We start from the raw sequence: 144,179 nt of genomic DNA, 5'->3' as shown, positions 1-144,179 counted from the left end.
ATAGATAGATAGATAGATAGATATACAGTAATTTCCCAGTAATCCCCCATAAAGAATTAATATCTTTATTGATGTTTATTGAGCTAGATTGACTTGATCAATCTGTACTTGCAACCTCAATTTTGGCTTTCAGTGTCATTAGTTAAATATTTTGAAGTTTAATTTTTGGAAGATTACAATCCAACATTCCTCTTTCACCTGGCATGATCAGATTGTCTCTTATTGAAACATGTGGATTTCCCAGTCAGAGACTCCAACCTCTTCCAAACAGAGACTGGGATTACATGGAGGAATGGTAAAGGCTATGAAATTATCAAAAAGGGAGAAGGAAGTTTAAAAGAGTTCCTCTGCAGAGATGTGCTTGTCCACAGACAGTACATATAATGCCACAGCTTTGACAGAGGCATGGCCCAGGATTTGGACCCTGGTCTGTCTGGTACCAGGGAGGGATAAATCTGACACTTAAATAAATGCTGATACAGCCGTAAGTCTTCCAAAGTGTCTCTTAATGTGAAGAAAAGAGCAGAAATAGTTGTTTTCTTTCCATACTCACATAAAGAAAGAGGTTGCAGTTCTATTCACCCTGTTTGAGGCTAGTTCACCAATCAAGAAGGAATTATAGGGTGGGGTTTTTTTTAAGATTAAGATTCCAGTGATCCTCAGATATGAACCCCCCGTCTCCAGTACATGCACTCTTCATTGTTTGGTTTCTGATCAAGGAGAGAGCACACAGACCCTCCACTGCAGCAAAGGGATGAAAGGCACAGCAAATTGCAGAATCAAGGAAGGACCTAATTGGTTACAACATTCCAAGATTATTTGGGAGGGTAAGAGGAAATCACTTGCTCACATGAAATAATTGTACAGGTAAAAAACTTGGGAATATATCACCAAATTAGGACCAATCTGAAACTGGAAGTACTATGTTCTTCATGCACTTATAAAGAGAACGGTCAATGACAAACTGTCTACAAGTTAATGTAAAAGTACCTGCCTGTTTTTCCACGCCTACACATGGAAAATTTCTGGGAATAAAGGCTTTTAACAGGAATTTTTTTACCTCATTTTGAACAATATATCATCAATGTCAACTAAGTTTGTTATAATTCACATTTCATTAGCAAATAGCAAATTTGAAAGCTCAGACTTCTTAACATTTCACTTCAGATTCAGTTTGCTCCTCATATGCACCCTAACCTAGTTCCAAGAATTTATGCAAATGTTTAGTATTAAGCACAAAGTGTTCTGTGGTGCCATGACTAAGCACTCATAGAAGTGATCAAACATTATAGGATATAATGATGAAAATATTCAATTAAACCATACCTATTCAGTGTAAATTTTCCATCTCAGGGAAGGAGGCAAATCTGCACCAAGAATGTAACAATTTAACTTTATGGTCTTCAGAATGAAAAGGGAGGTCCAAGGTAATCAAGAAGGGAGCAAAAAAAAAAAAAATAAATAAAGAGAGAAGTAAAAATGTAATGCTTTTAGAAAAAGGGAGATATATAGGTTTTAACAAATGCTTCATTTATATGGATTTGAGGTTATAATCTCGGAACAGACAGTTTGAGAGACTAGTCCAGAGACTCTTCAATTCCCCATCTCGTTCAGAGAAGACACATGGTAAATTCTTTGTTATAGAATCACAGAATATTGAGAATTGGAAGGGACCCACAAGGAACATAAAGTCTATGGGAATCAAACCCATAATCTGGAGTGTTATTAGCACAATGCTGATGCCAACTGAGCTAATCCTGGCATCTGTAGACAAGATGATTTACCATCTAAACTTCTACAATCATCCTGATCAAGAATCATATTCAACATTTATGGGAAAGGTCTTCTATGAAGACAAATGGAGAAAAGATGGCTCCCACATCTCTTTATCAGTCACCATGATAAAGGCTCTTTAACTTAAACAAGCAAAATCTCTTATCAAGAAAAGAAAAAAAAATTGACTTCTTTGGATTATCTACAAATCACTTAGTAGAGATTAATCCTTCATAATGGGTGACAGAGGATCTGGTACCTCTGATTTCGGGCCACTTTTGATAGATCTATAATTACCTGAGACAGAACTTGATCCAGGAATTGATCCATTCTTCATTATGAGAAAGACTCCTATCTTCCATTTACCTATATCCACTGTGGACATATTCACTAAATTTTCCCTACCAGCATTCTGCTTTCACACAAGCAGATTTTTTATAGGATTACTTATCTTTTCCCTTCCACTTTTTTTCCTTTACTTTGTCAGCTGTTGAGCAGAACACCCAGTACATGCTCAATCGTCATTTCACTTGTGGATAAGGGCTCATTGTTTTCCACTCAGACAGGGAATTGCTTTAGGAAAATAGCTTGGATTTTCAGTCTCTTCCAGTCTACTTTACTGTTAAAATTTCCCTTACTCACTGTCTTCATGTGGTTTCTTTCCTATAGGAATGACTCTTGCCGGGTCTCAGGAGAGCACCATTATGCCGCAGCACCTTTCTCAGCTTGCGTCACTAGAACATCATAGTCTGGAACCGGTTTTCCATCTTGCGGTTCACCCATTTTATTTCCCCTGCCCGCCCTGAATTCTCAACTAGGAGATTTTTTTTTTCCCTTTCTTAACTGTGGGGCTTAAGGGATCACAATGTTGAAGTTATTTGTGGCTTGGCTTTCACTCTGTTTCTCTCGTCTTACAATGCTGCTCTCCCACCAGTTCAAACTTCTAAGGTAGTTAGTTCTCTCAAGTCATAGAGCCAAGGAAAAAAAAAAAACTTTCTACTTCTTTCTGTTCTCATTTAAAGCTATTGCAAGTGAAGTGTCATGGTACCATCTGGCAGTTAGGGAGATGCCACTGTATTCTAATTACCTTTGTTATCTGTATGCACACTCAAAAAAAATCAAAGGGACATGGCCCTTTCTGCCTTGGTCCAGCTTTTGCATTAAGGCTGCTAATGCATAAAGGTTTAGTTAGTGACATTTGTTCTACCCACTGAATTCAGACTTTTGTCAGCTGCATCATCTGTATAGGAAATTCTCCATGAAAGAAGATACTAGGGAGGAAAATTTAAAGAAGGAAGGTTTTTCTTAAGTGTATTCATCTTTACATACCATTGTTATTATTATACTTGGATTACACTTTTGCATTTCAGCATTTTAGTAAGAGCCTATTTAAAGACATTCACCAACTACTAAGACAGAGGCAATCATTATGTAAGGGATAGTGATTACCCACCTATCCTAGATTTGGAATAAATATGCCTTATGATAGAATACCTTCCATAAAGATAATGAACATGGTGAAAATTTCACACATGCCTTTTACTTAAAAAAGGGATAGATTTTAATTTAAAAATGTAGTGAAATCCATTTAATAGAAAACTAAATTTGATGCTTCTGAAAAGTCAAGACACCTAAATTCACACAGTTCCTGGAGATGATACTGCTGGGACTGATTCAGCCTCAGTTGTTTTGGCAGATTTTCAGTCTGATTAAAGATGCTTATGTGGAAACAGCATTAGGTGAATACCAAGCCCATGGAAGGCAAAAGGAGACACTAACTTCTGTAATACAAAGCATATGTAAAAGAGTTTTCAATCTACTGATAAATAACTAACAGTGGAATTGCTTTTGTACAGCTTGAAAGCCTAAATAGCGCCAGCATACAACTGTGAACTCCATGAGTTTTTCTAGTTTCCTGATGTAATTTTACTTCCCTCAACAAATAACACAGTCCAGTGTGGCAACATAGACACACTACTTTAGGGTGATGGATTGAAATGCTGAGTTTGTTACTTTTAAATATTAAAAGCTGCACATTTTATGGTGAATTATAGCCCTGTTTTAAGAGCACAAATGTTCTCCACATTTATCTGAAGCACACAGTCTGCTCAGATGCACAATAAGGAGTTTAAATTAAGGTCTTTAGAATGCCACCCTCAAAGTGGACTCTCAAGTAGGCACTACCCTTGGAAGCACATGCAGTCATATAGTTCATTTACAGCAATAAATCTCTTTCAGCCAGTCATGTTTCTCCCTTGGCTTCAATGAAGGCTGGATCACATCCTTAAAGATAATCAGTTACAGAAACTGTAGTCTATAATCTTGAATAATAATAAGAAGAAAGAGTACAGCAAGGATAGCCCTACAGATGCAGCTACTCAGCTGGTCAGAAAGACCCTGTTCCTTCACAAGGAGGGAAAACACATGGACATCTCCTTGATTAATTGTGGGACATTGTTGACATTTCTCTCAGGAACAAAATGCAGAGAGCGCAGTGACTGCTACACCACAAAAAAATATGAAAATAGTGATTATCTCATCAGCAAAGCTTTTAGGTTTTGGCTTCTAATGCTTGTAGTCCTTCAAATGCTTTTTAAAGCGCTTTATTCCATTTTCTCTCTCAGCACCAAATGGTACCTAGAAGAGCTTGACAATTTTTTCAGTTCAAAGATTTTTCCTGAATTCAGATAAGCTGTGAATTATAACACATTTAAGAACAAAATATAGGAAGACAGCTACCCATTGCAAATTAATATGCCTAAAGGAACAACGTTCTTAATGTTACAAATCGTATTTCTTTTTTATAATCAAGTTTGTCAAGATCAAAGATACACTTTCCTACAGGATACAAAAATTTTCCAGGGACCTACATAGTGAAACATATGTGTTTTGTCAGAAAATTGTACTGGGTTCACAAAAAGTTTCAGAACCAATGACTTCTGCTGTGGCATTGCTGGTTATAAAAGGCAAGCTAAATCTGGCATTTTGTGTTACTGTTTGAACTTTCTCATATTTGCAATAGGTGCTGATGTTGGCATAGGGGTATAAAAAACCTTTTCTTCCAGTACTGAAGATCTTTTATACCTTTGACATGCACCTTTCCACCAGCACTCAATTTATTTAAGAAATGGCAGTTTGATATTGCCAGTTATGAAACAAAGAATATTTCATGGAAATAGTTTCCTATTTTGTCAAAATATAGACCTGAACTGAAACTGATAATGGGAAGGCCTTCTTAGTTATCCAGCAACCTTTCCCACTGCCATGTAGTACCACTCTCACTATATTCCACTTTATTAAGTATTATCACTGGATTATGCCAGACTAAAATCTTTGTAAATTTATTGTACCTGTTTGCTTTTTTGAGAAATATTTTTGGACTTGGTACAGACTAATTATAGCTCTGAATTTTACTTGCTCTAAAAAGGCTCTACATGCATGACAGCAGAGCAGCACTACAACAGGCAACTAAAGAAGTTGTGGAATCTACATCCTTGCAGGTTTTTCAGACTTGGCTAGACAAAGCCTTCGCTGACCGAATGTTGATCGCCTTCCTTGGAGCACAAAGTGTGACTAGAAACTTACAGAGTTTCAACCACATTTCTATGACCTGAGGTACTGAAACAAACCTGGTAAGCACTCAGCTGAATAAGTCTCTCACTGTCTGTGTGGACAGACAATCCTGGTATTGCCTCTCAAATCTACTTTATCCTTATAATGCAATTTTCAAAATACTTCATAGAGAGTAAAAGGAGAAGTCCTTTATGAGAGTTATACAAATCTGAGGTTTACTTCAAATTACATTTTCTTTTCTTCACACTTGAAGGGCTGGAAGGCAGAGAACTGGAATCCTACTTGGCTTTATGTTCTTGATAACTTGATTTTAACTGTACCAAATATGTGGTTATCAGATTGGCTCCTTCTTGTAGAAGCCCACCCTAAAAGGGGGTTTAGGAAAAAGGATACCACACGTTATTGCAGGTGGCTTGCAGAATATAACTGCAGTGGGGAAATGACTACCCAGCTGCATAAGGAGCACTGGGCACATGGTCATGCAGGAGACAGTCTAATTCCATACAGACCTCAGAACGTGCTGAAAAGCAAGAGGGACACTTGAGGAAGACGAAAAGAATGGGTCACTGATAGAACAGCATGCATAAAGGCAGACCTGTTGTAAGATATGATACTTACAGAATATACCACTGTAACAGATATATTTTCACTCTGTAATCAAGAAAGTATTAGATTATTTCTAATTTAAGATGAAAGTGAAGATTATAGTTATGAGATAGGAAAATGAGAGTTATTGAAGAGTTCTTAACATCCAGGTGATTTCCTGAAGGAGTCTCTTTTCCAGGCTGTATGGAGTCCTTTGCATCTAGAAAGAGCAGCAATTAATTTCTTGGCCAATGCATAAGCTTTGCCCAGGTGGCAAGGTTATAATGCATTCCCAAAAAGGCTAATGGAGTGATGTTCATTAACAAACATGAATTTCTAAGTCTCCGCCTTAGAGTCCTAAGGCTTTAGCTAACATCTTAGAGCTCAGGGCTTAGATTTTCATCTAGATCATTTTAATAATAAGAATAACTTAAAGCACCTGAGCAGTCCCAGTGAGGTCCACGCAAGCAAGCACTGAGACACCTGCCTGGACTGACTCACACGAGAGCTAACAACCGAAACTCTGAGTAAGGATTAACAGTACTCCTTAACAGTTTTCAAAATATCACTACACCACAGCTTTTAGGGGCTTTGTTGAATAAATATCTGACAAAGTTCATTCTAAGCATTTTTTTATACATGCTATTTTTTCACAGTATGCTAAGCAAGACTACTGACACTGCATTTGTTTAAAACAAGGTGGTTATCTATGCATTTGATTAAAAATATTAAATTATATATCTCTTCACTTATACTTTGTGGCAGCACAACTCTGAAAAGACATCCACCTCACAATTGTTAGCCTCCAAATGTACCCATTCTATTATAATAAACAGGTGGGCCATACCCACTGTATAATTTGTTGATGTCATGTGCATAAAATTTACATAGCACATTTTGCAAAGTCCTGCCAAAAAGATTTCAAACAATTCTTCACAAACACTATAATAATATTCTTGAATAATATTTCAGAACAGTGACTTTCTTATCAAAATCCACTGTTGAGAAAAAAGAGCTGCCACATTACAGGAGCTGATATTATTTCAGCTGATATTGGTTTTTATCTTCTCTAAGTTTAGAATGCTTATATCACCTTTTAAAAAATAAATAATACAAACCAGTTGATTGAGACAATACCAATTCCCAGCAGTCCAAGTTAGTAACTGTAATGTTACTCTCATTTTGTCTGAATGGGTTTACTTTTTTATACAAATAAACTGCTAAGCGAAATAAATATAATGAAATTTGTGGAAAATCTGCTATGAAGTGTCACTGTATGTGAGAAACATATTTTGATTACAGAAGAAACAAAATATTTGGAGTAGCAGGAAAAAAAAAACTCCAACAGAAACAGCTGGTACTTCCACCAGGGAAAAAAAAAAAAAACAAACACATCCGTAACATGATTATGTAACTAGGCCAACCTGGATGGGGCTTTGAGTAACCTGGTCTAGTGGAAGGTTCCTTGTCAATGGCAGGGGGTTGGAACTACATGGTCTTTAAGGTTCCTTTCAATCCAAACTATTCTGTGATTCTATGACTGCAACAGTTCTTATCACTATTTTCCTGGTAATTTTAAGAAATATAGTAAAAACAGCTTGTTAACAAAAAACAACAACCTTACTGTCCGACTAAAAAACTCTTTAGAAAAAAAGAAGGTTTCAAACACTGAAATATGAATTCTCTAGTAGTCTTTTGTGTAGTGGAATTGATATATTCCATTTCCTCCAGATTCATGATTTGTTTTACTGTGCAATCCACTGCAGTCCTCCCTACCTTCCACAGATTAATAGCCAACTAGATCAAATCAGACTGAGCTCTAATCAGTGCTGTTGGAGCTACCAGGACAGAATAGTCTTGTGCATTTGTTGGTCCACCAGCAGACACTGAGTAAGCTGATTACACTTGCAGATGGACAAAGTATTCCCTCAGCCAGCTGGATCTCTGTAGTAAAGAGATAAACCACCTAACACATTAATATAAGAGAAAGCCACAATTACATTGAAAAGAATTCTGGCCAAAATTACTAAAAAGAAAATGTTTTTAAAAGACACAAAAAATATTTTATAAAACTCCACACCTTTTCTTACACAGTTAAATATAGTTTGGCACTCAATAAAATCCTTTCGTCTGATGTCCATCCAACCCAAGAAGCAGCATTCATGAACACCACTGCAGGACTTTTTATTGTCAGGTTAATACTCTGCTGATGGAATCCAGAATAGCCATGAATTTATGTTGCAGGAAGATTCTCAGTTGCTGGAGCAGTTAAGTGTTCTATTTTAACTCCAGCCATTTCTCAAAACTTCAAGGAAAAACTCAGGTGGCTCTCTTTGACTTTTCAGGGATTTTGCATTAAATACACTTAATAAAACAAAACATTCCCTCTGTTAAAGTCAGAAGGAGGTCTTCTGCTGACTTTGCTGGAACATCACCAGACTATTCTTAAGAATAAGGATAGGTATTATTCTAAATAAATAAATAAATAAACAAAATTTCAAAAAAATTAACTTTCTTGCCTAATTCATCATCAGCCCTGCATTTAGGAGATGTGATCTGAATATATGATCCTGCTTGTCCAGAGTTCATCTCAAAATAGAAAGAGTGGTATTATAAACCTCTGGGAAAACAGATGCCTAAAGAAAGAGTTCCTGTATTGATCATCTGTGGGAGTCAATGCATGTAGGTTGCAAAACCCCTTGACTGCAGAAGCATTTCACAAGAGCATGAAACCTGGCCTGTGAGCTTCCTAATGCAACACTGGAAGCCTCTCCTACTTAGCTCAGGAATACACATCCTAATACACCGACCTTGCAATCAAGACTTGGTGTAAGCTGTACTCTAGCAATGCATGTTTGCAGAACCAGACCAAAGTTTATGTATGTATGTAATAAACTTTCTACTTGTTTAACAAGTGAGCCAAGCCTGAATGATGACTCTTTGCTATATCCTGTACTATCAATGTCACAATGAGACAGAAGAATTTTCCTATTTGCTATTAAAAAATCAGTTTTGCTCTCTAAGTAGTCCATTGAGAACAAAATATTAAAATTAATTGCTGCTCACAGCAAATGCAAGTATATAAAAGAGCCGATTCACTGTATTTTTAAAAAGAAATTAGAATCGTTTTCTATGGTTATGGGTATGGTTATTAGAATTTTAGCATATTAGAATATTAGAAAATAGAATTTATTATATTATTATCTCTATGCACAACTTATGACAATAATTTAAGAATATTGATAGCCTTAATTATGACACTACAAGTGGAAAAATTGCATTTCCTTCTAGAAATTAATACAGCCTAGTTTTAAATATGTCAGAAGAAATAAATCTTTTTAAAAAAATCAGAGAAGTTATGGTGAATGAAAATCAAATAAGTTCACACTACTGTGTCATGCAACACTTGAAGATTGAAAACCTGAAAGATTGATGATTCCAAATAAATATTTCTAGTTTGCTTTATCCAGAAAGCTGTTATTACCAAGTGCTGTTTAAATCAGCTACCCTCATTGCTCAAGTGGACCTTCACACTGGTGTAAAAATTTTAAAATTAAACATTTTAATCTTGCATATATAGAAGCACAGTTACTGGAATTATTAAAATTGAATTAATGTAGATGTTGGTAGATATAAGAGGAGATTCACTATATTTTTTCAGACTTCAGACATCTACACCCTCTTAAGATCTGAGTTTGCTTTCAGTGTGGAAAACAACTATCTGATTCTGATAAAGAAACATCTGTGAGGCCTGCTATACACTCCAGTGTAGGTGGATGCTGGGGCTGTGTGGGTGTATGCACTTAGGAGCTTTGTGCCTCATTTGTCTTTTAATCTTTTTATTAATTAAAAGAGTTAATCTCATATTTCTGGCATGTGATCAAAATATTTATATTTTCTCAATAAAGTCAAATCAGACATACTTATATAGCTAAACTGTACACCAGACATGACCCACTTTACTATCATCAGCTCACAGGTTTTCCTTCTTTCAGTACAACTAGACCCAAACAGGAATGACACTGGCAAGATAAAATCTACCTACAGAATCCAGAGAGGTACTAATTATACATGTATTTAAATATGAGCGATACCTGCTTAAGGAAGAAGCTGAGAAGTTAAATTCCTCAATAGGCTTGTTGTCATTTGCCATGCAGAAGAAATCACTGTGGAGCTCAGGCAGTTCTAATGGATTTATCAGAAGCCTATCAGCATTTTGGAGAAACACCATTTGCATGAAGCATGTGACAGTAAGCTTCTGTCATTTTTCTCTCGTTCCTTTAAAATCAATTTTACATAAGCATTATTTCTGAATATTCAAGTTATACTAGCTACAAGTCTAGCTTACATCTCAGGGACAAGGGATATGAACCTGGCAGTTTCAGTCACCTGGATTTATTGGTCATCATGTCACGATGAGCAGTTTAGCATCACAACAGATGCCACCACAGATATTAATGCGTAGACTGGGATTTTTTTTTTCCCTAAGGAAGAAAGATTAATCTTCCTGCCTGAGAACATTTTTTTTTTCTGAACTGCAGGTTCATTCACAGTCCCAGACCTTGTCATGCCACAATGGAGCAGATGGCTCCATTTCTTTAAGGAATAAATTCTGCCTCACATTTCCAAATTAGTCTACAAATGTGGACATCTGGCTTAATGAGAATAAAACAAAAGCAAAAGCATGCAGTCAGACTGATCACACATGAGAATAATAGTGCAATAGAAAATTAATAGGCCCATGGGTAAAACTGGTGTTGTGTAAGTTATACTCATCATAAACCTAAAAAAGTAAGAGTATTTACATTTGTTGTCACAATGGAACCTATCATGGCAAAAGACATGCAGCTGAAACAGTAATTGCTCAAACAAACATTATTTGAATGGACATTTTTTTATCATTGAATAGTTTTGCAACAATATTGATTTTGTATTTGATTTCGCTCTTGAGTCTTATATCTTAGCTTTATGACATACCTGTCTTATGCATTTGCAGTAAGATCTATCTTGATGGTTAAAAAATGCTAACAAACTGCATTGATTTAGCCCAAGCAGAATGAAATAACTGTTACACATGACATCATAAACCCTTTTCCACACATTAACAGACTTGGAAGAACAACCTTTCTCAAGAGAGGCAGTAAAACAGATAACAATTAAGATTGTGAAGCATAAATTGAGACAGAGATTAAAAGCAAAGTTAGCAGAGAGGTAAAAAAGTGTGTCAATACAGACAAAACAGTGCCTTGCAAGGACAGCAGAAATATTTCCACACGAGCCACCTCCAGAGCTGGGAGCAGAGTGGTGCTGGCACAGAGCTCTTCAGCCTAACTCATACTGAGCTGGTAATCATGGGCATTGCTACACTAATGACATCCCAGGTAAGGTCCTCAGATCTAAGATCCTTAAACTGCCTCGGCCCAGCATGTTCTATGCCATAATTACACAGGGCTCTTACTGCACAAGGTGGGTTTGGAGCTCACAGCCTGACACGGCTAGTCACTGAAAATTAGTTGTAGGAAAGGGAAGAAGAGGAGAGCAGCAGACTCCACAAGCGAGAGTTTCTTCCCAAAAGCAAATGTTAAATACCTTGGGACATGTCTTCAGCAACTGTCAGCTGGCACAGAACCATCAAAATCTCAGAGCTCTTGCAAAATTCCTGCGGTTGGGACATGGTCACACAATTAAATCCAGTGCTGAGCAGTTACTTCTGAATGTGTTTACTTGCGCATTATACACTGGGCTCGCCTTTCCTAATTACAGTAATCACTTGTGTACCTGCCAAGATGAGTTGTATAAGTATGTTCCTTCAGCATTAATGTCCCCTTTCAGAAAACATTGTCCTAAGGGTGAGAAATAAATGTAGACATCTAAAATTCACATATGTTCAGACTGGTGAAAAGTGGGAGAATTTTATCTTTGAGATGATATTTATGCATATTTAGGAAGAGCTGATAGGTGATGGAAGTCAATTATAGAGTTAACAAAACTAGCAGGATATGTTTAGAAATTGGAGGGGAGAGTTATGCAAACAAAAACCAAGGATGATAAAACTGTCAGGTAGAATAATTCACTGATTCTCAGACAGTCACATTATCTGACTATGCAAGAAGCAAAACAGATGGTAAATGTTAATACAAATGGGTTTATAGGCAGCTTATCATAATGAACAAATATGTACTGCGCAGCATGTGCGAAGGACATTCAACCTATATTGTCCATCCTGTAATAGGAATTATCTGGATCTAATATAGACATTTCATATCCAAGTTGTATGAGCAGAGATATATGCATGTCAATTGCAGTTGAAATGCAGGAAATCAGAGGTTATCAGGTCAAGTTTATGCATATTCCACATATTCTAAGCCCATGGAACAGAGGGCAGAACCACAATACAGACTTCCCAAAAATATCTACATAGTTTAAAAATAAAAAGATAAGTGTGCGCATACTGTCCTAATGGAAATCCTCCAACAGTACTAACAAAAATCTTGAAGTATTTAGACTGTATTTAAAAGACTTATTGCACCTGAGGTACAAACACTAGCTGGCTTGAGAATAGATAGAACAGTACCTGGGGTAGGAAATTGCAATGTGCTAGCTGGTCATTTGAGGTTTACATAGCTTTCCAAATATACATTGCATTGCAAGCTCAGCCCCACAGTTATCAGCAACAGAACTACTTAATTCTGGTTGGGCATGTTGGCGTGAATTGCTCTCATACTTAGGACTGTAACACAGATACTTCCTCCCCACCCTCCCCACAAGAAAGCCTGAAAATCAATTGGTGAAGTTTTAGAGCCCAGGCTCATTAACACCTGACAATCCTAAAATCCTTGTCAATATCTGAATGGCAGAAATTCTATCTTATAGAATATATAGAATATATAGAATATATAGAATATATAGAATATATAGAATAGATATTCTATCTTATATTCACATAAACACAGTGACTTTCCAAGGTTCCTCAAATTCTGACTTTTATTTAAAGTTAAAATGCCTAAAATACATTACAACCTAATCCTCTTCTATCTGATAAATACTACATAAAAACAGCTTTCTCCACCACAATTTGCCAACCTCTCTTCAAAGGCAAACTTCATTATGTGGGATCTGTAAAGCAAGTGTTACATTTCCCACATACTTCCTCCATTACTATCCAAAAACAGAACACATGTCAAAACTGTCGTTTAGTTATTCATGAAAAAGTTGAAAAAGTTTAAGCAAATAATTTACACCAGAGAAGGCATGGGCCTTCTCATTCCCTCCCAAATAAGGAAGCCAAAGAATCATCCCACTAATAAAATGAAAACAGTCTTTTACTTTTTTATAATCTCATCCTTGAAAGCTCTTTAAAAAAACCCCAAGATATTTAGCTCAGATATTTCACAGACTTGTAAACATTGTGTGGAATGATACTGCAGTAGTACTTCTACAGTGACAATATCAGCTGGGATGCTCAACAAAATCATAATATAAAATAACAGATAAAAATAAACAAAGCCAAACTTGCTGAAGCTATTCATGCTACCTCTCCCAGCAAATGCACTTTTCAGCCCCGATAGCAAAGTCTTAGGAGACAGACTGAGATTTAGAGATGTCAGCTGATGACATGTATCTGGGAACATCAATGGAACCTTCCCCTGGAAGTATTAGCAGAACAAACTGCAGATTTGGGATTTTCCTTCTCTTTGACACTCTCAAAGTTTTTGCTTTCCAGTGCTTGAAACTGCCTTCCTGAGATAAGCTTTATGTGACTATCTTCTTTGGCTCTGCTTTGGAAAAGTGTCAGCTATGGAAAAGTGTCAGCTGTGTCCATTCCGTAGAACTGCACTGCACAGAAGTTGTGCATGATCTGAAAATGACACGGCATAGAAAAATAATAATTAAAAACATAGAGCTCATGAACTCTGAAAAAAGTATTGAGAATGATTACTCTAAAGAAGAAAAGAGTGAAGGTGAAATCTAAAAGCAGACTACAGATTCTGTGATAAGAAAAGAAAAGCAAAAAAAAAAGGGAATAATCTGTGCCGTGTGTCTTGGATGGAGAGTCAAAGAAGCCATTACTTTAAATTTCTGGAACAGTGATTAGGAAAGTGGCAGGAAAGACTGGAAATGTTCAGGAGAATTTTGTAAGAGTAAGGTCAGGTTAAGATCTGACAAATTGCTTGAGAGGCATCATCAGAGGCCTTAAGAATTGGGTGAAACAATATGAATGACACTGCAAGAACACAAGACCTCTGTTCTTTTCACCATGGAAAAACATGATAGGGGGGTGAAAATTAGAGAAGTAGATTTATGCAGCAGCACTCTGAGAAGCCAGGAGTTCATGTGTTACAAATCACCATGTGCAGAACATGAGTTGCTGTGTACCTTAATAAAACATTCTAAAAAATCAGATTTCAAATAAATCCCTTTCAAAAAATAAGTAGAGCCTGTTAAAAATGTGAGCTGTGAAGTGTTTTCATGATCAAAATTGGCTAATACACATCAAAAAAAGCAGCAATGGTGAATGCTCAGTTTGCTTTACTGAAAATGTACGTTGACCGGTATAAAATCAAGGTGTTTGTTTCTTTTCAAATATAACTGAAACAAAATTAGGACAAAGGTTGAGTAGTAAGCAAGGAAAACTGCAGGTGCTTCAAAGTTATTTAGGGTGGTCAAGTCCAGACATGACTGTGAGAAGTTTACAAGAGAAATCAAAGTAATCGCCAAAGTGGCAAATGAAACTCGACGTTACTTACAGAATAACCCACATTGGACAGAAGAAGAAAGGAAGAGTGTACTTTCATCATCCCAAATTACCGTATGAATTTTTGAAAATAGTCTGGTATCACTGTAGAAAACTCATTAAGGACCTCAGCTCAATGCTGAGCTGTGGTAAAAAAAAACAGACATAATGTTTTGAAGGATAAGACATAGGACGGTGATTAATGCAGAAAATATTGTAATGCCATGATAAAAATCAGTGGTGGAGTCTCACCTGGAATGCTGTACATGCTTCTGATTACCCAGTCTCAAAACAGATACTGCAGAACTAGGCAAGGTTCAGAGAAAAGCAGTGTAAATGACCAAAGGGCTGGACACCTCACAATAATAAAAAAGGATAAAAAAAATTTTCTTCTGAAAGGACCAGGCCAATAATGACAAATGTGCACTGTGAAGCATGGAGAAAGCAAATAAAGTTTCTCCTTATCCCTGATTCATGACACAAGAACAAGGTCGTTAATTGACATAAAAACGTTAGAAATTTAAGCACATAATGAATATGTATGAAGCATAAACATAATGCCAATTACTTGTATTATGCCCTCTTTTCTATACAGTAGAAAGGAATTAAGCAAAAAAAAAAATTAAGAACTATCAGTCTTAAAAAAATTTGCATGGAAAAATAAACCAATTAGGATTAAGGAGTAAGTCAAACCTAGGAGGGAGATTACCCTTTGTTTTAGAAGCAATTTCTCCTACTTACTCAACCAGCTGGTAATGGACAGAGTTGATTGCGACTTGCTGAAATAAACCAAGAACAAAACTGATTTTACTCTGGTCCTTTCCCTACATCTGTCAGAGAAGAGGAGTGATGGGCACTGTACATCAGCAATGGAGAGGGATTAGACAAAAGCTGTTAGGAAATGGAAATTAACAGTGAAAAGCAGTTTAAAAGAGGTTGTCAAAATCCACATTCAAAGCTGAATTTGAGAACGACAGGAATGAATGTTAAAATAAATGAAGGTACAAGGATTCTCTGAGCACAACTATAAAATCTATACATACAGGAAAAAAAGTGGCTTTACTAAGGCAGAGGTGTGAATACACAACTGGCAGAGGTCAAGCTTAAGTAAAGAAAAATTGTAGGCCTGTATAGTGTCAACTAACCTATTTAAATGTGAAAACACAATAAATTATGCTTTCTCTAAAATGGAACACCTATGCATGAAAGCAAAGGTGTGCTTTTTATGTGAGGCATAAGCCTCAGAAAAAGCATACTTAGGTTTTAAAGCTGAGTTGACATTCTAAAAACATATGGGAAAATGAAAATTCAGTCCAAAAAGTGACTCAAAGAGAGACTGTAGTTTGAGGATCCACAAAGGCACTTAGTAAACTAACTTGTATCAAAGTGTGTGCCTGAATGACTAAACAACTTTAGCACAACTTTCAGAGACACTTTCAGGGCCCACTAATATTCAAAATAAATTGCCAGTTGCATATGATTTGCAAATCTTAACTTTACAGAACTAAGGTTTTTGTTTTATATATATGTGTAATTTTTGTTTGTTTATATATGCATATTTTCATATACAATTATATATATAAGCAAAGTAAAATGGCCAGGACCATTTTCTGACACTGAGGCCACCTGGCAATGAACTCATTAGGTCTCAACTACTGAAGTGCCTGTGTCTGCTAAACAGAGAGGGCACAACATGGAATTAGATGTTAGACAGAGACCACTCCCCATACCCCTGACCTGAAACTGCCTGGGAGTTTCCCAGGCAGCTGGCCTAGGCCAGGGCACAGTGGTGGCTGATCTGGGGACACAGCAGCAGAGAAGACCCAGTTCTAAAGCCTTTAGATGTCCTGGTACTGCTTTCTGGCACAAAGCAGATCATGGAACCCTGACTACCAAAGTCCGAGCTACATTATTTTTAAATTATGGAGGTATTTTCTTCTTTACAGTGGGGTGAACATCAAATAAAAATATAATTAATTATAGTTACTTTTCCTTATTTTTAATTACTCTCATTATGTAAGTCCCAAGTAGATAGATAGTCTTCTGTCTTGCAGGAAACCTTCTCCTTCCCCCCTAATATGCTTAGTTCACACGAAATGCATGTGATGCTCAGGTAATGTCAGAGCAGGCATATGGCAAAAACATAAAAGCCATATATGGCTAAGGATGCAGACTGCTGCCTTCTACTGCGCAAGGACTTATGACAACATCACGCTGAAGGATTTGCATGACTAAAATTAGGCAAAACATATTCTCCATGAAAGAAGGGCAAGGCAGTCTATAAGCAGTAGCCAGAGGCAGCTTGAGACGTGTCAATTCAGCTGTGTAAAGAATGTGCCAGTCTCACTCTTGGAACAGTTTCCACACTTAATATACAGAACGAGTCATTAAAAAAGAGGGGGAGTAACATGAAAGGGTGAGGCATATGGCACACAGTGTGCTACCACAGCATACCATATATTCAAGATAATAGCGTGCATTAGAAAATCCATTTGCACTTTCACTGATGACAAGTACAGCTACTGCCAATTAACTTCTCTCTCCACCTCAGTTTCTGTTTCAAGGTAAATTCCTGACCCTAATGAATCAACAGCAAATTTGCTATAAAGGTTAGTAGGAACAATACTTACTTGTTTGGGATTGTGCATGTGTTTATATTCTAATTCAAATACACATACTTATTTTAGTGCATATTATTTGCTTCACACCTCCATGTTACTTTTCTCCATTTTTTTGTATTATGATGTAGCAAAGGTTGAAAAACATTAAACTGCCTACACTACTGTCATATTAAAAAAGATGGGCAGAGCTCCTGTCTGTCTTATCTCATTTCTAGTTCCAATCCTCCTTTGAGCTTAGTATGAGTATGTCCCCTGTAAAAGTGGATACAGTGAGGCATAAGCAATGTTAGCCAACTTGGATCCTGGAGGTCTGTGTGGCATGAGTTCAACACTCACACCACTTTACATTTGCCCAGTGCAATGGCAACCACATTGTAATGGCTCAGAGCATGGTCCTGATCCACAAACATCGATCCAAACCATGGTCTTCTCTTTTAAGGAGATTCAACCCTGGATTACAAATGATGTTCCAGCATTCTTGAAAAGAAAATAACAAATATTGTTCATTCTCACGTGATGACATTAGGATTTAAACAGACCCATTCCATATCTATATGAAAAACTATATCACCTACCAGATTGTTTAGTTTGCCCTTCTGTACACAGATGGTATGGATTCATGTCAGTGAATAATTAATATCAATAGTCAGGAGCTACCCACACTATTTAAAATATTCCAATGCAACAATAAATCACTTTGATCCATTGCACAAGTGAGGAGGTCTGAGTTGATCTAAGAAAAAGGGAAAACAGTCATGCAGAAACCTGTTCCAATTTTGAGGCTGTTGGAATTAATATTGTGCTGTGCACGTAAAGGCTCTGCGTAAACATACAGCTACTGAATGGACTGTGATGAAACTGATGATACACACACAGAGCATTCCTGACACAGACAGGTGAGCACAACACCAAGCCTCACTGAATACATTTTAACTTCCCTTTTACATAACCCTCGATGTCAGGCAGTTTAATTTTGCCAGAAATTAATGTTGACATACTCCCTCTGAACAAGCTCCAACCTATCTGCAAAGCCCATCTGTAAAAACCCTTCCAGAGACTCAACAGTCCCACTGACAACAACAGTACTGCCCACCGACTGCAGTGTTCCCTGTAGGAAATAATGCTGTGACTCAGGCTGGCCTGCACTTTTTATTACATTTAACCATAAACCTTACTCATAGAAGTACAACTGCATGAGCTTTAATTTCATAAACAGAAAATTCAAGTGTTTGTTTTATTGCAGTTTTAGTGTCTAAAAGGCCACAGGAAATCTACTCACTCCAGGATGACTACACATCTTCATATTGTAAGAGACATTTTTAATTCATTTCCTGTATGAGATTCTGCTATTTGGGGTAAATTACTTGCTGATATTTAAAAGCAATTTCCTTTCTGCATGAAAAATCCACAGCTCTTTAATATTTACAAGTCTTAGGTACATTCTTTAAGCAGCAGGGAATTTTCTTCTTACATCATAATATAGATTTGCACAGCCATTAAAAATACTTAGTCCACCTTTCTGCCAGTCATTAATTAAAAAACAAAAACCTTCTGATGCTATTTTGTTCTTTACAATTAATGAGGATGATAAAAAGTCCTATTCCACAAATTAACTAGTCTATTGCCTCTGTACTTTTTTTTTCTATTTCCAGGATCACAATTCCATCAGCGAATGATGAAATTCAGCTACATATTCAGGAAGATTGATGCAAAGACCTTGTGCGGAGGGTGAGGGGTCCAGAGGGAAGACCTAAGGCTATAATGCAATTCTGAAAATGTAGAATTATAGAAATTGTATGATCTAACACTTCAGTGTATAAATGAAGGTGAAGAAGGGATGGAAATAAGTCAGATGTATTTCTAGTGCTTCAAACTAGTAGAACCCATTGGAACTAATGTCAAGAAAATAAGCAACTCAAATGAGTTCAAGGATGCAAACACCAGCTGTGTTTATTGAATCAAACATAGACATAATTTGTTTTTTTTCACAAGAACCATTTTCTATAAAAGGAAAATTGAACAAACATCAAGCTTGAGTCAAGTGCCAAGTTATACCTTATGATTGTACAGGCTTTATTTGTCAACCTTCTTTTCATTTGAATTTTCCAGAACGAAACACCAATGAAGAAATGCCAGCAAAAAGCAGATTTCCAAATAAGGACCATCAAAACACATCCATATTATTTGACTTAAACCAACTCCTCCTTTATTGCATTCATGTCACTTTTTTTAGTATGGGAACACACATCTGCAGTCCAAGCCATCAAAATAAGCAAAATTAAAGCAATGCAGCTGTCAAGTGAAACAATTATCAAATAATATCACATTGTTCCAAAATACCACCTTAAAAATGAAAAATCAGGCCTCCTAGATGCAAATATGTTCAATGATTTGTACACTTCTGTACCTCTATGGTCATTAGTAATGACGAATGGCACTTTCCCAGTATAGGAGATCAATGACCAATACCCTAATCCTAACTGACCCCATCAAAGGCAATCAAGGGAATTATCCACATAATTTAAGCCAAGGGTGAACGTCAACACTTTATATCTAAAGCAGCAACAAAAATAATTTCTTCTATGCAGTATTTTCCATACTTACCATGTGCTAGAATGGTTTATAAACAAGAGAAGTACATATCAAGTTTCTGGCCATACAAATTAAAGAGGATGAATATCTCTGGAATGTTCAGGTCCAGAGCCAGACTAAACTATTATCTTTATGTTGCACTTAAGCGTTGGTGTCAATCCTTGGTAGAATTCATCCTAAAGAACTTTAAGATGATTTTGTTCTAGGTGCTCAAGAGGCGTAGAAAGGTAACACAGGCAGAGGCTGCTAACACATCACAGATAAATAAGATAAAAGCTTCAAAAGCCAAAACTTTGAAAATTAAGTTTAGCTTCAAAGACATACAGCCAGAAAACATCACCTTATGTGTCTATGGTTTTGCATCTTGAGATGAAAATGTTAGTTGTGGAACAACTATCTTTACAGTAACCACTCATAGAAATGAAAGGCACAAACTGTGATATGCTGTGGAATTTAATGAACTTGCCTTCTTAAAAAGCATAGAAAAAAGCAGACAGATCTTCTGATATTAATGAAACAGCTAAGAAAATTCCATCTTCCTTGGAACAGAACAGTCCCACACATTTCATTCCATTTGAATCAGTGCCATTTCACATGCATGAAGTAATTCACCCTAAATGATAATGGCAAGTTGATCCAAAGAATTTCTACCAGTTGATATTGAACAAGATGAACAGAATTCAGGTCTTGTAGGCAGGTTGCTGAACATGTGATTCTCACAGGCAAGTTTACAAATTATAAACAGGTAAATTTACAAATTATTTGGATAACAAAGATTTGAATCAGCATTATCACTTCAGGACAGACATTAAGAATGCTGTCTTTTGATTCTGAGATAATGTTTTGTTGAGTTGTTTTTAACAACAGAGGACACGGGAAACAAATCTTAAGAACAAATCATCCCTTTGTGCTTTGGCATAGTCTTCACAGTATTGTATCACTACAATTATTTTAACCTCAAAGACACATTTTCCATTATTTCATTTTATTACCCAGTGCTTCAGTGAAGTCTCTTTGTTCTTTAATGCCACGAAAATTGGAAGCTCTGTAGTAGCTGTGTTCAGGTCAAAAGCATGCTTCTGTAAGCCTCTTTTTTTTCTTTATTTTGCTTCTTCAGAATGTGCAGTTCAAAACAAGAGCCAAAGCACACAAAGAAAGTTTACCTCCATGGTGAAAAAACATCCGGCCAGAGGACATGTCCATACAAAAAATTCCCTAGTCTTTTTCTTTTCTATTCCTTGGAACAGGTTTGAAAGCTAAAGTTGAACTCAGTTCCAGATTATGATTAATGAGTAATATCTTTATAATGCTTACAGTACAAAAAAGCCCTGGGGTTTATTGAAAGAGAATAATGTAAGAGAATTCTGTTTTATTTACAGTGACTGAAGCACTGTCACCTTCCCACAATGATTAAGAAAGTATTTTTTTCCGTTGAAGAAAATAAGATTACTATTCACAAAGCATTCTTGGGAAAACAATCCCACAGCTTTTCCTTCTATTTTCTTCACATCTTTTGCAGACTTCTGAAATATACTAGGGAAAAGTTGAAAGAAAAAAATACTTACCTGGAAAATTAAACCAAAATCACTAGGCAAACAACAATATGAAACACAAAGAGACTAAAGAAAAAACAAGACATAGATTTATTAACTACTTACCAATTAAACCCAAAGATATTAATGCTGAAAGCACTGGATTCAACATTAATAATTTAAAGACCATGGGGTCACTCCAAATTTTGACACCAATTGTTCATTTCGTGGTGTTATTCACATGGGCAGCAGTTTTCAGAATCAAACTCATCTTCCATATTTTTTTCTAGAAGGAAACCCAAATCACAATAAAATTATTTTTCTGTGCAACATGATTTTTTTGTAAGATAAATCAAATTAAATAATGTAAAAATTAATTTAATAGATTTCTTTAAATATAGAGCAAGCTTAGAAAATGTCATGGAAATTGATTTTTTAATTAATCCTGTTTTCCTAACGGTACCTGCCCATATCCCAGCACAAGTCCTCCCTTACGTAATACCATACTCTGAAACACAGACTTTGGGAGCAGGATTCATCACCCTTGTTTTTACCATTTAAGGTAAAGAATTCTTTTTCAGCAAGAAGAGTCTTTCTGTGGTCAGAGGAGATGGTCTGCCACTCCCAGAGGACAATTCTACATGGTCTCAGGGGACATCTCTATGGCACCTGACACACTCCTGAAATCAGGCAGCTGCTGAAAATAACAACCCCATCCTCCCTCAGCTGCACATTCCTACAGGCATTTGGATGCTCACATTCAATGAGATCAAGATACAGATTAAGGTGAAAATTAACCTCCAAATTGAGGTGAAAGCACTCCAGGCAACAATCTTTCAGAAACGTAAACCTCAATGTGAGTCAGCAAACACCTACAGGAAAAAAAAAATCTTCAAGTATAGAGTAGCAGCCTGCACCCAGTTTAATCCAAAATGGTGACAAAACTGCATCTTCAAATAGGAGGAAGTTTCAAACTTTCCTTGTAAAAGAAATGTAGATAACACTGTAAGACTACTGAAGTCATATGAAACCTGCTTATTTATCTCAAATTTCTCTACACTACATGGGGCATGGATATGAGGTTTTTCCCATGGTGCTGGTGGAGAAAAAAATTTTACACACCATTCAATTGTTTGCCCAAAACTTCTTCCCAGTGAAGATGCAAACATCAAAGCAAGCCTCTAAACATAAGATGCTTCTGTCCTTGCCTTTAGTGCATTAGTACAGCCAGCTAGCTCCATCTTTAGACTTTCACAAAACTGAAGTCCTAAACTTCTTCATGTGCCACTGAGTTCAACCTCAGAAAGTTCTTGAGTAACAATTTAAGATTTTAGATTGCTTCTGCAGAATTGATAGTTATGGAATCTGAGAGACAGAAAGCACTTCATGAACACTGCATAGAATTTCTAAATCCCTGCTGCACTGTGCCGTGACTTTTTTTTGTTAAAACTTATACCATTAGTATTAATTCAAAAAGTTAAGAACCATGAAAGCTGATGCCACAGGGTTTCTAAGCACGAGACAGTCTCAATGAATTATTTTTAGGAAATAACTGTATTTTTAGAATAAACAAAAATATTACATATCAAACAGCACAGAAAATAATCTGGTACATACATTTTTGCAATTCCTGTGTTAAAATTTTTGAGATATTTCATATCTTTTGAGATTAGATATTTTATATTTCAGATTTAGAGAGGATACTGATTTTTTAAGTATGAGGATACAAAAGTGTACATAGAATAAAACTTTATGTTAGGGTTTTCAATTTCCATTGAAATTATGATTTGGTAAGAATTCCCAGGCTGCTTATAAGCCTTGAGAAGACCACATCAAATCTTTCAAATTTCCTATAAATCATCGCTTCCACTTGGTGCAAGTCCCATTTTGAAACTGATTGCCACCAGGCAGTCTAGGAACGCAAAGACCAAATTACTTCTCTGTCCTAGAGCTCACAAAGTGATGACCATGAGACCATAGGTACCCCAAGTCTGACATTGGCACAAAGTTCTTGACACCCTGAATAAGAATACTTCAGCCCTGGTCCTCTAGCCTCACTGTCTGTTCTCCAGCCCACGAAATCTCTATCTGCCAGCAAATTTTTATCTCTGGGTCTCAGCTGGTTTAGACAGCCTTGCTTTTTACCACTTGAATTAGCCCCAGTTAGCCACATGCTCAAAGCAATACAGCCCCTGAAACTGCCAGCACACTCACACAGTAACACACTCCCAAGAGTTTCTGATCTCCCTGTTCTTCTCTCTGTCCCTCCTGCTGACACACATTCACTATTATGCAATCAGAAAGACAATCCCAACCTCAGTCAATTTGTTCACTTTCACTTCTGTTCGAGGATGTTGTCCAGTCCTGATTACAGACAGGTGGCATACTTAATTTGCTAACTATACTGCATTTTAAAATAAATACTTCAACAAAGAAATATGATTGCTGAGTGTTTAGAACTATATGTTCTCCAATTCTGCTGGGAGAAGGTGCCTCCTTATTGTAATGCCAGAAAATAACTCTTAGAGAAAAAAAATCTTAAAAATTCTTTATTTTTTCACCTGTTCAAATCTCATTCAGGAAGGATTAACTGTGTAAAAAAACAACAGCAGGGTTTTTTTTTTCTTTCTTTAAACAAAAGGTACTATATGCAATATATGCATAGAAAATATTTATATTATGAAGTACTATTGCAATAGGAGCACATCTGTATTTGCAAATTTGGAAATGGATAAAACAAACAAAATGCATGGGCATTTTTCCTGGTTTACAGTACAGAGAATGCAGATATGCATCATCAGGGATACAAGAGACATGAGGCAACACCAAGAGTCAATGTTCACAGAAGTCACTGAGAAATGCAGGTATGGTGACAGAAAGAGAAAAAAAAAAAAAAAAAAAAAAAACAAAAGAAGAAAATGAAAAAAGTAGGAGAAAATCATTACTCAGAAGCAAAAGTACAGAGAAACTCGTGGGAGAACCTTATAACTACCAAGGAAATGTTGACATGGTAGTCTCTTCTGACTCAAGAGAGAAATAGGGAAATGCTGGACTTGCCAGGGAAACATTCTTGAAAAGCAAAACTGAGGCTATCTAACAGAGAGATATTTCAAAATGTTCCTTTCTTTCACTGCATCATTGAAAGGCTGTACTGAAGCCAAGCAATGAATTTCCTCTCAGATATTCCTAAGTGTCTCATCATGGGCTAAATATCATTAAAAGTATCTTTATTGTCCCCTACAGTACAGATCAACAAGTACAGATCTGCACAGGGTCATTATTTGGGTGAAAATCTCCATAATGGTCTTTTATTTGCAATCTATTCTCTTTGAAGACAAAGAACTGCCTTTCAGTCATCTAAAACTGAACTGCTTATCAGTGGAATGCAGGTTTCAGCAGGACATCAAGCAAATTCTTTGTTGATTCTTCTTAAACAGCAAGTTTATTTTTAGCAAAAAGACAATATACATCCACCATGGCAAAGGCTCAAAAAAAATTCTAAGATTAAATAGCAAGAGCAACTTGAAAAGCAGAGAGGAATGGTAAGAGTATGTACCCTTACTGAGAAGACAAGTTCTACTGAGGTCTGACTCAGTTTTTTAAAAACTCTCAGCAGCATTTTTCAGTGTGCTTTTTACACATAAATCATTAAGGCTTAAAACTAGCAAAACTATTAATCACCTTGGTAGCCCTCCGTTCCTGAGGTTGTAAACTCCACAAGAAATCTGCTGAGCCTATTACTTATACTGGAAACAGAGCTGCTCAGTTGTTCATTTCCCTAAACTGTTCATCTGTCAGAAATCTCTTGTGCAATATTTGAGCCTTCCAGTTACTGTAACAGCAATTTTAGCTTTCAGAAGGCTTCCCCTTCCTCTTAAAGACTGAAATTTGTTTTGCAATTCAGTTCATTTTATTTATAAATATTTAATTTTCATTTGCTTCCCTAAAATTTGTTCTGAGTGGGTAGTAACATGAATTTATTATGAAGTGTATTTATCTTTCTGTATCTCATTAGTGCTCAAGAGTTCTGTTGAGTCTAAGGATTCTGCTAAACAAACTTCTGGAGGCCAATTTAAAGTGCATTGAGGAAACTAAATGTAAATTTAGGATATAGTTCTTCTTTTATGCCCCTCTGCAATCTTCCCCAAAACCATATGCCCCACAGAAGTTCAGAAATGGCTTTGAATTTGGTCATCTGAAGACAGGAGACATGGCCCAGATTAGTTTTATCCCCTCTGCACTGTTTCCAAGAATAACCCAAAGTGAGAGATTCAGGGGTTATAAACATGCACGCAACTTAAGAAAAAGGGTTTTAAAAAGTCAGATTTTAAAATGAAATAAAAAAACTCTGTGCAAGGGCCTGTAGCTGTCACACAGTGCTACTTTATGCTAGTGTTATCCAACACTGTGTTTTATCAGGTCTGCATATTGTTCATGTCTCTATGAGGCAATGAACAAATCAGAAAGTTCAAGCCAAATGAGGATCCTTGAAAAAAAAAAAAAAAACAATGTGAAGAATGAAGTTAAAAAGACAAAAAGAGTGTCAAGATCAAAAAAGAGCAAAAATGTGAGTGAAAAATAGCTGACAAAAGAAAGGTTCCATTTGTGCATCTCATCATGACAATGGTTGATAACATTTTCAACATACCTTCAGTTCAACCAGTCAGCAAATATTCTGATAACATAAATATCCTGAAAGCACAAGCCAGGAACAGCACAGCATGATTTCAATCCGTTTTGACTTAGGAACATCACTATAGTTTCATAGAAACAGGTCACAATTAATGGAATTTAATTTGTCATTTTAAAATCTTTGTGATGCAACTTTCTTGGCTGGATATCAAAAGCTCTTTTCACTACTTCCCTGCTACAGAGAAATTAGAAAGATACGACTAATTGGGCAATTCCAAGCATATCTGGATACTTCTTCCCCTTAGACCAGCATCATAACTGCTTTATTGGTAAGTTCACAAGGAGAAACAGGTTTTATCATTAATACTAAATTATTTGGGAGATGGAGAATAAAAAAGTGTAGAAGCTGTTAATTTATATTTGAATTATGATGCCAGAAATTATTGCAAGGCTAAACACCTTGAGTACAGTAAACTGAGTTCATCCACCTGAATGAAAACCATATTTGCAATTAGTTGGCTTAAAGCAGGGCACAGATTAAAAAAAAATAACAGTGCAAACATTTAACAAAAGTATTAAAAGAAAATGTGCTTCTCACTCTATCTCTACACAGATAAAAGATATAGATACCTTATGTTGGGGCTGAATCAAAATGCACTGTGCTTTTCAATCAGTGGGCAAGCATTTAGTCAAAATTACCTCTACTGGTGCTCTTAAAATGTCATGATGATCCATTTCCTTTAAAATAGAATGATACTAATATCTGTGTGTCCTTCAGATAAAACAAATAGTATTTTTACAAGTTCACATTGGTGTGCTAAAATGGATACTGCAGTTCTCTGTATCACTAAAATACTCATTAATCTGCCACACAATTAGATATTGCAGACAGCTAAACAGGTTTCTGGTTACTATCAAAAAGCACTTGATACCAGGTTTTCTAGTTTGTTAAGAGCTTAGGTATTGCTCGAACACGTTCTCTTCTCATTCCCAAACAAAACACAATGCTCAGAACTTCCAGTAAGGCCCAGACACACTTTTTCACAATACTTAATTTTTTCAAAATATTCACTACAGCTGCCTCTGGCATTTAAACTTCCTGAATAGGAACAGCTCCAACAATTGATGTCTGCAACATCATGGTTTGTATTAATAATTTCAAGACAGTGGAATTTACAGATGTCACATATTTTATTACAGAAATTTCTGAAGTATTTTATTATCTGGCACTCTCTTAGCTACTGGAAGAGTCTTACAAGCATAGTATGTACTAGCAAAGCTTCGTGACAGTAAAAGCAAACTACCATAACCAATAGCTTTCTTGACCAGGTTCTGGTCAAGGATCTAAAAAAAATCAGTTTGCAGTAAAGTGCTAACTTTAACATCCATCACAACCTTGAAAACAGAAGGCATTACTCTATGCTTAGTACTTGCTAACTAAAAGAATATCAGATTACATCTTGAAAATACAATTATCATCCCAGTTCCTTCTGAACCAGTAATGAAACTGGGGGGAAAAAAGCACCTTATTTTATTGATGGTCATACTTATTAAGGACATAGAACAAAGTCCTATAACCTAAACACTGGAAGAGATTAAATCATTGATAAAAAATATTATTAGTACAGACAATTTCTACTATTTATATCTTTACATATTTTTAATTAATGGATGAACCATTAATCTCTCAAAAGGTGAATACCAACAACTATCCAGTAAATAGATAGTAATTCAGATAAAATAAATGGATTAGTTCCTGTAAGAAAAGACGTGAGCAGAAAGAGCATCGATACCATCATTGCCATACAAAAACAGCCTGCAGGAACCACTGGTAAGAAAATCAGCTTTGATATATGGCACAGTGTATTTGAAGAAGCAATTTTAGACATGGAATCTCACAAAAAGGAACTGAGAGATTCTTGATAGAACAAAATGATATGGAAAGCTGTGAAAGCAAGAGACACAAGGAAGAGGTTTGAGAGATACATACAACACAAAAAGGAGCAAAGCAGTGATAGCAAAACAAGAGGCTGCATGGGATTGCAAAAATACCTTACACTTTCAGGATGCATTGACATTTATGGTCGTATCTGTGTAAGTACACTAGAGGTAGGATTTAGATGCTTAATTTGGTGCTTAAATTCCAAATTAGATACTCAGCATCATCCCTGTCAGTTAATCCTGCATATCAGCACACTCAGCTGCTATTGCCCAAGAGAGCTGACATCTTTAGTACTAGTTTAATTTTAATCAATTTCACTTCTGTTCATATCTATGTATAATTTCACATTCTGCTGCTTCTCTTAGCTGTAGCATTCTAATCAAAGACATCCTCAGAAAACCAGGCTGAAGGGGCCTGGATGGCACTAAAACTAGGCAGGACTAACAACAAGCACTCTCTGGAGCTAGGGCTTAAAACTCATGTCTCTCTGCTCCCAGAGTGAGCAAATCTGCAAACTGATCTTCTTTCACATTCCCAATTAATATTTAATTATTCGACGCAGAGCAAAACACCTTCAAGAGGAGACACTGCAACCATCCCACCTCAGTATTTTATAGCCACGATACTTTCCTGGAAGATAGGAGATGCTGATTAAAGTTCCCTCAGGCAGAGGAAGGAACTGAATGCAAGCCTGCTGCCTTTTAACTGCTGAGGTAGTGCATAGCACACGTTGGGAGTGGCAGGCCAGCAACAGAACAGTAAAAGATTTTGAACAAAAAAGGCCATATGATTAATTTCAGGAAAGGGAGACTGTCTTGAAGGACACTGGTCCCAGGCAATGACACTGCTTAAGGTATTCCCTGTTTTCAAGATCTCTCCCAAGCAGCTCTCCATTCAGCTTGTTGGGATTTGCCATTTGACTAACTTTTCTTAGAGGCTTCCTAATCTAACCTTAATGATGCAAATTCAGAAACACCAAGCACTTAGGTACAGCAAAGTGTGAAGCTGCAGCAACTTTTCGTGCTTTTCTTTGTGAGTATAGCGCCCAGCAGCTTAGACAAGAGATGAAGAAGTACAGTGTCACTGCCAGAGCGGGAAAATACCTTGATCACTTGGGGTCAGCACAATTCTGGGTGCACACAAGACAACAGAGTGCACAGCCCAGACTGAGAGTATTCACTGTAATCCAGTAGAAAGTAATAAGGAAATAGAATAATGACAGCTTTTAGGATATACAAATAATGAAGTTCCAAGAAAAAGAAGTGCTCCTACAAAACAAATCTTCCCCACTTCCACTCCTCCATGTGCTCCCATTATGTTCCTCTCTTCCAACATTTACAGTCTTATCACCAAGCTTCCTACAATTTGTGTGCCACTCCAGTTCTCTTGAAAGCTACCATCTATCCACAGCCTTTACAGATAATATTCCTTCTCTCATCACACTAATAAAATTAACATGATTGGCCATTACACTAAAATAAAACATTCTCTCTCCCTGAACGTACCAAAAAATAGTTTAGATTATTTGTAAAACAGATTGTTATTTCTGACATACTGGGCATACTGGGTTAGATTCTGACTTGAGATATGAATCAGTACATCTCCAAGAAAGGATCTGATTTACATCACATGAGTATCTTGTCTAATTAATATGCATGAGGACATTATGCAGGAATGCTCTCCGCATGGCATACATGTCCATGAACTGAGTGATACATCACACACATTCCTTCCAGATCTGCCATGTCAGAGAGTGTGTCCCATAGCATTGCTATGTTTGCACCTGCTCAGGTGGGTGAGGCAGCAGCACTACTGCAGTAAGCATATCACACATGCAGGAAGAAATTACAGAAGAGATGGCAGACACCTTTGAGATCTCCAGAGGCCTATATCATCCAACAAGAAATATTGTTTCTTTGTAGTTTTTAACTTTTTCTTTCTTGTCAGCATATCTCAAGGGGTCTCTCAGAAATACTTAAGATATCCTGAGTTATCATTTTTCTCAAATCACTCCCAGGATTTGACAACACATGTCATGCATGTGAAATTCAGTTTATTTATGAAAGGATGGGAAGCACACGGACACTTCATTTGCCATCCTAAAGCAAACAGTCCTAAAGTGCAATCCTTCACTACACGGTTGCAGCCTCAATCTTCTTTCTTTCTTCCCCCTCAGATCAGATGAAAGCTGCAGCCACTCTGCTTCCTGAAACCATAATCAGGTTTTTAAATAATTTCTTCAGCTGAAATTAAAAAATAATACCACCACATTAAAAAAACCCACCTGTGAAGCACTGTGGAGACACTGTAAAACACTGAAGTTTTTGTGCTACATGAGTAGGAAAGAATCAAGTAGAGCTCCTTGAAAATGTTCAGACTTCAGCAACGTAGCCTTTCTAGAATACCAGGCTTAGCAGCACTGCACAAGATATCACAAGCCTGTAAGATCACAGGTAATTACTCACACACTGTGCGATTTCAGCTTTCATCGCAATACCAAAACTGTTACAACTGCACACAGTAGCTGGAGCAACCCAAGGTTTAGTCAAGAGTACTTACAGTATCCAAACGTCTCATGCGCACACATGTAAAATTCAGCTACAATTTGGCGATATACGTATTGAAATTATATAGAAAAGAGAAAGGTGCCAAGGTACATAAGCCAAGGATTATCTTGTGAAGTTAAAATTCCTGTTGACATGTGGAAGTTCAGGCTGTTGCAATCAAAAGGTGTATTTGCAAGTCTAACATTTATAATTACACAAACATTCCCCCACCCTTAATGTCAAACATACTGAATGCCTTTCTGACTGTGAGAAGCTTTCCAGCTGGTGAAGAAAACAGCATCAGGAATTCAATGTGTATATTACTTAAAACAATTATCTATCTACATTTCTAAAGAGAATGGAGTTCATTTTTGTTCCACTCTGTAACTCTACCATAGCCAAATGTCAGAATAAAGAATAAGATGCATAAGTTTAAGAAGCACATATTAATATTCACTTACAAACATCTCAAAAATATGACTAAGCTAATATGTATCTTTAATAAATGGCGAACCGTCATTATGGAGTGCAGTGGTTCAAAGTTTACTTATATTTAAAATATGTTAATTCCTAGCACAGACATTCCTCATCTGTGTGACAAGCTTACAGTCTCAATTAACCAGGCATTAGTGCTTTGCAAACTGCTTACCAGTGAAACAACAAAAAGTACAAACTAAATACTTTAAATCAGCTATAAATGGGTCTGTCTCCTCCAAAGTTATTTCTGCTTTGAAAGGCAACAAAGTCCACGAGATTGCAAGGGACTGGCAACTAGCAAACCTGGCACTAACACTATGTATGACTTTGGAAAAGCTGTCCTGGGTTTTCCTCCTCCTTCTTTTGTATGTCTTATGTTTAGACAAAAGTGATCTTGGAATCATCCCATGTTAGTAAAATAGCTTACCAAAGTGCCTGCACTAAGAGATTAATTGCCTAGGCTTCTTGTATTATTGGTAGACAGCACGACATGTCTTCTCCAGAGCCATGCAAAGGTTTTTCTATATTCCTTTGATAATGTAGAATATTAGTGTAAAAAATAGAAGCAAGTTAACTGGTTATACCTGTATTGCTCCAAAATAAAGAATTCAGACACATTATTCATCCCTGATATAGTTAGGGCATTTTTACCCAAGAAATAGAAAATTATAAGTAGAAACCAAAAATGTGTCATTTCTGAAATTCAAAACTAGAAAAGGAGGGGAAAGTCTGTAACACAGAGGGATACAGAATGTGAATTACAGACCTATCAGAAAGCAAGAAAGCAAGCAAGAAAGAAACATAGAAGTCCTGTGAAGCTCCCTGTGCTTCCCTGGAGGACCACAGGGAAAGTTCCAAGTGATAGTAATGTCGAGATCAAGCTAGCCATGGAAGCATGAATGTCACTAACCATATTCACAGGTTTCTTACAGGAATGCTCCTTGTATGATTTTTTTTTTTAAGAGAAAATTATACAGAAATTTAAGATTAAAATATGCAGCATAGTTTTAATCATATTACACCTCTTACTAAGATAAATGAAAAGATAAATATTAGTATATTCCTTTTAGAAATCAGGCAAAAAAGGCCAATATTCATGAAGAGCTGAAACACTGCTTTGAATGGAAACAAATTCTGAGTAACAGGGCTTCATTAACACATAGCAACTGAACAACTGTGGATCCTCACATCTCTTCTGCTGCCTTTTCAAATATTCAGCTTTCACTCATGCTCTCATGTCAGAAGAGCTTCCGCTGCATCTCAGGACTGCGAGCCACAAAAGCTTACTTCAGGACTGCTTCCTGATGACTCATTTAAAATAAAATATCACAGAAGAGAAGACCATAGAAAGACCATCACCCAGTCCACACCCACTGCCAGTGAGCAGAGCAGGGAGCTGCTGCAGGTGGATACTACCATGACAAACTGCAAACATATATTCTCCTCAACAATAGCTGCTGCAGCAGTGAGTACAGTGGCAGAAAGAAAGGCTTTTAAGCAACTGTAAACAAGCCAAACACTCTTCAACTAGAGTGATTTTATGTATTTGAAATTTAAAAAATGCTTCATGTTTCATCTACTTCACTAGCTGACAAATGAAAGTGAAATAGCTCCTAAGCTGATAATGCAACTGCTCTCAGCACAAGCAAATTGTAGTAATTCTTGAAGGGCAAATGAAGCCCTTGGTAGCAGGACAGAAATGGGACTACTGTTGAATTTGGCTGCGTTTTCCAGTACCAGGCTAAGAATATACCATAGCCTAACAATATGTCTTAGTATTTGTTAATCTGATGAGGTCAGTCTATTGAAGTTAATTTTTATTGCCCTATCTAAAACAAGAGGAAATGGGAATCATTAAGTTACCTTTCCCAATCATTCCTTCAATACACCTAACTTCCTAGAGGATAAACTACCCTCTGCTGGAATAACAGAGAATTTACAGGCATGAAAACTGTAAATAAAAAAACATTTAAACTCATTTCCTTGAAAACTTTTTTTGGGCCGTGTTAAAAACATTCTGCTGCAAATACAGTTTGTCACTTGCTGCAGACTTACTAAAGCTGGAGCTTATTCCAGTGATTTTGCAGCCAGTGTCCTCTTAGTGAAAGATAACTGACTCACCTAATACATTAATCATTCCCACAAAATCAGCCTTTTTTTCAGGCAGCTCTAGTAGATTTTTCTAAGAAGCAAGCTGCTGAGTAACAGATAATACCTAGTAACTTGCTGGTTTCTATTACTTTTCTTGGTCCTCGAATCTTTCAGAATTCAATACTTAATGTAACATAATTCACCCCACGCAAGAGTTGATCACATACAGTAGTTACACAGTGTACAAACCCTTTCTGAATAGCAAGTATTAAGAAAAAATCTTTCCCAAGGAGCCCAGCCTTAGCATTTATTCAGATAATTCTTCCACCAGGTAACAGAAGAACCATTGCACTTCACTACTAGTTGCTAGTCCATCCTGACAGCTGGAAATACTTTCAAGTCTAGACCCACAATGGGCAGGATGGCACAAGGAGAACTTCTATTAAACTTTCAGCTGACTGTAACTCACATCTATCCTCAAATCATATGCCCAAGCCAGCCCTCACACTGCAAAGGTAGCAGAGACTCAGCCACATACTCTGAAGGATTCTGCCCTCTTTCCAAAGTGGTCCCAGTAGTTTCATGGAAGGAAACAAACTTCACCTTGAAATTACTGACTTTCTTCTTGGACCACTTCACCAGGATAGACACATAATACAATTTGTACACAGGAAATATATTTTCCAGAGAAACTATAGTTTATTTTAGATGGAGGTGTTGAACAAAAAATGAAGCCAAGTATGACAACAGAGAAAGGAATGCTACAAAACCATATCATGAGGTTAAGCCACTTCCATGACTGTTAAACCAGCTGCAAAAATCACAGGTCCACTGATTTCATCACAGGTGCCTTTAGTATACAGTTTCTAACACCCGATAAAAGACTTTATCAACTTTCAAACAGAAATGCAAAGCTCTGATTCTTTCTTCAAATCCACAGAATATGGGTGTGCAACACACCCTGACATAATGCTATCACAGCACCCAAAAAAAACCCCAAAATAACCATGAGAAAACCTGATACCTTGTTTAAATTTCTGGCACACAGATACTGTCACACAATTACAGCCAAGAGTCTTCAGTCCTATGATCTCTCATGGAAAATCTGCAGAACAGCTAGACTAGAACAGGACCTGCCACACAACTGCTTCCTGTACAGTGCTGGGCTGTTTCTGCTTCCACCACAGCTGCCAGTTACAATGCTTCCTCACAACAAAATGAAACAACACACAGCATCATCCACAGAGAGTTTAAAAAATACAAAACAATTCCAATTACTAAGATTAACAAAGTATATTCTAAGGCACCTGTACAACTCATCCAGCATATATCCTAAAATACTAGTTCAGTAATGGTTGCAGTTTGTGCCAAAGAGGAATTTAACTTGAAACATATTTTTCTGCATAGGATCTGGGTTAGCTGGCTACATGTAACACATCAGGTAATGCCTGAAATAGTCAAAAGTACTTTAAGGGCTCTAAAAAAAGAAAATATTTTGGCAGCTATTTATCAGTGCTCTTCTATGAACTTCCCATTTCTGCTGTTGGCCTCTGAAAGGCAAGTAAAAACTGCCAACTTAAAAATAAATAAATAAATAAATAAATAAATAAATAAATAAATAAGACAGTATAAGCAACAGTTGAACGATAATCTATTTCAACATACACTGTTCCAAAGAAACAGATTGAAATGCTAAATTTAAGTATTTTAAGTATTTTAACAACTAATGCAGACTTCATAACTGCTAAAATAGAATTGTGAACTAGCACAGCGACGATGGGCGTTATTACAGAGGAAAAACCCAGTGTTTTCCCAGTAGTACGTCGTCCAGTGTACTACAGAGATTAACAGCATTGTTTACACAGTCAAAAAAAACCCAAACTTCAGTAGCATGGTTGACTAATATGGAACACATGACTGTGGAGTAAATTATAGAGCTGTGTTACAGCATCCCATGGGAGTGCACCACTGGGTTCCCTGGCAGTGGCATTCTGCAGCTCTCTCCTAGACAGGCATGCAGCGAGAGGAGCAGGAATGGGACAGTATTGCTTTCACTCCACAAAAAACTACCCCGCCCTGGAAAAGCCCCCACTCATCACAGCGTTTTATCAAGAAGAAAGGAAAAGTGCCAGAAGCGCTAGTAATAATTCTAGTAATATTAGTAATAACTAGAACACCTCAAAAAAAAAAAAAAAAAAAAAAAAAAAGTTACCATCTGTGATGATTTTATGCAAAAGTATGAGGACAGGAAAATATTCTATGTTTTAAAGTATAAAATTTTTATCTACTTACAATGCTACTTCTGTTCAAGTGACATTACAAAATTCCCCAATTCCTCTGAAATATTTTTTCAGCATACTCCTTGCTTAATTTTTCTCTTCTCATTATTAATTAAAGACTGTTATGCAACATTTGGTTCAGTCTATCTCCATTGTCTATTAATAATGATTTTATTTTGGCATACAGACAGAGTTTACTCTAACAGTTTTTTTCCCTGAAAAAAACTTTATGTGTCAAAAGCATGACAACAAAAATTAAGCAAAAAAAGCAGAAACACAGTTTCCCACAACCAAATTTTCCACAAAAGGAGAAAGGCTGACAAATTTTTGAGTAAGTCCAGAATGTTACTGAACTCCAAATATGTAATGGGAGTTTAACATGCAAAATGTTTTTCAGACCTGCAGCATGCTAAGAGCAGTCCAAAGTTTCCAAAACTGGCTGTATACACACTTCCACTGACTGCTGAAGACATCACTCCTCTGGAAGTGGAGTTCATAGAAGAACTGCCAGAAAATACCCATCAATTCAAATGTCTACATGGGGATTTCAGTATTAAAATCACAGTTACAAACAGCAGAAAGGCCTTTGCATAGTTTTTTGGCTATGTTCCAGCTGCCTCTGAGCAATGCAGGTAAGGTTTGGAACCCTCAGCCAGCTAAAGGAGATACAAGGGATACCATGTGACAGATGAGACATGCTGAATAAATATGTCATAGAAAAAAAGATAATAAGTAAAATATTTTAATTAAAATCTTTCATCAAGCTAGAAATATTACCACAGTTAGTTACTCATGTCAACTGATCAAGCTACAGTAGTTGACTCGTGTGTCACAACTAACCTTCTAAAAATTGTAGCATTATAATCAGAAAAAGCTTAGTCTGAGGCAATTAAGAGTAAATCCTAAATATTTTGATTGTCCTAATATTTTCTAATCTAGGATTTTTGAAATTCATTGAAGGTTTTTTCCATATATGATTACCCTTTGAAGCTTTTATTTTTAGTTTGTGATACTTTGACTTCTCACGTAAGTGGTTTCCTCACAAACAGAAGTTCTTTGGTGGTTACTCAGTGCTACAACGTGTGACATTTCTGCTATGAGAGTAGGACAACTCATGTTACAAGTGGAACTTCTTCATTTTTTTTTAGTTTCACTTCAGTTCCACAGTGTCTGTTTTGCTCTGAAGACTAAGGATTTCACGTGATTATGCTTTTCATCTTGACTAGGAGCTCTATATATCAAAACCATTAGTTGAGTGGGAAACTCCCAAAAGTTACTGTATTTTTTCTAATAACTCTGAAAGCTAGATAATGGGTAGACACAGTAAGCTCACATCCCCAGAAACTCATCCCACAATTGTGTGACTGATTTCTATCCTATTCTCTAATTAAAGAACTATTAAAACACTATTTCACAAAACTGAACATATTATCCTTGCACTCAAAGCTCTACTTTTTTGTACAGTTCTCTGGGTTTTTTTGTTTTTGTTTTGGTTTTGGTTTGGTTTGGTTTGGGTTTTTTTTGGGTTTTTTTCTGTTGCTGTTGTTTTGGTTTGGTTTTTTTTTAATGTTGTTTCCTCATGGATTTTCCTGACTTTCCTCCACTTTTTAATTAGTTCTTCAGGCGTATCCATTATAAGATAGACCTTATATAACAAAAGATAGCATTCACTCTTTCACACCCACACTCATGTACACACACACACACAGAAGGGCCTGGGCACCCTCTGCTATAGACTGAGCCTTGTTAAAACACACTATCTGTTATGAGGTGGGCAAAATACCTCATAAGATGGGATGTAAAGATGAGAAAATAAGTGAAAAAAAGGTAGCAACAAAGAAACAAAAATAATTTCCTCTGCCTTTAGTCATTAAAAAGCTTTGCACTGCTTCAGGGAAGCAAGGAAGTTATTTTTCCATACTGGTAAATATTGCTGCACATGTGTTAAATTAATCCCAGATAATGGTCTCTAATGCCAGAGCGCCAAAGTCCTGGTGTATGAAAAAAGGACTGTTGAGAAAGCACGTGCAATGACACCTCCTGAATTCAGAGCTTGCTCTGCACCTGGCTTCCCTGCAACAGTTAGAAAATTGTTTAAAAGCAAAAACAACCTTTGTGCTGCATTTAGTTTGGAAATTCTTTTGAAGTGCTTCTAATTTTCTTCCGATAGTTAGGCAAATTGATCAACCTCTACTTCCACGTGTACCCCTGTGCTTCTGACAGAATGACTTTCTAGTTTTGTAAAAAATAAAGAGCCACCAATACCAGCAAAATGTAAGGAAAAGTGGTGTTTGTTTTCTCTGAGCAGACCAAATCACCACCTCTGCTACAGTTTTTTTAATCATATATGTGTAAAGTAAAAATCAATGTTTTTTTCTAAAACTGCATTTTAATTTTCAAAGCACTTAGATAACACTAAATAAAACCTGATCAAATAAAAACAGCTTTTTTTTCTTCATGTCTGCCCATATAGCACTGAAAAGTGAAACTCTTAGTTGTCTTTCCCATAGTACAAACTTGTCCTCATATATTTTGTTTTGTCAGTAATTTGTCATCAGCATATTATGATGTTATCATGACTTTACTGATAGCAAGTCCACAGGCATCATTTTCATAGGCTTAAAGGAAATAAAAGAGATGGAAGATGATGAGACTGACAAATAATAGAGTTGTATAATACATTTTGCCTTTACACCAGAAGAGAGATTATTCTAAGGATACAAATGTCATGTTTTGGGACAGAGGTTTTGTGTTCTTTGTAGCAATTAATGTCACCAAGTGTACAAGGGCAATAGACCAGCAGGTGTGAAATCCAGCATGACAATGTGAAGATTCATCCCTGAGCCAGAAGTGATAGCACAGGTCACGAGCACAGAAACTCCTACGGACATACTCATGGTTATAGGTCTTGTATGCACGTTTCTGGACTAGAGACTATATCACCATAATCACCGCTTGGGTGAAAGCTGCACACAGGCACTGCATAGTGACTGCTGTGCTTCCATCAGCCCAGATAAGACTGACTATAATCGTAGGGCTTAGCCAGCAAGTGTAACCCCATTTCCAATTAACACACGATCGTCTCACAGTAAAGACCGAACAAATTCTCGGTACAGACACATATATACATGCCTTGAACGTACAGACACACTTCCTGTGCTCGGTACCCACACTAACAGAGGCCAGAAACAGGCAGTGTAGCAGATCTTCCCTCTGACAGCGGGACATGCCGCCCGCCCTGATGCCGGAGCATCGGCTGCCGGGCGTCCTGTGCGGCGTCACCCCGTCGGGCCCCTCTCTGTGATGCGCGGCCCGGCGGGCGCGGGGGTGACACGGGCTCGGCCCGGCACTCGGACAGCGGGACCCCTCCCCGGGTCCTACGCTGGAGCACGGCGGGCCGGGCAAGCGACAGCCCAGCTCCGCGGCAAACGCCGTCCAGCACCGCGGCGCTTTCAGTGCGAGCAGCCTGCGCTGCCGCCGGCCGCACCCGAGGGGCACACGGGCCGCGCCGCGGGGTCGCGCCGCACGCACAGGTGCCCCCAGCCCCCGCCCGGCCCCCGCCCTGCCCCCGCCCCGCGCAACCTGTCCTGCCAGGCGCGGCCAATGGGGCGAGAGGGCGGGGAGCGGTGGCGGAGCGGCCCGGGCCGCCCCCGCCCTCCCCGGCGAAACTCGGCGGGAGCGCCGCGGGGGCTGAGACCGTGGCCGCGCCCCGCACGGCCGACACCGCATCGCACCGCTCCGCTCCGCTCTGTTCCGCGCAGCGCCGCGCACCGCTGGCCGGCGGCGGGGGATGAGCTGCGGCCACCGCGTTCCGGCATCTTCTCACGCCGCCCCGAGGGCACCTGGAGCCGCCGCCCCAGCGCCGCGCTGAGCCCTCCCCGGAGTCGGTGCGAGAGGCGGTGAGGCGGCTCCGCTCGGGCCGCCCCGATCCCGCTCCGGGTTGGGCGCGGAACGCTGCGGCAGGAAGAGGCAGCCCCGGCTCTCTCGGCTGCGGTCGGTGGTTGACGGACGATACCCCGGTTCGGCCTCATTTTAGGACTTTTCTTTCTTTGTTTCTTTCTTTGTTTCTTTGTTTCTTTGTTTCTTTCTTTCTTTCTTTCTTTCTTTCTTTCTTTCTTTCACGCCACTTTCTTCTTCTTTTTTTTTTTTTTTTTTTTTTTTTTTTTTTTTTTTTTTCTTTTTTATATCTCGCGCATTTGAATTTTTATTTTCGCACTATACAACCCTCTCCCCTCTGCTTTTCGGCTTTTCCTTTTCGGACCCGATCTTGCCGTCTCCCAGCTCACCAGCTGCAGCGTGGGTATCATGTCATTCGACCCCACCATCATGCCACCTGCGAACGGCTCCGCCAACGGGACTGCCAGCGGGGCCGAAGGCGGGAAGCCCCCCACTATCCCCACTGTCATGTTCATCTTCGGCGTGGTGGGCAACCTCATAGCCATCGTGGTGCTCTGCAAGTCCAGGAAGGAGCAGAAGGAGACCACTTTCTACACACTGGTCTGTGGACTGGCAGTCACAGATCTCTTGGGGACCTGCCTGGTGAGTCCGGTCACAATTGCCACTTATCTGCAGAACCAATGGCCAGGAGGAGCTGCACTGTGTGAGTACAGTTCTTTCATCCTCCTCTTCTTTGGGCTTTCTGGCCTCAGCATTATCTGTGCCATGTCTATAGAGAGGTACCTGGCCATCAATCATGCCTATTTCTACAACCATTACGTAGACAAGAAGCTGGCAGGACTCACGCTCTTTGCCATCTACGCTTCCAACGTGTTGTTCTGCGCCCTCCCCAGCATGGGGCTCGGCAAATCTACTTTGCAGTACCCTTACACTTGGTGTTTCATAGACTGGCGAACAAACGTGTCCACCCATGCAGCATATTCCTACATGTACGCGGGCTTCAGCTCCTTCCTGATCCTGGTGACTGTGATCTGCAACATCCTGGTGTGTGTGGCCCTCATTCGCATGCACCGCCAGTTCATGCGCCGCACGTCCTTGGGGACAGACACCACCTCCAGCCGTTTATCTGACTTTCGCAGACGCCGGAGCTTCCGTCGGATGGCTGGAGCAGAAATCCAGATGGTTATTCTGCTCATTGCCACTTCCCTGGTCGTGGTCATCTGCTCCATTCCTCTGGTGGTGAGTAACATCATGCAACCCTTCTTCTGTTCCATCACCCTTACTACAGAATCTTTTCTTCTCCTAGTCTGCTTGTCAAACAGGTTCCTGTTGGAATAAGTGCTTATTTGTGGCACCTGTAGTTAGTGTCACAAATTGTTACAATAACTCAATGGCTGTTAGCATACATGCATGATAAGAGAAAGTTGGGTAAATTTACATTTACACAAAAAGAAAGCTGCTTAAGTTCTAGAGCCCTTTACTTGATAAAATAGAGTGCCAAAAATCTCAATAATTGTTTCGCTGTTCAACTGGAATCTACATAGTAAAATCCTGAGTGCTAAAGGCACTTTAAACTCCACCTGCAAAATTAATTTGTGTTAAGTGAGGCTTGGGACTGGCCTGCATTTCTGGCTGTTTAGTGTGTTTTTAAAATGTGCATGCTGTTGCTGTTGGGTGCAAGAGTCCCTGATGTGCCAAAAGAGGACAGAGTTGTTTTCACTTGGCACTAGCAACATACAGAGTTCTTCACAACCAAAACCTGAGTTAAGGTTCCACTCCTCAGGGATTCATGCACCACCTCTGGGGTAGATCCCATATAGGCATCCTTTCAGGAGTTCCCCACACAGTGGGAGGAGTGAACTCAGTGGAACCATCTGTCGGTGTATTGCTCCGTGAAATGAGTGTTGGAGGAATCTGGCCCACATAAACCTTGAGATCACACTGAAATGTCAAACAACATTACAGCTAACTGTTTGCTCTTTTTCTGAAAAGGCTGATACAATTAGCGTTATTAAATTGAACACATGCTTTTTCTATTCCTCCACCTTATCTTCAGGAAAGACAAAAAAACCCAAATCCACCAGCTAGAGGCAGAGTTCTTGCTTGCCAACAGCCATAATAAAGCTTGTCAAAAATCCTGTACTAGTCTGGCTCAGAGACATTAAACAAATAGTTGGCTTGCCCTATTTTCCATCTTACAAAACACAGTGTAGGGACTAAAGCAGTGGCTGTCAGACAGAAGGTGTTTTTAGAAGGACTTTTTAAAGGATGTTTCTTGTCAGTAGGGTGATTCCTGTCACAGAGAGGGGGTGCCATGTATGTCAAATAGAGCTGGCCAGCTGGAGATGCAAAACAGTGTGTATGACTGTAAGGAAGTTTGGAGAAGTGCATGTGAACAGGACTCAGGTGTCAGCGAGTCTGTCCCCCTGCTCAGAGAAGCTGTAATGGCAGGGTTGGTCAGAGCTGCCGTATTACTGACAAACAGGAGCTAGTGAAGTGTGGCTGTGCTGCAGCACCAGGGTCCCAGCCATTACCAAAGGCCATCTCCTCTCGTTTGGTGTCGTCACTTGGTGTGGTGGCAAGGCGTGACTGAGCGTGGTGCCATGTGTTCATTGCCTGACATCCAAAGGAGGTTGAGAGGTGCTGTCTGAGCTGCACACAGGGTGTCCCTGGGAGGAGCACATGCCTTAGACAGAGGAACTGTGCCAGCCTGCCCTGCAGTCCAGCTCCAGAAACAGCAGGTGTAGGCTGACTCGCTGCACCGGGATGCATCAGGTGGCTGAAACCCTGACAGTACTGGCAGGCGACAATACTTAATTTGATTAATCTAGCATCAAAACAGCTACTTCACGAAAGAAAAATACTGCATTTTCAAAAGAGGTGCTTGGTAAATGCAGAGAATGAGTTCTCTGAATTAAATACAGTGTCATGATGTGATGGACTTAAGCAGCTTCAGAAAACAAGCCTTATCCTGTAGCAAAGCATCTAAAGGAGTGCTGAGAAGTCTGTATGTGAAATGCAAAATGAAATAGTTTATATCCATTTGCACCTAGGCAGTCTTTTAAATAATACTTTAGAAAAAAAGGGGGGGTGAGGGGGAAGAATCAAGAGGGAGGGTTTACCAGAAAGTGAACTGGATTGTTGAGAGTTAAAATTAATGAACCTGGGTGAGGCAAAAGGTTTATTATTTAAACAGTAGCTAGTGAAAAACTTGCATATAGCAGAAGTATGTGAAGGTGCAGGTGATAAAAGTTGTAGAGCTCTCCCAGACCTTGATTTCACTTCATATAAAGGCAGAGTATTACCTTGGCAATGTTCACATAAGTTAGCTTTTACCTGCTAAAGCAGTATGTATTTTCTCTATCTAAAATGACGTAAGAAGCTCTCATTTTATTTAGATAGATGACTAAAAATAAAAAGAAGCTTTTTCTGAAAAAACAAACCCAAATAACCACATAGATACACATCATCACAGTGTCCAGTGTGGTTAAATTTCCTCATTGTTAAGTAGCTTTTTAAAGTCTTTTCCCTCCCTCTGCGGGAATAAGCCACAGCCACTTGCGCTGCTTTGTGCCATGACGAACTGCCAGGTATGCTGTTGTGTTAAGCCCTCTGGATGCACGGACACTGAGGTTAAGAATGGGGAAACTCAGAGAAGTGACACCTTTGTAGTATAATTCCCTAGAAAGATCCACTAGGTGAAGTAGGTAGATTACTAATATAGACTAATAGACTAATATATACTAATAGACTTACATTTTCATGACTCGGAGGAGTTTTAAGGAGTCCTCAGTTCAGCCTGGCAGTCATCAAGAAGCATAAAAGTGGTGCCAGAATGATTCAGATACACAAAGCAGGCTCAGAGGGTGCTTTATGACTTAAGTTTTCTTTTGATGAGCTGACTTCCCGCTGATGATTTCAGCTCAATAAACCATCAAGTAAGTCAAAGAAAAGCAATTTCTGAAAAAGACACATAAACTACTAACATTTTAGACACTTTCATAAGATAGTAAGATAGCAGATGGGGTCAATCCAACAGGAACCACTTATTATGGTTTGATAGAAAAAAATTTAAGACCTGAAATATTAAACAGCCCTGAAATAACTGAGTCACAGATAACAGCAGGTTTTAATAATGAAATGCTTCAGCATATGATTTACACATAGGGTAGTTTAGAGATTTAGTGATTATTCATAAAGTCTGCAAAAGTTTAAGGTAACAAGTGCTGTAACAAAATTATGGGGGGTTATGCAAACTGCTAAATGAACTTGAGGGAAGGCTGATCAAATGTATCAAGGAAAAAAAAAAGAATGAAAAATGGATTTGTGAAGGAAACTTTATATAAACTGGTGTATTCTCAATGTGCAGAAGAGGATGTGAAAGACATGAATCTGACAATAGTTTAAAAATTAAGTAAGAAAAGCACGTAACTTATGTGCTGACTCGTGTCTTGACTCCACACGGCTTATGTCATCTCTTAAAATATTTTGAGCTTTTTAAAAATAAGAATTACATAGTGTAAAATGTATGGAATAAGTTATATTAGAAGAGATTTCGACAAGAAGAGAGCAGAAAGTTTTATCTGGGCTTTCTAAAAAAAACAAGCTGTTTCAAGAGTAAATAGGCACATACTACTGAAAGTCTGGAATTCACTCCAGCAGTCTGTCAGATACTCTTAAAAACTTTAAGTGTGTGATCTTTTTCTCATTCTGACCACTGAACGTTGTTAAATTATGGTGATATGAAAAATAAAATGTAATGTTTCAGGGTGTACATCTTGTTTATTGCATGAAATGATTAGGATTTTCTAACTTGATGTTTAATTGATCTAATTGGCTTGGCTTGGCTAGTTGCAGCTTTTCAGTATCAGGGACTGTCCATGACCAACTGCAAGGTGTCAGGCATGATTTTTGGCAGTGGAGTAGTCACCAAGCAGACAGTAAGATCTTGAAGGGCAAAGGTGATTGGCTTGTGGAGCTGCAAAACTCGTTCCTGCTTACTACCATATGTTTTTTTAATTTATCATATCAGCATGTGGGGAGATTTTGAGGGCAGGTAGAAGCTGTGGAAGCAATTACAAGTGTGACTGTAACTACAAAAGTCACTTTATAGTGCCTCATAGGATTAGAAGTCATGACTTGCATCTGTAGTTAGTAAAAAGGAAAAGCGCAAACAGCACAAGGACTCTGATCTTAAAAGTACCTGTCTGGAGCATAAACTTGGCGTACCTTAGAGCTGTGTAGTTCTTAATTGCAAATAAACTGCTAGTACTCTTAAGATACGTTGTCTGAATTCTACAGCTGCAAACCTAATACACAAACCTATTTTTTAGAGATCTGAATTGTTCTAGTTTGCTTCCTTTTTAATTAGGATTTGAAATTGCACAAATCCAAGCATCAGATTAGATAATTTATTTAGCAGCGCATTCCACTTACTTGTCACTTGCTGAGAAGATGGCAGGCAATAACTTTTACCATGTAACCTCCTGCAGCAGAGGACTTGTAGCCAAAAGAGGGTGCATGTCTTGCTGTAATTTTAAGTGATCCTTTACTCAATGTTGTTTCACCAGTAAGCAAAGAAGGATAGAACTTACGTTCCTACACGGATAAATTTTTACTCTATTGTGATTAATGTAAGACAACAATAGGTCTGAACTGATAAATGCATGTGACATTCTGGGGAATTAATTTTGTATGTGTCTCTTTTGGGAAGTAGAAACAGTTTTGTACAATCAGAGTTTTCAATGACTAGGCTCACTCTGTGAATCATTAACCTCTGCATGCTGCATAGCTGTCAAAAGGAAATACAGCATGCAGAGAGCATAAAATGAGCTGTCCTGTACCATTAGCAGTAATCCTTTTCAGCCATCCTTTTAAGCCACAGAGTGAGCACTGGATGACATTTTTGTCTTTCCATAAAGTCTGCCAGGTAGCAGAAAGAGGTGGAATAGGTACCTCAATTTCACGTGCTGCTTATCAAAAGAACAATCCGACTATTAAATCACTGACGTGTAACTATAGCTCTGAGTTTAAAAAAAAAATGTAAGCTAGGTCTCCAAGTTGAATTGAACTGTGTATTTCTTCAGCTGTCTTCAAAGTGTGCCTTCTGGTTTTCAGGCGGTCTGGGTGGATTTGTTATACACACTACACATATACACACATACACATCATACATATCTACACTTTATAGACATACACACATACATATTACACAAATGCACACACCTGTGGTACGTATGCACACATTATGCACATAAACATATGCATATTATACATATGTACACATACACCTCGTACATAAATTCACATTGTACGCACGCACACATATTGTGAAAAGATCCACACCCGCCGCGGGGCAGCCGCGCCATCTAGCGGTGTTGCCTGGGAGCAACAACTTATTTATTTACAAATAATTTATTTACGAATAATAATTAATACTAATTAATTACGAATAATTTATTTACAAATCCTTTATTAACAGCATAAATAGGGAAAGCTGCTTACAGAACAAACAGTCAGAATAATAAATAAAATAATAAAATTACAATCTTATAAATAAAATTATAATGGAGTTATTTATAAAGTTAATAATGAAAAATAAAATTATGTCCAAAATAGTTTAAAATAAAGCCAAATATTAAAAAAAAGGAGGAAATATTATTAACAATTTTTTTTCAAAAGCCATAAAAATAAGTTTGTCATGCATAGGAATACTCTTTGAAGCACCTGAATGAAGCAGATCAATAAGGCCAAGAAATCAGTAGTCAGGAAGACATTTGCAGTGTTATAAATCATTAGAAAAGTAACTGTGGATAAAACTGGCATCACTATATTGCTTTATAAATTCAACATTTTCCCATATCTTGAGTTCACTAGGTTACCCATAAATCAAGAGAAAAGTACTGAGAAAGGAAGTATACTGAATCTTCAATTTGACAGTCCTTTTGAGAGAGACTGTAGGCACAGGGCTTCCACAGAGGGATTCTGCGTTATTCTAAACATACCACTGATAGCTTTGGAGAATATTCCATCTCTAAACACTGACAAGGCTGAATGCCACCACATTGCCCTCCTGCAAGAAAATTTCTCAAGAACTGTGAAATTTTCCACTGGACTTGGATGGCTTCACACAGAGGACATGTAAAAAAATTACTTATGAGGGCTATCCTAATTTGGGTCATTTATTTAAATGCTTGCTTGCCTTCATGACTGTAACCTCATAGCTAGGCAGGCCTTGATTCATTTCAGGACCCAAGGATGAGATTCTAAAAACCTCATAATTTTGCTACTAGATTTTTACTGTATCAGATAAAAATATAATTAAGGGATTTATTTTGACTTACCTTAAGGAACCTGAAGAAAATAGAATCTCCCATTATTCACTTTTCGGTGGCTTTCCTAAGCCTTTCTCTAACTGGACACTGCTTAGGTCTTGCTAAAATGGAGAAGAGCTATTTGAGACTGATCAACAAAACAATTGATGCCATTGTGGACTCTGCCTTACCAGCGGTATTTACAAAAGTGGCTTCTAAACAAGGAAAGATACCAACTGAAGAAGAAACTAGCAGAGTAAGCTGAAGAATACATTTCTGTGTAGAAGACAGGGCCCTTCAGTTTTAAAATTAGTGCATGATAAACTAGAATCACTAATTAAATAGTCGCACATCAACTTCAACATCTTAAACTCTTGACCACTTCATCAGTATTTTTGTAAGTGAAGCCAAAATGCTGGCTTGTATAGGAGAACAGAGTAGTCCAGTGCTGAAATAATCTCAATATCTTGGCCTGTTAAAAATCTCCTAGCTGGGCGACCTGTCTTTTGGGGCTTTTTTTTCCTCCTTTTCTTTTTTTTTACGTTTCTGTTTTTCTAAACCATGCTACAGCAAGCAAACACTTGCAGTTATATAAACAGCTCCAGTAAGAACAGGTGCCAGGAAAATACATTTCTAAACTTGGGAATTGACAACTCAGGACTTGCTTACAGAGTCTCATGTACTTGGATTATCATGTGTGTTTCAGTTCATTTCTAAGTGATTATTGCTAGAGGAACTGGTCAGGTCTCCCCAGTCAGTTACCTCTTTACAGGCTGCATGAGACTTGGTGTGTACCAAAGGTACACAAAGGTGTTAAACTTTTCATCTGGTCTTATTTTGCTATTTCCATAAACAAATTCATGGCTGCCAATCTGAGATACCAAACTTTGCCAGCCTGCTCTTCTGTCGTAGCTTACATCTGCAAATCTAGATCTCTGCTTTGAAGCGTAAGCTTTTCTATCCTGATGCAATTATATAATTGTGTCTTTTTCCCCTTCTCCTTGGGTAGGTCCGTGTCTTCGTGAACCAGCTGTACCGACCTGAATCGGTGGAAGATGTCAGGCAAAACCCTGACCTGCAAGCCATCCGCATTGCCTCGGTGAACCCCATTTTGGACCCGTGGATCTACATCCTCCTCCGCAAGACTGTGCTCAGCAAAGCCATCGAAAAGATCAAATGCCTCTTCTGCCGCATTGGAGGAGCGCGGAGGCAGCACTCGGGGGGCAACTTCAACTGCGTGGATGGGCGCAGGACCTCCTCTGCCGTGTCCAGCCAGTCGCCCTCCTTCATCTCGCGCGAGCTGAGGGAGATCAGCAGCACCTCCCAGACGCTGCTGTACCCTCCGGAGCTGAGCGAGAGCAGCGTCGGGGGCCGCATGCTGCTCCCGGGCCCCAGCGCCAGCTCTGCTCAATCCGACACCACATCCGTAAGGACACTGCAGAGCTCTGACACCTCGGACTCCTCACAGGGACATGACTCCGAGAGCGTCTTCCTGGTGAGCGAAATCAGCTCTGGTGGCGGGGCCAGCTCTGCACCCAAGAGTGGCCCTCTCCAGGTCACCTTCCCCACAGAGACATTGAATTTGTCAGAAAAGTGCATATAGATAGCCATGAAAGGCATCAACCCTGGGGATAGTTCCTGGTATATTGGAAAAACTGGTGCAATAGATAGGTGTTCTGCCTATTCCGTGGGAAGAGGGGTTCAGCTGTGCTTCAAAGGGCTATTTTTCTCTTGCTGTGTGGTGGGTACATTTCCTTTAGACTACTGAGGACTGTGTGGAACAGACATTGCACTTGGGCCCTGCATTGGAAATGGTACAAAGCAGGTCTGATGGGACTGGAAACGTGAACTGCCTTGTCTTGTTGAGGGACACAGGAGAGCTGCTGTGCCTCTGGAAATAGAAAGACCCCATCACTTGCTTTTTTTCCTCTTTTCTTTCCCTTTCCAAGTCTGGTAGAATTGTTCTTGTTCCTTCCCCATAGCTGCTCAGCTATCAAGAGTTTAAGCTTCTGGTACTAGAGCTGAATATGAGGCAGCTGCTAGGAACTGGACACAGCCACTCTGAGAGCTGCCTGCAGCAGGATTTTAAAGTGTCTCACTAAAGCATGAAAATGTGAATTTTTATCATTGTATATATATATCAGGATTGAAAATATTTAAAAGTGTATTCTTCTCTATGAGAAGGTTTGTTATGAATACAAGGTATATAGAAATGATTGCCAGCCTTCTCTTCCCTCAGTATTTCCTGCTGATAAGGCATTCTTAGCTTAGATTTGTTGTTCATGCTAGATTCACAGCTGATGAGATAATTCTCGAGCTGAGAATACATAAGCACTTTCTGAGTGAAATGGGAATATATGCCTTTCTAAGAGAAAAAGAAAACATATCTTTCCACTTAAGAATATTAGTTTTCAGTATGTGTATATACTAAAAACATCAGATTTTATTTATGTTCTGAGGACATTTTTCTGCGTAATACACATGCGCCTCTCTGAATACTTTGGCCCACAGTCTGCACACCTTAGGCACACACTTAACATTGCCTATCAGAGTGGTCCCTCTGCTGCCAGGGAGACTCCTTGCATGTAAAGTTCAGGACATATAAAAGTGCTTTCAATATCAGGGCCTGAAACTTTCAACTCCTGGTTAATAGTCTTAATATTCACTTTAGTTAAAGCATCACTGATGTAATAAAGGTATTTTTTCATAACATTTATCATTTTACTTTAAATAGTAAATAGAATTTTATGACAGTGTAATCTGATACTCCATCAAATAAATGTATGAAACCATGGAAGCAGAATCTTCATTTAAAGTATAGATTATATAGAGCTATATTGCAGTCTTAAACACCTTGAAAAGCATTTGTTGCTAGAGTTTTGATGACAAACACATCACCAAAACCAGCTGTTAACCACTGACAAAAAGGAGTTTTGTGTTTTATGTTGTAAGGTTTAGATCTTGTTCCAGAAAGACTGTGTATCAAAATAATTCTGTACAGATATTTGGGGGATGTTTTGTCAAATACAAAGCATGTTATGCTGCTTAAAGTGTTTTCATGTGAATGCTACATTGTAATTAAAATCTTGAGCCTTATGTTGATATGTTTAAGCAGTTGTACAGACCAAAGCAAGTTTGGGGATCACAATTAAATGGAAATGTTCTGCTTGATCTCAGATGTCTACATGAGTCTGCCATTCAGTGCCAATTCCTTGCCTTAACAAGCCTCCTGTCTTGGAATGCTTTGCACTCAGTTACTGCCAAAACATATTTCGTCCTGCAAGTTTCCAAAACACCACAGCATGATCATCAGCAAGAAGCCGCTGTCTTCAAAACTATCCCCAAGAGCACTGACACAGAGCCACAGAAATTCTTTATTTGAACAAAGACATTTTCCTTTAACAGGGGAGTTGAGCATGTTTGCCTTCATACATATAGAAAGTGAACTTAAATCTGTACACAAATATTTGCAGCAGCAACAGCCACTTTTCACCAGTTAAGCTGGAGAATAGTATTACCCAAGCTCCTACTACAGCTACAGATAAAGATCTGCCTGAATTCCTTGCAATTAAACCACCTCACTATGGTCTGTTGCTAGTGACCTACAAATAGAACAGACTCAACATACTTCTCAAGACAGGAAATAGCACCTGGCAGAGCAGGAAGGTGGGACTGCCACAGGCAGATAACACCACATGCAACCTTTGCAGCTGGCCCACAGCAGCACACCAATATTGGTACTTTATGCAATGACAGAATTAAATATCTATAGTGTCCTAGTATTTAAATAAGCAGGGGTTCACTAATTTTTAAATTATTAAATTAACATGCTTTTATTACTCCTTGTCATCATTACTGATGAGAACTACACATGGTCTGAAAGAGCTTTAAGCAAGAATAGACCATCTTAAGTAGCTTCCCTTAGCAGACACAATAGGCCTGAGGTCCTCCTGCCACCAGCATTCACAATGTGTCAGTAGTGGACTAGACTCATTATCAACATGAACTCCCTCAGAAATGAACTCCATGATTCCCAAGCAGCCCATGAAGTCTTCTGAGCAATACTGGAATTGCTTGCCACAGCTCCACGGCAGTGCACAAAGGCAAAATCAGAGCACATCTGTTGTCTTGTTGCAAGCACAGATGAGTATTCAGGAGCAGTTGGGCAGAAGGACTGGGCAAGTGGGCCTTTTTAAGGGTGACAGTAGGGACTTCTCACTCACCTGCCTCACAGTCCCACTCAGGTTTAGCTCCTTCCTACAGTGCTGATCACAGACACATTATTGAACTACATTCCCTGGCCTCTCTGAGTTTAACAAGTCTAAAATAAAGTTGCAAGTTTGAAGAGTCTAATTTGCCATATGGAGGTTAAAAGGTTATTTTCTTGCTAGGTATTATGAGTAGTTTCCATATATACAAAAGGGTTTCCTTTCTCACACATCAATATCTCCCCTATATACACACTGCTAGACCTCCAGCCCTGCAACCACACCCCAAACCCCAGCCCTAACTCAATTTAAGCCCCTGTCCTGTGGCAGGGTTTGGAGGATCACCCACCACAGGCAGGATGAGAGCCAGTATCTGTACCAGACAGTGGTTTCTGTGAAGATCTGTAGATTAGTTTGAATCTCTGATCCATGGTAAGTTAGCCTTATGAACGGTTAAGGGTGTAGGGTGTACTGTCAGAGGGTTTGGGCTGTTTTAAATCAGGCTCACACATTCCTGCTGTCGGGAACACCCGTGCTGCCTGACCCGAACTGACGCTACAGGACCAGTGCCAATGCACAGGATCAGTGTAATCTGCTGTCTTCAAATGGCACAGCCAACATCCTAAGTCAGGAAGCTTTTGACATTTTATTTTTGCTGCCAGACACAAGAGCAAACCTGGTCCACTTAAGGCAGATTTACTATTAAAACTACCAAATACCACCAGGCCTTTGCACTCCAGGCCCTCTTGTAGGCCTGCCAGCTTTACAGACCTAGAAACTCAGTGAATCTCCTGCTTTGTGAAACCAAAGCTTTATCCCCTCATCTAATCTTTGCCTTTGATAATTTATCTTTTACAGCCCTTACAGCTCCTAGCCTTATGGCTCTTAGGAAATCAGCCCTAAAAGCCAGGCAGCACACCTGGCAGGATTCAGCTGTCACCCGCACCCATCAGCCCCTCCTGCTCCAGAACCAGCCCCTCTGGACATACCACAGCCCAGGGACTCCAGCATATCTGGGAACACCATGTTAACATGACAGTGACCTACAGTAAACACATAGTTCCTGCAACCTGTCAACAAACCTAGCCCACATGCGTCTGCTTTCCTGTGCCCCAGTCCTAACTACAGTCATTATAGTTTTATAGCAATTCTGTGAACTCAAAATAAATTAAAGATAGCGTCTCAATGCTAGTATTTTACCTCCTTTCCCTTGGTTTTAGAACTGGGAGGGAACTTACCTTGTGTGGGCAAGCAAGTTTCCCGTGCTACCTCTCTGATCTTGATCTCTAAACCCAGAGTAAACTTCTCCATTTGCTTTTTATCCTCTCCATGACTACTTTTAAAATCTGGTATTTTATGGTATTATCAAGTAAGAGTCACTGTTGTGTTATCTGATCCTTATTCCTTTTTTACCCTCTAGTATTGTCAGAAAGGATTTATTTCTCTCTCAGTACCATAAATTTAAGGTTTTAAAAGATATTTACCTCCATCTATCAGAATGGAAGTCACATGCCAAGTTTCAGCACTTGAGGTTAACTGCCAGTCAGTTGCCTTGAGCTTCCTTTGTAGTCAAGGGAAATAATTAGGCACCTTGGGAGGCTGATTCAACTCAGAATTCTGATACTTATCTAACAAGGCATATGAGTGTCCCTGTGAGGCTGTGTATAATTCTATAATGTGTCCCTGTGTATAATTCTTTCCACTGGATAAAAAGGGACTCAAAGGGAAAAATATATCTGAATGTTTAATTGTAGTTTTTTTAATCAATCAAAATGAATCCATCTAACCCAGTGTTGTTCTTGAGCTTTTCTCTTGAATGCAACAGTTGAGCACTTTAGTATGTGATTCATATGGAAGGCAAACACATGAGAGCAGCTGCAGTCACTGCCACTAATGATAATGACAGACAGTAAAAATAATTTTCTAATGTAAAAGAGGGAGTGTATTTCACTAATATCCTGTTTTGGATAATATCTCCTTTTGCTCCATCTCATGTAGATATCCCTGAAAGGTTTAAAAGCTCTGAGCATCACCTTTTGTTAAATATTTTTCCCCAAGATGTCTTTCCTTTTTTACTGAAACAAATTAACATGTTCACCAGAGACAAAAGTGAGGAACATTCTGGAATGGGAAATAATACTTATTTTTGTTTTAACTCAAAGAATAAACAGGCATCACTAAGCAGCAGAAGTCAGTATTTTATTCAAACCACAAACCAATCCAGAAAATTACATACATGCAAAACATGGCATGCTGTACAAAAACAATGTTGAAATCATCGTTATTTGAACTTCTCCCCAGTTTGAAAAGAGTGTCCCAGGAACTTAACTGCTCTACAAAATACTACAGTTCTGACAATACCTAGAATTCATAACCTAATCTAATCAGAAGGAAAACACATTTAGTACATGAGATGGAAACCACCACCCCTCGAGACCAGCACAGCCTGATGGTGCAGATGTACACCCCTCCAGCAGTCTGGCCCTGCAGTGCTGAAGTCAATAAGAACTTTGTGAATCATTTCAGTGGAAAAAGATTCCGTGATAACACAGGCCTCTGAGAGAAGGGCAGCAGCCCTTCCTGTATGAGTAAAGACAGAACACTGACGCAATTACAAAGCGCAAAGAAAGAAAAGATGAGGTGGATGCAACCAAGCTCCTTCAAAAAGAAAAGGTACCCTAGAACATCTCACACATCTCCTTTTCCAGCCAAAGAAGATCTCTTCTTTGAAGAAATTTGTCCAAACCCCTCTCACGCTAACTCTTCTATGGCTGACTAGATTAAGTTGATAGGAGAAAGATTAAGAAATCTTTCAACTCTAATAATTTGAATTATCAAACCATATTTTAATCAAGTGCCTATCCAGTAAGCATTTAAAATAATTCTGAACTTAATGAAGAAATAAAAATATAGCATGATGATGTTTTACATTTCTTAATATATTTATGCCACTGTAGTTCTAATTATTTTGAATACTCAGAAGATAGTAAAAGGTGTGCTTTTGTGTGAATGTTGTGCTCATGCAAGCACAGATCTAAAAATTCAAAAATACATAAAACATTCAGGGAGAATGTTGCGAAAATTAATTAAAACTTAGTACAACAGGGCAATTCGGTATTTTTAAAAAACTTTATGTATCTTCTTAAAAATATTCTGATATCAGATAAACAGAAAGTATTATCTGAGATAGTTTTTCTGCAATGCATTTTCCACTGCAAAAACATTATACTTCTCAAGCAACATTATTTTCTTTTAAAATGTGTTATTTTGGAATTAGAAATCAGACTTGAAAAGTGCAGAGATTACTGATTTCAAAAGTTTCACTTGTATACAAAACTATCTATTATCATACAAAATTTTATCAAAATCAAATACTAATTTCATGTTCCCAAACTGAATTCTTCAGGAATTCCTCAGTGAACCATTTTTTTCCCAGTACTTTTAGGATGTTATAATCTCTACCATGTCTCCAAGACAATAACATAAGAACAGTCTCAGCACAGAGCACATCAAAAAAACAGCCTGATTTCATTTCTCTGAACTGCCTGTGTGAGGAGCCAATTGCCACCTTCCCCTGAAAAAAATTTCCCAGGGTATGCCTCACTGCCCACCTCTGCATCCAAAATCCAAAAAGGATAAAAAGGAAGACTCCAGCAGTGCTGTCCTGGAAAACTGTTTTTTTTCCCTAAGACCATACTTTTAATGGCAGGTCATAAGAAATAGGAAAAGCAAATTGACTCCCTTTATCAGATTAGCCTCACTAGGAAAGAAAAGCCCCAAATACGATACAATTCAGCCATATCTCCTATTTCCACCATTCTACTTTTGGTGATGTCTCTAGCAGAGCACACAAGATAAGGAAAGGCCAATTTCAGTCACAGTGTTCTTTCTTCTGGTGAAACATTTAGTTGTAACTAAGCATTCAGGGTCTTGGTTGGTAAAGCATTTCCTTTCATCTAATCATAAAGTGTTTAACCCACTCATCAAGGAAAGCAACACAAAGGTTTCTACTTGATTTGGCTACAAATCAGATCTGTCACACACAGACATACAAAATAATAATCCATCCCTGCTTCATAAGAAACAATCTCATAGAACAAGTAATCTTAATGAAAACAAAGACTGTCAATAACAGAAAACAGTTCACACTTTTACTGGAAGAAAAATAATGTTAATTAATAGTGATTGAAATAATTTTTAAACATTCCTTTTTCTTTTTGTGCTGGTTTTGGCTGGGATAGATATAATTTTCTTCAGAGTTGCAAGTAGGGGGTTACGTTTTGATTTTGTGCTGGCAAGTGTTGATTACACACAGTTGTTTCTATTACTGCTGAACAGTGCTTGCACCAGGTTAAGACCTTTTCCTGCTCTTCATCCCACCCCACCAGTGAGAAGACTGGGGGTGCACAAGAAGCTGGGAGGAGACAAGCCAGAACAGCTGACTCCAACTGACGACAGGGATATTCAATCTCACAGCACAATACACAGAACTCGGGAAAGAAGGAGGTAGGGGAAGGGAGGACATTCTGAGTGTCTTCCTAAGTCACACATCATGTAGCCTTGCTTTCCCGGGGAAGGCTGAACATCTGCCTGCCCATGGGAACTGGTGGGTGAATCCCTTGTTTTCCCTTGCTTGCATGTGCAGCTTTTGCTTTCCCTATTAGGCTGTCTCCATCTCAGCCCACAAGCTCTTTCACTTTTCCAATTCTCCCTCCTATTCCACCAGGAGGCAGTCAGCTGTTTGGGGCTGAGTTGTTGCCAGCTGGGGATAAACCACAGAACTTTTACAGTTTAAATAAAACTTTCCTAATTACTGGGAAAATGTACACATTAACTTGTAAAATCATGAAATACATAAAGATGAAAGCAGCTGTTAGAATGCAGCTAAGCATTTCAGAATTACATTTGTTTGTAAGAATTTAGAATTTTTAGAACCAACTCTTGGCTTTCTTTTTGACAAGTACGGATGGAACAACAACTCAGTCATTACTTTTTTAATTAAGGAAAGAAAAATAACTTCAATTTTTAAACTTTTAGGCTATCCTACCATTTTATAAAAAAAGAACAAGCACAAAACAAGCAAAATACAGTAAGTAACAGCAGTTCTTAAAACTATGGGTATGACAACCCATGAGGCTGCCCTACCGGGCCCTGATGAAAAGGGTTTCATCAGGAGTTGCAGGACAATTGTCCTGCTCGGTAACAGTCTCTACTGTGCCTGAAGCAGACACAATCACCATCGTTTTAGCTGCTGAAAGAGCTTTCTCCTTCTCTGCAATGGCAGCACAGACTGCCACAATTTCATCACTTTCAAAGTCGTAGTCTGGGATTGACTCTTGTACAAGCTCTTTTCCTTTTGCCAGTGTTTGCCCTGACTCAGTCTTTGTGGCCTTCTGCTGGTCCTGTAGTTTTCTTGCCCAGGAAAGGTCTTCTTTCCATACTTCAGGGTTCATTGGAAAGATGTGTAAGGATACCTGGAAGCTTCGGATTGCCTATAAGCAGAACAAGGAAGAAACAACAAAAGAATTATATATATCATTTGAGCAAAGCCAAAAGCCATTTTATTCCCGTCTTTATTGGAGCAATCTTCCCTCATCTTGGTTCAATAGCAGATTCACCCCTAAACAATTGTGTCTGAAAGGACAAAAATGCATGAAACTAGGTACCTGGCAACAAGAGCACAAATAAAGAGGTCAAATATGAAAAACAATGTTGTTATTAAAAAGGTAAAAGGAAAAACAACTTTTTTGGATGGTTTCCTATTCCACTTTTCTCTCATCACCAGATATAAGTAAAGGCAAAAGCAGAGAGATATGGTTTAAAAAAATACAGAAAATGGATGACTGGAATTTTAAGTATCACTGGTATTGCTGCCTTTGAATTAGAATGCATTCATTTCACATCTAACACTACACTAAAACTAGCCACATGGTAAAGAGTTTCTGTAATAGGCATGTGGTTCTAAAAACATAAATAAATGCACAGAAGGAGCCAAATGAACTCCAAACCTCGACAGTTGCTTTAAGAAAGAACTTCTATAATCTTATAAACAACATAGTATTAGTAGAAGTAAGTGTAGTTAGTGACACTTCTCCTTTCTTTCAGTTCAACTGGGAAAATACTCACAAATACAAATCCTCAACAGAGAAGCTGTGAAATTAAAAACAAAAAAGTGTGACCATCTAAAATAAGAGGTTGCTACAATACTAGAAAAAAGCTACACCAAGAATTACAACTGTATTGTCTTGTAGTTATCTTAACAGTGGTCAAGGCTGAACCTACCCCCTCAAACTTAGGTACATGTACACAAAAGCATGAGTGTATTTCACATTTATGACTGTACAGTCATACAAAATGGGTCACCTTAGTGACCAAACTCTTTTATGACATTTACAGAAGCTTTCCTGTAAGATGGGAAAACTGTGATGATACGGATTGGTATGGTATTTGGGAAGAGTTCTGGCAACTTGAATATTAAAACTTTAAAGACATGGTAAACCATAGTTTACATATTCTGTTGTAGTTTAAAATATATTATAAGTAGTTTATAATATATCATAAGTAGTTTATAATATAATATATTTATACTGGTTTATGCTAATTAATTTGGAAAATTAAAACTTTTCTTCTGCATTGACAGAAACTGAAAGTTCATCCTTCTGATGGCACAGATGAATATATGGACTCCATATGATGGGAACTCAAAAGAAAGAGATACAAAATCAGATTTAAGAAATGTTGCCTATGCTATCAGTATTACTGATGTTGTAAAAAGCAGCCTTTCAATTCCAGAAAAAAGCTTGATTATTGGTCCACAGCCAGCTCTGAAGAGCAGGAGCATGCTGAACTTTGAACAGAAGAAGAACTGAAGTTTAGTTCTTATAAAACAATGTCACTTTATTCAACTTTGCTAGCTTTTAATTTTCAGGGACCCATGAACAACAAGTAAACACTAAATGTTCATTTTTATATTTGTTGAAAACAAAATATAAACAAACACCATCTGATTTTACGCTTTCCATGAAAGACGTCCCCTAATTAAAACATGTCTATATAGTTACATTCAGGCACAATAAATAACATTTGGTAAGCATCAAAGCTGCTTTGATGATTCATACAATACAGCATAAAAAGATCATCTTAGTAAATCTATTAGAAAAGAGTTTTTGTGCTTGACATTTTTATAAAGAAATAACAAAATAATGAAGTAAATTTTTAAGTGCTGCAAAAGATCAGAGGGATTAATTTTAAAGCAGTGATATAAAACAGAAAAATACACACTTTTCATCCCTTTAAAATTTTATGTTGCCACTGGAACAGTACCCAAAGCCATTAATTTATATTATGACAAAAGAAAAGAACAGTGGTACTTTTAATTCTTTCTCCCTAATGGAGATGTAAATATCCTTCTTCAATTTCCTGTCACACTTAGGAAAACACAGTGACACTACATAAAATCAGTATTTCTAGCCTCATTTTAAAGAGGAGCTGTGATTTTAGAGACCCTGCATATAAGGACTACAGGACTTTTTATCAGTACAGTCATGTATCTGCTTTTGCTTCTGTAAGGAAGTGCAATGTAAAACCTTCTGTGAGACATTCTTCCTCGTGTAATTACAGTATTTGAAATATCTGTATTTTTGAAGTATTTTACATTTTGTCTCACTAAATAGTATTCTGTAGCAAACAATCTTCCATTTGTCCCATGAGTAGAGTCTCCTCTGCTGGTCTGCATAGCCTTCAAGTGTGAAGAGCAATTCTGATCAGACCACACTTTTTTTAGAAATTTCTGTAACACATGGACTTGGTAACTATACAGCACCCCTCAAAAAGCCAGGATTTTAAGAGGTTGTATCTGTTACCAAAGTATGTGGTAGACCTTTATATTACACCAGGCAGACACTTTCTGACCTGTTTCAAAGGATGTCTACTGGTAAAGTAAGTCATCTTTTCCTGTGTTAAATGATCTTTAATATGGAAATTTTTTTGTTTGTGTGTTTTTACAGCACTCAGCATAGTCCTTGGGGGTGCTGATGAATGAAAAGCTGTACATGCCCTGGCCATTGCACTCACAGCCCAGAGAGCCAAACGTGTCCTGGGCTGCATCCAGAGCCCCATGGGCAGCAGGGCAGAGAGGGGATTCTGCCCCTCTGCTCTGCTCTGCTGAGCACTGCAGCACTGCATCCAGCTCTGGGCTCCCAGCACAGAGGGACAGGGACCTGCTAGGGTAAGCCCAGAGGATGGTAGCAAATAGGATCAGAGGCCTGGAGCACAACTCCTGTGAGGACACTTTGGGAGCATTGGGGCTATGGAGCCTAGAGAGAGAAGGGAAGGGTTCAGTGACACTTTACAACAGCCTCCCAGTACCTGTAAGGACCCACAAAAGAGCTGGAGAAGGACTTTTACAAGGACATGCAGTGATAGAAAAGGGGGTAATGACTTTAAACTGAAAAAGGGTAGATTCAGGTTAGATGTAAAGAAGATGCTGTTTACAGTGATTTACTGAGATGCTGTAACAGGTTGTCCAGAGAGATGGTTAATGCACCATCCCTGGAAACTTTTAAGGCCAGGCTGGACAGGGCTCTGAGCAAGAGTAAGAGCTGAAGATGTCCTGGCTGATTGCAGGAGGTTGTGTTTTCTGTATTAGTAGTAGTTTAATAAAGTTTTTCTTCCTTTGTTATTAAGCTTGGGCCTGCTCTGCTCTGTCCCTGATAACATCTCACAGCATTTATTTAGGGAAGGTGCATTTTCATGGGGGTGCTGGCATTGCGCCAGTGTCAAACCATGACATTTTTTGGTTCCCTGACCGGGAATCGAATTCTGGTCAAGATGAGATGAAGATAAGATGAGAGCTGTGAGATGGGATCAAAAGGAATAAGAGCAAAGCATGTATTAGGTTATGGTGCCAATATAGAGGTGGAGGGTTAGTGTAGGTTATTGTTTTATGTATAAGTGTGTTGAATGTAATTTTGATAATAATTTTAGAAATGTGTGTTCTCAGAGGCGAAGGGTGGAGTGTCGTGGTTTGACATGGAAGTGAATTTTTTCCAGGAAGTTGGGTCAAACCAATCAGTGGTCAGGTTTGGATATTGGCACCTGGAGTGACCACTGAAAGTATGGACACGCCTCTGAGAACACAGGGGGTTAAAAGCAAGAACTCCCAGGAGAACTCTCTCTTTGGTTCCGGTCGTCAGAGAGTGCAGACTCCCCCCCTGCCCAGCCTTAGGCTGGGTGGGGGAGGGGAAGCCACGTGGCCTTGTCCAGGTAGGCCGAGGGGCTGAGGGTCTGGAACCGAGCCAGCTCCTGTGGACGGAAGGGTGGAGAGAAGTGGAGATGCCTTTGCCCCCCCCCAATGTGGGAAAGAGACGGAGAGCCTGGCGGCACCTGGAAATCTGCCGGCAGAGGAGAAGGAGAAGGGGGGGAAATGCCCAGCGTGGGAGGCGGAACGTCGGACTGAGATATCGGCCGTCCAGGGAGTCTGAACTTTTAACCCTTTCGAGGGAATGAGGGCTTTTTAAAAGTATTACTCCTCCTTGATTTGTAGTGGAAGAGAGATAGTCCGGGACCTGAGATGTTAGAAGAAGAAATATTTAGGTGGGAGGAGATGAAGAAGTAGCTTTTAGCTGGACTTTTCTTGTTAGCCATGGACTGAACCAAAATCTCCTGCAATAGAGACTGCATTTTAGGGGGATGCAGTGGTGACCCAGGGAGACCTGTTTCAGCTTCGAACAGCACAAGAATGGCGAGAAACGAAGAAAGCTGAAGAGGGAATGGTGATACCCTCTGTCTTCGGGAAGAAGATGAGTCCTGTTTTTGGACCCCTCGGCCCCAGGGGAAAATGGGGGGGACTGTAGTCCCAGGATGAGAAACTGAACTGTTATATCTTTAGGTCCGTGGCAAAGCATCCTTAAAGGAGCCCTACGAGCAGTCTGTCCATGCACGGTGGTGAGAGCACTGTGACATGGAATGGAGAGTGTCACACTGGCAGATTTTTCTTCCAGGCGGTTGCCATGTGTGACAGGGAAACACAGGGGGGCAGCTGTGTTTCCTGGGGGCCTGTGGTGCAAGAGAGACTTCTCTCTCCCTTGATAGTTTAAGCATAGATTACCTGAAGGGTGGTAATTTGATCAAGAATCCCGGGTGATGTTTCATGGCTGGGTGTGTTTGGAATTGGGAGGAGGAGGGGTGGTTTTAAAAGGTCTTCATCCTGGATTTAGTTTATGTGTTTTCTGTATTAGTAGTAGTTTAATAAAGTTTTTCTTCCTTTGTTATTAAGCTTGGGCCTGCTCTGCTCTGTCCCTGATAACATCTCACAGCATTTATTTAGGGAAGGTGCATTTTCATGGGGGTGCTGGCATTGCGCCAGTGTCAAACCATGACAAGGACCATTACAGGTTCCTTCCAAACCAAAGCCTTCTATGATTCTATGACAATATATTACTGGAATTTTAGTCTTATTTTTGTACTACTTACCATGAACATAAATAACTCATTTTTACAGAAGCATTTATCACAGTAATGTAAAAAATAGAGAAATAAGACATTTTAGTATATTTAAAGACTCTTCATTACATTTCTCTCCTTCAAACAAGAAAAAAAGTCCCATCCTTTCAGGTATTTTCATTGTAATTTAATAGTTTATATGGTTAATCCAAATGGCAGATTTTTTAATTTTTTTTTTTTTTACTTTAAACTGTCATCTTGAACTTTTCTGTATTTTTCTGTTCAGATTATTTCTGCTTTTCAATTAAAAAAAAAAAAACCTCTCTGAAAATTTCATCATAAGTAATTCTAGTGTCTTACAAAATGAGGTGAATACAATATTTTGCATTTCTTACACTTCCAAAACCATTTTATTCAAAGGTTCTGGAGATCTCATGTTCTGGAGAAAGTACTTGAAATATAGTAATTTTCCAGATGTGAAAGACTATTTTTGCCTTATGCTTATTGGGATTTGGTTAAATTACAAATGCATAAGAGTCTTTATTTCCATCTGGTAGATGTGAGTGAGATATCCCCACTCACACACTTTTTCTCTTTTTGAAGAAGTTTGTATCCTCCTTATCCCTCTCCTGTACTTTCTTTTGCTTCGGTAACAGATTTCACAGATGTCATTTTGCACCAACTCATTTCCTCACAGTCCTCTTTCCTCACATTTACTGCCCTTCTGCCCTTCCCCCTAGGTGCACACCCCTGCAAGGCTGCTGCATGTTCTGCTGAATCACTGCTTCAGGCTGCCTCTACCACACAGACCTCTTACACTGTGCTCTACCAGACACAAGGATATGATCCAGGAAGACCAAGGAAACAACAACCACAAAAATCAATCCCATTCTAAAAATTGACATAGTTAGCCTATGAAAATAAAGCTTAAGTGTTATCAGTACTTTCACCTTGCAAATCCAGAAAATCCAAAAACACATTTACTTCTTTATTACTGAATTATACTGCCAAAATTATTACAGGAATTTTAAAACAATAGCTAAATAAACCTTGTTCAACATTCCTGTTTGTCTTATCCTATGCATCTGATTTAGCTAAAGCTTTCAATTACAAGGTCTCAATGTTGAGAAATGCACTCCTCAAAAGTCCTGAGCATCTGACAAAGGTAGGCACCAGCTAAATCAATCACTTACAAAAAACAGAGTACCCTGGCAGAAATGTAGCTGAAAAGGGCATTTAAACTTTTGGAGACTTGTATGCCCTTCAGCTTTCTTGATGGAAAATAAAAATCACCTCTGACTAGAAGATCTTTCTGTGCATTAACAATCACTATCACAAAATATATTTATGATTTGCAACAGTGGTTAAAAAAGAAAAAAGGTTTACTCTACAGTAGATGGAGAGGATTAATATAAACATTCCTGGGGAAGCTGATATAACTGACTATTACTTCAATAACTCAGTAGGACTGTTTAAAGCTGTTGAAAATAACAGAACCCCACTTTAAATGAAAAAGAATGGTACTTTCTCTATTAACTTAGCATTTTCTAAATACTTTGACTTTTCAGTGGAAGGCCAACTACCAATTTCCTTTTTATTACCAAAATACTCTATGTTTCTAAATGCTAACATTTGTAACATGTTGAAAAATTATCTCAAATTCAGATTAGTTATGTTAATTAGCTGCATTCCAATAAAACACAGGCATTTCTCTCTCCGGGAGTACAAAACTCCTGCAAAAAGACCAAAAACTATTTCTTTCAAGAGAGATGAAAGGGCCGATCTGAGGATTCATATTGTCAAGGCATGATTCTTTTGACAAAATGTTGTGCCACACTTAAAAGACTGCTAAAGCACTAACTGCTTAGCAGGAATACAGGAAACCACATCCTTCAAAACATCAAACAAAACCCATGCACAACTGGTGCATATTTACAGATCTACCCTCTCTACTTTTCTGATTAAGCTCAACAATGCATTCGAAGAGAGCACCTAAATTCGAAGTGCTACTCTAAAATAAGACAAAATTAATATAATATAAACACTAGGTCCCCAGCACTCAAGATACCCAGTCCCACTGGTGCTTCATGACTTGTCTATGTAGAAAAATCTCACAGGATTTGATGAATCAACCTGCTGTGTGTAACTAGTACAGGTATATTACTATTTATAACTGATATTACAGCAACTATAACATTTTTTACAGAATAGGCAGTATCAGTTACTTAGGATGCTTGTAGGAAATAAAACTCTAATTTTTCCTGAGACTAGTGCATTTAAAATTCTCAGGCATAATTTACAGTGACAGTTTCATACACTTAAAAGGAAAAGATCCAGGCAGACCAGACCATCAACCCTAACCTCCAACACCACAAAAGCCATGAAATGTCACCACTGCTGAAATGCAGATATGCATGGATTTATATGAGATATTTCATATTATGGTACTGCACCAACAAAGGGTGCACACACTGCACATCTGTAACACACAGCCTTTGTCTTAGGTTTTGTCTAACAGGACTGGAGCACCTCCCCAGTGAGGATGGGGTGAGAAAGTTGGGGCTGTTCAGCCTGGAGAAAAGAAGGTTGTGTGGAGACCTCATGGCAACCTGCCAGTATCTGAAAGGGGAATACAGGGAAGCTGGAGAGAGACTCTTTGTCAGGGACTGTAGAAACAAGGAGTTATGGGAATAAAATGAAATGGGGGAAATGTAGGTGTTAGGAAGATATTCTTTACTGTGAAAGTGAAGAGAACCTGGAATAGGTTGCCCAGAGAAGCTGTGGATGCCCCATCTCTGGGAATGTTCAAGGCCAGGCTGGATGGGGTTGGAATTAGATGATCTTTAAGGTTCCCTCCAAACCAAACCATTCTGTGACTCTAGGTGATTCACATAGTTTGCATTTGTTTTGGTTGGTTTGGGGTTTTTAATGCTGCCTCTTACTACATTTTAAAAATTAGTTATGTATGAATTGTTAACCTCCATAAAAAAAAACCTATCATTTTTTCAATTCTTGAAAATTTTCAGACCAAACATTGTAACTTTGCAAAACCACTCTGAATTACCAACAAAATTATTTGTATCAAAACAACACACAGCTACTTCTATTCAAAATACAACCTTTCATCTAAGAGGTCATGATGCAATGTTTTTCTAATGGACCTCTGGGAATGTGTCTGAATTTGAAAGTTCACGTTGAGTTTTCACAGAAACTAGCAAAAAATTATTATACCCCAGAAAAAAAAGATGCACTTCAGCTACTGCCGAGCATCCCTGGCTTTTTGCTCTTTTATTAAATAAAGAAGCAACTCAGCCACCATTTGAGGTCAGGGAGCCAGAGGAAAGCAGGAATGAGCACACGTTATTTGCTGCATAAGCAGGATACAAGGAAAACAAGACACTAGAATTTTATAAGCAGGCATGTGTAAAAACTGAGCCTGAATTATCGGCTGATCCGTGGACTTCACATTATCCTCATCTTTAAACTATAGTGAGCTGCACTGTAGCAGTACAACACACAGAATGTAGTATGTGCAGTTATGTCAGCATAATTGTTCTATTGCATAAAGCCACCACATAAATATAGTATATGACAAAAAAGTCTTTGAGCTAGACTGGTCTTCTGCAACAAAACCACACAGGAAGCATTTGTGAAACACAATAAAGCAGAGGGAACACTGTAAATAAATAATAATGATCTTTTTCCTTGTCTATGTTCAAGTTACCATACGGATATACATATATATAGTATATACCAGTGCTATCTCTCCTAATCCAAGCTGGGCACGTCCCAGAGTCTGCCAGGCATCCCAGGAACGTGGGTTTCTCTGGACAGCCATTTCTGCTGCATGCACTGCTGGGAACATTTCATGTAAAGACATCAGGACCTGTATCAGAAATAGAAAAAGAAGAGGAAGAAAAATAAGCAAAACTGAAAATAAATTTAACTCTTCTGGGATTACCCACGGAACAACCACTGTTTCAATAACTAAGATTCATCTTACCCAGCTTTTTTTAGTTAAAAGTTACTTGTCTGACCTCAGATAGTCATCCAGACTCATTTCAATGCCCACAGAGAGAAACAGGCATGCTAGAGGACAATTCACCCAAACTATTTAAGTAATACTATTAGCAGTAGATTAACTGCTTCTGAAGGTATCTCTCCTGGTCAACAAACCCCACAGCCTATAGAAGCATAACAGAATAGTCAGAAGGACAAATACATGGAGAGCTAAACTTAATAAATTGCAAGTACTATTGAAGAATTCCTGAACTGTATTTATTCTTTTAATAGAGAGCTGTAATCTACCAGAAACAGTGCAGTGCACATGATATAACTATAGAAACAATCCCTGTAACTCAGCATGGAAATAGACCTTAACGATGACCGTTGTATTTAGAGAACAAGCATTCTGCAGAGCCTAACTTAGACATGAAGTCATCTACATTAAGTAAGGAAAAATGTGGTTTCTGAATGTGGAAATCTCTCTTACTCAGCAGTTATCACAGGATTATTCTCCTTGCATTGAATCTCCATAACTAAGGAAATAAATCACAGTTAGCAATACACAATGTGGATCAAAACTTGCCTTATGTTTCCAATACCACCATGAGACTGGCACATCACCTGAAGACCTGCATCACTCTGAGATCATGATTTCAGACATACCCACATGCTATGGTGATAGATGCCAGTGTAAGAAATAAATGACAACATTCCTGCAGTATGATGAGAATGTCAACCACAAGGGTTAGACTCATGTGTGGGCAACCACTTTCATCCCAACTGACCAAACTACGATGAATAATATTAGAAAATGTTAGGACTATTGCTGAAGTTCAAAACAGATTTATTTAACCTTACTGTTCTATGATATATTAAATATAAGTGTGGAGGAGAATTCAAATGTGATGATCTTGAGTATTTACTCTAACAAATAGTACATGCACAGCATAGAGGTGAGCAGTACACTAAAAAAAAAGAGGAAGAGGGAAAGGGGAACACAAAGATTTACTACAGAAAGGAACCCTGGACTGAAAAAACCAAGAAACATCATAAGCATAGCTTCTGAATAACCCTTTGGATTGATACTTCTGCTGTTCTAGTATGACTAAGTTTTTCTAAAGACTAGTCTTATGGCTTCATTTTAATTCCATTCAATGGACTGTACCTTAGAATTCAGAAGTATCTAAAAAATCTTTAGAAAAACAATCTACAGCAGTATATAATCTTCCCCCTTTTTCCTGCTCAACAGTTCTCAGTGATTGCATTTTGTATCAAAGTCTATGTGTTATTCCAAAACTTTCAGATGAATTACATTTGTATGGGCATTTTCTCTTTTCTGCAGCAGATGTGTGAAGTGAATCAAACTGTTACTAGTGGATAGGTGTACATCCTACCAAGATGAAGGGATTCTGTATCTATCAGCTATCTTCTACATCAGTGTCCTAATGTATTTTTTCTCTCTTATAAGAGAAAACAAATCCAAGTATACATTCACAGGAACATTTTTATGCATCCCAAGTACTCTGTATTTCCTATCAGTACTTTCTACTGCAAACTACTTACAAAACATCTGTGTAATCTTAAGAAATCTTTTGTAGTGTTTAATGAATTTTACTGGTTTGTTTACTGAATTATTACTTTACTAATAAAGGCAGTTATTCCACTTTCATCTATTTATGACTACTGTGTGCACCAGCATAAACAGCTGCTTTAAAAATGCTCTTCCAGATCATGTAGCTTTGCTCCTAATAACTTTGGCATTAGATTCTCAAAGTACATTCAAACAAACACATATTTGAATGTATATGCATTTTTATCCAACACAGGTAGTTCTTTTAGTTATTAATAAAATGACTCAGCTACACTTGTCAGTCAGTACAATGAATACACTTATTCATGCACACTATTTTACTACACTTTTTTTCTCAGGTGAAGAGGTCATCATTGTAGGTTCATCAAGATGAACCTACAATGGCAGACATGAGTTTGTGCAGCCTTGTCTTGGGTTAGTCTACCTGTATACCATTATCACTTTAATAAAACACCCCTGTATGCTACTTGGAAACTATTCAACACCCAAAAAAACACACTGAAGAAGGAATAAAAAACACTGCTAGCACAAAGATTTCCTGTGCACAGATTTGAAAAGTGGTGCTCAGCCCTTCTGGGGTACAGACACATGGACAAGACAAAGCCAAACAGGAACCAGATGTGCTGTAGGCCCCCTTGTCACACAGCGTGCCTGTCACATGCTCAACATGCAGCCATGTCAAGTATGTGTGTATACACATATATATATACACACACAAACACAGACTCATAATATATATATAGTGTACATATAAAGTGATGTGTGTATATATAGTGAGAGATATATATATAGTGATAATACTCTATTAGAAAACATTCTTAAAACTAGGAAAAGAATTTATGAAGCAGAAAAAACATCTCAAGACTCTCACTGCACACACACATACACACACACACGTATGTATGCGTCAAAAGTGAGTGGAGGGAAATGTCTTATAAAGATGTTCAGTAAATGGATTTTCAAGACTTGCTTTACCCAAAAAAATTTATCCTTATTACATGCTTTAAAACAAAACATTCATGTCCTATAATAACTTAGTTTAACAGATGTTTAGAAAAAGTCATACAAGAGAGCTTAGAAGAATTAGAAGAATTCAGTGGCAAAAAAACCAATTAAACATAGCAACTCTCATCAGGAGACTGACCAAGTATTAGTAATCCAGGCAGCAAAGTGACCCATCGTGTTCTGCCCACAATATTTTGGAAGTGTTATGAATCTGAGTAAATTCTGGTTTTAAATGAGGCTGAATCACTATATATAGATATATTCCAAGTCCAGTGAAACTGATCCAATTCCTTTTTCCATCCAGTAACCCATTCCAAAACAGAGATGAGTAAAATTCATTGTACCCATAAGTAGTTTACATTTGTCCGCACTCTAAAGCAATTACCATTGCACCACACAGAAATGCTTTATTGCAATTTAGATTCCTGGAGTTCTCACTAATGTTTTCACTGTTTACTATTCTCTGTATACATCCCAATTTAAGAAAAACAAAGTTAAAATAATCAGCACTTACTAGCTGATTTGTTATAATCTAAACTTGGTATTCTAAGTCTGGTCATGTCTTAGAAACCTTGTAATTTCTTAAGCAGGAAGAGAGATGGGTAGAAGTTGGTATTATTTCTTCACCAAGTTCAACATTAAGATAGCCTTTAGAAGAGAGGAAGTGGAATAATTTGAAGATTATGGGTTTCATATATAAAAACAAAGAAGTGACATATATCTGAAATCCTGGTCCTGTTCAATGAATGCAAATTGAGGATGCAGCATTGAAGGAAACTAGATTGTTATACAGCTGATGACAAAACATCCAAAAAATTACTAAAAGGAACTGAACCTGCTGGTTTACATTTGAATTTACTTGTTTCTAAAAATATATATTAAAAAACTGTATCATCTACTTTAAAAAATCTGTCATAGTTGTATAGTTATCTGAGATCTGAGGTGCAAGTGTCACGAGATAAGCAACACGAACCAGGTGAATTCTCAGGAGTAGTACTGAAAAGCAGCAAGTCTGGCTCCCAAGATGGTTTGTTGTATACCATCACAATATACCAAGTTCTTTGGTATCCCTCTTCATCCAAAAATGTCCCACATGATCCAGTCACCAAGCATTAAGATAAAAAAATCAAAGAGCATGTCAAAGTTTGCTCCTCCATCTTTGTAATTCAAAGCAGTTACAAAATCATCCAGTCAATATTTAAGAAATTCAGGTTACAAATCATTTCAAGGAGTCTTAGTGGCTGCATTAATATAGGCAGTCTTTATATATTCCTTTGAATATACTTACAATACTACTTATATTAGGCTGTTGTTGGGTCTTTTTTAAAGATTTTTGCTTTTCAACAAAAATGCAGAAATAAACGGGCATAAACATTTATTTTCCAGTCATAGTTCTTGCAATGGGGAAGCAGCTTAGGCTGGTGATGAATTATCAGGTATGTATACTGACAGATCTTGCATGCAAAGAAAAGTGCACCCCTAACCTCTCAAAAACCATAAAAATCTGGTTTTAAATGGATCAAAGAGTAGCTGAGAGCAATGGAAAAAAAATCTCATCAAATTCTATGGTTTCTTGAAGCAATTGAGCAATTCCAGAGTTCCCATGTGATTTTCTGGAAATATACTTATTTCAAGTATCTTTGACAACTAGGAACTTTAAACACTATTTCTGCTCTTCAGAAGTACTGAAAGACATTTGTCCTACATCTGTTAAAATACAGATCTTTGAGAACTTACCACAAACATTTACAGATTCCTACAGTGCCATTATCATATTTATCTGAGCTGCATATTAAACAATGCAGTATTGAAAATGTTTGCTGTTGAGAAAGGAAATACTAAAGAATGGAGAAGCTGCTGTGTAACCCAACATAAGGTTATCCTAATAAATGTAAGGATATAAGACAGATACTCAAGCCTGTGCAAAAAAACCCCACTTCATCCTCCAATGTTAATTGTCCAACAGATTTACTTTACAAAGAGACATTTTCTCACTGATAGAAAATTAATACAGACCATAAAGAATCTTTGCATATTGCACAAAGGCACTCCTTACATGAACCTCCTCCTCTAGTGTGTGACACATATACCAAGACAGGGGGATTTTTATAGACCCAGTAGTGGTCAAGGCCTTTCTGAAGCTGGTGTACAGCTCTTCCAAAACATTTTCACTGAGCTACACTGTAATAGCTGCAGTATTTGTGCTGGTATGCTGGACTGGAATAACATAGTCAGCTCTAAGACAGTATCTTTTAAATACTGGCCACAATATTTTTTGAATGAATTATGTATTTCTATTTTGGCAAAAGTGGATTTCTACAACTCACATCAGAGCTTTTTGAAGTACAAAGGCATCAAATTACACATTCTACTAAACAGCTTCCAGTAAGCATAAGTCATACTGCAAAAAAACATCTGCAATAATTATTTGAATGTATGAAAGAGACATTACCAATTGAAACATGACATGTTTTATTAAAAATATTCAAGAAATAGTTTTATAAATGTATATTTTCTACACAAGCTTTCCTTGTGTTCTTATTCACAGTGTAACAAGTGTTATACAATACAAGAAAGGGAAATTGAAAAGAAATGGTGCAACTGCTGAGAACTGCTCTCTTTTTCCAGAAAGAAAGCAAAGGCACAGTAGAAGAGAGGTCTGGGCTCCTTCAGCTTTTTTTTTCAGTTTTTTCAGCTTTCATTATTCTCCACTTCTATCACTAGACAACAACAGATAATTCACAAGATGACTTAGAGTAACACAGCTGTTTCTCAGTTCCTCTTGGTCAGCAGAAAAGCTGTGTGCCTCTAAATCACCTTTGCCATTTTGCTGAAATACAGGTGTTGGGGAGCCAAGTACAACAACCTTAGTATTAGTATCTGGAGCAAAGATTGAAGCACACTGTAGTAAGCACGTCTTTGGATAATTCACTGCATCATAGCTCAGATCCAGGTAAGCTTACACACTTCAGAGTTCTCCTGCTATTTTCATTGTGAAAATACTTACTTTTGGTGTCATTTCAATTAAACAGAATGCTTTTGGGGACTTATCTTAAATTCTTGCATTCAATAAGACTATAATAAAAAACAGTTACAAGGGAGCTGTTCACTAATTTGTCCCACCAAGCAAAACTGAAATTTTAACAGCTTTCCGTTTTATTCAAAACAGAGTTAAATCTTTAAACTGTGTAATAAAATTTACCAATACCATCTTCACATCCTTGCAGATGTGAAGACCTTCTTTACTAGTGAAGTTAAAAATTAAACTTATAAAGGAACTGCTATGTAAGTTAACACCCTTTATAGCAATCTGGATTTCTACTAATTAAAGCAGAATTGTATTACCATGTGTCTTCCAAAAATGCATAATCAGGATTTGAAATTCCTTAATACATAGTTCTGCAGATATTAGAAATTTACACGGGAACAGAAAACATTGAAATAAATTTATTGAACAAAAATCTTTCACACATTCCTAAACACAGAGAAGATTCAAGCCAAAGCTTACTGGAGCCTGGGAAAAGGATTAGAAGAGTAATATTGTTACATGCCTGTGCCATTTGTGCAACTCTTTTCCAGCCATTCCACTACGCTAGACAGATCTTTCTCTTACACTAACACTTATGGAAAGACAACAACACACTCCTCCCAAAACAATTTAAAGAAAAACCTTTAAGCCGTAAGATATCTCTCAAACCAAATGCATAACCTAGTAAGATTTAAACCTTCTGCAGCTACATAAAAGCATCTTTCAGTATTCACTGTCTTGAAATGAACTCATGATTACTGTACTAATGCTTTTGCAGAATCAGACTCCCTTCATTTCACCAGACAAGATGACTGTGGGGAGCAAATGCGGTAATATCCATTAGAAAAAGCAGCCACTACATGTTGGGAAAGAACCAGCATTAGTTCTTGGGATTTGTGGTGGTTTAGGTTTTTTTGGCTTCTTTTTTGGGGAAGTAGGGGTGTTAAAGTCTTGATTGGGGTTTTTACACAATAAAAGAATCAAAGATTTTAAAACTAAACAGTATAGCAAACTTCTAAAAGTTACATAATAAATTCACCAAATTTTTTTTCTCTTTTCCTCTCTTCCTCAAACAGTGTAGTTTGCTGAACCTGTGGGGCCTGTTGAGATGCTTCCTAGAATCCAGAGGGCTCCTATGGGAGTCACAAGAAAGCTGCAGTAGGACTTTTTACAAGGGCATGTAGTGATAGGAAAAGGGAAAACAGCTTCTAACTGAAAGAGGGCAGGTTTAGATTTGATATTACGAAGTCTTTTACATGACTGATTTATCTAGGTAACACTTAATACAAAACCAGATTGAAGCAAACCATTTGCACACAGTACCCATGTTTAGTATGAACAGTAGATAGTATTAAGCACAACCTTTAGAAAGAGTAAGCAGATTTTTAATGGTCAGATTCACTAATCTATCACACTAAGGCTCTCCTTCATCCCTCCAATATAATTTTTTTCCCCGCAATGTAGCATCCAAATTCATAACCCAACAAAGATGTTTATTGTGACTGGCTGGGATAAAAGCATTATTCCAATTTCTGTTAAAAGATGCCCTGTTAGTTGTTAAAAACAAAATACCTAAATTGTGTTGTAGTTCCTGCATGCAACAACTAAACAATGCCCAGTATCTGTTCAGAAACACAGTGTTTTCTTTTCTAATTTCTAAACTGCCAAAGAATTGTCATGCTTTACCTGTGATTTCATCTCATAAAGTGTAGCATCCTCTGGAGTTAACTGAAGTGCTTCATCCCACTTGACAAGAGCCTCTCTGTACCTGTAGTTAAAACAATATTAAAATGTCAACATATTTAAAGGGACTGGATATTTCTTTTTATATCCTGACATTGTCCTAAAGAAAGTGCTATGGCATATGATTAGTATTATTTTTCTAATTACTTCCCCATAAAACATTTTGAACTGTTTTCAGGAACTGGGTATTTTTTGTTCTGATCAAATGGATGATAAGTACTACTACAGAACTGACCTCAAGTGAGTTTACAGAATTCAACAAAAGGCAACACTGGAAACCTGAGGCAAAGCTTAATGACTTAAAACTAGAAATCTTGAACTGAGTCCAATTTCCCTAATTGTCAAAATTATCCTTAGCCATGCATAAAAATATATATTCTGAACTCAACATGCCATGATACACTCAATAGAAATTTAAAATTTCTTTCCATTCTAAAAAGCTTAAATTTCTGTACTGTAAGATAATGTAAGACTCTAAAGACATATAAACAACTTTGGTACACAAATATAAGAAGGAAGTTGAAAGTAAACTATTTTCAGCTGTACTGAAAGCACTCTTTGGGAAAGCATACATCATGTTGCTCTTTCCTAGGAAAAAGAACAAAACAGAAGAGTTGACAAAAACCAATAAAATGTAGCTTTTTTTCTCAAACAAAGGTAAAACTTCAGCCACAATGAAGAACAATGAGATGCAACTACAGAGGTACAGTCTTTCTGCACTAAAGGTGGTCTTTCATCAACATTAATGAGTCTGTGGGATTATCACATGTCCTCTGAAACTTCAAAATCCACATTTCTTATGGCACTGTGTGGGAATGCCTGTATTTATATTAATTACACTGCAAAGGTATGAAAACAGTTACTCTTGGGAGATATACATGCTTCATTTTTAATATAGTATAGGTAAAACTAGAGCAATTTTCACATGCCCTTCATACTAAACCATTATCTTCCCCTACTCCCCATTGTCACTTCCCTTTCCTTTCCCCAGTTTTCACTCTTCTGGGTTGTATTACAGCTGCAGGTTTGCCAGAGCAGTCACATAAAGACTTCAGAAACTTCTGAATCAATTCAGAATAGAAAAACAGACTGGAAAAGCAATGCAACTGAAGTCAAACTCTCACTATGATTCAGGTATTATTAGTTTGCAAATTATACTAGTAAGTGTGATGTTTGAGTGCTAAGCAAGGATGTTACAATAGATGTTCACATTTCCCCAAAGTTTAGGCACCAGCTGCTCATTTTTCATCTCAGTTCATGCCCCATGGGCAGGTGTTCACCCTAAAGAAAACATGACGACATTTTTTACATGCTTCAATAGAAGCTTTATGCTGCAGTTTACTTAGTGGGGACTATTTTTGCCCAAGAAGATTATAGTTTAGATCAAGACCTAGCACGGATTTGCAAATAAAGCCTGCATGAATAAGGGTCCTCAGCTCAGTTAGGTGATGTCCTGGCCATGCAGAAGGTGCAATATTGTGAGTACAGCAAAAAAGTTTAGTTAAAAAAAAAGTTTTGGAAAACAGAGGAATTACAGTAATAACATCAGTAACCAGAGAGGAAGGACCAGTACTGGCATTCAGCAAGTAAAAAGATGTAAAAAAAGAAGTTGCATTTCAGGAACCTTCATTTTTACTTCTATGAAGGGAACAAAATTGCTCAACGCACCAATCTGAATGTGATAAAACTCAAAGCAAGAACCTGCTAACTCTGAAAGAAGGATCAAATATAAGCTAATATCCCCCAAATCCTGCTGGCTTTTGCTGCTGATTTGCCAACAGTCTGCCAAGAAAATAAAGATGGACAAGGGAGAAAAAGAAGTACATTCACAGAAACACTATGCTACATGTGTTCTGCGTGTGAACAGTAAATTATGTAACTCTGCCTGTAAGCCTCAGAAAGTGTGATCCAAGAGAAGGAACAACAGAATGCCAGAATTACTTCCCACACTAAGAACACAATAGCAGAGGGCTGGTGAAGGAAAGGTTCCACCTACACAGGACTGCTGACTATCAGTTTACAGTCTGCAGATATCCACAGGCCTGTGAAATTGTCTTCTTTTCAGTGCACTTATTTCCTTTAGAAGGAAGTTGGATAAAACATGTCTGTTCTATGCTTTTAAATACTCAGAGAAAAAGACATTTCTATTGCTGCTCCAGGAGAAACTAAGAATATTGTCCTTACTAAGCAAAAATAAGCCACTGTTGCTTGCTCTAGAAATGCAAATTTAGGAACAATTCTTTATAAAAAGGTAGTTCATTAATCAAAGAATGTTCTACCTCATTCTTCTGAAGGAAAAGATTATATAAAAGATTATATTAAATATCGAACACCACACTGAAAAAGATTCCTAGGGATATAAAATAAGATTATAATCTTAGTGTTCCAGTAAATGCTTTATGAAAATTATAAACCTTGGCTGAAATAAGAAGAGAGTTAACACAGGGGTAGTGTTGCAAAATAAAAAAAATTTAAAAATATATAATTTTACTGTTTCTCAGGTATTTTTTTTGAGCTGAACTGTACAGCTTTACCACTGTACTTTACCACTGTGAGGAGATGTAGTTTTGAAAAGGAAAGCTTTGATATAAATATGACATCTGTTTAGGGCTTGGAGCATCTGTCATATAAGGGGAGGCTAAGAGAAACAGGACTATGCAGCCTGGAGGAGGGGAGGCTCAAAGGAATCTTACCATGGTACAAAATTACCCAATTTGGAAGTGGAGCAGAACATTCAGAAGATGGAATCAAGACTCTTCTCAGTCATGCCCGGTGACAGGACAAGAAGCAATAGGCACAAATTGAAGCACAGAAAATTCTGTTTAAGCATATTTCCATCACTGGATATATCTAAAACTCAACTAGACAATGTCCTGAGCAACTCGCTGTAGCTGACTCTGCTTCAAGTAGGAGCCAGAATTCACTAGGATTGTATGATACTAAGATATCAGCAAAACCAATGATACATGATTTATGATATTATCTCTTGGCTAAATGAAAACCAATTTTAAGCAAAATATAAATTGAAAAAAAGAGAAGACCTATTAATTTTTAGATCTCTGGGATGGCTATAAAAATTTAACTATTGTAGTAGTAACGTCACAGACATTAATAATGGACATTGTTGCATCCTGGGATTGGGTTTTAGGGGTTCTTATTTGTGTTAGATAGCCGAGTCCTGTGTACCCCCGCATTTCCCCCATGTCAATTCCCCCCCTCCCCAGTTTCTGGCCCCAAGCTGCCTGCCATTGGGCTATCCCCCTCTGCCGCTCCTGTAACCACTCCCCTGCCCAGCCCCAGGAACCTCCGTGTCTGCTGCCCCATCCCCACGATCCCACTCAGCCCGAGGCTCGGCGCCCGTCCCTGCGGTTCTCTGGTTGGTCGCTGTCTCCACGTCATCATTGGGGGGCGGCATTTGCCCTCCTTATCACATCCCCTACATCATCCTGCTCCCTCCTGGGTCCCGCCGCCATTTCCCCCACATGGAGTGGGAAGCGCAGGTCGCTACCCACCCACTGCAGCTCTCAGCAACAATAAAGCCTTCCTGCTGTCCTCGTGGGTGATCTGGACATTCCTTCCCTCTTTACCTCGGATCCTGTAGTGCGGGCGACAGAACCCAGCAGACCCTGACCCATGTGCCGGTGCCAGCGGCACACGTAAGAGAAGCGGCAACCTGGAAGTCCGGGGGGAGGCGGCGCCAAAGGGCATCGGAGCTGCCCCAGACCGGGGAGAAAGAGGGACATAACCTTTTTTTAATAGGTTATAAAAACAGTATTTCCAGAAAATTTAAAACCCTTATGCGTATGTTCATTGCAACTAAACATCTGAACATTAATACAGAGTATTAAGTTGTAAGTATAACTTACAACAAAGTGTAAGTATTTTGAAATATAGAATTCTAGTTACATGAGTACACAGATACAGAATACTCATCTAGCCACAGTGATTTCAGCCAAGTAGTATACTTCACTACAAAAAATTATACAGTTATAATCAGAATTTAATTAGCATTTTCTCTTCTTTATTGCAAAGCTTTAAAAAGAAATAAATTATTGACAACTGGACACATCTGGAATGGCTTCAAGACAAAAGACCTGATAGTTTTAGATATTTTTTTATTTAACAGCCTATGAAATCCCACAGCTTCCTTAAAGTACTGAAACTGCTCTCTTCAGATTTGCTCCTGAACATCTGGGAGCTGCAGAAACTCAGCATGTTTTTCTACAGCTTGCCAAACTTTTGAAACAAACATCTCATGCTTATACTTCACTTTTTCAACACTACTCCTGGGAAAACAGGATCTCTTTAACTCTTAAGTAAGATTACTAAAACAAATTTTAAAAAATGTTTGAGGGTTCTTGGTAAAAAACCTAACATTCAGATTACACAGAGATCAATTTTTGAATCACATACACAAAATGCTAAAAAGCAGCACCACAGCTCATGCAAGATTTTATATTTTTACTTTCAGGTTTGCTACAGGCTGATGCTTCAGGAACAGAGTGAGACAGGACATAATCAGAATGACACTGAAAATATCTGCATATATAGTAAAAAGAGGAGATGGTATCAAATTCAAATAAAATGAGACATATGTGCAGGAGAGAGGCAGAGTACAGGAGTACGGTGTCAGGAGAAGGCATGAAGAAACAGAAGTCCTGGGATTTCTTTTAGACTTGGACAGATACTCCCACAACCAAATGTTACAAGATAATGAGGAAAAACACAGACAAAGCTAAAAAAGGGACAGCAAATTTAAAAAAGTATATACCTAATTGTCAAAGATTCCTATCACAGAGGAGGAACATGAATGGTCTATGGCCATCAGCAACACCATCTAGAACAATTTTAACCTAGTGCAGGGTCAAATTCTGAATTCGTTGGAAACCAGAGGAAAAGAACACTAGTCAGTAATTATACAGACTACATAAAAAGAGAAATGAAAATTAAAGCAGAAGCTGATTACAGGAATAAACTTCCCTTTTTAAGATGGGAGATGATGCAGGCCTAAACTCGGGGATAAAAGATATAAACAACAGGTGAATGGGGAAACTAAGGAAAAAAGAGAATGAACATAGCAAGACTTTTTTGGTTAACTACTTCAGAGTTCTCTAACATAGCTAGGTTTTCAGAGCAAAGTACTTCCTCTGCTGGGGGTGAGGAGGAAGATGTACAGAACTTAGTCAAAGTATTTACAGAAGAACAGTTCAAAAATAAGCAACAAGATGTTGTTTGCTTAAACACTCTCAGAAAATTCATGCCCACAGCACACATAGCCTGATAACAGTTGTAGGACTGGTACACCTTACTATCTTGCTTCCTGTGTTTAAAATGTTCTTTTGAAGTTTTAGCAACTTCCCAATTTTTTGTCAGACAATTCTGACAACTATTGGTGAAACATGATCACTGCAGCACAAAAAATGGCTATTTTGTGGTAAAGGGTCAAAGGTCACTTCTGATTCTGTATATAAAAAGCAGCTGCTTTACTATCCACTAGACCTTTCAACAAAAGGTTCTAATTAAACAGTCTCAATTAGGTGTGGCTACACAAGAGGTGCATGGCAATTCCTCAGTGGCACCTGACCACACACATGGGTCTTACCCCACAGTAAAGGAGACATAAACGAACTCACTGCAGCTACCTTTGGAGAAGACAAACTCTTCTGAATTGACAGTGGGGCAAAACAGCATGAATATAAGTATGAAGTACATAATTTCAAACCCTACATATTCAGAGTTACCAGTCTTGCACATATTAGACTATTCAAAATCAGGATATTGACACCTTGACACTTGCAGTGCACAAAGTGAAAATAAGTCTGGTTTATACAGTGAACACACAGCTCTGTTACAAGTGAATCAGCTGAATATACTAGAAAATGAAATAGCTACACAAGTATTTCAAAGACAGCTCTCTCTCACATCTTCCACAGAAGAACAGATGGGAACTACCATTTCATCATGAGCCAAAAGTAATTACCATCTATCATCACAATGAACTACAAGATCGAATTTTTCATGTAAGCACCACTCACCAGTTTCCAAATTTTTACTCCAACCACAAATGTAAATATGGCTAATTTCTATTACTGTATCTATTAGGCAAATGCAGTTTTGAAACTACCTCTGTCAAAGAAAAACTGTGAACTACAATACTGGAGAATGATGAATGAGTTCATATAAAAAATCAAGTACCCTAAAGCAAAAGCCACAGAATCAGGATTCTGGTACCATCTCTGAGAGACACTCCCTCACACAAATTTAATTTCCACACATATGACATGAAAACATAATCTCAAAAAAATTACTCACTACTTTTTCACAATCATTTTTCTGAGACACAGGAATGGAATATATTGCAGTAAATAATTAAAGCAACAAATGACAGAGGAAATGGGGAGCAAGCAAAACTGTCTTTCACAAATGCATTTTTTATTGAATTGTGAGCTGAGGGCTCTGCTGCCTTTGACTTACTTTACCCCATTCTTTACAACCTAGTGAATCACTGTTTCATGGTCCACCTCACTCAGATACTGCAGTTATCTGTAAGCAGACAAGAAAATTTGCAACACAAATGCAAAACAGCTCGGTGTTAATCAAATCTCTTGAAGCTAACTTCCACAACATTTGCTTTTCCTGGGTCAAAACAAAATAAAACCACTTTCATTCCCACGCCATCAGTGTGTGCAATTTCAGGGCTTTGTCCCCAAGGGAGGCTTTGGGAAGCATGTAAGCATGTGCCTATATTTGTCTTTAGTCTTCAAAAATGACATCATCCCTTAAGCGCATAGAGAATTCTAGAGTTGGTTAACAAACAAGTTCAAAGCACATATTTTTCTTTTAAAAAACTCTTTTTTGTTCAGGGAAACAGAACAAGTAAGTTGCATATTACTGAATAAAATCTTAGTTAAAAGACACCAAGTACATGCAATATTCTAGACACTGGATATTCTACATCTTTGTTTCTGGCCCTGCTGCAAATCCTCTCATATTTTTCTCTCTAAGTACGGATTTATATAAAAACTTATATAACATAGAGGAATTTACTCACCTGCAATAGATTAAATCATGCTGACTGTCAGAAGGGCTAAAAATACACTGCTAATCATTTGCAGTAGTCCTGAGAACTTGGTACTGTATTTTTAAAGTGAGAATACCTAATATTTCAAGTTATTGCTACAAGCTGTTAACTCAGACACCAGAGCGTTATTCGGAGAGGAGGAAAGGAACTCCAAGAAATTACACTTCTTTCAGTTAAGTAGTGGTTTTGCTGGTTTAGTTTTGTCTTGAAAACCACAAGTTTTCAATCACAAGTGACTACTGTCACTGACTGCATACCTGATTAACTACAGAAATATTAACAGGCAGACTGCAGTGAGAAGTTTTAGGTTTTTACCATGTAAAAATTGAAGGTGCAGCATGGATAAATGTTTGACCCTCAAGAAGAGACAAAAGAAATAATCTATTTCTACCTGTATTCTATTAACACTAAACTGTCAATTACAAAATAGAACACAAAGATGTGTAAAAATGCACAATGAAATATCTTAATCCACCAGATAGCATGAAACATTTGAAAACTTCTCTACTGACAGGCAAACTTTTCCCCTGTATTTCTCTGATATCTATAGCTGCAAGTTAGGTAACATACCTGTCTTCTATTTAGAAAGGCAGTGCTAACAATAGACTTGTTGATACAGAGGAAACAACAGTGATATTCATATATTAGAAGACATACAAGAGTGCTTAAGAACAGCAGTTGTCAAGACATTCCACACCTCTGAGAAATATTCTCACACAGAAAAACATTTAGTACATTGTATAACTAGTGTTCATTTACAAACATTAAAAAGAATCAATATTAATTACATTCATGTAGTTAAAATTCAGTTTCACATGCTTTTATGTTCAACATTAGTATCAGATTAGACCACAACTGGTAAAAAAGACAGCACCTAAGAATCCCTCTACAGGGTCTAAAAGGTGCTTTCCAACCATCTATGAACATGTGGGTGCTTTGTTAAAGACAGACCTTGTAACTTAACGTAATTAATATTGGGTATTGATAATAATTTTACAAGTGAGATCTCTGTACTAAGCCCAAATAAACAGGAAGAAACAGGAGCTGCAGGAAATTGAAGAAGGAAATAAGTTTTTATTACACCACAGCCTGCTATTTTCATTATTTAAGCAGTAAGAACTGACTATCCTAAGCTTCAAACGAGAATTAATTGTATTGTTTCAGTAAAATCAGTTCACCATTTTAGTATTCTAAACAGAAGCTGCAAATTAATATAAATCAAGTATCAGACATTGCAATAGCTGTAGCATTTTAAGTATTCATAGAGAAGTAGCACATTTTTATTGCTGGAATGAAATTCTAAATAGAAAGCTTTAGTTCCTCAAAATATTTTCAACAGCAGTTCCTCTGAAAGCAGCAGGAAGGAAAAAACTGTTATGCTGCATTTGAAGCAATATTCTGGTCTTGAGAATCACTTGTTCAGATACCCTTTAGACACACAGTAGTAGAGGCCAAAATGATAAGTGGCACCTCTTTTACTCTTATCTGTGAAGACATTTATTCCTTTTAACCTTTTAATTATATGTCCACAGATAGCAGACAGCTCTCTCTTACTTAACATTTTAATCCTAACAGTTCTCAGAAATCTGACACAGAAATTAAGGCTTTAAGTCAATAGACCAAAAAAATTCATTAAATGCTGGGCTTTAAATACCAGCATTCTTCTATCTTTCTCAAAATTATTTACTGCCAAATTATGACGGTCAGCAGTAGGGTATTAACATGATAAAACATTTTGGGAGAGATTATTCAAGAAAACAACAGTATGCTCACATTGTATTCTGATCAGTTCCATCTCATCTAGTTGACATCCTTTTGTTATCAATGTTAAATAATATAATTTCACTTCATTTTCTTTCTTTTTATTACTTACAGCCTCTTTACAATGTTTGCTGATGAATAATAATGACAAAATTTATAGACAAAAACAGACAGAAAGACAAAGATAGGGGAAATGTATACTTTTTTAATGTATTTTCATACTTGAAAAGCAACTTTATTTTTTCATTAAAGTTCCACTACGTTAAGTAGGCAGGTACTCTATAAACCTCCCACATCTGAAACTACTAGAAAGTAATGATTTCAAATTACTATAAAGTACTAATGCAAATACTAGTCAGCAAAAGCAATGAAATCTCCTGAAATAAGTAAAATATAGATGTGTAATAAACAGAACAATCTCTCTGCAAGGACATAAAATACATAGATATACAGACTGTATGGAGACTGGGTATCACTACCTAGAATTAAGGAAATTTATCATAATTCTAAATCTCCCAATAACTAAGAACTCATCCACATGAAAGTGGCAAGAAGAGCAGCAAATTTTCACCACCAGCACTACAGCAGCAAGGAGTGGTGGCATTCAGTGTCACTAGACAAAAACGTTCTGCAAAGAGTCAGATGAGTCACATTTCCATGACAGAGCTGTCTAATCACTTACAATGCTGTTTCTACTGAAATGCAACCTTACAGGAACCATTCAGGCTGAGGGTTTGGGCTGGCACTGTCATTTTGCACAATAAAGCAATGCCTGTCAAAAGAAGAATAGCAAGAACTGTTGGAACTATCGATTTCAATGTTTTTTCCATAGTACAGCATGCAATGCAAAATAAAACATTAAAGATTCAACAGAAGATTAACATATCAGATGTTTTTATCTGTGCTGACTACTGGATAGGAATACTTCAGTGACTTCTTCTGATTATCCCATGTTTCTGAATTCTAACTTGTAAGATTCATTCTCCCTCTTGGTCTTAATTTATGACTCAAATCCTATGCTCCACCTAGCAGGAAACATCTACAAAGAGTATTTTGAGTTCTGAAAGATAGTACCACCAATAGATTCACAACACACTTTCAAGAATACAAACAGGGCAACAGAGACAAGATTGTGAAAAAGCACAGGGCTGTAAAGCATCTATAAACAGGAAGATCCCTTCTGGGAAAACAAAGAAAAACAAAACAAAAAGGAAGCAAAGCTTGATAGCTTCTTGCATTCTGGACAACAGACCTGTATCTCAATTATAAAAACATGCCCTTTAACATATACTCTTTACTACCGTCTCTTTTTACATGTGAGGTTGATTACACTAATGAAATGTACATACTGAAGTCTGACTTACAAAAGTCTAACTCTACAATTCCTTTTCCTGAATTTATGGCTCTACAAACTCTAACAGCATCAACGAATGTTCTTTAGACTTAGACATATACTACCTCACCTTGGTGGTTTTTTCCCAGTTTTCCTCAATATTTATGATTTTTCTCTCTCAATCTCAATTTATTATCAGAATATAAAGACCAAAAGTAAGTAACCTGCACACCCTCACAATCAGTTAAACAAAAAAAAAAAAAGCACAATAAATTACGCAGAAAAAAAAGGGCTAGGTTAAAGATTTTTCATACTTACATAATTCTCAATGTAATAATACCAGTAATTTGCATAAAACTTCCTTAGTTTTTATTACAGCAATTCTGTAAATTAATTAGGACATTTCAATTATTATTGTTCAATTTTAGTATCAATTTCCTTCATTCTTTCTACCAACAGCACTTCTAAATTTTTTCCAGTATTGCTTGCAATTCCTTTCTCACTTTTTAAAAGTGAGAAAAATTGTCTCTTTTCTCACAAAATAAATCAAAACAAATTGTTACTAAAACAAATAATTTCTGAAACCTGATTCATTAAATTCTACCCACAATATTGAGAAGTATCAGAATTCTGCCGTATTTCTGAAAGGCAAATGTCTTACAATGACTCTTCAACCTTCTGGTAAGTCCTTAAGAAGTTGTTCTGCACTCTCCTCACCTACCTCAATTTACTTTCCTGTCCCTGCTTTGCACCAGTATAAAAGCTTTTGCTCCTTGAAGCAAATCAACAGCCTAATCAAGGTTATGACCTGTCCAACAGTTTGTTTTAAAATACCAGGCAGTTCCCCGGTGTAATTCTCCATTTGGAGAAGTACACTGGATAGTCTTACACTGGAATTACACGGGAGAATTACTTTACCAAAGAAAACAGATGCTCTGATAGTAATGAAACTCAATCCATTTGACCAAATAGCATCCTATCACCTTCATACTCAGAGCTCTGCAAAAGGACTTTCTAATCTGACAGTGACAAAAAGATGGTTTAGCAGAGGCTGACTACAACAAAGTTTATTTTCTGGACTGGAAAATTTTCATTTCAATCTCAGCATGTGATCCTACCCCTAGAATGCTTTATGTTCACCTTTTCTGTATCAAGACCCTATTTAGGTCTTTTCTGAGGTCTCAGTAAATATTAATCAAATTCAAATAAGAAATGCTCTTTGAGGACTAGAAGTTGAAACACTTAACTGAATGACAATCTATTTTAAAATATACAATATTTCAAATATATCCAGGAAAATAAATTATGTGAGCAACACCAGGAAAGGTTATCCTTCTGACAAACAGATGACCTTCACTCATAGCCTAGAATTATAAAAACACCTATGTCAACATCCAAACTCACTGAAGGTGAATTTATCATCACGAGAGCCAATTCCCAGGAAAAGAAAAGTTTGTGTTAAATCTTCCAGACAAATACAGCTCACAGAGAATGCAAGGCTGCAGATTCCTTTCAGTAAGTTTATGCTATTCAACATATTTAACTGGTGTCTCCTATTTTTAACAGTAAAAATAGGGCTGTGGAGCCAGCTGAATACAATCCATTATTCACTGCCAAGATCTCTTATCTAAAGACTGTAGCTGAAAAAACCCACAATTATGAACTGCATTTTGTTTAAATGTAATTTCCTAATTTTTGCAGAAGACAAAAAGCTTAAGCCATGCATGGTCTACTACATTGGATTTCTATTCCCAGCTGACAGGTCAAAGACAAAACATTGCTTTAATACTTGTCATTTAGTTGCTAGAGCCAGTAAAACTCCAGAGACTAGCATGAAAATATATCCAATTCGTGCTAAGAATGGCAGCCTGTAAAAATTACTAATTAGTAATTACTAATTAGTTTGAACTGAGTGCAAAATATTTTTTACTTAATTTTTCTGGCAGTCTGATTTTCCTTGAATCTGATGTTTATATGCCACCTGCAAGTCTTTGAGATGTTTTCCTGCATGAACATTCACAACCTTCTGCTGCATATAAGGGACAATTGAGTGTACCTAGCAGAGTCCTACCGGTGCATTTTTTTTTCTCCTCCCAAGTGCATTGTTGAGGTAAAGGGCTTCAGTGTGAGTTTCTCTCACAGCTGGCTTGATTTCTAAAACTGTCTTCATTCTTGTTCTCTTCCTGCATGTTGCTGTGATAAACTGAGACAAGGATTGTTTTTTAAATAGGTGACATGGTGGCAGTATAGCCAGCACTATTGCCATCCTGCAGCAATCAATTTCTGCTAGCAAGTCTGCACTGGTAGATGGCAATTAGAGGTTCATGTGAATTCTTGGATGCAAAAGTCTATCTAGCAGGTTAAAGAACATGCTTGAGCTTAGAGATTTTGCCTATAACTTCAGTTAGGAATTCTAATGGTGCATCTTTTAAATGTAGGCAATTCTATTCTTTATATGGCTAGCATAATACAATTTAGCAAAACCTGGTTATTTACATTAATAATCTAAGCAGTTTTTGTAGAGAAATACAAACTGGGGGCTTTTCCACATCCTTCATAGAATCATGTGTATTGATGATACCATGTATTACAACATGGATACTGATATGTGATCATATCTAATTTTTTTAAAGTGACAGTTTTGTTGTTTTGCTTTTTGTCCAGATCTGGTGTTAAATTCATCTAATTTCTTTTACTTGAATAATGAAACCGTTGAATTTAGAAATATTTTTTTCATAATATTATTTCTCTACATAGGGGAAGCATAGGGGAAAAAATTAAGTGGTTTCCTAATTTAATAACTTTGGCCAGTTGCTCTTTAAGTCTAGTTATTGTTGCTGACAAAGATAATATCCCCCTCCACTGCTGTTGTTTTAACTGTCTCTGTCATTCATGGAATTTAATTTTGAAATAGTAATTTAGTATCCCTTGCTCAATCCTTACTGAACATGATGTGTACCTGTTGTCTGTATCTTCCAAAATTAAAATATACTGATTTTAAGGGAGTGTAATTGCCCATTTGGTTAATTTTTTTTCTGCAGAAGTAGGGTATGGCAGTGTACTTTGTTATAAGGTCCTGGTTCCTGTGTATATGTCAGCTTGTCTTCTAGTGCCCTAAATGGTGTCCTCCATATCCCATGGCATATTGTGAAAGTATTGTTAAACTGAAAAGGATGCTTGGCAGTAAAGACATAGAATAAAAACTCTCTATCAACATCTTGTTCAGCCAAGTCTTTTGAGTGGTAAACTCAAACAGCATATGGGGAAAATTGAGAGTGGTGCATTCTCAGTTTACATTGTAGAAATATTTGATATTGTAGGACTGATGGTTATTAATGAGTTGACCTCATAACATTAGCTACTACCACAAGAATGACTGCTTGGAAGGGTCCTGTAAAATAACATGTGGTCATCAAATTTATATGGACTTCATTTATCGTGTATCTTGACTTCCTCTATTGGTTTTTGTCCCATTGATTTATTTATGTGGCAGTTAACAATGCCGTAATTTTGTAGACAGTTGTTAAATTGTGCTAGGGCAGAGTTAACGGAAAGCTTGGGTGTGTGCATTCTCCCTAGCTTTGGTTGTTTGGAAGTACCCAGTCAAAGACTGCAATTCTATCACTGGGTAAACTGATTTGAGTTGGGGGTCAGTGTGACCCAGTTCTGCTTCCTTTTAATTTCCACTATTTTTCCATGGTCCCATTTTTTTTTTTTTTGTTTTTACCCTGGGGGAAGCCAACTCAAAGTCCCAGTTAGTCACAGCACTGCAGAGGAAGCCTGGCTGGAAAATAGTCTCTTTCTGGTTGCTGCTTCTGATCTGGTTCATAAATGCTTTTGACAAAATAGCCAGAAAAATGGGAGTGAGTGGCCAAACAGCAGGGGAAGTTATTTCATTTATGCTGTGTTGTTGTCTAGTTGTTGCCTGTCTTATGTTACTGTATTGCACATAAAATCTGAAACGGTTATCTGTGAATTTGTTTGCACTTGCAGTTGTCACACTTTTTAAATACTCATCTGTTTTCAAATGAGTCTTTTTGTCTCACGTTGTTAGACTGTGAACAAACTACTTCTAATTAGTTCATAGGGACTTTACTAGCAGTTATTTTCTCAAATTTTAGCAGTACAAACTAAAGTACGCTTTTTTGCTGGGAGGCAGGTGCAGAGAGAGTCCTAACATGACAAAAACGTTAAAAAATATTGTCAGTTACTTTTGGTAAATCATCTGACCCATATGAAATTGGTGATAGATATTGTGTATTTTTCTTAGTAGGCATTTGGGTGACCAGTACATTTGTCCTGGTCTAAAAGAGAAGACTCAGTATTTACAGTATCATCCTCAATTTTATACTATTGTGTTTAAATACTGAAATTCAGATGTTTTAAACTGGAACCATACCTTTCCACCTCTGAATGCTGTCCAGTATACTCGTAACATATAGTCAAAGAAGTAATGCAAGCCTCTCTCTTTTTTTTGTGCCTTCTGAAAAACAGACACAGAAAGTTCGTCCGGGACCGGACAGGGGAGTGGTCACAGGAGTGGCAGGGGAGAAAACCCAATGGCCAGCAGCCTGGGGCTAACTTCCGTGGGGGCGGGGAAAGACACGGGGGGACACACAAGGACACATGGAACCCGTAAGCTAACAAAGACCAGAACCCCAAATCTGAACCCAATACCCAGGATGCAACAAGACATCAATATTTATATTTTTATGTTTTTTATTTACAGTCTAGTATGTTATATTATTAAGTACTACCACAGAGGCATTCTGGGATTAGATTTAACTGTCCTACTGGTCATAAACAGAAGTTGTCTGGAAAGCATGCTACAAATGGGACAAAACAAGAGGACCAGCAAGTAATGTAAAAATCTAGAAACTATTGCTTACTGCCTATAAAAATCTGAGACAAGTACTCATTCATATATAAAAAAAGGACAGAAAAAAGGGAACTGTAAAGCATGAATACTCTACAAAGAGAGATTAACATATACTTTAAAATTAATACATACCAATGAAACACTTAAGAACCCTTTTTTTTATGCTTCTTTGGTTCCAGTAACATTCTCTACATATTTAAATAGGGGGGGGAAATGTTAAGTAAACAGACATATTTTTGAAGAGTTTACTTAAAAAAAAACACTACACAGGACATATCCAGTGAAAAACATAGCTTTTCCTTCATAAAATTGTGTAAATTATATTTCATGCACAGAAGGAATAGACCCTCTAGACATAAATACAAAGGCAGGTAACACAAATTGCCTTCCTTCACCTCCAAAAAAGTGCTGATAGGCCCAATTCCTCTTACGCCCTCACCTACGATTAGATACCTCACCTGAGGTGTTTACAGAAGGACTGCAGCCGTCCTGCAGTCACCCCACTGGCTGTACATATTTGTCCTCACACCGTTAAGAGACCTTGAATGAATACTGATTCTCATCCTGGCTGACAACAACATTAAATTATATGGGATATGCTTAAATTATACGGGATGATACATAGGCACCAATTAAATTATGATTTCTCTGAAGAAAAATATAACTATATCTATAAATACATATATAAATGATTCCACAGTCTACAGCTGGCAGATGAATATTCCTTCTGCTTCTATTTACAAATACATACATACATAAATACATAAATATGAACACATTCAAATACAGATGGCTCATATGGTGTCACATTTCAATATCCTCAAGGAACAACAATTCTAACAAATAGTACTCTCAAAACTATTCAAACTCTGGGAACAGATTAAATAATCTACAATTCTTGCACTCACTCTCAGAAAAATCTGCACTAAATTAGTAATAATTTCATAACTGAACTCCTGCTTTGACAAATAATAACCAGCTGTTGGAAAATAATGTTTCCCAGAATGAAAAGAAAATAGCTAATTTAAAGATAAATAACAACTTAAACAAGAATAACTACTTAAGCAGTCTGCAAAGAACTTACTTCTCAATGAAAGGGGCCAGCTAAATGCATGACCAGGATGCAGCAACTCTATCAGTAAGTGATGAACAAAATAAAGCTAGCAGTAAAAATTAACTTAGAAAAAATAATTAATGTTTTACTTTACATAACAGCTTACAGAAGGGCACTGCAAAACACTCCCTGCACTTTTTTAATTCTGTAGAAAGGTTATGAGGCCTGAAAAAAAAAAAAAAAACCCATACGTTCTGACTAGTAAGAGAGAAGCTGTAACATGCTTTCTCCAAAAAACAAAGGTACAAAGCCCATACTTGTTCAGTCTTTTCTGTTTAAGCTCATGTGTTCTGCACCCAGGACTTCCAGCTTACACACCCTTTGTTTCTTTAGTGAGCATATGATGAGTGCAGGATTCCCAAGGAAGTGTAACAGTGAGGAAGTTTTATACAGACACAATATAGACAGTAATGCTGAACACTGAAAAACTTTAAAAAGTGATCAGGTACTTTGACTAGAACTCATGACAGTTTTAATGAGGCCCCTATTTGCATTGTATAATTTTACTTACAGTGTGAAATCTACTTATGTTCTCTGCATTTTGCATGACTGACGCAAAAAAACTCTCAACCTAATCAAATTATTACTGATACTAAAACTTTTCATTTTGTTTGCAGAACACTGGTATTGGTAATTCACTCTGAAGGATGTAAGCATGATATATAATAGCTAATTATATCTGCAAATTGCCTCCAAATTCATACTTATTTTCAAATTTATTTTCAGCCTAAAAGGAACAGTAGGCATGAGTACTTACGACATACTTCAGATTTCATTATAAGTATTTTCCAGCAATTTCTCCTACATTTAATCATAAAAATCCAAACTGTGTAGGGCTTTCAGAATATTCTTATGAAAGAGTCAACACTGCAAATATACTATAACAGAAGCCTAACAGAAATTTAGACTTTATTCTTGAAGCCAGACACTGAAGTTCATAGACTCTTAGATTATCTACTGAATCAATCCTTCTAATTTTTTTTAATTTAAAGCATCTTTGCTTTAAATGAGATCAGTTAGCAGAGATGGTAAGAAGGCAGTGCAGTTTTTAAAATCTGTCTCCTTACTAGAAGTATTCCACCAAAGATACTTGTACTAGTGAATTAAAATTTTAAAAGTTACAGGAACTACCTTCTGTATTCTAAATGCTGAAGTTTTAATGGGATATACTTACAAAAAGGCCAAGATTAGAATGAAACTCTAGAGATCATCTAATCCAATCAGCTGCTCAAAACAGGGTAAGCTAAAGCGTCAGCTGAGGCTCCTGTCCACAGTATCAATATAGATGGACAAACCACACCATTCCCCATCAGTCTGTCAGCTCCCAGGAACCATGCCCTGTTGTCAAAACCTTTCAAGTGCAGTTGCACATTCTTTGTGATGACATCAACTAGCTCCTGCAGCACTCCGAGATGGACCCCATTAGGTACCATGAACTTCTCTACATCAGGTTTATCTAAACACTTTAGTCTGACTCACAAAGGGCAAGTCTTCCTTGAGACAGACTTTCCCTGTGGTCAGTTGGACCTGGGGTTCCTGAAGGCAAAGCAGACAGCGAGTGTCTGTTCTGCATCCTTTGTCACTAGATTCTCCACCTCATTCAGTAGAAGACCCAGATTTTTCTTTGTTTTCCTGTTGTTACTGTCCAAGCCTTTCTTCTTGCTGGCGTTCACATCCCTCCCCAGATTCAATTCCACATGGGCTTTGGCTTTGCTAACTTCATCCCTGCCCCTGCATACTCAGACAGAGTCTCTGTGGTCTGACTGAGTTACACAACTCTGCTCTCACCTGTTGTAAATATCCATTTTAGGTCTGGATTTTGTCAGGAGCTTATATATCCACAAAGCATTCTTATTCACCTTTTCATAATTTCATTGGGAAGAACTACTCTTGAGTTTAGGGGAGAAAACTTGAAACAAATGCTACCTGCTCTCCCTGGATCCCTCTTCTCTCTAACACAACCTATTTTTTCTAGGCTACTCTACAATATAACTCAGCTGATTAAACTGGTGAAAGGTTCTTGCCAAAGACAGCTGCTGGGATCTTCTGGGAAACCTCTTTATTAACACTGTATTATGTAAGTAACATCAGTTTTATTGACTGAAACTTGAAAAGCAATTTCAACACAATGATGTCTATCCTTTGCCATCTTAGTTCCATCAAAATGAATTAGTAATATAATCTAAAAACAATTTTATTACTTTCATAACTAATGTTTAATCAAGTACTTACCATAATCTAAACCTAAAACACATGGGTAAATGGAATAAATGCAAGTGTTAAAATCTGCTCCACCTGATAGGCATATTTTTTCAGTAAACACTTGACTTACCACTACACTAAGCATACTTTTTAAAGGTGTGTGCCTCATCATCTGACAACCTACAGTGTCTAGTGAAAAAACCAAACTGAATTACAGTGTATATAGCTAAAGAATCACTAACTGGGAGAATCACATCTGGGAGTCATGCTGGCATTCACATCAAGAGAAAAAAGTCTCAGCTGCTAAAATGTGGAAAAATGACCCTTCAGAAAAGTTCAGTTATTTTCAATAGATTAGAAAATGAAGCAATTCTAAATAATTAATCCCTCTAGAAAAGTAAACAGTTTCATGGAAATTGGCCTGCTATCTGGTCTAGTCACTGTACTTTGACATATCCTTGTTTAATTTGCTATTGCAAAAACTAAGGGAAATAAGAAGTAAAATATTATTAATCAGTCTAATCTAGACACTAAGAGACAAAGTGAAAGGTTTTTTTTTTTTTAATATAGGGGAACCTCTAATGTAGGAGTGTTCCAGCTAAAAACATGACCTTCCCAATCAAGATGGAATTTTTTACTCTTTTTGTAGTCTATAAACATCATCAGAAGCAAAAGCGATATTAACTTGTACTTGGCAAAACTGAAAAAAAAAATACAAATAATTGAGAATTTAAACCTGATAGCATCCAACAGAACGCTACGTCCAACGCATCTACTTCCAAGAGAAACCCTGCACCTCTTCAGGGCACACTGAGAAGAGCTCTATCGCCACTTACTGGGCAGCTACAGAAGTCTGAGGTTTGAAAACAGCACAGGGATGATTGCAGAGCCCACTGCACGGACAGGCAACTCGTTTACACTGAGGACACAAGTCTGACAGAAGTTTTTCTCCCTGCATTTAGCTCTCACATGCCATGTATTTAAGGGCGTCATACTTTACCTGCACCTCAGCCATTTCTAAACCGTATGGCCAGAGCCAAAGGCTTACCTTCCTCCCACAGTCAAATAACACTGTAATGACAAATTGCTATGTTCAAAATACTAAGATAGAACATGTGAACTTAGGCTGGATTTAAAACAGTGTAGGACTGTCAACACAAATAACTGGATTGTGGTTGCTGGGTTTTGGTATTGCTTTCAGCTGTCTTTTTTTATTAACTCCAGTGTATGTGGGCACATCCACACTTGGTGTCTCAAGATCGATAATTCACCAGTATTTTAAGTTTCCTATAAGCAAACAGACAATATTCTGTTCATAGAAATCACAGACTACCCCGAGTTGGAAGGGATCCGCAGGGATCATCAAAGGCCACCTCCTTGCTCTGCATAAGACAGGAATAGCACCATGGGCCTGTTCCCAAAAGACTGTATGTTTGTACATATTTGTTCCCCTGCTCCTTCTCACACATCAAACAAGCATACAAATGTGATACTTCTTCCACACATCTGCCTTTTCTTGCTGTTCTGACAAGATCACTCATTTACAAGCCATGTTCAACACTGCCTACTTATCAAATTTCTAGGACAGTGTTTTTCACAGTAACACCCCCACTGTGACGATCAACTTAGTTTAACAGGTTTTTCTGGTAGACTCTTAATCTTTCTTCCCATCCCACAAAAAAATGCAAAATATGGATCAGACACTGTCGTCTTCATCACTGTTTTTCTTCTGTTTGTCTGTTTTGGCTTATCAGGTTCATGTATACACATTACAGCAGGTATAAATACACCTCAAAGAGTTCCAGGAAAGCTGAAAACCCACAGAGGGTTTTCACCACCTCCTAAACAATCCCCCCATACCACTTCCCAACTTTGACAGCAAGCAAGTAACACAGGCTGCATACATTCTGGTGCCTGAGAAGCTCATTCATTATTCTCGTCCCCAGAGAAGCACTGAGACCCAATCTTACAAACACCGAACAGTGAAATCTCACTTATCCATACAAACAGGCTTATGATGTACACAGAGACTAACAAAACCATGGTGGGACTTGTAACACCATCACTGCCTTCCTTTACCCTAAATATAAGCTGAGCACACTAATAAAGCATAAACGTGGTAATGACTATTTTAGCTAAGTAATCGTGGGCCTGCTTATAAAATTCATCATATTAATTTCTGCCAGGCACGTTACCTCAGAGTCTCTCTACTGTAAGAAATTAATTTCTTACTTCCCCTCTTTACTTTTTTTACCCCCTGCTTCTTCACAAGTTTTTCTTTTAGGATCCCCTCCACTCCACAAGTAACACCAACCAAGAACCAACCTTTGTTACTTTCTAATGCTAGGTCTTTGCTTTTCTTCTAGAACACTGCACAATCCTTCTCAGATCTTTTTTTAACTGTTACCACACTTTTTATTTCAGGACACAATCCACCTTACGTATATAATTATTTACATGAGTCTGCTTATGCTGCACAAATGCGTATTTCAAGAAATAGACCTATGTGGTCTAGGCCTGAACACAATCACAGCAACCACTTTCAGTCAGAAAGAGTAAAACCTATGTGAATATTTTTTTAAAAGAGAAAATCTGTATGAAAGTTATGTACCCCAAAAGCACCATATCACCATCATTACCTGAACTGTAGAGTGTGCTGGAGTAACTAATAAAAAGTGTAAGTTCATTTGAGAACTTCTGTTGAGCCTCAGATATGAATGTTAACTTCTTCAGCATACATGTTGTAAGCCATTCAGAGTTTCTCAGTAGTTCTTATAAGCACTTCTGATGAGAGATAGCTCTCCCTAAATTCACAAAAAATGCTTACACTGCTACTTATGCATGGGTGAAGTTTTTGTATTGTTTTCTAACCGACAGGTAATGGAGAACTCAGTTTCTAAGACCAAGTGAAGATATTAAAAGCATCAAAAATTACCTGCTGTTCAGTGTGTCCCTGCCCTAAACCACATCTACAACACAGTATCTGCCACTCTCTCTGTCAAGAGACTTACTGCACTTTAAAAATACACAAAAAAAAATCAAAAAAGAACACAAAGGAAAGATACACAATATCCAAAGCAAAATACAAGGAAGGCATATGTATAACAGAAGACAGAAATAAAAAAAAATGAATCTGTTTAATATAGGTAAGTACAGAATGTATTAGTGATACAAGATTAGATAAAAATATTTAGCAATCTCTATATTCCTAAAAGGACAGAATGGATCTACTTTTCTGTAGACCAATCTATGATTTATTTCTGGTGTTAAAAACAGAGATGTTAATTGACTATCAATTTGTACATTTTGTGTTTTCAACTATTAATATTAATGTAACCCATTTATGCAACTAGTGCATTAAATCCATTGATTAATACAATGGTGGGATGCTTAAAACTTACTAAGTTTAATTTAGTTTTAATTTAAACTCAACTTTAAAAGGCTTTAAAATTTCATTCAGAAATTACAGGCCTCATGAACACAAAAGAATCAACTGAAGTCACTCACTGAACAGTGTCATTATTTAAATGACCAGTTAAAAGAGGAAACTGTATTTAAATATTTGAAAATAAGCCTTTTCTCAAAGAGATTTTGTATTTATTCATTACTTTTTCTTTTAATCAAACCCAACCATACTCACAGTATGTTTATTACGATATATAAACCTGCCTGCATTAAACTTCCAAGTTATTCTCTTTTCCACATTGCCCAGGGAACCCTTTTTTAGCATGATACTTCTTAAGACAAAAAGCTTAACAGCACAGGAGCACCTACTGACATTTTGGTAATATTTCTACCAGGAAAATAATATCTCTGATCTGGGACAATAAAGATGCTCTTAAAAGAAAAGAAAGGATAAAAATTCGTATGTCAAAGAATTCTGAAGATTTTAAAGGTACTACTCTCAGAACTGTTTCTTCCCCCTCCAGTGAATATCTGGCCAAATTATGTAGTTAATATATAATTCATAGTCTACCTCTCCCTCTCCTAACACACCTCGACTCCAAAAGGACTTCCTGTTTGAAGCACAACAACACAATGGAACCACTCTTGCAATACCCTTCCAGAACTGGCAAACTCCCAATACTAGGAGGGCTATCGTAGAAGCTCCCTGTACCTGACTTAAAGCACTAGGCAGATTAAGAGTGTAATAGCTGCTTGGCAGTATTTGCCTGGGCACTGTGCACAGGCAAATAGGCTTACTCCCAGTAAGGGAAAAAGACACATTTTCAAGAGTGGCTAAAGTGTTACCTGTGGTATGGCTTATGACCCTGCATCTTATTTACCCTTTCAGCTTTCAGATCCAGTCAGTTTTTCATCTCTTGACTTCTGTAATCACAGAATAACTAGGTTGGAATAGACCTTCAAGATCATCAAGTCCAACCCATGCCCTAACATCTCAACTAAACCATGGCAGTGAGTGCCATATCCAGTCTTTTTTTAAACAACTCCAGGGATGCTGACTCCACCACCACCCTGGCAGACCATTCCACTACTTTATCACTCCTTCCATAAAAAACTTATTCCTAATATCCAACCTACATTTCCCTTGGCGCAGCTTGAGACTGTGTCCTCTGGTTCTGTCAGTGGCTGCCTGGTGAAAGAGACCAACCCCCACCTGACTACAGCCAGCTACTGCTGTATCCCAGGTTTGGGTTCAGACTGGGGGGTCTGATATGTGTTAGCCAGTTCTGTGTACCCCCCGTGCACCCCCCGTGTTCCCCCCTCCCCCCCCCGCGGTGGTCCGCTCCCAGCCACTTACCATTGGAGCTCACCATGCCAGTCCTGTAACTACTCCCCTGTTCACTCCGGAGAGTTCTGTGTCTGTCACCCCGCTCCTGCAACTCCATTCGCCCCGCAGCCCGTGTCCGCCCCTGTTGCATCCCCGTTGGTTACCCGGAGCCACGTCACTCCCCCGTAGCCTACCCCCATTGGGTGAGGGGGGCTTCTGCCTCCTTCGCCCCGCCCCCTATAAAACCTCATGCCTTCTTTTGTTTGGAGTCATTTTCGTCCATGCGGTGCTGGGAACGAGTCGGGGCTTCTCCACCGCAGCTCCCCACAGACATTAAAGCTCTCCAGCCAACCACATGGACAGAGTGGACAATTCTTTCGCCTCTTTGTCTCGTCCCTTGCGCCAACGGCAGAACGCGGCCAGCCTGCCCTAGTGCGCAGAAAGCAGAAGCGCCCGGGAATTGCGGGCACCCCGGTCCCACCAAGAAGTAGCGCCTGTGCCAGGCACTCCGGAGATGCCTGGGACCAGGGAAAAACAAGCAACGCCGCAGCTACCCTTCAGGAAGTTGTAGAGAGTGATAAGGTCGCACCTGAGTCTCCTTTTCTCCAGGCTAAACACCCCCAGCTCCCTCAGCCGTTCCTCACAGGGCTTGTGTTCCAAGCCCCTCACCACCCTTACTGCCCTCCTCTGGATGTGCTCAAGCGTCTCAACGTCCTTCCCAAACTGAGGGGTCAGAACTGGTGTGGCCTCACCAGTGCCAAGTACAGGGAAAGAATGTAGCCTGCTCCTGCTGGCCACACTGCTCCTGATACAGGCCAGGATGCCATTGGCCTTCTTGGGCACCAGGGCACACTGACTGCTGGCCCATGTTCAATCGGCTGTCGACCAGTCCCTTTCTGCCTGGGCACTGTCCAGCCACACCGTCCCCAGCCTGTAGCATAGCATAGCAGGGGGTTATTGTGGCCAAAATGCAGGACTCGGCACTTGGACTTATTAAACTTCATCCTATTGGACTCTGCCCATCCATCCAACTGTTCCAGGTCTCTCTGTAGAGCCCTCCTACCTTCCAACCGATCAACACATGGTCCTAGCTTAGTGATGCCCGCAAATTTACTAATGGAAGATTCAATACCCTCATCCATGTCATCAATAAAAATAATGAACAGAACTGGCGGCAGCACAGATCCCTGAGGGACACCCCTGGTGACTGTCCCCAGCTGGATGCAGCACCGTTCACCATCACTCTCTGGGCCCGGCCATCCAGCCAGTTCTGAACCCAGCAAAGAGTGCTCCTGTCCAAGCCATGGGCTGCCAGCTTTTCCAGGAGTGTGTTGTGGGAGACAGTGTCAAAGGCCTTGCTGAAGTTCAAATAGACAACAATCACAGCCTTTCCTGCATCCACCAGGAGAGTCACCTGGTCATTAAAGGAGAGTAGGTTGGTAAAACATGACCTACTCCTCCTAAACCCCTGCTGGCTGGGTCTGATACCCTGGCCATTCTATAAGTGCTGCATGATGACACTCAGTATAAATTGCTCCATTATCTTACCAGGTACTGAGGTCAGGCTGACTGTCTATAATTACCAGGATCCTCCTTCCCACCCTTTTTATGAATGGGTGTCACACTGGCCAGCTTCCAGACACCTTCCAGTCACCAGTGAGCCAGGACTGTTGGTAAACGATGGAGACTGGCTTTGCATGCTCATCTGGGACCCTGGGATGGATCCCATCTGGTCCCATAGATTTATGAACATCCAAGCAGCTCAGCAGTTCTCTGACTGCCTCCTCCTCCATAACAGGGGGACCACCCTGCTCCCTGACACCAGAGGACAGTTGTCCTGAGGAGAAGCTGTCTTCCCACTAAAGACTGAGGCAAAGGAGGCATTAAGCACCTCTGCCTTCTCTTCATCTGCAGTTACAATGTTCCCTCCCACACCCAGTAGAGAACAAAGGATGGTCTTACCCTTCCTTTTTGCCATTAATATATTTGTAAAAACATTTTTTGTTATTCTTTACAAAAGTTGCCAAATTAACTTTGAACTGAGCTTTGGCCTCCCTAATTTTTTTCCTATATGCCCTAGCAACCCCCTTGGAATACTTCCTGAGAGGCCTAACCCTCCTTCCAAAGATGATGGATTCTCTTTTTATTCCTAAATTCCTTCAAAACCTTGTTGCCCACCCAGGCTGGACATATGCCTCGTCGACTCATCTTTTGGCACACAGGGACAGTCTGTTCCTGTGCCCTCAAAATCTCTGTTTTGAACCAAGCCCACCTTTCCTGGACTCCTTCGTTTCTAAGGGCAGCTTCCCAAGGAACTCTCTGAATAAGTTTCCTAAATAGTCTGCCCTCCAGAAGTCCAGCATAAAAGTCTTATTGATATTCCTCCCGATTTCACCAAATATTGAGAACTCTAATTCCATGATCACTATGCCCCAGGTGGCAACATTTGCTGTTGTTATGAGAACATGCGAAGATAAGGTAGAATATATACTTTGTTTCCCAGCTGACCAGAGACAAAAACTTATTTAGTACCTGACAGTAAAGGCAGAATGAAAGAAATTATGGAAATTATCAGTGCAGATACTAGCAAATTACTAGTGTTTAGAGAAGAGATTAAACTATCATGCAGCAGCTTTTCAGTCAATGAAAAAAAAGAGTAGGACAACATGAGTACCTCCTATTTTCAGCCAAATTTGCCCCTTCATCCTTGAGCTCCTTACTTTTCCTTATACAATCTTCTAAAAGAACTTCCTTTCTTCTCTTAGCTGCGAGCACCCAGTTACCATCATCATCGTCACCCAGATCCTTGTCATCTGCAGCTTCTGCTTCGAACTGCTGAGAAGTAGCTTTTGAGACCTTCTCACCAATCTTTCTCTTCCACCCAAAAGAAGCCATCTGTACAACTAGGAAGAATGCATTTTAAGCAGTTAGGTAATTTTGCTTTTAAGTACACAGCAGGAAAATCACCCTTCGCTCATCTCGAAGCTAAAACAGTAATACAGAGCGGCACTCCCCCACACAAAATTTAGCCGATCGGCTGCCACTGAGGCACGCACAACCCTGACACCCGCAGCGGTACCTGGCGCAGCCTCCGGCCGCCTCTCCCGGCTGGAAGCGGCAGGAAGCGGAAAGGCGGGGCGGCACGGCAGGAACCGGGCAGGAGCAGGAAAAAGTGAGGGCGGTGGCAGTGCCCGAGGCCCCGGCAGGGACAGCCGGGAGCTGTAGTTCGCCCGGGCGCGGGGCGGCAGGGCCGCTTGGGCGCCGTGAGGCGCCCGGCGGCCCCCCGCTTCTGTGCGTATGAGGCAGCGGTGGAGAGCGGGGGCGAAGGGGACAAAACAGCCGGGCGTGGGAGTGCCACCGCCCGCGGTGCTCGAGTGTCACACAGGGACAGGTGCGGGACGACGGGGATGTCCCCCGCGTGTACCGACTGCGCCCTGGGACAGCAACCACCCACCACGGACAGGCGGCTCCGGCCGGGAAGTCCCCTAAGAAGTGACCCAGGCTCACAAGCACGGGTTTTTCCTCTAAAGGGGAAAAAAACACCACCACAACTAGAACACGAAGAAAAGAACAAAACCAGGGAAAAAAAAAAGGAAAAAAACCAACAAAACAAACAAACAAATCCTACCATCCTCCCAAAAAAACTCAAAACCATAAAAAAAAACCCAACACAAAAACCCAAACCAAACAAAAAAATCTCAACTCTTCTCCCTCCCAAAAATACAAAAAAATAATAAGAAAAAAAACAACAAAGAAACTCAACAAAAAGAGAAGACAGGGTTTAAAACTGCAGGGCAGCACTATTTAAAACTGGCCCCTACTTACAGGGACCAATATGGAGAGAAAAGCCCCATCCATGGTGCACAGGAAAGGCTGAGTGAAGATGCAAGAGGACATGCATCTTTGATGTATCTCAGAGGAATCTGAGACGGAACAAACCCTGACCACATCTTTTGCATCGTGATGTATCGCGATGCAAAAGATGTGGTCAGGGTTTGTTCCGTCTCAAATTCCTTTCCTGCAGCAAAAGTTTACAAGATTGAGGGGGAAAGGGTCAGCTGGATCAGGTGAGTATAGCTGGTGCACCAGCCTGTCCGGCTGGGAAATCTGCTGTAATTTTTGTCATGTTGCTGCTTTTTCTATAACTGTAAGAGCTGCTGTTTTTAAAATGAGTGTAACAGTTCTTGTCCACTTACATATAATACTAGAAATCAGCAAGTACAGTTTCAAACAAGATGGTTCAGTGTTTCATGTTTACTTAGGTTTTAGTTTTGAAAGTTTAAAAAGTTATACAGTTAGAAACAAGCAATTTTGCCATTCAGCTTTGTCAAAAGAAATTAACAGGAAATAGGCACATCTTTGTTAAAGAACAGGACTTCGTATCTTACAATGGTAATCAACTGGTAAAATAAAATTTAGCTCAAAGTTTGTATTAAACACTCATATCAAGACAAACATGAAAGGATTTTTTTCTTCATATTGCACCACCGAGATGAATTTTTATCCATTACCTAGTGATTTATATTGCACATGGACAGCCCAGCTTCATCCATGTTACAGAAAAAATTACAATACAAAGACAAGGTAACTCATTGTACTCCAACAAGAGTAAGCTTGGGAATAGAGTAACACACTTTATGAGTTTGTGTATATCTGCATAAGCTACCTTACAACTCTGGCAGCTCTCTTAGTGAAGTTTCATTTCACAGCCTATTGGCAGCTTCTAGTGCAATCCTAAAGGTCTGCAAGATCAGTAGGAACATGTGAAGAAAGCAATTTCAACAGCAAGATGTAGAAAGCATAGGAAAGCCACACAACAGGCAACTCGGTTCAACTTGGTTGTTAGTGCCCCTTTCTACCCCTCCCCTTCCCTATAAAAATCTCAATTCAATCAGAAAACCTTTGGCCATCAAAATTGATCTACTATAAAAATGTACTTTTATTTACAACTACATATATTGTACACTTCTGCAGAAACTTGCTTTAATTTTCTGATACCAAAACTAAGGACAAACCAAGGTTGTCTTAAAGCACAAGAGGGCTGAAAAGGTATATAAAATTAAGAACTATTTTGCATCTTTACACCTTGAATGTGTTGTCAGCATTGCAAGGACCAGACAGCATTTATAAATAGTTTAATAGATGCAAGTGATCCCAAACCAATTCCCAGATGAGGAATTGCTACAATTTAAAAACCTGTGCGTTTGTAGTGTTTATACAAGTGCAATACTTAATAATTCCAAAATACAGGGTAACAAAAATGAACACATTGATTTATTCAGTACATCAGTACCAATTCTTACAAGACTAAAGACAGGACTTCTTTCTAGGATTTGCAACTGGTCCCTCACATTGGCATCTTAAAGTTTTGGAGTTCAACTTCTGAGACTAACTTCCACTTTGGAAAATCTTCCACTTTAAGGTACAGTGATACAGCCAATGTGCCTACAGGGACCATTTGTGACATATGAGCATAAAAAAAATGAAGATGTAAACTTGTACCCACCTATTAGACAGACCTCACAATCCCAGAGTCCAAAACACAGTTACAGCATTTCAGGGGCTTAAAAATAGCCTTGTTTCTTCAGATTCTTTGCATGTGAATTTCTGAACTGCACCCAGCTGGCCAGGATTTAAACTGTTCCTATATCTGTAGCTAGCAGCTTCCCATGGATAAAATCTCAGCAATTGGTAAGAATTTCCATCCATGTGAAGAGCCCAGGTTTCACTGTTCGTAGTAATGCCTGGAGTTCCAGCCTCTTCATAGGGGAGCAATCTTTGAAACTATGTAGGTTAAGAATATTATTTTGAAGCAAGCATTAAGTCTTGAATGCAAAACTAAGTATTTTATGACTGTTTATGTCTTCTACGTGCCAGATGAAAATGGAACAATGGCTAATTATATCCAATTTAAAGAGACTAAAGATTTTTATGCAAGTACTACCTGTGATTTTAACATACAAAGTTCAGGTTTTTTCCTGAAATGCTGCAAAAACCATAAACGCAGAAGGACTTTTATTATGGGGAATTGCAATCTACTATTAAAAACTCTAGCACTCAAGTTGTCATGATCAGTTTTCAATGCTCAACTGAAAAGTAGACTGTTTAATTCAGTTACATTAAATAGCTAAGTTTCCTATAAAGGTTGCCTAGGAAAAATTAGAAACTTGAGTATGTGGTTTTCAGTTCATACTGAATATTATGTAGTATATCATAAATTAACATGATAACCAACTGTATCAAAGTATGAACATATATATTAAAAACCTGTAAATTTCAGATTCTGGAATAGCATGAAACAGCCCTCAGGCTCTGCTCTTACCTACAGGGACACGTTTCTAAGGAAAAGGATTCTCAGCCTGCAGTAGCAGTGGGGAGCTGCTGTGCTGCTACCACACTAAGATAACATGTACAGACAAGGAGGAGCTTCCTCAGAGTTTCTCTGCAAAGCAACATTTTGGTTTAGCCATGGGATGCCACGTCTTCTCAGCATTAAGTCTCCTGCCACTGTTATGGACTCAATCATTCTACTCACTGTCCCCAGAATTTTCACCCTCAATTCATTACAGACCACCTACACATTTCCAACTGGCCAGATGTGCATGCCTTTAATAACACTTTTGTTAAAAGTAGTACATTGTAAGACATCATAGCATTCTTTATTATTTTTTGTCAAATAAGGGGGAAGAAACATAGCAGTTTTAACACATTAACATCTGTTAGGAGATGCTGATAGTTCTGAGTCACAACTGCAGAGGGTGACCAACAAGTCATACTGAGATCACTGAACTAGTACGTGTATGTTAACTTACAGTGCATCAGATATATGTATAACTAGATAAAAAAAACAAAGAGGTCCATCTAGTTTAAATGTTATAGGCAGCCTATTTTGCACTCAAGGTAAAATGTTACAAACATTACCCAAAGGGCATGTTATTTCCTGTACCTGTGTCGTGCTATTGGACAGCAGGCAATCAGAATTCACTCCAGCTTCAAAATAATACATGTTAACTGCCCATAATAATTTTAATCCCCATGCAAATTGCATTCTGTGGCTAGCTTTTTCAGCGTCTTAGTTAATTTCACTTGATTCTAACTGGAAGCATCTGACTATGATTTAGGCATGCTTATTGCTCTAAAAGAAATAAGCCCATCTTCAAAATTACTGTGCAAGTATTTTAATAAGATTTGCACACATCTCAAAAAACTCAATGGTGTGACTCCCTGGTCTTGGAGTTACGTCAGCTGTGGAAGAGTCAAGTGAAGAGTTCACTGATGAGGTAAGGGATGTATCCGCAGATTTTCCTTGAGCATCAGCATCTGAATCTTTTGGACAAGATTTATAGTTGCTCACAGAACCTGATCTCTGTGGAGTTGCAGTCCCAGACTTCACTTCAGCAATTTCATCTGGGAACAAGGGAAGAGAAGAGGAAAATTTGGTAGCAGTATCAAATCAGTTCTAGGAAGAGCAAATATCTTCCCCTTCTCACACTTCAAAATCTTGTCTTTTAAAGTCTTGATTAACAAATGAACAGCTTTTGCAAACAGTATTTGATACAAAATAAAAGCTTGCATACATAGTAGCACAACAGCAAATGTTCTTATGCTAATTCTTTATGTGCTCTGAGCTGTACATCAGAACGATTTACATCTAGTTCAGACTAATACTAATTGTATTTTTTATGAACTGATTTCAGCAGCCACTTGTTCAATTTAGGTTACTCAAAAACAGGTCAGCATCATAAGATTAAGTTCAATAGCAGTTTGTAGATGTTTTTTCTATAGTCTACTTTATTTTTATTCTATTTTTGTTCTCTTTTCTGTATTTATATATTGTTATTATTTGTATTTTATGATAATTCATGACAACATTATACTTGTTAGCATCTGCATTCATTTATTCTTCTCTTTTGTAAGTTTGTTACCATAGAATGTATATTTAGGCTGCAGCAACTTATCTTTACCTTCAGTATGAAGAAAAAATGGTTTCATCTCAATAGTAGTGTTCTGCTGAAGCATCTCTATTCTTATTTTAAATACTGAACATTAACTTGGCTCTAAGCTGGCTCCTGAAAAATTATTTCAGGAGAAATCGATGAAAAAGCAATCTCTCTTGTTTACACGAAGCTACTTAAATTTACAAATTTTTAAGAGGAACAAAGAACCATTAACCATGGCAGAGAGAAGGAATGTCAAGTAAGTTTAGCTATTGGAAGAGATACAACAAATCTGTGCCCTTGGGTTGTATTTCCTCAAAAGTAGAAACCAGGACTGTAGCAGGCTGCCCTCCCACAGCTGCATGGCTCTAAGCAGTCCAAAAAAAAAAAAATTGTTTTTTCCACTCAATGTTTTCCTAGGTATGTCATATACACCAGTGGCTGTAGGTAATTTTCCTTTAGTCTACTATGCCCACAAACAAGTGTTCAGCCTCTATTAGCTCCTATGCTCACTTCATCTAACCGGGCTTTGTATACTGTGTTAATGTTACTCCATAAAATATATTTTTGTACAGGTTAAACTAACTGCTTTCAAGATTTTAGTTCCTGCAAGCACAAAATTTCTACCTCAAATTTTAGCCACTAGTAGAACTGGTGCGTTAACTTTGCCTTGCAGCTGATATCTCAAAGGGGAAGAAAATTGGAATGGCAAAAGTGAGAAAACTCATGGGTAGAAATAAACAGTTTTAAGTAAAGTGTGGGGCGGGGAAAGTGATGCAAAGGCAACCACTCACTATCTCCAAAGAAGTCTGATGCCCAGCCAGTCTCAAGGTTACCTTCCCCCAAAGCCCTTTCTTTGCTAGGCATAACATAATATATCATTGAATGTCCCTTTGTTCAATATGGCTCAGCTCTGCAGAGCTGTTGCTCCCCTCCCAACACAACAGTGTAGAAAAAGAAAGGCTGGATACTATGCCAGTGCTGCTGAGCAACACTCAGCTGCAGTGTGTTATCAATACCTTTTTAGTCACAGATCCAAAACAGCACCATGTAGGCTGCAAGGAAGAAAACTAACTCCATCTCAGTCAGACCCGGTACAGCAAGGTACAGTCCAAGTCAAATTTAAATGCCTAGATGTCATGCTTATCTTCACTAGAAAACACTGTTCACATGCTTACTTCAGATCTAAATTAATGTTTAAATTTGGGGTGAGGCTCCAAAGGCAGCTTAAGTTGGTCCCAATCTCACCTCCAACAATCCTGTCCCCTTCTGCACTACTGGTATTCTGATGCAGACAAAAAATGGATCTCCTCAGGAGCTGATATAGCAAAAAAACAAATGGATGCAGCAGCAAAGCATGTATCACAGGAATACTACTTCAGGAAGGAATAAGAAAACACTAACACAGGTTAGATTTGTTTAAAATAAAAAAAGGGCAACACTTCACTTCTAAATAAGTAAATAAAGACATGTTTGCAAGAAGAATGATTTCCCCTACAACTCATTTAACTTAAGTAACTCTTCACATACCATCAATACTACGGAAGTCCAGTAAGTATGTTCTGCTGTCCACCTGATACAACTGGAGACTCATTTTGGAATATGCACTTGTTACTGGATTCTTCCTCCGAACACGCAGATAATACGGATTTACAACCTAGTATGAAAGAGATTTGAGTCAGTTAACCAGAACTGCTTGAAAATCACTGCATAGTGTTTTTGTTCTTTCAACTCACTAGTATATATCAAGTGATTTCAGATTTCATTACCTGTTGGATTTGAGGGTTGTTGGGGTTTTTTTTAGCCAAGAGAAATACATTCCGACAGCCCCAAGAGAAAACTTTAGCATGACTTTTTTTTCCCTGTCAGCATGTACATTCTCCCCCCAAAACCCTTCTGGCACAGCAAACACAGACAGGACAGGCACATGAGATTAATGCCAGAATATGAAAACAATTTCAGATGTCTGGGCTATGTAACTACACAGCTCAAACCAAAATGCATTGTTGTTTACGGTAAAGATCCTCTATTTTGTTACCTTCCATTCATAATCCAGTTGTTTAATTGCTCTACAAACTTCAGCCATGATATCATTTGGTCGACTCTGACTCCGTATTCCCAAGTGCCATTTAGCCCGTCTTACACCTTGGTGTTTTGACTTCTGTGGATTCAGCTCATCAAGGGTGTGGCGAGGACGTGGTGCTTCAGCTACTAAAAATGGCACTCGTTCAGGGTGAGGGCGAGACAGGTGGTGATCATCCAGAAAAGAATCTGGTGGACTTGTGGCCAAGTAGAAGTCTTTGGCCTCGTTCATTATTCTTCTGTTATCTATAATAAGGTGATAAGCAACAGCTAGAGGGTCCTGATGATTTCGGCTGTACAGACAACTTAGCACTTCCTCTTCAGTACATTCGAACTTCTCACACACTTCTTTTAAGGCTTCATCGTCAATCATTGTAGAGCTATAAGATGGATCTTCAGGAAACAAGTATTTTGGAAGATCCTGCTTAAACCATTCATGTTCCCTAGATTTAAAAATAAAAAAATTCTGAGTATATGTAAGTAAAGAAAACATTTTTAACAGGAAATTCCTTTAAAATATAAAATGAATTTTAGTCTCTGCTGGAAGAAAGAATAATGGTTGCCAGTCCAAAACCCCTTGTAGCACAGACAATAAAACAGTACATAAAGTAATCACTGTCTGAACAAGATTTTACTAGACATTTTGCAGGAAACTGAAAAAAATATTTTTGCTATCTCATAAATTGCCTAGGTATAGGAATCAGGTGGTCACTTTCTCATTTATAATCTCAGTACCTTCCTCCTCCTATTCTTGTGACTGTTTTGCTGCAGAAAGGGCTGATCCTTCTGATTGCCCCTCCTGTTCCCTCCTAGACGCTTCTTCATTCCCGACCAATCGAGATTATTTTTTCTTTAGTTGTTTATTTTTAATTATAGGAGTAAATGATATCGTTGAAAGCTGGGTTTTTGTCTTAGCCAAAGTGTCAGTTGATATGTTTTCAGACCCAGAAATCCCCTCTTCTCCTTGAGAGTGCTGATTAGTATTGAGCAGTGTTCAATGGGAGCAGGCCAGGTCCCAACACGGTGTTATAAGCCAGGCCTCCTTGCAACAGCATCTTTCTTTCAAACATTCTATCGCTTCATGATGAAATGCAATTTCTCTCATGTCCTACCTGCACATTTTCTCCCATATGCCTTACCACCCATAACCACACTGCTGTGAGGCCTGGGAGATGTTCCAAAACAGGTTGTTAATCTTCCAAAAAGCCTAAACTATGCTCATAAGAAGTACCAGTAGAAATATTTTGACTGCCCAAGGATATTCAAGATACTGAAGTTATGGCAATGATGGAGAAAACATCACAGAAGAATATAGTGAAGGTGCCATTCTGTATTTGCTCCACAGAAAAAAAATAAGATATATAATGTAAAACAAAGATATATAATTGTTAATTGTCTCCCTGAGATGGTACTCAAAGGACAGCCACAGCTTCAGTACAGAGCCCAAATACCAAATTAAGCTCAAGGCCAATGTTCTAATTAAAAAAACCCTCAACAAACAAACAAACAAAAACCCAAAAAACACCAAAAACAACAAACCCCCCCCCAAAAACCCCTCCAAAAAACAAAAAACCACCCAACCAAAAAAAAAGTCACTAAGCAGTACATAGCACATCAAATTGCAAAAAAAAAAAAAACCAAATCTTCAACATGTACAGCAAAAAATGGAACATGGAAGAGATCAGATAAATCAATATTGAGAACAGAAAAATCAATATTCTGACAAACAATCATTATACAGATAGAATTTATAATTATTTTACCTAATATGCTCTGTTCAAATCTGTTTTTATCTCAACACCTTCAAGCCCCACACTGGATATCAAACAGGACTGCTACCCCAGCCAGCAACTAAGCACAACACAGCCACTTGCTTGGTCCTCTCCAGTGAGATAAGGGGCAGAATCGGAAGAGTAGAAGTGCAAAAAACTTGAGGATTGAGACAAAAACAGTTTAATTATTAGCATTTTTTTTTAAATTCTAAGCAAAAAAAAAAATCAAAAAACACAAGAGGGGTGACAAGGAAACACAAGAAAGACAAGTAATGCAGATAAAAACAATTGCTCATCACAAAATTTTTGATGACCAGCAGATCAGCCTTCCTCTTATTTTTACTGCAGAGTATGACCCCATATGGTATGGAATATGCCTGTGGTCAGCTGGGGTCAGCTGCTCCAGCAGTGTCCCCTCTCAATTGCTTGTGCACCTCCAGCCTGCTCTGTTGGGACAATGTAATAAGCAGAAAAGACTTTGGCTCTGTGCAAGCCCTGCTCAGCAGTAACTACAACATCCACCTGTCAGCAAGACTATTTTCAGTCCAAATTCAAAACACAGTTACTGTGAAAAAATTCAACTCTCTTCCAGCCCAAATGAGCACAGTACAGTAAGCGCTACTCCGTGTGATCCTGAGAACACTGCCTCAGCACAAATGTGCTGAGCAAAATATAGTTTAATCAGAAAAATTAATTTGGAAGCAGAAAAATGTGTTCCCATACCACAACAAAGGCTCAGCCATAGCTGGGATGACTGAACCCAGATGAATATTGTTACTATTCATGGCACCAAGCCTTTCCCCTTGCATGCACATAATACAACCCCTAGAAGAATTAAGGTATTCAACTCAGTTTGTCCCTTAAACTGTGAGGTGACATGTCATACGGATAATAGGACAGAGCTGTTTTGTATTCAAATTCCATACATGTTCTGTAATCAACATTTTTCAACATCTGTTTTACACCACTTCTTTTCCACACACTATTTATTTAACACAACTGAGGTAAGTTAAGTTCCCAACCAGTCAAGTTTTACAGTGCTTAGTTCTCACAGTGCTTTCGTCTCTGCAAGGAAGTACTTCCCATTGTAATAAAGTAGTAAGGGATAAGTGTGCCACATTTTTTGTTTCACTGAGAAAGCAAACAATGCTGATTTCCTAACTTCCAACCCTAAAAGGAGCAGCATTTTCACTATGGTTTTATAGCAACATTCTTAGAGCTTCTTGCAAAGAAAATTAAGCTGCTGCATAAAGTACATTTGTCTCATCTATCTTTTTTTTTTGATCCAGTGCATGTTTGTCAGCACAATCAACTTCTCCAGAATCATCTCTTGGAATCTGGAGCCCATGATGACTCTCTCTTACCTACAAACTTTACACTTATCAGTACTTGGTGAAGTAATTACCATTCATATATAAATTCATGCCAGTGCATTGAAACTAGAAATTGGTGCCTTACATGTGGAATATTCAGTCTTAACAAATAACTTTTCAGAGCCTGAAGAAATATGAATAAAAGCAGTAGTTATCAGATTAAAGAGACATTTACAGTAGAGAGCACTGGTTCCTAACAGCAAAGACAATTTTCTTCCCCCAGAGAAGTCAATATAGTGTAATCTTTGCAAACCATTATGCAAGTAAACAGCTTTGCTATGGCAGTCTTAAACCTAAAGTGTCTCAGAATTTCCATATATAAAATAAATAATTTGTTTTACTATGGTCTCCAATACATACTTCATTGTCTACTGCAGATCAGCACTATCAGAGCTAAAACCAAGCCATCAAAAGCTGATTTTTTCATCTTAGTCTAGAAAACATGGACAAGACTAACTTCTTTGTTCTGCATATTTGTGCTATTGTAATTCCAGGATCTGGATCAGACATCAGCAAGTGTTTTACCTAATGTCTCTGATGGTTGCTCTTTTCATTGGATCCACTTGCAGCATGTGCTTCAAAAGACTAATTACAGATGGATTCAGGTACTGAGGGGTATAAAAGATACCATCACATATCTTCTTAAAAAGGGTTGGCACATGATCATCATCAAATGGAAGTGTTCCGCATAACAAAGCATAGAGAATAACCCCACTGCTCCAAATATCTACTTCTGGACCTGCATATAACCTGTGAAAAAAATAATTATTAGTGATTTATGTTTAATACATTTAAATGTGTTTTCTGTCATTTTTCCATTGTCTCACAGTAATCAAAAGCATGTGAACTCGGGACAACTGATTTTGCAAGCACTATATCATTTCAGTTCTATTCTGTGCCTCCCTTGAACTTCAGTACTCTTCCCTTTCTAATATATAGTAGGGCACAAGTACAGTTTTTCCTCTCTAATGTGTAACAATAATCCACAGTGCAATTTCACACAATGGCAAACTGAAAGAAACATGCATCTACTACTAAGAAAGCCCACATTATATATATTGTTATCAAAGTTTTAGAGGAATCTGTGCAAAGTCTGTTATCCCCCAAATTGTGGCTGAAAAGTTTAAGACAAGTCCATATCACAGAACGTGTCACATATTCTGTGCCCCTGCCAGAGTAAAACAGACATCTGGCCTCTAATCAACAGAAGGCAATATTAGGGTAGGTAGCTGAAAGCAGATTGGACAATCACGGGCTTACAAAAAGGGAAGTTACCTCCAAAATTAGTATCTACTCTGCAGCAGGTATTTCACTACTACTCAACTTCACAGCAGACTCTGCCTGTAACTCTGAACCTCAGCTTCAAAGATCTGAGTTGTACATGAGATTTTTAAAGCAATTCAGGCATAATACACACAATGCATTTAGGGCATTAGACATCACCTCTACCTTACAGGAACTATTCAAAGCTAGCTCATAGAAGCTTTAAACATTTTAAAAATCATCAATACCACTAACAGCCCTCAGTTTCTCAGCATCAAGCTTGTCAACTGAATTAGTTTTGTACCCTTTAAAATCAAGCAGCAACATGACTGAAGTACATGCATACATGTATCCAATATAAAAGAAACTACCTTCCAGAAATTACTTCTGGTGCAGCATAGTTAGGGGAACCACAGCTTGTTCTTAAAAATTCTCCATCTGACATCATATTTGATAGACCTGAAAGTGCATAAGAGTAACTACTAAAAATTAAGGGAGCAAAATTATTTCACACTGCATATACCACCTAGAACAAACCACTAGTGATTCAAATTAGAAAATTAATAAATTTATTCCAGTTAAGAAATAGTATTATTTGGAATTATGGAATTTTTATATGAGCATGTCACATAATCCTCCATATATTTTACCAGAAATATGAGTAACATCAATATATTACTGCCCACAGCCTAGAGATATTTGAGAACATATTCATTCCTAGACTAGAACAGTTAAATTTGGATGACACAGGCATGACAGAGAACAAAGTTGCTCTAAGGGAGAGGAAGCAGTATAGCAAGATAGGATTTTGATCATTAACAAGAAAGTACTAAAATTCTCATTTGCTTCTAAAATGCCAAAGTGGGAAATGCTACCACAGAATTCCCTAAAATTCTGTTAGAGATTACACAGAAGAAGGGAGCTGAAGAGTAAACATGACTTTACTACAATTTACAACCCTACACTATGCATCTGTTTCCTGCATGACTGTAGGTTAGTAGTTTGCTTTTCAGATACTCTGTAAGCAACAGAACTGTGCTTTAGAACCAGGCCACCTGCATTCACCAGCACTTAGTCTAACAGCTGTAGAAAATTTCTTCTAGTTTCCTCAGTGAGGCTGCATGATCAAGACTACCATAAGCCAAAGAACTCAGTCTCCAAGAAGGAATTATGCCCTTTTATGCCTCAGCAGGCAATAAATGGAGAGGAAAGAGTACAGCTTGGCTAGCTTTAATATTCTAACATACAAAAAAAGCTTTTATTAAGCTCATGAATAAATGAGTGCTACAGTTTTGCTGACGCTAAGTTACAGGAAATTTTTTAAGTCACTGTACTTCATTTCTTTACCATGTGAGCCATTTCACCCAAAAATTTTCTTCACATGAGAAACCAATATGATTCCCAGGGCCCACACAGTTGAACACCATACTTTTAAAACATACTTCAAATACTCAGCATTACCTAACACCTTGCACTGGAGACTTACATAAGCAGTTATTATCCACTATGTCTACAAGAGATCTGTCATGACACAGCAGTATGGATACCTTACTATGCTTATGTGGTGAGGTTTCCTGACTCAGATGGTTCCAAGACCTAGCTTCAAGGCTTCTCTGCAGTTGTGACATGAACAGCTAGCATAAACAAATCAGGAAGACTAGTGTATTTTTCTGTAGCACTGTAGCTTCTTAAAGATGATGAATTGCCCCTGCACTGTTCTTCCAGGAGACCTAAGCATCTACATTTTACAGATGGTGAAACAGAAAAGGAATGAGTTTTGAAGAAGAAAGGTCAGAAACTAAGTCTACTTAGCATTTTAGAGAAAATGTTGTTAAGTGAAACCAAACTAATCAGTTCACAATTTCAGCCAGTTGCAGAAAATACCTCAAGAGAAAGCAAGAAAGCTTGAGAGGAATATAAGTTCAATAAATATGCAAGAACATTATTTTGCTTTACATCTATTTTCTTCATGTTCTTCTGTTGTGATCCCACCACCAGGATATTAAAGTATACATACTTTGCTTAATATTTCCTATTGTTATTAACAGGATGTAACACCAGAAATGCAATCAGATAGAAATATAAAGCAATACTTACCAAAGTCAGCTATCTTGGCATTCATGTGTGCATCCAGAAGCACATTTTCAGGCTTCAGATCTCTATGTACTACCATGTGCCTGTGACAGTAATCTACACCAGAAAGGATTTGCTGAAACAGACGTCTACTTTCCTTCTCATCAAGCTAAAACAGACAAAGATTTTAAATAATTAAGAGACAGTGGAAGTTAACTTGTTTTTTATTTTTACCAGCCAGAGGAAACTTTCCCATGACCTAAACTTATCAATTCTACTTATCATTTGATACTTTATATAGCAGATTATCAGAACTTGTAGCAAGCAGCTTCATATCTTACATCATTTTGTTTGTACCACAGCTCTAAAGTGACTCAAACAAAACATACCCACTTACTCAGAAAGTCACTGAAAGTTCTTAATGACACTTCTGAAATTGGGTTTTGCACATGTTAGCTACTCACTTACTAGAAACATTAGCACTCAAGCATTTAGCTTTGTATAACTGGAATTATCAGTTTGATGTTTAAGCACAGCGCAAGATTTAAGCTGGCAAAAGCTGCTGAAATGCAGCACAGAAACTATAATTTTCAGATGCTATTTATGCTATCAGCAGCTAGTCACAAACAGCAGACTTAGGTGGGCATTTCCTACAAAGACCCATAATCCACATCACTTTGTCCTAGCAACTGAAGTATCCTATGCATCTAGTTTGTAAAAAGGAATTTCAGATCTTTCACAAAAGCTGTTCTAATAGTAGAAGATAGTAATAATGGGACAGTGGTAGCTTTCTAATAGTGGGATATACTAAAGAAGCAGTTTTCAGCTACTCCAACTGGGTACATATTCATCTGGTTTATTCTCAGCCACTGTAAATTAACAGATTAGTAGAAAGGAAGAATGCCATGACAAAGTCCCACACAAAGACGTGGAATGTGCTAACATATAACCATTTGTATTTTCAAAAGAAAAAACCCCACAGTCATAAAATATGTTTTAATTGATAGCAGAAAAATTGAAACTGAATACAAGAAAACACACCCACATTTAACAAGGTGTAACCAGTATCCCTTGCTCCCAGCCCATGATAATGTGGTTAGCTTAATTAACAGTACTTAGTGAGGCAAGCAGCCATTCTGTTACCACGCAAGTCATGTGTTTGTGCTCTCTGCCCCTTTATCAGGCCCTGGAGGTCCTGTGAAACAAATAAACAAACCAGTTTTCTTCTTCCCCTCCCTACCACCCTCAAGATTCCAGGGTGCCAGGCTGATTATCTGCTGCCTTACCAGCATTTAGTTCTCAGGCACAGAGCGATGGATGATTCTGTCATGGTATATGGAACTGCAACAGCTGCCAGAGCAGTGTCTTTAACATCAGTTACAAGTCCTAAATGGGAATGAAACCCAGGACTTCTCAATGGCCACACACACCTCCAGCATCCTCTGCTTCCTCTGAGGACTGAGTGACTTGTGTTCATCCCTATGACTTCCAAGGCTAGACTATGACTGTTATATGGATACAGCAAAATATGTACTAAGATTTGACCAAACCTACAGAGGCTCTAGGTGAATAGACATCCCAAGTTAGGTTGTGTAAAAATTCTGTAGTACACTACTTATAAATTATAGTATATTCATTCTGCTCATAGAAATCTGTGCCACTCTAATCATAAATCCTGTGCTACACTAATAATAATATTCTTTTGAGAAAAGAAAACTTTTTATTGTATCAGTCTGACAAAGATACCCAAAAAGATACCCAAAAGACTGTCCCCTCAGTGTAGAGTGACACAGGAACGTTGCAAATGCAGTAACAGAATGCAAGTCACTGATCTGCAGAGCTGGACTACTTCTTACCCTTCCATTTTTACAGATATAATCAAACAGTTCTCCTCCTGAAACATATTCCATCACCATGAAAATGTCAGTGGGTGTACTGATGACCTGGTACCTGATAAAAGAAGGTATCTATTAGTCTACACAGTCAGTAAAACACTACTTACTCTTAGTTAAAACTGAAGTCATACAAATAATCAGATAAAAAATATACTTTAAAATAGTTATCAATCAATCTACAGCCTCTGGAATGACAATACTTTTCAGAAGCTTTTTACTCTCCTTTCACCGTGTGATGCCACCATTGCAAAGACTAGCAGAAAATTTGTAATCCCTATGAGGAATATCAGTCCTTGCTCTTTCAGAGGAACAAGTGATTTCTTTAAAACTGTTTAAGATTATAAGACTGTATAAGACAATGCTGCCTCATCAACAGCTTGATCCATTGGAAAAGGACTTCAAAAGGACTTTGCTAGTGTTGCAAAAATACACACTTTTCAACATTAACATGCAAAAAAATTCATTTGCCATTAATGAAAAAACATACTTTGAGACTAGGAAAAAATTCCTCTTAATAATGATGAATATTAATATTTAAGAGTATTGCTCTCTGGTTGTTACACCTTTCTACTTCAATTAAATTTTAAAAACATAGTTTTGAAGCTTTGAAATTACAAGTTTAAGGACAAAATCAAAATTTCAGAGATTTTGTTTTTTTTCTAATATCCTTACCTAAAAATTGTTTACAGCATTCCACGTGCAAAAGAAAAAATTTTCAACTGTTTTCAGTTTAGCAACACCACAAGCACACATTCCTCTTTCACCCTGGTATGTCACTAGGTGCACTGACACTTCTTATTCTGTTCCTGCTATAGGTATGCCCTTTGGACCCATTCATAGATTAACTGAAAGCACTAGCAATTTTGCTGGCAAATCAGCTCAACGGTCTTCTAAAAACTAGCCCTCTGAAAAAGTGGGTAAGTTGACCTTACACAATGTAATTTAGCTTCAGTGTAACAGCTGTTGCCAAATTAAAGGGAGTGCAGAGACATAGCATCTGCCAGTGGCAGTGGGGTCTTTAGACAAAATTCTACCAATAAAACAACCACCCACATCATGACTAAGACAGTGGAAGTCATCCACACTCTGGAAGTGCAGATTATTTTAACAGGAAATTAAGAGTCAAAGAAAATCAACCTTACTTATCATTTATTACCACAGACGAGACATGACAGGTCCACTCTGGGACATAGTTTTACTCTGAAATCCACTGATGAACTATTGGTCAACTAAGAGATGTAATCAGGCACATTTTAAATACCACATTTAGACAAAGGGTAACAACTACACTGAAGATTTCTGAAATAGCAGTCATATTTATCAAACTTTGCATCCTTAATTCAGAAAATCTTGCGGAGCACCACCTACACTGAAAAAACATATATCACTGACCAGCACATCACTAAAAACACTTTGAGAAGATACAATAAACTTACTATAGAAATGACCTTTACACTCTTGTTCTTAGTAACTCATTTTCCAAGGGAAAAAATGATCAAATGTAAACACAAAAAGTAAAATTAAGTAGCCACTAAACTGAGAGATGACTGCTACCAGAAATATCTGTCATGACATTACCTTTCATACACATGTCCAAAGAATATCTAATCAAAGATCTAATGGAAACTCTCCAGCCTGCAGTAAAGATGAGCTTTGTGAAAACATATTACAGAGGGCACAGCTGCATACTTCGAAGCTGGTTATTTTTCTGACAAGATACTGTTTGTAGTATTGCCCTTTAAATGTATTTCAGATCAAAACTTACAGCTTAATTATATGAGGATGCCTGAAGAGTTTGAGGTTCTGAATCTCCCTGCGGATTTTGCCTACAACATCAAGGCTGCGAATCTTCTGTCGATTCAGGATCTTCACGGCAACTTTATGCCCAGTTAACTCATGTTTTCCAACTGCAAGAAACAAGGAAGTATTTAGTCAAGGTTTTCAATTGCTCAGTTAAGACATTATTTCTCCTTTTAGAATGTAGCCAAGTTAAGACACTAGCATTCCACATATCCCCATTATCTTTGGGGTGGTTGAAAAACAGATGGTATGGAATTTCTTCAGCCCTACTCCAATTTCTCCCACAATTCTATCATTAGAAGATGTATACATGTAAGAAATTCCTTAAACCTAACCAGCAGAAGTCTTGCAGCATAACATTTTTTGCAATACTGGTAAAAAAAAAAAAAAAAAAAAAAAAAAAAAAAAAGCATATCCCCAAACCCTGCCTGCCATCCTTGATAATTAGAGAGAGCATTTTCTCTCCCTAAGTCACTCCAAGCTTTTGGCTTATTTGGCAACCTACTCAAACACGTTTTCCTGTACCTCTTCTACTTCATCTGCAAGGATCACTCCTATTGCTCCCTCAAGAAGCTTGCTTCAGCAATTGCTCTGAATTACCAGTGTAAGTACCTGATCAGTTTACTTATAAAAATGTATCTGTCCTTGGAGCAGTCTGACAGCTCCACATTCTGTGCAGTTAACACCAGAGCTGTATTCTAGTTAAATAAGTGGCAAATGTGATGAGAAATGCACAAAAAACAGAATAGAAACAAGGAAAATCAATGCAAACATGCATTCCTAGAAATGGCAAAGGAACTAAGGATGGTTTCACTGTTCTTTAAGCAGAGGAACTAAAAAGTGTAAACTATTTCACAGTAAGTTACCTCTCTTAAAGTCCCTAACTTTGCAAGTGCTATTGGGAGTAGTCACAACAAGTCAGAATATTTTTCTTAAACCCAAAACACGATCACAGATGGAACACTGAGAATCTAAGTATCTCTTTTACGAGAAGGCTTCCCTACCTGCATGGCTGCCACATGCAGTGATTAAAATACCATTCATTTGCCACCCTGATTTCTACCTTCCAAAGATAAGCCAGATTCTCCAGACACACACATGGCTCACCCTTGTCCACGTGAATCGACATTTGTAACAGAACTGTGCTGATCACAATACTCACTCATTTGGGTGCCTACCCTCACCCAGAATTTAAATAAGCCTTGGGCTTCAAGTTTTATTTAAATAGATCCATGGGAAGCTATGATTAAACAGCAGTGATTCACAAAAATCTTCCTGTGTTCAACAGATGATCTGGATAGAACAAACACCCATCAATCTGTAAATCTCATTCCAGCACAAAAGACCTTCCTGCTGCCTTCTGCTTCTATATCAAGCTAAAAACCAATGCAAGTGAGAAGTTCTTAGCAGAGAGGCAGAAGATAATAATAATAAGCATCTGCATACTTATTCTTACAAGAAGACAGTCACCTATAAAATTAAGTAGTCTAAATTCCTGTAGGGAACTAAACAGTGGATTAAACCCAGAACCATCACAATGCTGCACTGAGAAATGTCTAGTACATGAAAAAGTAGAAGAGCTCTGACAAAGATGAAAAGACATCCCCTCATTCAGTGGGGCCATTACCTAACAATGGCCACAGTAAATAAAGTGCTGGGCAAGCGTATTTGCACTACTGAGGAATGCAGGACAAAGCTCAATCCATAGCAAGTTCTAGAAACACTACAAAGCAGTGGCAGGTGAGTGCCTAGAAATGTATGAGAATTATTTGCTTTGAACCAGACCTACAATCATAGCAAACACATTCCCTTTATTTTCTTCAAATGTGACAGAAGTTTAAAGGAACCAAACAAATTATATCACCTATGTTCAAACCTTCAGGAGTAAAGAATCATCATAAAAAACGATAAAAATGAGAAAAGCAACTATTCTAATTGTAAAGTCTTTACCCATCCATAATGGGTAAAGAAATACACCAGGAGTATTTGAAAAAAAAGAAAAGAAAAAAAACAAAACAAAAAAAAAAAAACCAAAAAAAAAAAAAAAAACCAAAAAAAAAGCAAAAAAAAAGCGCACAACTTTAATCAGTAAGTTAAAATGCAACATTTGTTTTTGTTAGTAAGAAACAACTTCTTAGAAACCAAGCAAAAATCTTTTGGTCAAACACGTGAATCTGCATCTTCTTTTGCTGTACAAAGTACATTTAAGAAAGCGCTTATTACAGTAAATAACAGACATATTTGACCAAGTCTACAGTTTAGAACATAAATACGCAGTTCTGATATGGACTGGGCTACAAAATCTCATTTTTAAGCCACTTTGATATATTTCTGATTCATTAGTCTACCTTAGACTGGAATTCCATTAGCACTCAAAAAAATTTAAAAAGTAATTTATTAGCTACAATCTATGTTCAATATGCAAAGCACATAAGAGTTTTTCAAAACATTTTTTTCTTTCAAAGTAATTAAACAGTAACATTTGCAGTTGACTGAAACCAATTCTAGCTGTCATAGCCTTCAAGGCTGTGAGCCTCATGCCTTAGTTTTATTCACTGACTGGGAGAAAACAAGATTTTCTGCTTCTTCAACTCCACCAGTTCTGAATAAATTATTGTAATGAAAACATACTGTGGTTCGGTGCCGGTGCAGAAAGATCCCAAAAAGCCTATTCTCTTGCTTAAGACATTTCAAATTCAATCTCTATTATTCTTTCAGAAACATTGGGCTTACTTTTATCCCATTTGAAATTATAACAAATCTAGCTTTTTAAGATACAAGTAGCCTTTCCTGGATACAGTTCAAGGTATCTGTTACCAGTAAAACAGCAGATGCCAGCTAGTAACAGACTGCTGACACTTTTGAATTCAACATTAGGACAGAAGTGAAAGCGTCACCCCAGATGATAACATCATGTAGAAACATAAGCAGCCAATGTTACCTTTCTAAAATCTACTTTGCATTACCACTTGATCGAAGTTTTACCTATAAAAGGGAACGCACCCTAATCCTCAACTAGCTATCAGTCCTTCAAAATAATCTCTGAAAAAAAAAAAAGAAAAAAAAAGGTAATTCATTTACAAAACCTAGTATATTCCTATATTTTTTTCTGATAATACTAATTGCCTTCAAACTTCACTGTGGCTTTGCATAGCATCAAGATTTTCATAACAGCGACAGAGTCTCAAAGCAGCAGCGACTTATTATTAACTGTAGAAGTACAGGACAAGTCTCTATCTTGTTCAACAGTTCTTCAATTGGAAAAAACTTATTTTGAGGTCATGCAGACGAAATACAACATACTCATGAAATACAGTTTTTAGAGAAAAAAAAAAAAATCTGAAGGGTATGTTGTACTTAATGAAACAATTCTCAGCAGGCCAAAAAGCCAATCCAAAGCTCAGAGGGAAGCTGTCTTTAGGAGTATAAGCTAAACAAAAGTTTTCACTAACATGGGAAAAAACCCTAAACAACAATAATTCATGCTATTCCAAGCCACCTTGCTGCACAACATTAGATACCATAGGGATCTACAGTGTTCATTTGTTCATAAGTGTCTCTTATTGTTGCCTTGACCGAGACCACTTGGTTTGCAGTCTATACAGAAGTGTTGATACTCTAGATACAGAGAGCTGGAACAATTATTGTATATTTAGAGCCTTAAGTAATATACCTCATAGTCTCAGTATGGACCACTGGAAGCCCAAGTACTCTTCCTTTTATGAAAGATAATTAAAAAAAAAAAAAGTATCTGTAAAAAATTTTGCATCTAGTTTCAGGAGAAAACATCAGCAGTGCTTAAAAAAGTTTTACACTGAATTCTAGTAAAGTCAGAACATGAATGTGTCTCATACAATTTATTTAAATTCAGTATTCTTCCACATTGGCTTTTCAGTTCAGTGGCATTTTAGCTTTGCCTAGATGATGGCTAGGAACAGCCATTTCTTCGACTCTCCATCTGAGGCACAATCAGGTAAACCAAGTCACTCAGAATCAATTCAGAGTGGCACAGACAGGTGAAAATTATAAACTGGACAGAATCACACCAGTGACAGCTATCAGCAGCATGAATTAATCAGAAAGCAATAGCAGGAGACCTTTCACAATTACCAAATAAAGCACAGATTTTCCAGTTCAATTTTTTCAGGCTGCCACCACTGTTAGAATAAAACATTTACTTAGCCATGTCTGACCCCCTACACCATGTGAGCTCAAGGTATATCCTAATTGAATTTTAAGAAGTGAATACATGTTTTTCACCTTGTATCAATTGATGAAACCATATCACCAGAGAAGGAAATTATGAAAACAGGAAAAACAATTGCAGATCTGGTATTAAATGAAGAAAATGTATGCTCAAGAGGAAAACCAGTGCATCATAGATAAAATGTTCTTTATTAAGCACAGCTGAAGCAAGACAAAAGTAACACAGTACATCATAGGGGGACAAGAAAAGCAGTAGCATAACAGTGCTCTCCTAGATTTAGGATCATAGTAGAACACTGATGGTACATCAGTCTTCTGCGGTGTGTTGGGTAAAAAAAACACAAAAAAACCACAGCTTCGACCCCTCCCCTCAAGAAAGCAGTCCTTCCATGAGGAAAGAGAACCTAATGCTTGTCTGCTCTATTACTTCTTTTTCTCTCTACTCAAGGAAGTACTAAGCTCCCACAGGAAAGAATGGGAACTGGCAGACGGGGTGGGGGGGAGGGGGAAGGGGAGGGTCACTGCTCCCGAATGGCTGGGGCTGTCTCTTTATAAGCTTCCCCTGAAAAAGAGACTTGAAGGGCTGTGCTTTCCAAATATTTTTAGTGCTTTCCTAGAGCAAATTATCATCCTATTTACTATACCTTAATATTTTTTTCAGAACTCATCAATAGTTAAAAGAGCTTGTGCAGAGCACATACAATGGATTATCTACATGAGGGGAAAAAGCTGGGATTTTTATGCACCTATTAAGAACCACAACCGTTATGAAGAAAACAGCCTGAGACTAGCTCTACTCATTTGAGCAAGGATGTTTTTTATTTGCTTGCCCCAGTATTTGAAGTTCTCACAAGCAACATGGCAGGAAAACTAATGCTTAGTCCTGCAGTGAATGGCACTACGGGGAAGTTTAAATCCTACCTTATTTCTACTAGCCTCCAAATAAGCAGTATGGCATCCATAGCCCTACACTGGAATTTTTTTTAAATCTGAGCTGAAAAAAAAAAACTTTGTTAACCACTGGTCAAGCGGATTAAACATCAAGTTTTCTGTATCTGCACATCAGCTGTGTTACCAAATAATCCAACAGTCCCAGACCCATCTTTTTACGCTTATTTCTCTGTTGAGAGAGAAATCTTGCCTTCCTTACAAGGGCATCGAGAGTTCGTACTTGAGTATCAAAATGCAATATATGACGCTCGAGGATTTAGACTCTCTACTTTCGTTACATGCCCGGTGTCGTTCCACACAGAGGCAGCATTTAGCTCCCAGCGGTTATTTCCGCAAGCACAGATGAGGAAGCTGTTTCTGCCTCAGCCGCCGCTTCCCGCAGCGGGACCGCAAGTCCCACCCCGGCAACTCAGCCCGTGCAAGCCCCGCTCCGAGCGGCGCTCCCGGCGCCGGGGCCACGCTGACAGGCCGCCGATCACCCCGCGGCCCCGCTCACCTTTGACTTTCCCGAAGGTGCCGACGCCCAGCGTGTCCCCCAGGATGTAGTGCCCGATCTTCACCCGCCCGTGCTCGTGTTTCTGTTTATCCGCCACCGCCGCCATCTTGAGGCAAGGGCCGAGCCTGCGCATAGTGCCCGCCTGCGCCACGCCAGAGCGCCGGCGGGGAGGAGCAACCACAGAGCGCCCGCCCGCGCCCGAACTCGGAAGCGAACGGCGCACCGAGTGCCCTCCCGCCCTGCCCCAGGACCAACCACTGCGGCTCTCGGGGGAGGCCGGGCCGGCCCACGGGCGGCCCGGGGGGAACGGACCCTGCTGGGCTGCGGAGCGGGGAGATGGAGGCGCGCACGGGCCTGCTTGTCAGGAGTGGCACCTTTGCAGCGAGGCCTCCCTCATTAAACGGGCCTCCGAAGTCTGTATTTCCAATAACCTTGTAAATTAAATCCGTTTGTTCTTCTTCACACATCCAGACCCTGTTATAGGAATATGAAGAAAACTAGGAGTCTCTTAACTCTAATTACCTTGACCATGTATCCTGCCTTCTGGCTTGCCTTGCCAGCCACTCTCACCACTCATTCACATTGCATTTAACTTGCCACTAACATTGCCTTCCATTTAACATTGCCACATTTAACATTGCCACTAACTTGCCTTCCATTCTATGCATTGGGTATTTTCTATACACTGAAGACCACAGTTCTTTTTTTGCTGATTATAGCTGGATTAATTTTTTTATTCACATTCCAACTCTACATTGAAAGAAACACATAAACCTGGAGAAGGAGTGACTATTGGATGGGTATTTTCAAATTGAGAGATCATCAGTTGAAGAGGAAGGTTATGGGCAACTCCTATGCCTTCACTTCCTTTCCCTAGTACTCCAGACTAAGTGAATGATTAAATCTGAAATGGTTTCTCTTGCCTACCCTACACACAGCCCCTGAATGTGTTTGCAAATAGATAAATACATCAGACAGCAAGAAAGTTTGGACAATTTTATTCTAGTAATGGTCCTAAATCCAATTCAGAGAGCCTTCAATATTACTTATGTTATAGTCATTAATTTAACAGTTCGAGACCAGAAATTCTGGTCTATGCAAAAATTGTATATTTTTAAAAATTTCTCAATGCTAATGGCATAGGGAAGTAACCTTGAGGGGTGTTCCCACTCAAGGGAGAAATCTTCATACCCTCACTCTGGAAAGGGAAGAGAGGTGTCAGAACTGTGTCCATTAAAAAGTAGGACTGAGCTCTTATAGAATATAAACCACATATACAAAGTGATTGTCAGCCAGATGTTTCTAGGTCACCTGTGTCAGCTCATCAGCCTTTACCTCAGCAGCTTTACTTCAGTTATCTGCATTGTCATTTGCGGGTTCATTTCTCAGGAACTTGGCCACATCCTCATCAGTGCCAATTTCTGGCAGGAAATATTGTTTCTCACATCCTCAGGATGTTTAACTTTGAATAGTTGAGTCAGGCTGGTCTCAGCATTCTTCAACACCAAAAGCAGCGTGACACCCTTCCTCCATCCACCTCTGATAACTTTTGCTAACACTATAAAGTTTGAGCGGTTTTACCCAACCTAGAGCATCCTGCTATACTGAAATAGTAACATTAGACTACACTACAATAGAATTGTACAAGCTTTGAAGCATAATTATAAAAATTATTTGGCCTGACGTTACATCTTTGGCTCTAAAAATCTTGTACATCACAAGTAGCAAACACACACACAAATCAGAATATACAAACTAGCATAGTACATGATCTGAGATTTTGGGGAAAAATATTTATTGTCAGGCTATCAAATTTCAGTGTGGGATTGGCTAGCAATCTAAATATCAGGAAAAGAAAAATTGGCAAGTTTTCTTTTGTGATGAAAAAAGCATTACTTTAACCTTTTGGAAACATGAGGAGAAAATTATGTGTTGAGTATCACACTGGGAAAAAAGGATTAAGCCATAGCGAGCTGAAGAGGGAAAAATTATTTGGGATGTCTGCAGAGTTTAGTATATGTTAGTATCTTGATACCAAATGATTACAAGCTATTTTTAGCTTTAACTCAAGCTATTGTCCTGATCATGACAACACAATGAGACTTCAAAAAGTTCTACAGGTCTATACTAGAAAATTATATAATTTCATGAATTACTAAGTAATCTCTTAATCATTTAGATACCAGAACATTTTAGAAAATGAAAATAAATGAGCTCTTAAAGTCAGACAGGAACTAGACTGTAGAAGCCATTCATGACTTTTATATTTGCAGCCAAAAATGAGTATTACCAAAATATTTTGTCCATTTGTACTCCATCTGTCCCCATCTTTCTTCCAGGTCTCCTACAAATATTGAATGGCTTCCTGGAGCCTTCTATTCTCCAGGCTGGACAATCCCAACTCTCTGGGTTCATAGGAGAGGTGCTGCAGCCCCCTGAATCTTCTTTGTGGCCCTTCTCAGGGCATGGTCCAAGAGAACCATGTCTTTCCTGTCCTGGGGATCCCAGAGCTGAATGAAGTCTCTCTGTAAACTGAACGACTGAGGGGCAGAATCACCTCACTTGACCTGCTGGCCACACTGCTCTGGATATAGCCCTGGATATGGTTGGCTTTCTAGTTTCTGGGCTGCAAGTGCAGATTGCTGGCTCATGTCCAGCTTTTCAAGCACTATTACCCTCAATCCTTCTTCACAGAGCATCTCTCAATCCCTTCCATCTCTTGGCTGGGCTTTGCCTTGAGTGCAGGACCTTACACTTGGCCTTGCCGAGCACCTTTAAATTCACATGAGCTGGCTTGATCTTGTCCATGTCCTTCTGTATGGCATCCTGTCCCTTGGACATGTCACAACCACACACTCAGATAGTGCAAATTCTCAGAGGGTGCACTCAATCCTACTATGTCACTGATGCCATGTTCACTGTGGGGCAAGTTACATTTTGACCTTCCCTTATGGCTCACATGCCTACAGAAGCCCTTCCTCTTCCACTTGCATCCCTTGCTAGGTTTGCTTTAGCCACACCTTGCCTTTCCAGATCTATCCTGTCACAACTGAGCAATGTCCCTATGCTCTTTCCAGTATACCTCCTCCTGCTTCCCTGCCTTCTTACTTCTTTCTTACCCTTCAGTTTGGCAAGCAGGACTTGATTCAGCCATGCTGTTGGCTTTCCTTTCCTGGTTTCTTATAGATGGGAATTGAGAGCTCTTGCTTCCTGTAGAACGCACACTTCCAAGATCTGCCGGTCTGTTCCACTCCCACTCTGAGGTCAGTGGGTCCCATGGACTACCTCCTAGAACCTAAGAATTGCTCTCTCCTACAGGGAGATGCTCATGCGGCCTGCTGTTGTGCCAGGGAGATCTAAGGGCTTCACTTAGGACCATTGTTTAAAGGGTTCCAAGATGACTGACTTTAGCCCTCAGGCAGTTTCCACATTGGCTGCCATCCAAGGCAGTAATTACTGGAAAATTTCTGAAGTCTATAAGCATAATATTGTTCCTCTCAGGCTGTGTTTCAGGTAAGTCCCAGGTTACCAAGGGCTGACTTACTGTCTCTTGTCACCCTCCTTGGTTAGGCAACAAAGGCCCTGTTATGGACAGTGTTTCTGATAAGTTCAAGGGCAGTTTTGGTGGGGTGGGGGTGAGGAGGTGGAGGAGGTGTTTGAAGACATAATACATCACCACACAAGGATCTTTTACCAAAGGCAATCCATCTTTCACCACTGTAGTCACTTGGATCACCTCTCTGCCTTTAATAAACCTTCATCCAATACACTTCTACAAAGTGAGACCTGTACACTGAACAATAGGAAATGTAATTTCTGATGTAATTTGGACTACACCATCTATCAGTCTGCAGGATGCATACTCACACTGGGTATGACAATACTTCTGTATCCATAGTAAACATTATGCATAGGTTCAATTGGCAACCCTCAAGTTAAAATGCTTAAAAATATTTCAACAAAAGATTATACTGAGCAACCAACAAAGCAGCCTTTCAATATTTAACAACACACTACAAAGAACAGAAGGGCATCAAAATCTATTTCGTATTTTGTACAGTGCAAATATAGCTGACACATGAAGTACACAATCCTTTCTGAATAGGACAGAAAACCCACAGAAACTGATTTCCTGCCCCTCATGAAGAACTTTAAAACAATTGAAAATGGCTGTCAAAATTCTTGTCCATAAAGTTCATTCTTGCTGCAAGTAAAATTCTCCCTGAAATAAAGGGTTTCAGTTACTCCAAGTCATTGGAAGTTTCAATTACTGTTACCATGGTGTATTGCTCATTGCATATTACTAATGTTCATTTTTCAGAAACAGAATTCATAAGAAGCTAATAGGTAACAGCAGCAAGTAGCTAAGCACTTGCCCTCACAGTGTTTTTTTCATGTCTGCAGGTCAAACAGGCTGTTCAGAGCAAAACCCCATGCTACAGAAAGATTATCTGACTTGTCATGCAAAGGCTTTCACTCCCACTCAGTCAGAATACCCATCATACCACCATCCAACATCGCTCAAAAAGCCCTTCCTTAGAATCCTGCTGACCTGCTTTTATAATTGTCTTTATTCCCAGAGAATAAGGACACATTTATGATTACTTCCACCCTATATGCATGTGTTTGCCAAACATACCAAAAACCACATTTCAGGGGCACTCCCTAGCCCTGTGAACAAATGGCCAGTACTGGGCACAGTGTATTTTAAGAGCATCACTACCCCTTACATTCCGACTTTCTCAAATGGACCACTTGAATCTGGAGCAAGCAGAGTCTATTTGTTACATGCTACAGAACATCAGCAAATTACTTATTTTGGTTTAGAAACAGCCCCAGTTGATAAACTGGATTATCCAAAAGTTCTAACTCCATTTAAACACCTAAGAAAGTGCAGTCGGGCACTCCAACTTCACACCTGGCTGAGAATTTCTGTGATTTTACAAGTGATACATTAACTGCTGATCATACAGTAGTGACAAAGCAATATTCTTCTTCTATGACAAAACTAAGAGCAGTGAGAACTGCCTCAGGAGCTTAAAGCATCACAAGTTTTTCAGTTTCTAGTATTGTCTCTGCAAGGCAATCTGAAAGTCTTGTAAAACCTTGCACTAACTACTGCAACTCCCGAAACTTTCATAGCAGCACCTTATAATCACCTTCTTAGTGTGAGTTTGAATGCCAGTAACACACAATGTAGGGTACAAATTCATTTATCTGTAATTTTTATGTAACTCCAACTGACTAATGTCAGGTATTAATTTATTATTTACAACACAGTTAACTCAGATCTGTGTGTCAGCTTTCCACACCAGGCCATTCAGGCAATTTTGTCCCATCCACAGCAGATCTCCAACCCCCCTGTATCTGCAGTACACATGCTCCAGGCTTGGGAGTTTCTTTCTGCCCAAGAAGCAATGATCCACACAGTAAGTAGTACCTTTGCAGGCTTTCCAGTACCACAGAGCAGTTAAAAAAGAACAGTATTGGAAATCCTTCTTTCACTAACGCCTCCCAAGACAGCACATAGAGCCATTATTATAGCAACTATCTTCAAAACACAGTTCTGGCTCTCCTTGCTACAGCATACTAAGATCAGAGGCACACAGGGTAAATCCACAGTACCAATATTCTACTTCTCTAGCAGAAGACCTCCTTTGAATAATACAGACAAGCCTCTTTTTCAGTTCATTGCAGAGATTATGGTTCTACCAAATGAAGAGTAAATTGTTTTAAATTAATCAGTTCAGAATTTGTGGTTTTAAGTATTTCTGTATTTTCATTAATACTACATTTCAATGAAGTAAGTAAAAAAAGGTGACAGATTTTCTGGTTAAGACCATTTATTTTAACAAATAGATGAGTCTTTAAGATGAACTGGAGGCTGCAACAGCTGCTCTCTTGGGCTTCGGTGTGGTTCCCTCACGGAATCCATTCCTGCAAGTAGAAATATCATTACCACTTTTTGAGAAGTTGAGTCCTGCTCCAGGTTATTTTCTAATAGTCATGTTTTAGATGAAGCTCACTAGCTTTTTTCAATTTATCTCAGTAATGCAATGAGATCACTATAGAGTTCACCCATTCAGACCTTTTTAAAAATAAAACATTATTAAAAATTGTCTTGAATAAGTAGTATGGTTTTTACTCTCTTTTGTTGAAGTAAATTTGACTTCTTAGAATAGGAAGATTTCATTATCCGAGTGAACACTGCAAATATAGCTCACCTGCTGAAAGCACATCTCACTTCACACTCCTCCTGACTAAAGAGGTCCTGTTTCTGAAGTCTATTTCTTACAAAAATCTTCTATGCCTCCAACCACACTCTTCAGCCCTGAGCGTGATTTTGGATAACATTTCTACTTGAGCAACACTCAGTGGAAAGCAAGCTACAGCTGCACACTGAACTGGATGCTGTTTTATGGCTGCCACTGGAAAAGAATGAGCTAACCAAAACAAATAAATTGATCTCTCAGCCACACCCACCACTGAGACTTAGTCTCTTACCTTTTGCTAATAAAGCCAATCTATATTTTTAATAACAACACTTCTGAATTTCATGATATTTTTCATTTACCTTTCTTATGTAGACCAGAAGCTACAGAATTCAATGGGACCCACAGAAAATGGGAATCATACAACCTCCACTACCTCACAAGTACAATTCAAAGGCTTTGTACTAAGTCTTAGAAACTTGCAACTCAGGATCTGATGTAATACCTAATTAACACTGACTGAACTCTAAATAAAGAGAGGGACCAGAAGTTACCCCTGTCCTGAACTCTTTCTGAGTGAGCAAATAGGGACTGGAGTGCATTTTGAGACTCATCTCTAGAAACGTTTAGTGTAATCTATTTAATTGAATCACAAATAGACAAAATACCACACAAACCATTTTCAAATGTGAGCTTCTTACTACAGTAATGTTTATGTTCTGTACTACCTTCATTTAGTATAAATACTGCAACTTTTTACACACCTTTGTCTTACCAGTAAGGTTTTTTTTAATCCTCAAAGAAGGATAAAATGCAGACAACTATAAGAAGCACATTATTTCATGACATATTTAAGAAGACTGTAGTCCATTAAGTGGTACTAAAACAATTAAAATGTTAACTTTGAATGGTGAATTTTGTCATTAAGTGGTGTCTATGCAGGATTTCAAGCATGCTAGTCTGTAATAACATATTATACCTGAATCGACGGTAGACCTTTTTCAGGTGCCTCATGCGACCAGTACCAGTGGTGTTGCGTCTTTTAGCTTTTGCACTCCAGTTATCTAAAATATGTAAGTTACTGTTATTACCCGCACCAAGTAATTTTGGTTCCATGTTACATGTATGGTACAATTACTCAAGATAACAAAAGAAAAAAAAAACTGACTAAAATTGAATTCAGATTTTATGCACTAATTAACTGCATATTACCTAGCATATAGTTAAATCATCATTAATTTGAATAAAGCTCCAAAATGAAAAGCGGTAAAACTGCAGAAAGACAGTTTTCCTCCTTGACTGGAAAACAAGTTAAACTACTGAAGAAAAATAAACACTTTTTTTAAACTAGAGCCAGTTAAAAGTTATTTACTTACACTTTCTCTTACGCTTAGCAGGGTAACCACATTTCCCACAGGTCGATTTTTGCAGATGGTATGCCTTGGACCCACATCGACGACACAGGGTGTGTGTCTTGTTTCGTCGCTTACCAAACGACGATGTACCTTTCGTCTGAAAAGCATTTTAAGACACGGAAATATCACTAACACTTCCAAGTCACAAAACTAGAAGAACAAGCCTCAAAAAACCGAGCGCAAACCGAGTCGTGTAAACTCGTCAGAGACACATTCAACTCTGAACCACAACTCAATTTTAACTACGAGCAGCCTCCATTTTCAGGACCCGTTGCCGCCATTCGTCATGTGCCCACGCCCCTGTGCTGAAGAAAAACGGAGCCACGACACGTTTACATCGGCTCCCCTCTCCCCACACCCATCACCCTAAAGCAGCAAACCGCTCTCTCCCGACGAAAAGTGACTCGCTTCACACGCAGCAGCCGAACACTCACCCCTAGTGACCGAAACCCCTCCTGCTACGTTACCGCCCGGCTGGTCAGCCACAGCGGCAGCAGGTACGAAGTAGGAGTCCCCGGAGCGCACGCGGCCCCAGGCCGCACCACGGCCTCCCTGCCCGGCCCGGCGCAGCAGCAGCGCCCGCCGCCAGCCCCCGGCCCCAGCCCCGCCGCCCAGCCCTGCCGCGGCACAGCGCCGGGCCTCCCCTCGCGGCCCGGCCAGCCCCCGCGGCGCCCCGGCCGAGCGCGGCGGCGGATGGCAGCGGATGGCGGTGGATATTCCGCGAGCGAACCCAGCACTCACCATCTTCGCCGGCCGCCAGCACCAAAGAGGCCGCGCCCCGCCCCGCTTCCGCCACGGCCCCGCGAGCGCTTCCGGGGGCGGCCGCTTGGGCGGGCCCGGGCCGGGCCCGGTGTGAGGGGACACCCGGCGAAAGCGGAGTCCGGGCACAGCGCGGGGCACCCCAGGGGTACAGCTCTACAGCAGCGCCTGCAGTGCCAGGCGAGTACCTCAGCGCCAAGTCCTCACCCTGCTCACACCGACAGTCGAAGTTCCCTTTACAGAATCACAGAATCACCAATTTTTGAAGAGATCTACAAGACCAATCCACCGGTCCGCCCAGCACTACCCCTGTAAACCCCTAAATCATATCACTCAATGCCAGACCCAGACGCCTATTGAACACCTCCAGAGAGAGCGATTCCCTCACCTTCCCGGTAACCAACTTCTGGCCACCCGAGCAGTGATGAAATTTTTTACGTGAATCTCCCATCTATCAGTTCCACACCATTTTCTGTTGTCCTCTCTGTAAGCACAGTAGAAGAGACTGGCCCCCACCTCACTACACCTTCCTTTCAGGTGGTTGTAGAGAGCAGTAAGGTCTAATGGGTGAGTTTTAATGAGTGAAATTCAGTCACAGGGTACTCCTGCCTGTAATACATGACTTTCAACGTAAGCTGCCTTGAACAACAGGCCCTCCTGCACTCTGTATTTGTCCATGTCCTCCCCCAGACCCCACCACAGTGTTACACAGTTTGCCTGAGATCAAAAGTGTTGCAATGGACATCATGGGCACAAAAAAAGGGAAATGGTCACAGCACTGAGCCTGAGTCCAAGAAACATTTAGACATATGGCATCAGGACAATGCTCTAGACACATGGTGTGATTCTTGAGGCTATCTTGTGCAAGGCCAAGAATTGGTTGGTGATTCCTCTGGGTCCCTTCCAAATCAGCATATTCTGTGATTCTCTGAAATTCTCTATTTAATTAATTCTCTATTTAATTAATTCTCTATTTAAATTCTCACATGCCTGCTGACTATGCATCTTCAGTAGACTTACAATCTATACACAATTTTATCTTGAGAGAGTTCATTTCAGGGGAAATTGGAGAAATGTATGTATACCTTATTACCAGATCATTATCTTGTCATCCCAAACAGAGCCAGAAATTGATGCTATAGCCAGTTTATTTATCTTTGATTGTAGAATTATGTAACTTGTCTTACAGTACTTGGTGAAAGCATGTCTTTTTCTGGTAAGCTAGATCTTAATCCTTGTTTATTGACTAAAAATCTAGCTTTTCGCAAGTACAGCTCTCTGGGCCCACCGAAGCCAACAAACTGTGAGCAACCCTCCCACTATAAATGAGTTGAAGCCCTGTGACATAGAGCTCATTGATTAGAAGAAGGGGTAGTCCCATGGCACAGTCCCCATATTAGTGAAGCTGTATCTGACCTGCTGCATTTTCACTCCTGGACAAATCATGTTCATATGGTTGTCTAAATATTAATTTGTCCTCACTTCTTTTGGAGTGTAGCCTCTTGTTGAATTCTTTTGGTGCTAATTTATGTAATCGGAGGCCTTTGACTTCTGCTAAGGTTGAGGGATGGGGAAAAAAGCCATTTTGACTTCAGCAGCACGGCTTCCAAACTCAAAAAGGTGTGGCTTAGGCTATTCACTCAGTTCTCTCATTTTTGGGTGGCAGTTTCTCTTTCTGAAATACCAGAAATCTTTGCCTGTATTCATTTTACCTCAAATGAAATCTAGACATTTACTCCATCCAAGGTCCTGCAGTAGTTAAAAAGGAGAGATTGGTTCCAAATGGTAAATCATCCCATTTTAAATTAGGTGTCTGAAGTAGGGTGATCCTTGAGAGGAAACCTTCTTCCATGAAGGGTTCCTTCCTTCTTCTGCCTAGAGAAGACTGGGAAGACCCATTGAGCTGGGCACATAGGTAGCTGAATTTAGGTAAAATTAATTTTACCCTGACTTGACTCAATGAAGATATTTTATAGCAATTTTGTCTTCCTTAACAGAAATCAAAAGAGAAATCACAGTGTTCTGTGGATGAAATACCATTCAGAAAAAAACACCAAAACAAACCACTTAAATGGTATGAATACACCCTACAGGCTGAACTGGAGTCATATTTCTCCCAGCAACCTTGCTGTGTGCCTTTTATCTAGTGCCTCCTTTGCTCTTTCTTTCTCACTAAATCTCAGAAATCTGGAAGATGGCATGGACATTGGACAGGTGCCATGGCAACAGCCTCCAAAGGAAGTCTGTTGGTTTGGCTGCCTGCAAGAATATGCAGGAATTATTCCTGTCCTTTGTGGGATAAAAATAATCTTCTTAATTTACATGTCTTCAAACCTGTTCAGAAAGAAAGATTGCTGCTATCATCATGCATTTGTCTTTAGTATTCAGGAATATTTTTCGGGTAGAGAATGGGCAGAGCTGTGGCTGACCCAGTACCATTCCAGAAGGTCTTAGCTTGTGTGAAGCTCACAGGGGAGCAATGAACAGAGTTCATTGCTCATTGCTCAGAACCCACAGGCTGCTGCTGAATGGCACCAGTCTAAATTCAGCACTGACTAATTCACACTGCTTCTTTGTTGCATAGAAAGTAATCCAAATTTTGGAAGGTGACATGTCTGAATTTCAGAACTGTATTTTTGATGTAGGAAACAGGAGTCTGTCACTGCAGCTGATATTCCATCACAGCTTCCGTACAGCAATTTTGGTCCAGACAGGTTTGCTGATGGAAAAAATCCTTTGTTGTGCCAGCAAACAGTGATCCTATTAGTCTTCTAGGTTAGGGTTTATTGAGTACCATGTTCTGCACCATGTTCCACAGCCTGGCTGATCTGGTTGGAGTTAAAACTGCAGTAAAAAATAGATATGCCTTTAGAAATAAGCTTTAGAGTTAAGTCTAGTTCAAAGACAGGGAGATCAGAACCAGGACTGGCTAGGCATTAGAGAGGAAAGGGTATGTGAGCAGCAAATAACCCCTACCACATCACACCATCACTGGGGTGCAGTACAGACAGACACACCCTGTGGTGTGACAGAAAACAGAGGAGTTGAACTGGTTTTACTGATCTTGAACTGCTGAAAGGACTAGTATGTGACAAATGAGCCACTGATATCCAAGCAAGTTCTGTCTATTGTCATCATATGGCATCACTTGTTTGTGCACATCTGGCACCCTTTACTCAAGCAGGGATGAGTTAAAGGATGGGAATAGTGAAAATTCAACCTTTGTATATAGATGTTTGAAGCTAGTCAGCACTAAATATTATCTTCAATTATCTTCAGTGGTGCAGACAAACTGAAGTCTTTATTTCTTAGTGTGCTCTCATAGATCAAAAGCATGCCTTTTAGTATCCTCCTGAATCTCAAACACTTTAACAAAGGTGACAGCATCTCAAAAATGCTACAGAAAAACTAAGGAATTCAAGGGCAACATTTTCATGAGGGTTGGTTTGGTTGCCTTTGTGTCTTGTTATCATCCTGATTTGCAGAGGTAAGTATCTCAGTTGGAATTAGTGGGGAAGACACTGATTATTTGTTACCTAGCAGGCAGAAGCAGCATAACTTCATCTGTATAATATCCAGATTCTTAACTTTTGAAACTTCTGCATGTGAGTTTGAATCAGAAGCATTTGTCACCACAAGATGACAGCAGAGTTCAAGTAAAACCTTTCTACTAAACAATTCAATAAAAACTCTCAAACAGTAACAGTATATTAAGTTAATAAATTGAAATATTAATGAATATTATCTGTACAGTTCTTACATCTTTATGACAATAACAGAAAGTTTTAGCAAACAGCAGTGCTTATGAATAAGCCTGTTGTATCCTGCTAAGAAACTAATAATCATAATAGAAAAGTCTTTCTATTTGTTTGAGATGAAAATGAATACAAGAAAATTAAACAGCTGGCATTGACTTCTGAAATTGCTTGTTACAATACAGTGGAAGAGATAAAAAAAATTCACAACTCAATATTTTTAAATTACACTTCTATGGCAGCCTTCCAGTACCTAAAGGATGCTTACAAGCAGGATGAAGGGAGACATTTTACAAGGGCATGCAGTGGTAGGACAAGGTGGGGTGGCCTTAAGCTGAAAAAAGGCAGGTTAAGATTAGGTATTAGCAAGAAATTATTTACTATCAGGGCAGAGATGCACTGGGACAGGTTGCCCAGAGAAGCTGTGTGTGCCCCATCCGTGTAAGTGCTCAATACTAGGCTGGATGGGGCTGGTCTAGTAGAACATGTCCCTGCCCGTGGCAGGGGAGGGGTGGAACAAGATGATTTTTAAGGTCCCTTCCAACCTAAATCATTCTGGTATTCTATTGCCACTCCTCAGCATCAGAGAGAGAGAGAGACTAGATAATAGCCTTCAGATCACCTTGGGAATAGCAGTAATACTTGCAGATCATGGCAGAAGCATGACTACCATCACAAACATGGCAGGAAGAACTCCCCGCCCATTTCCTCAGCTGCCTTTAACCTTTATCTTAGAGTAGTTGCAGGGGGGATCCTGGTTTCTTCCCCACTAGACACCTCACTAGAATCTTTCCTGTTCCATCTGCCTAGGGGAACAGGGAGAGCATATCTCTTCTCAGCAGAGGTAGGGGCAAGCCTGGGACATACTTGCTACACAGTGCAACAGAATTTAGAAAATTCAGAATTTTAAATGACCCTATTTTCTTTTTTTTTTTTTTTTCCTTTGGTTCTGTTTCTGTTTAGTTTTTATTCTTTTTTGCTTTCTGTTTAATGCTTATGCTTAGATACAGTACAGAGTTGTGGGGCTTTGTTGCACCAAATTCTCAGAGGGCGTGTCATGGTTTGCAGAGCTGGTTGCATGGCAGTTTAGGCTGAGCACCAAACAGGTTGCATAGGAGAAAGCCACAAGTTCCTTAACAAGGTGACAGCTATTTACTTCTCAGTTCTGTAACAACAAAATATTCTTGTTAGTATTATTTTGATAAAAAAAAAAAAACCTTGCTTGATCTTTTCTTATTTGACACTGTTGTCTTACAACTTTGTTGCATTATTCATGCACAAATGTATGCGCACACAAGCCCGGAGCAAAATTTTCATCGGAGAGGTACAAAAAGCATTTGAGCTACCACCATCTGGTATTGTAGTCTGAATCACATTCCAGGTGGAAATGCCTAGCTTCCAACCACGTGCCTCTTGCATTGCAGCAGAAAATATTTTAGTGAGTTGTGAGGAAATGTATCAGTACAGACTGCAAAGTACTGGACTTAATTTTCCTTCAGATGGTTCTAGAATTTTTGAGAAAAGGCTGGTCAAATGAAATGGCATAGATTTGATGGAACTTGTAGTGGGAAGGTAAATAAGTTAGATGACCTTCTGAGGTTTCTTCTAGCTGTACTTTTGTCATACTGTGATTTCATAAAAGGCCTCTCACTATAGAGACATAACTGTACCTCTAATCTCTAAGGCTGTCATTTTCTCAGAAAATGCATTTGAACAATTTTATACTTGGGGAAAAAAGTCAGATCTTCATTAATTCTACTTTCAAATTTTGTCTACTTTTCTCATAGTGGTGGCTTTTTTCTTGTGATGCCTGGCCAAGTAAGTGTTATGTCCCCTTTCTTACATGCCCACTGACAGGCTTTCATTTTAAACACCCATCCTTTCCCCATGTTGTGTAAGTCTCTGACTTGCATTTTTGGTGTTATTCTGAAGATTTATAAAGATAAATAAAGATTTATTATTTAAAATAATTGTATAACTGAAAAGCAAATGTTACCTAGTCACGATCCTGAGATTAGCTCAGTAGGGTCAGAGCATGGTGCTAACAACAATAATGTTGTGGTTTTGATCCCTGTATGGGCCTATAGGGGCCTGTATGGGATAAGAGCTGGGCTCGATCATCCTTGTGGTTCCTTTCCAACTCAGAATATTCTGTGATACTTGTGTGTATCTTTCTGTGCAGACACATACACAGATGGTACACACTTAGCTGTTCTAAAAATGTTTTCTTTCCTTTCTTTTGTACTAAAAAAAATCAAAATTTGGCTCACTTATAGCTAGACACAGCCTATACCTAAGCCCAGGCATTATGGTTGAAATTTGCTAACTTGGAAGCTGAATGTCTAAACATAACTTACAATGTCAATTCTTTTATACTTCCAAATGTTCTGTATGAATGATACATGGGCATAATCTTTGGAAAAATACAGTATCAACTGGTTGGAAAAAAACCATCTCTTTCCTGCAGAAGTGTTGGGAGTAAAAGTCTTTGGCTATTTTACCGTCTCAATTTTCTCACTTTTTACATGGAATTAAATGCCACCCATTCCTTAGAACATGGCATGATATTCTCTTCCTGGAAATGCTGGAGAAATACAGAGACATGCCTTTTTACACTGCTTTCTGTCTCCCCAGGTAAGCAGGTAATTCAGTTTTACAGGACTCATCCAGGTTTGGCACCTGTTAGTGTTAAAGGAACTGGTACAGGATATACATGGTAAATTTTCAAATTTTCCATGTATATTGCAATTAGAAGTATCCACCTATGTGAGTAAATGCAAAGTTGTGCACAAAATGTAAGGTATCTGATTTTCTTTTGGAAAAATCCATTTCTCACAGATGTTTATTCTTTTTAAGTTTCAAGTTTTACTTTAGATCTAATACTCAGGAAGAAAGATAAGTGTCTGCAGTAAAGTGGGAGGTCAAAGAATAGGGTATTGAAGAAAATTGGGGCACTCATGTTTGATCTGAAAACCAGCAAAATGAGCTTAACATATTAGTTGTTTGTATATGTATTTACTTTATCTTACATCTCACTTCAGGAGTCCTAAAGGATGTACATTTTTCTTGCTCTAGGACTACTACAAATAATTGCTTTCCCTGGTCATCCTGTCCCTTCTCTAGAAATAAAATATAAGCTCACTTTAAAGTATAAAAAAACTGTTTCTTGCTTAACACTCTTTACCTTGTATGAATTTGTGGGGGTTGCTTTTCATTTTTGGATGTGAGACACAAGCTGTAAAAAAAAAAAGGCTTTGCAGTGGAACAGACAAATTTAAGGTTTCTGTTTACTGAAGATAAAGGCTTATTCCTAAGTTCACTTTCCTTTTTCAAAATCACTGTTGCATTTTATTACTTTCACTGGCTGAGAACCTTCCCTAAGTACAAATGAATTGCTAACAAAGGTCAGCTCAACTTGGCAGTTACAAATGCTATCTTCTGTTTATTCTGGAATGTTTTCCCTGTACCAGGCATTTTCAGCTTTGCATTTACTGGAACTGAGGCATACTGGCTCCATCAGGGAATTCCCCTAACACCCATGTACAATTTCCCTCTTACACTAATTCACTTTACCAAAAAATAGAGGACAAAATAGTGGCTAACCTTATTAGTGTGTGTAAAGAGGACACAGAAAAGAAATGGGGCTTTTTGAACTTTTTCTTTTTTTGATCACAAAATGGAACTTACAATCCTGTGGCCACAAGACCTAGATTAGACTAACACACCTAGCATGGACAGTCTTTCAGATGATGCAAGGCAAATTCAATTTCTCTGGCAGATAGTGGAGAATATGCCAATATGTACAGTTTCAGATTTGGCTTATCCCTTTAGTTAGTCCTTGTTAACTAATTGCACAATTTTGAGCAGAGCTTGAATATATGTTAGGAAGATACGTAGTCAAAATGTACCTACTCAAAAAGGGAAAATGTCTGAGAAAATGTTGCACTGTGTAAAGGTTGCAAAACTGTGACAAGTCTAAGCCTACTTATTATATTTTAACAGCAGAATAAATATGGTAGCCTTCCCAGTAACAATATCAGTAATTTACTTTCTCTGCTCCATGTCTTGACCATTTTACAAGTTTGTAATTGACCTCAGTGCAAAACTGACCACCAACCTTTTTCAGGGTACCTTTCTCATGGATGACACATGCTTTTACATGGAAGTGTTTCCCTGCCTGGGTGTCCCAGCTTAAAGCCCAGCTGGCAACCAAAGCCCATGCAGCTGCTTGCTCACCCCTCAGCAGTGGGATTGAGGAGAGAATTGGAAGGGTGAAAGCTTGCAGTCTCATGGGATGAGATAAAGAGGATTTAACAGGGGAAATGCTGTGCAAACAAGCAAAGCTAAATAAGGAATTCTTTCAGTACTGCACATGATCAGGTGGGTGTTCAGCCATCTCCAGGAGAGCAGAGCCCCGTCACACATAACAGCTATGTCTTGTGAAGACAAACATCATCACTCCAATGTCCCCCAGTACCACCTTCTTCTTCCCTCTTTATGTACTGAGCATGATGTCATATGATCTGGAATATCTCTTGGGTCAGCTGTCCCATATCTGCCTCTTCCCAACTTCCCACAAGCCCCAGCTTCCTTGTCAGCACGGCAGTAGGAAAAGCAGAAAAGGCCTTGGCTGTACACAATCCCTCTTCAGCAATAATAAAAACATCTCTGTATTGTCAGCCTTGTGTCCAGCACAAATCCAAAAGAGCCCTATACTAGCCACTGTGAAAAAATTAACTCTACCCCAGCAAAAAAGCACACCTGCTTTCATTACTGTCTCAGAAGAGACAGTAATATGTATTCACCAATAAATAAGCAGAATTGTGTACCTCTCTTGCCATGAGACCCTACAAAGGATGAATCAGGAGGCTTCCTTGTCTGTTGCTATCACAAACCTTATATTTTACATTCTCTCTTTGGAATTTTCAGTATTTATCTCTCTCTCTCTCTCTCTCTTTTTTTTTTTTTTTTTTTTTGATAATTTATAAAAATCTCATCTCTAGTTCTAAAAAGTTTGGAGATTGCTGTTTGCTGAATACTTTTTTCTAGCTTTTAGAAGTTTTGCAGAACCTCCATCTATATTAGAAACACCATACTTTTGATTGCTTTTATGATGGTCTTTCAACCAAATAAGCACTGAATGGGATGTCTTCTCAGGCTAAGTGGGGACAAGTCCAATCTCCAGAAATGAAGTTTCTTTCAGAGATGTTTAGTGATATGGTCTCCACTCTTAGATAAAACATTTCCTGTTTGTATAACTCCAACTAATTAAAATTGTTACATAAAAGTAATTGGATGTCTGGATAGGAAGAATTCTGAGAATTTTATATCTGGAAATAAAAAAGTACATCATTAGTATGGTCACAGTGACCCTGTGCTTCAATCCTGCTCCTTTTAACTGAACTGTGAGTAGAGATAGAAATCAGAATAACTCACTACTCTTATAAGCTTGTTGTTGAAAAAATAGCAAATGTTGAGCACATCTAAACTTCTCTGGGCTCAGGTGAATCTCTGCAACTGCATTATCCCTTTCTTATTATTAGTACATGTTTTCAATTATCGCAGTCTGATGGTGGTTGTATGCATAGCCAGTCCAGAATGAGGGAGAGCTGGAGTCAAGGCCGTGTCAATTCTGTTTCTACACAATGAACTGCATCTCTGTTGCCTCTATGAAAGTTTGCAAAACCTTACTTTATCTGTTGAACTTTGTTTCCAGATGGAAGACATCCATAAAAGCTTATTCCGGGAAGTTTCACAGTAGCAGTTAGGGTTCATTACTGACTTCTTAAGTAAGCTGAGAAAATGAAAATTAATTTCAGATGGCCCTAAAAATGCTGTAGTTCAAAAAGATATCCTAATAAGATCTGTTTCTTTGAAGTCCTGCCTTTGTTTTGTTCCCCAACTCTCCTTTATAGGAAAGGAGACTTTGTTCTGCTTATTGGAAAACATTTTTAAGGTTTTAATTTCAAGATACTTGGAAATTTTCAGAGGAAGACTAATGGACTTCGATGAAAGATTTTGTTCAAGGTTTGGTGCTTGAGGGATTTTAGCTTTTCAGCTAGTTACAGTAATATGTCTAGAATATATTCACTGATTCAGAAAGAACCAGAAATATAAAAGCATGGGCAAGCTTGCTAAAGGTTGATATTTGACATTCTATTCACTCTACAGAGAAATCAGAAAGAGATTATATTTTTAAAAAGCACAAAGACCACAGGCCAGAAGAGATCTGGATTATCAGTGTGAGATACTGCTCTCTTAGGCAGTCATATAAAGCACCTCATGAATTTATTAAACTGTAGGAATTAAACATAGAGTAAGCAATGTAGAAAAATAAAAGGAAAAATCAACAAAAACTGAAATAATTGGATTCTTTTGAAAAATTGGTTTTGTTTGGGCCTGAGGAGTAATTGCCTAGAACAGGGTCTGCAGTCCTCCCTGTAGTTTAACCTCTAATACATACCTTTATACACTGTGTGTGGTTCTGTGTCACTATTAACACAAATGGAATAATCTAACCAATGGAATTTCACTCTAGCCTGTTTCATGTGACTCTTCCTGTGTTAGCATATTTAAAATGCTAAAATCATGATACCAGCTCTCTGGTTAATTAAATTCACCCGCTTTATGTAGGTGTGCTGTTGCTGTACACATGAGAGCATATAGATCTTCTGTAGACACAGTACTTCTGCACACAGTTGGCAGGTGAGCTTTCAGAAGAGCTTGTGTAGAAGTCCTTTGCCCCTGTGAGCTCTGTGGACAAGATTTTCAGGCTGAGAAGGACTCAGAGTGGATCCAAGCTTGCTCCCAACCCTGGTGATGAAGACCATTGAAAATCCTTCTCATGTTTATTAGCCATACTTTCTTTGCTGTTGTCTCCCCAGACAGATGGTCTGAATCTGAACAGTTTTTGTTATCCTGAAGGTAGAATGTCTCAGGGAGGCAAGTATCAGTAACAGTAGCAATGAAAGATAAATATTTATCTTCAATGAACAGCTAAATTGGGCCTGTCTAGGCAACTGATGGCTAGGTAGTGTGGTGTATTTGGATGCCACAGTCCTGTCCAGGGGAGTCCTTTGAAGCAGTGAGCACTATCTGCAAGTGTAGGATGAGCACAAACAAGAAGAGTTTGTGCAAGGGGGTAGTTCACTGGCACTAGAGCAGATGCATTGGCTAGCTACATCGGAAAACAGAAGGTTCTCCTCTTGCCCTCCATATTTATCCACTTTCCACCTCTTGTCCAATCTCTCTTTTCTGTGACTGTGTATGTCTTTACCCTCTCCATGGGTCTGTTGCTCACTGGATCTTTCTGGGAGAAGACCTAACTCATAAAAACAGCTCAAACACACACAGATTTTTTTCCTGCTGGATTTATCTTCTGCTATTATGATAAATTAAACTGGCTCAGAGAGGACTGAAGTGTGCCAAAGCCAGCACCAGACATGCAGAAGAAGAAAGCACATGGTGGTGATTGGGAATAAAAGCAGGCAAAGCTGTGGAAAAAAACAGAACAGTAACTCAACTTTGGGCAGATTCAAGCTGCAGAGTTTATTCACCATGTCTTTTGTTTTAAGATCAGAACATAACTCTAAAGAATAGTAATTATTTGTTTGCCCAGGGATGACCTTTGTATACATACAGCCTGAAATGTCTGTGCTCTGGACAAGTCTCGTGTATTGTCAGTATACCACTAAAGATCTCTGAGTTTTGAATCATAATAACTTGAGCTCTTTTGTTCTAACCCAGTTCTTTCAAACCAGAACCCTCACAGCCCTTGTTTGTTTGGTGTAGCTTCTGCAGCATACAAATTCCAGTATCTAAGGCAATATCCTTCTACAAGGTCCCCTGAGAGAGAATAATTTGCATTAAAGTTAGCACAGCAGTAATGCTATTTGACATATTTCATGGAGACACATCCCAAGGCATTGTCATTAATCCCTGAAATGCGGCAAATACATTAAAGGTAAAACAGGCAATTAAAATGCTTTAAAAAAAAGAAAGTGAGATTGCCTTAGCATACAGAAACAAATACAAAAACTCTCCCAAGTCAATTTCACAATTCAAAACCGTAATAACAGGATGTTCTTTCTCCACTCAGTTGTCATTGGAACCTTGGCATTTGCAGTAGTCACAGAGCAGACTGTCTTTAGGGCTGTAATACATAATGAACTTGGACAATGAAGACATGAGACTATTTAAAGCTTGGTAAACTATTGAGTAACCTTAGCATCAATCCTATAAAAGGCCAGAAGTCTACAGGGAAATATCATTGATATAATTATATTCTGGCTGACCTTAGTGTGAAGTAGAATACAGACAATACCATTTCAGGCTGTCTCTAGACCAGGCAGGATATCATTAGCCCAGCAAATGAAGCATTGCATTAATCACTCCTGTGCTAGGACTGTCATTTCATGGAAGACAAAAAGTGCCCTGGCTTATGGCTAACCCTTTGTGTCTCTTAAACTACTCCACTTTTAATCCCCTAAAACATAGTTTTTTATTCTAAAGAATTTATTTATTTTATTAATTCTAAAGGTTTATTTCTGAATGTTCAGAAGAAATGTTTAGCAAGAACCAAAATTTGCTGATAAGACAGTAAAATCGTTACTAGATTGATACCATTTTCACAAACAGTAAGGGAAAATCAGCTTCCACTTCTCTGTAAATTGCACTCGGACCTTTGCTACCCTGCCATCAGGGGAAGTCATTGGGGAGCTCCCCAATCAGGCCTTTTATTGTAATTGATGTTATTGTAGAACTGCATGTCAGTCAACTTAAGACTGTACTAGGTGTTGCACAGTCATAAAATTCAAGTGTAAGTAGATGTTTATGCTACTGCATACTGCCTTAAATGTCAATAACACACACAAAAAAAGTAGGAAACTATATAAATGGTTCAGAGCTTAAATCCTAAGTAGAAAAAAACTGCTGTAAGTACCCTATGAAATGAAATAAGAATCAGCCATTCCCAGCCCCAGTGCTCTAGAGGAGAGACTGAACACCCATCCACTGCAAAGCAGCAAAGTGCCATGGGGCCTGTGGACTTGCAGTCCTAGGAGCAGCACAAATCCAGCTCTATCCTCCCTCTGGTTTGCACCATGTTGCTTCAGTTTCTTTGCTTTTGCTGCTCTGAAGACAGGATCAAGAATAAAAAGGGTCCTATTCCCAAAGAACAGAAGATAAAATCGTTAGGTTGAAATACCTGAAAATGTGTACTCAAAGGACTATTATACAGCATCTGCCACAGTAACATTTTTGTCTTGCTGAAATACTTCTTGTAGGAAGACAGTCTATCAATATAAACTCATTTGAATATGATACCAGTACAAGTAATGATTTGACTACCTATTAATTGAGACCAGATCCCTACCAACACACACACTTCCTTTGCTAGCTCTACTTGTCCTTTTTTATATTTATTTGCATGTTTTTTTGGGACCAAATTACAGTATATCTTGGTCTTGAGGGTTTTTATAGTTGATGATATACTTACAAAAAGTGAAATTGCTATCTAAGCCATTAAAACAGCTGACTGAAAGATTAAGACATGTCTGAATAGATAAAATATTCTTTGCAGTTCCTGTATTCTGGACCAGCTATTTAAGGTCTTAACTCAGTTTTGATTATTTCACTCATAGGCAAATGATCACTGTCAGTGTTGCACAAATTGATCTTAAACCAAATAGGAGCATGAGGATTTTGATGAAAAGCAATAAAATATGTACAGAAGTGTTGAAAGTCTATGAATTACATTATCAAAGAGATTCATAGTTGCTAAACCTGAAAAGTCCCAAAGACAGTCTCTGGCTCATCAAAATTGACTCTGAAGTATGGACATGGGCATGTCTCAGGTGAGTGGAATAGTGTGACCCAAGATCTATGCATCTTCTTAAGGAAAGCAGAGCATGCCGACAGAGTGCAGGGCTTAGAACTCACCATATTGTGATGCCATGACATGAAGCATTTAGTTTTCTGAGGAATGTGTAAGCAGTACAAAATTGGTGTAGTAGCTCATCTAGTAGATGAGGCGTCTTCACATAGAGGTGCTACTTTTCCATGAGGGCTTTATCTGGGCTACACTAGGATAAATTAAGGTAAATTTCCCCAGCATTTTCATTGGCATTTTCGTGCCATTACTGCAGTGGATTAGCTCTGAAAAGTGGAAAAATAAAATCAAAACTAAAAATAAGAGGATATGGCAGGGTAAGGAAAGGGAAAATTAACTGCTCTTATTTCTTTATGAGTATCTCCACAAAAAACATGCAAAACAGGCCAGAATTGACCAAAACTTGCATTCAGATCCATAAGCTGATTTTCACTGTGAAATTTGATACACAAAAATCAGCATGACTTTGGAAGTGGAGAATGAAGATTTGTGCTTAAAATGAAACTTTAGCAACATCAGCTTTATCCTAGAGCAGTTCTTCCTGCTGCAGCTGTGAATTCAGCCATGGTGTAGTACATGTGGGATCCCT

The 144,179-nt window shown here is 38.5% G+C and overlaps 4 protein-coding genes, 1 long non-coding RNA gene and 1 other non-coding gene across 7 annotated transcripts; 2 read left to right on the top strand and 4 right to left on the bottom strand.

The window, feature by feature from the left end:
* The first annotated feature begins 39,632 nt into the window (after positions 1-39,632).
* On the top strand, positions 39,633-49,758 carry PTGER4 (prostaglandin E receptor 4). The gene is made up of 2 exons (XM_053931776.1): positions 39,633-40,513; positions 47,597-49,758. The coding sequence occupies exons 1-2, from the start codon at positions 39,683-39,685 to the stop codon at positions 48,188-48,190; spliced, it is 1,425 nt and encodes a 474-aa protein (XP_053787751.1). The 5' UTR covers positions 39,633-39,682; the 3' UTR covers positions 48,191-49,758.
* Positions 49,759-52,973: 3,215 nt separating this feature from the next.
* Positions 52,974-98,981, bottom strand: TTC33 (tetratricopeptide repeat domain 33). The gene is made up of 5 exons (XM_053968833.1): positions 98,792-98,981; positions 98,387-98,615; positions 72,554-72,635; positions 64,993-65,124; positions 52,974-56,287 (listed from the first exon to the last, which is right to left on the bottom strand). Exons 2-5 carry the CDS (start codon positions 98,605-98,607, stop codon positions 55,937-55,939), a joined length of 786 nt encoding a protein of 261 aa, XP_053824808.1. The 5' UTR covers positions 98,608-98,615; positions 98,792-98,981; the 3' UTR covers positions 52,974-55,936.
* LOC128802448 (uncharacterized) lies at positions 87,588-93,914 on the top strand. Of its 2 annotated transcripts, none has more exons than XR_008435436.1 (3): positions 87,588-87,643; positions 90,754-90,855; positions 91,551-93,914. It is a non-coding gene; the product is annotated as an uncharacterized LOC128802448 (long non-coding RNA). The 2 variants fall into 2 exon arrangements; XR_008435435.1 differs by having other exon boundaries at positions 87,600-87,648.
* A 970-nt stretch (positions 98,982-99,951) lies between the features above and the next one.
* PRKAA1 (protein kinase AMP-activated catalytic subunit alpha 1) lies at positions 99,952-121,957 on the bottom strand. Its single transcript, XM_053968832.1, is given in 9 exon segments — positions 99,952-103,119; positions 105,180-105,306; positions 105,688-106,174; positions 109,402-109,626; positions 110,511-110,598; positions 112,237-112,381; positions 114,069-114,162; positions 115,873-116,014; positions 121,561-121,957. Coding segments are annotated over 9 exon segments (1,950 nt in total). The 3' UTR covers positions 99,952-102,874.
* A 5,428-nt stretch (positions 121,958-127,385) lies between these two features.
* RPL37 (ribosomal protein L37) lies at positions 127,386-130,025 on the bottom strand. Its single transcript, XM_053931531.1, has 4 exons — positions 129,929-130,025; positions 129,149-129,284; positions 128,752-128,836; positions 127,386-127,497 (listed from the first exon to the last, which is right to left on the bottom strand). The coding sequence occupies exons 1-4, from the start codon at positions 129,929-129,931 to the stop codon at positions 127,428-127,430; spliced, it is 294 nt and encodes a 97-aa protein (XP_053787506.1). The 5' UTR covers positions 129,932-130,025; the 3' UTR covers positions 127,386-127,427.
* Positions 127,598-127,679, bottom strand: LOC128782564 (small nucleolar RNA SNORD72). The gene has a single exon (XR_008428847.1). It is a non-coding gene; the product is annotated as a small nucleolar RNA SNORD72 (small nucleolar RNA).
* Positions 130,026-144,179: the final 14,154 nt, after the last annotated feature.

This window comes from Vidua chalybeata, chromosome Z (assembly GCF_026979565.1).
Source record: "Vidua chalybeata isolate OUT-0048 chromosome Z, bVidCha1 merged haplotype, whole genome shotgun sequence".
NCBI classification, from domain to species: Eukaryota; Metazoa; Chordata; class Aves; order Passeriformes; family Viduidae; genus Vidua; species Vidua chalybeata.
Note: the sequence above shows the minus strand (reverse complement) of the source record. Positions and strands in the feature narration are given on the sequence as shown.

Excerpts from the sequence above, each read along its gene's own strand:
- PTGER4 (XM_053931776.1), top strand. The coding sequence starts at position 39,683 with ATGTCATTCGACCCCACCATCATGCCACCTGCGAACGGCTCCGCCAAC. Across the intron at positions 40,514-47,596 it reads TCTGCTCCATTCCTCTGGTG|GTCCGTGTCTTCGTGAACCA; the intron begins GTGAGTAACATC and ends CTCCTTGGGTAG.
- TTC33 (XM_053968833.1), bottom strand. The coding sequence starts at position 98,607 with ATGGCTTCTTTTGGGTGGAAGAGAAAGATTGGTGAGAAGGTCTCAAAA. Across the intron at positions 72,636-98,386 it reads AATTTGGCTGAAAATAGGAG|GTACAGAGAGGCTCTTGTCA; the intron begins GTACTCATGTTG and ends TTTTAACTACAG. Across the intron at positions 65,125-72,553 it reads TTTATGAGATGAAATCACAG|GTCCTGATGTCTTTACATGA; the intron begins GTAAAGCATGAC and ends TTTCTGATACAG.
- RPL37 (XM_053931531.1), bottom strand. Across the intron at positions 128,837-129,148 it reads TGCTAAGCGTAAGAGAAAGT|ATAACTGGAGTGCAAAAGCT; the intron begins GTAAGTAAATAA and ends TACATATTTTAG. Across the intron at positions 127,498-128,751 it reads AAGGTCTACCGTCGATTCAG|GAATGGATTCCGTGAGGGAA; the intron begins GTATAATATGTT and ends TTCTACTTGCAG.